Source organism: Schistocerca americana, chromosome 2 (genome assembly GCF_021461395.2).
Source record: "Schistocerca americana isolate TAMUIC-IGC-003095 chromosome 2, iqSchAmer2.1, whole genome shotgun sequence".
In the NCBI taxonomy this organism is placed as follows: domain Eukaryota; kingdom Metazoa; phylum Arthropoda; class Insecta; order Orthoptera; family Acrididae; genus Schistocerca; species Schistocerca americana.
The window spans coordinates 33,752,298-33,870,744 of NC_060120.1; the positions used below are offsets into that span (position 1 = coordinate 33,752,298).

At 40.4% G+C, this 118,447-nt stretch overlaps 2 protein-coding genes and 1 pseudogene across 6 annotated transcripts; 1 reads left to right on the forward strand and 2 right to left on the reverse strand.

Annotated features, from left to right (window-relative positions):
* Positions 1 to 799: 799 nt before the first annotated feature.
* LOC124594861 (glutaminyl-peptide cyclotransferase-like) lies at positions 800 to 76,491 on the reverse strand. Of its 4 annotated transcripts, none has more exons than XM_047133328.1 (7): positions 76,202 to 76,491; positions 75,256 to 75,441; positions 66,211 to 66,351; positions 47,360 to 47,632; positions 20,426 to 20,581; positions 4,947 to 5,172; positions 800 to 1,053 (listed from the first exon to the last, which is right to left on the reverse strand). In XM_047133328.1, exons 2-7 carry the CDS (start codon positions 75,334 to 75,336, stop codon positions 899 to 901), a joined length of 1,032 nt encoding a protein of 343 aa, XP_046989284.1. In that variant the 5' UTR covers positions 75,337 to 75,441; positions 76,202 to 76,491; the 3' UTR covers positions 800 to 898. The 4 variants fall into 4 exon arrangements, with proteins under 4 accessions (XP_046989284.1, XP_046989281.1, XP_046989280.1 ...); XM_047133325.1 differs by having other exon boundaries at positions 66,211 to 66,354; XM_047133324.1 differs by lacking the exon at positions 75,256 to 75,441 and having other exon boundaries at positions 66,211 to 66,354.
* On the forward strand, positions 76,491 to 79,379 carry LOC124594862 (Na(+)/H(+) exchange regulatory cofactor NHE-RF1). Of its 2 annotated transcripts, none has more exons than XM_047133330.1 (2): positions 76,491 to 76,583; positions 77,116 to 79,379. In XM_047133330.1, exon 2 carries the CDS (start codon positions 77,126 to 77,128, stop codon positions 77,873 to 77,875), a length of 750 nt encoding a protein of 249 aa, XP_046989286.1. In that variant the 5' UTR covers positions 76,491 to 76,583; positions 77,116 to 77,125; the 3' UTR covers positions 77,876 to 79,379. The 2 variants fall into 2 exon arrangements, with proteins under 2 accessions (XP_046989286.1, XP_046989285.1); XM_047133329.1 differs by lacking the exon at positions 76,491 to 76,583 and adding an exon at positions 76,609 to 76,900.
* Positions 79,380 to 101,240: 21,861 nt separating this feature from the next.
* Positions 101,241 to 101,358, reverse strand: LOC124597546 (annotated as a pseudogene).
* Positions 101,359 to 118,447: the final 17,089 nt, after the last annotated feature.

Consider the following 118,447-nt stretch of genomic DNA (forward strand, 5'->3'; position numbering starts at 1 on the left):
TGAAACTTTATAGCTCCCTTAATTCGCCGACAGATAGTGCTTAGCTCTGCCTTTTGTCGTTGCAGAGTTTTAAATTCCTAAAGTTGTGGTATTCTTTTTGAATCACCCTGTATAATGCACGCAGTTGTTTGATGATCTTCAGTTTTTGAATTTACAGGCTCCATAAATGCCAAGAGTGCAGTAGGTAAATATACATACCGCTGTAAGTTTGGATAATAAGTAACTATCTAAGTATTCAGCCAGAACAATACAAACACCATCTTTCCAATTATATCCAGATAGGCATAATACCATACCTACCTTTCTCTACATTTTTATGAAAAAATTAAAAATTCTATACCACAGAATATGAGAGCTAAAATTACCATTGATCTGCCTCAATATATTTTATCACTCACTCATATTTATCCTACAAATGTGTTTGTTCATTTCTGCGTTTCACTTTTTTCATCCTGGAATGTAACACATGTGTTCCACAGAAGTTACACAAGACTAAAAGTCTCTCATGCTCTACTGACTTCCATTTCCATTGTCAGAGATTATTCTCCTAGTGTGAACAGCTTGGGTCAAATTTTACAGCAGTCAAAAATTGTCAGTGCAAAAAATTTACATTAAAAATGTTGTATTTGTTTTCACACAGTTGGTGGGTGATGGTTCTGAAATCTTACAATGGGTGATTTGTTTCATTTGTGGGTGATACTGTTATCTGGGTCTAAATATGTACTAGACACACAAGATTTTCAGAGGAAAAGTTGCCCCATGCCAACAAGATTCCAAAATTATGAGAAAGAATGCAACATTTGTTGTAAAAGCAAAATAGTTATATTTGAAGACTCCTGGCCATGTGTTTGTACAATAGATAATTATTTACAAGTAATAGTATGAGCAGTGTATATATTTACAAGTCAATCATATGCAAACTTTCTGCCACAAAAAGTCGCAACATTTTGTTCAGATTGTCTACGGTGCTGAAGTCAATAGCATTGCGGTTATCACGGAATGTGTGCCAGACTTCAGGAAAGGCACGCGGTATTATATGTAGTATGCGTACACCTGTAATAAAAAGTTATTTTTACTATACTGCAAATATTTGAAGAAAATGTAAAAAAAAAAAAAAAAAAATATATATATATATATATTTTAATGACTTAAAGCAAGATACATTTCAGTGACTTTTCAATGTATTTCTCTCTGGGAGGTGGTGTGGGAGAAAAGCTGACTAATACCATATCTCAAGAAACCCAGTGATATTCACTATTTTGTCGTTGCGTTATTTAAAAATACAGATTTTAAATGTTACAATGGATAAATGATTTTGGACTGAAATTACGTTTTTTTTATTGGCTGCAGAAAGCGCTGGGACTCTAAATACTCACAAAAATGTAACATTACTGTCATAAAAGAGCGTAATTTGTTGTTCATAGCAAAAGTTGAATCCAAGGAAGCTTTTTTGTATGCTCTGTTTTTCAATTCACAAATCAATTTTTCAACTTAAATGTAATTTTTATCAATAGTTTTAACTATAACTCTAGCAAATTAAAAATTCACAGAATTTCATACCTAACACATTTTACTTTTAGTCTTTAGCTTTGATAAATGGTTCACTACACCAAAAACATTTACAGTGTGTATTCAGACACACTCCAATTTCTGCACAGTATGTGTTACAAGTGTATTAATTATACTTATTTTTAAAGTATTATGTTAATAATGTGCTATAACTATCACACATTCAATGGCAGGCTATTAAGGAGTGCAGTTATCTGCAACAGAACTGAAAACCAAATTCTACAGATCATCTAAATTTGCACACAAACATTGAATAAATACAATGCCATGCAATGCCAGTATGGATGATATGCACAGATTACTTGAAGTTACAAGAGCCTAAAATTTACATTGAAGTAGTGCTGAAGATTCTTATGCTGGAAAATAATGAACATGTAGGACTGAACCGACTAATGATTGGTGTGAAGATTGCAATTGCTAAAAATTTGTTGCACAAAGCTTGAAGAATTATGTGAATGGTCCTGAAAAATAATCATATTGCTAAAGGAGTCAATATACAATACGAGGCAGGTACAAGAAAATCACATTGGAACAATGTGGGAAGATGAATTGAAAATTCAGTAAGGGAAACTACTGAAAACAACAGTAGCATGAGGAGAAAAAACTAACACATTCCATAAGTTAAGATGGAAAATGGCACAGTAACTAATGACACAGAGTAAATTATATAAGCATTGCACAATTACTTGAAGTGAGTGTACAGTTCAATGGGTGAATAAAATACGCACGTAATGAATTATTAAACATCCGCAGCTCGTGGTCGTGCAGTAGCGTTCTCGCTTCCCGCGCCCGGGTTCGATTCCCGGTGGGGTCAGGGATTTTCTCTGCCTCGTGATGACTGGGTGTTGTGTGATGTCCTTAGGTTAGTTAGGTTTAAGTAGTTCTAAGTTCTAGGGGACTGATGACCATAGATGTTAAGTCCCATAGTGCTCAGAGCCATTTTTTTGAATTATTAATAACAACAACATTCTGAAGATAATGTCAGATGAGGTGCACAAAGGCAGTGAAAGTATGGAAAAAGGAAAGGCATGCTGTAATTATTCTACTTCACAAGAAGGGATGCAAACAAAACAAATCAGGCCTTTCTCCTCCACATAACGTGCAAAACAATCACTACAATTTTCTATAGCAGCACAGAACCACCATGTATTTTAATTAATCAAAGGAAAAAAATGGCTTTTATGTAGACATAGTAAAATGATTATTTATAGGCTGAGAACTACATTAAAGACTAGAATGGAGTAAAGAATGTGAATTCTCATACTGCATGGGATTCAATGTGGGTTAAGCCCGTACCTACGTCTGTACTAGCAGCCCTGAAGAAAGAAGGTTTTCAAAAAAATATAGATAACATGGACACACCGCTACCAATGGATGCTTGAACATAAATGCAAATGCTAGCCAAGCATGCAGGTTACACCATGAATGACACTGTTCAATGTCATATACAATGGAAGTGCCAGATGTGGTCAGAAGAGTGTTCTGAGTAGTTGTGTGTGCTTTATGTAAGAGCTAAGTGTATTCAAATCTGCGTAAATTGTTGGTGCCCTTATGGTGTGTGGCTGCTTCCATAACCAAAGGAGACGAAGTGTTTGGTGTCTTAAGAGGCTCCTATCTAAGATTTATACCCAGTAGAGGGTAAACAGAAAAGCATTTGCTAAGTTACAATGTGAACAAAAGGGTGGCTCAAGTGATTTTGATAGACTGTCACTGAAGAAGACTATGACAAAGGATACACGGACAAAATCTGTGAAAGTCACTGCAGAACTGAATGTTGCACTCGTGAACCCTGTCAGCTTGATGCACCATGAAGGGAGCACTATAAACTGGGAATTCCAGGGTGAGCTGGAATTACAAAACCACTCAGCAGTGATATAAATACCAGTAACAGAATACATGGTGCTGAAGCCATAAAACCTGGACAGTACAGCAATGGAAGGAAGTCACATGGTCGGATGAGGCTTCTTTCACATCGTTTCGAAATTCTGGTCGATTTTACTGAAACAAGGTGTGGGTTCGGTGACGACTGGGCAACCTTATCATGGTATTCCATGGGCCCCACTGTTACTCTGCAAGGTTGCATTACTGCTAAGGATGAGGTAACTGCTTTCACCCATCAGGTCCATCCCACGGTACAGTGTTTGTTCCTCAATGGTGATGCTGTGTTCCAAGATGACAGAGCCTAGTTCACTCAGGTCGCACTGTCCAGATCTGTTTTTGCTGGTACGAAGATGTACTGTCGCATCTCCCCTCACCTCCAGACCACAAAGGCTCATATCTCAATATTACTGAGCCTTTGTGGTCTAATTTGGAGAGAAGGCTGTGTAATCGCTATCTACCTCCACCACATTACCTGCACTTGCCACTATTTTATAGGGAGAATGGTATAAGGCAAAACCAAAAGAACCTGCATTTATCCGTTCTGAAATGACAGAGCTGTTTTGAATGTCAACGAGTTTCCTACATCATATTAGGCACGACAATGTGTTGTGTTTATGGTGTTTTCATATTCTTGTCCAACCCATGCCTGTTTCAATGCTGCAGCTTCCATTAGACTCCATCAGGATAGTGGGAAATTCATGACAAAGGGGAGTGAGGCAAGGAGAATCCAAATCATCAACACTATTCACAGAATTCCTAGACAAAACTTTCACATTCTTAAAATAACAAATAATGGCTGAATTGAAGAGGATGCAAAGTGTAGACTGAATATAGCACGGAAAGCATTTCTGAAAAACAGGAATTTGTTAACATCTAATATAAATTTAACTGTTAGATGTCTTTTCTGAAGGTACTTCCGTGGAATGCAGCCTGGTACGGAAGTGACGTCAATAAGCATTTAAGACAAAAAGAGAATAGAGGTTTTCGAAATATAGTGCTACAGAAGAATGCTGAAGATTTGATGGGTACAACGTGTAATTAATGAGGATATAGAGAAAATAAATTTGTGACACATCTTGACTAAAAGACAGAATAGATTGATAGGACATATCATCAGACATCAAGGGAGCGAAAGAGAGGAATACAGCAAACAGGTTCAAAAGGATGGTGGTGGGAGTAGTTATTCAGAGATCAAAAGGTTGCACAGGATACGCTAGCATGGAGAGCTGCATCAATCTGTCTTTGGACTGAAGACAATGATTACTACTACTACTAAAACTACTACCACAACCACCAGTTGTTTTCATTGCTAACATTAAGAATTTATATCTGCACATACAAACATACAACTATAATTAACTGTTTCAGTTATGACTCATTATTAACTGCAATGCTTTGGTACATTTTGTGTTGTTATATTAAATAATGCGTACATAAATAAATGTGAAGACACTGTTGTCCACTGTGTTTATCAGATGATGGCTACGCTCTATTACCTCTTATTAAGAAAGGAATGTGGTCATCCTCAATCCCTGATGCAGTAGACATGAGTTGGAAATAACGTTGTTCAGGCTTCCCATTCGAGTATCTCTGTAGTTGTTTCAAAGCAGCTAGGCGTTCCTCTGTACTTGCAATGTGTCGGTAATACTGTTCGGTGTTCGAAAAATAACAGTAGAATACAGGATCAGGAGCACCCAATAAATCAAGCAAGACCAATACATCCTGTAAACAACAAAGCACACAATTAACAAAATCCACTATTATCGTCTCTGAGTTAGTTAGGTAAGTTCGTTTTACTTGTTACATAGATTACATACAAGACAAATATGGAACATGGAAGTTTCATAAGACTTCAGGTCAGTGTGAAAATTTCACTGAAGAGAAGTGAAGAGTATCACAGGAAGGAGATTTCTGCAATTGTGTTGCACATAAAATATTTACTTTTGATTGTCCTTATGATTATCCTTATTTGAGAAAGTGGTGGGAGATAAATTTTAATTTCTCTGTGCCATTCCTGCAGGGTACTGCTTAATTTTCTCTTCTAAATTACTAGCATTAATTTTCTCAACTTCTCTTAAAAGATGATTATTAAAAATGTCTCATGGCATGAAAGACTGAAACGAGATCTGAGGTGGTTTGTTATGGTTTGAGCACATGGCCGTTCATCTGTGCAATGTTCTGGCATTTGCCAGCAGGCTGATGGGTGTGTCAATGGAATGTGGCGGTAGCGGCAGGACCCATATGCTTCTGTCAGATTTGCCAGCAACCAGGCATGATTGCTGGACTACTGTTGAAATTGCTCGTCAATATTTTATAAAGTTTTAGTCTTCAGTTACTTATTTTAAAGTTTATTTGTGTTAATATTTGCTGTAAAAGTAACTTATTAGTGGATTTCCATTAATCTCAGTCTTCCTTCCTGTGTTATTGACTCGAGTGGTCTGTTATTCGTGAGTGTGCTTACATTGTTCATCCAAGCCTCACAACTCAGTAGTGTGTTTACATTATGCGGCGTGCAGCTGCAGCTGTAGCAGTTATAAAGCTAAGTACTGACAAACTTATTTGTGCACTGTTATAGAGTTATTAAATTTAATAGTTTTCAGTGGCGTTTTGTGCTATTTGTGGTGAAATAACAATTTAATCAACTTTTGCAAACATTCACTCACTGTGTTTAAGAGTTTTCTGTGCATTGAAGTTGTTTAGTAAATTTCGTGCTTTAGTTTTCAGCTGACGTTTATTATTGTTTCTAGTGAAATATTTCAGTAAAATTTTCATTCAGTGTTTTTAACTTCGCTGAGTGTTCCAGTGACTGCTTGAATTTTTCGTTTTAGCTAGTAATGTTGTGAAGTTTTGTTGTATTGGTATTAGTTAATGTGTAGCAGTATTAATAGAAGTAGTTGCTTTCTTAGTAGACAGAGAATTTTGAGACCACTATTGTTAGTTCTGTAAATAGTTCTACTGGTGTAACTGAACTTTGGTAACATAGGCTTATAGTTTTTTTCATTAACTGTAAAATTTTACCATGAGTAAGAAGTGTGGGCTCTGTCGTAGGTTTGTGAGCAGTGGGTTATGGCGCGGGATTTGTTCAAGGTACTTTCATTGTGGAGAATGCAGTGGGGAAGCCATTGGGCATTCTAGCGAGATCCTCTCTTGGGAATGCAGAATTGTTGTTGTTGTTGTTGTTGTGGTCTTCAGTCCTGAGACTGGTTTGATGCAGCTCTCCATGCTACCCTATCCTGTGCAAGTATCTTCATCTCCCAGTACCTACTGCAACCTACATCCTTCTGAATCTGCTTAGTGTATTCATCTCTTGGTCTCCCTCTACGATTTTTACCCCCCACGCTGGCCTCCAATGCTAAATTTGTGATCCCTTGATGCCTCAGAACATGTCCTACCAACCGGTCCCTTCTTCTCGTCAAGTTGTGCCACAAACTCCTCATTAGTTATGTGATCTACCCACCTAATCTTCAGCATTCCTCTGTAGCACCACATTTCGAAAGCTTCTATTCTCTTCCTGTCCAAACTATTTATTGTCCATGTTTCACTTCCATACATGGCTACACTCCATACAAATACTTTCAGAAACGACTTCCTGACACTTAAATCTATACTTGATGTTAACAAATTTCTATTCTTCAGAAACGCTTTCCTTGCCATTGCCAGTCTACATTTTATATCTTCTCTACCTAGACCATCATCAGTTATTTTGCTCCCCAAATAGCTAAACTCCTTTACTACTTTAAGTGTCTCATGTAATTCCCTCAGCATCACCCGACTTAATTCGACTACATTCCATTATCCTCGTTTTGCTTTTGTTGATGTTCATCTTATATGTAGTAGAAATAAGTTGATAGAGGAGCAGGAGTGTAAGATCTGTGCCCTTCAGGTGCTATTACAACGTCTAAAGAAGGAACCAGGTAGGTTGAGGAGGGTGAAGGGTGGTGGGGAATGGGAACTGGAAATGGCAAGAAGGCAGCTACTAGGAGGTGGTATTCAGACAGTTACACTTTACGTATATGCAATAGATTTGACCACCTGTCAGAGTTGAGTGGAGAGAAGCCTCTTGTATCTGTAGATGTAGGGAGCATGCAGTAGACATCAGCAGTAAAGAGGCCTAGGTCAGCTGCAAAGTCTTAACAGAAAGAACAAGGTCACCTGCATTGTGAAGCCTAGCGCAGGGTTGGCTCAGGTGACTGACAGCATGGGGGAGCTATGTAGGAATTTTCGGACGAGGATCAGGTAGTGATAGTGGGTGGAGTGGGGAACAGTCTTGATAGGGACGAGGAATACGATGTAGGTGGTCATCTGGAAAAGATAGCTACTCCAATTGGTGGCTCTAATGTGCATTTCGTGCAACTGTTTCAGCGTCATGATGGGCCTCATCCTGATGCGACTGTTAGGTGTGTTAATATGGGGCTGGAGAAGGTGCTGATGGTAGAGGACATGGGTCACATTTAAGTGGTGCCAGTTGAGTCTATCAGTAGATCGGGTTTCACTAGGCATGGCCTGCACCTCCATAGGTATGGGTAGGGGAGACTGGCAAAGCTTATAGGTGACAGTGTGGTGGGTGGTGGTAGGATCACTCATGGAAAAATTTCTGTAGGAGTTGGTGTTAGAGCTGCATCTTTTCTGGATTGAAGTCAGCTGATAGGTATACCTGCTTAAAGGAAATCCCTCTAACAGGGCTCACCTTCAGTGGACATCATGTTTCCAAGTAGGGAAGGAACTAGCATATTTCATCAAAATATAAGAGGTTGCAGAGATAAAGTTAGTGAACTGCTTGTAGATGTTGACTCTGAAATTATTGGTATATCGGAGCACTACTTAAATAATTTGACAATTCAGAGGCCTCCCTTACCAGGATACAGATCAGCTGGCTGTTTTTCGAGGAGTTTCTTGCGGAGTGAGGGAGTGGCTATGTACGTAAAAAAAGGTATTCCATTTGAGTTCACAGACATATCATGGCAGTACTGCACTGGACAGATATTTCAATGGTGTGCAGGGGCAGTTGAATTTAGTGAAACTAAACTTCTAATTGTTGTTGTTTATAGGTCCCCTAACTCTGACTTCAGAGCATTTCTGCTCAAACTAGAGACGGTTCTTGACTCACTTTGTAGGAAGTACCAGAAATTAGTTGTATATGATGGTGCAAGAAAAAGGATGTTGATAGATCTCCTAAAATCATATGATCTGATGCAGACTGTTTTTTTTCCAACTAGGGTGCAGCCATAGACAATATTTTTACTCGTTCTTCATTACTAGATGGCCTTTCAGACCATGATGCACAAATTTTAACACCAAAAGGCCTTTGTACTCAAACAAATGTCACATATAATTACAATCTATGTAGGAAAGTTAATCCAACAGGAATAGAGTTTTTTAAACCTAGTCAAGGACCAAGAGAGCAGGATGTTTATAGTGCCGATAACATAGATGATAAATATAATGCTTTCCTTAAACACATTTCTCATGCTCTTTGAGAGTTGCTTTCCATTAGAACATTCAGAACGGGGTACTAGCAGTAAAAGGCAGCCCGAGTGGCTGACTAGTGGGATGAGAATATCATGTAGAACAAAGTGGGAATTGTATCAAAATGTTCAAAATCAAGCTACAGTAGCCCATTAAAAACAGTACTGTAAGGTGCTTAAAAATGTTATTAGGAAGGCACAGAGTATGTGGTATGCAAACAGAATAGCTAATTCACAGGATAAAATTAAAACCATACGATCAGTTGGGAAGGATGTGTCTGGTCAGCAGCACAAGGCCGACAATATGTCAGTTCATAGTAAAAATATTTCTGTTTCTGATAAATCAGATATATGTACAGTATTTAACAATCATTGTCTGAGCATTGCTGGTGAATTAAATAAAAAATTAGTTTCTACAGGGAATCATATAACTTTATTGGCAAATGCCTTTCAGAGATTGATGTCTCAAATACTCCTCTGTAATACAGTCAAGGGGGAGATTGAGTCAATAATTAAATCACTGATGACAAACTGTTGCCTCATCAGGAAAGAGGGAAGGAGAGGGAAAGACGAAAGGAAGTGGGTTTTAAGGGAGAGGGTAAGGAGTCATTCCAATCCCGGGAGCGGAAAGACTTACCTTAGGGGGAAAAAAGGACGGGTATACACTCGCACACACACACACATATCCATCCACACATATACAGACACAAGCAGACATTTAAATATGTCTGCTTGTGTCTGTATATGTGTGGATGGATATGTGTGTGTGTGCGCGAGTGTATACCCGTCCTTTTTTCCCCCTAAGGTAAGTCTTTCCGCTCCCGGGATTGGAATGACTCCTTACCCTCTCCCTTAAAACCCACTTCCTTTCGTCTTTCCCTCTCCTTCCCTCTTTCCTGATGAGGCAGCAGTTTGTTGCAAAAGCTTGAATTTTGTGTGTATGTTTGTGGTTGTTTGTGTGTCTGTCGACCTGCCAGCACTTTCATTTGGTAAGTCAAATCATCTTTGTTTTTATATATATATTCCTTATGTCATTTCTTGTTAACAATATTAGCTTATTCCCAAGAATAAGCTGCTTTCATTCAGTTAACACTTGGCAGAAATCAAACCTGCATTTGGATTGGACTTCCTTAACTCTTGTGCAGAAAGGTGTGCAGTATACTGCTGCACCTATTTTCAATAAACTACCACTCGAACTCAAAAATCTTAGCAGTATCCACACACTTTCAAATCAAAACTGAAGAGTTTCTTCATGGGTCACTACTCCTACTCTGTTGAGGAGTTCCTTGAAAAATTAAGCTTATTCTTGTTGTGTTGTTGATTGCGTTTACTTAAACTTACGACTTGACTTTTTCAGGTTCACAAACATTTTATTTTTATCTGTTATTACTTTTATGTTCCATAACCTTGGAGATTTGATCCTACGGAACTTGACGTAAAAAAAAATAAAAAAATAATACCACAAATGTCATTAACAGTTAGCAAAAAGTTTTAGTAATACACAATTAAGCACTTGTGACACAAACAACTAAAAGTACAAGAAATTACAATCCATTAAATTAAAAGAGCTTAATGAGACAATTATTTTAGTGTAGTCTGCTTATGGATATGAAGTATTTAATTAATTAATTAATGGAAAAGAAATTTGTAATGACTTACTGCAACAAATGTAATAACACTTAATCTGACTAAGCCACAGATAAGACCAAATGAAAGCACTTGTCAAGACAAGTTGATTGATCTACCCACATGTTTATTTATGCACTTAATTAGCTGATAAGAAACATTTGAACTAGTGCTTAATTAAAGTCTGCATAGATAATTATACAAAACAGATTGCATCGTGTGCTGGAGAATGCAACCACACATCATATGCAACATATAGATCGTAAATTTTCAGGGTTTAATTGATGATTTGGTTAATTAAATAATTTTTTCAACACTTTTCCCATAACTTCAATCCCATTATAGCTACATAACTTTGGATGACATTAGTAGAAAGAGCAGCTGATTTCCTATGACAATGATGTGCCACATATATGTATTCAGTACATGTCCAAGGTACAATTCACTAAGACTAAATACAGTCATATTTACACAAAAATTGTTTTTAAAATATTCATCCTAAAATGTATTATAATGTATCATTTTAATCAGCATCTTGGTGTGCACATTTTATATCATTAGTTTTAAGACAGCACATAAGTGTATTAAGTTGTAATTTGTACTGGTGAACAACTACACAAATTGCTTGTTACAATTAAGGGGAAAGCCAGATGTTATCTCTATAGAAGGCAGCCTTGGTTGGAATATGTTATTCGAGCACAGAGCTGGTTTGCTCTTTGAGTTAGGTTAGGTTAGGATTATTTCACAGAGTTAAACTTATATTTTTCAAGTTTCTTAATTCTGTGAACTTACAGATAGGTCAGTGGCACATTTACGAACAGTTTCCTTTAAATTTATAAACATTTTGCAACTCTATATGGGGGCTCGTGTCATATTCAGGTCAAAAATACAACAGCAATAGGTCATTCTTGACCAGTCCACTGCTGAATGTACATAATTCATTTACAAGTAGTGGCAATTTTTGTTTAATAATCACGTTGTCGGGGCACATCATTTGTACAGTATGTATCCAAACTAACAAACTTATTTTCCTGGTTTTGTATTTCAGTGAGATTTAATTTAATTGTCGTTGAGAGGGACAGACAGGAATCGTAGTGACTATGACCCCTATGATCATATTGAGAAACACCACTGGCCAACTTCAACAGAGCAGGCCAAACCAGTAGCCAGCAACTTAGTAACATCGATACACCAGAAAGACAGTCCAACTGCAGCATCAGCCTGCCAGTTAGTACACCTCCAAGATGGGTTGTTTTGGCATAAGTGGTTGGAAGCAGTGCTTTGGCAAAACAAGTAGACCCAAACCAACATACACATCCATATTTAGCTGAAGAGATCTCAGTCTGGCAGCATCATCTATAACGGGAGGTCTACGCCAGGCAACATTGTTAGCTACAAGCAGCCAATACACGACTTTCCCTCCGTCACCAAAAGGCTTACTGCTGGTTCGAAGTCCATCGCAATGGACCCAGTGGCTTACAGCCGATCAGTCACTGCTGGGCTCACTCCAACTGAAACTGATCTTCTGCCCTGGAGGGCAGCTGCTCGAGACCAGGGTGGTGCAGCTGTTTAACCATCTGTGACTGGGTTGACATAATGAAGCTGCACGCCTCCGCTCACAGTGGCAGACACCGCTGCTGAGGGCTGTCTTCCTCTACAAGAATCATGGCACGCCCTGCCTCGAGCTGCAGGGCCATGCCAAGACGGTAAATTTGCTGCCACAGACTCAACATCTCAGCATTCCTGCACAGCTACTGGCATCAAATAGTCCATTGCCCACTTGTTGCACCTCCGCCGCTGCACTCGCTGTCGTCAGAATGCACCCAGAGAGGCACTATCACTGCAGAGCATCACTATGAGTGATGTAGTTTGGTCTCCAATAAAATGTATGACTAATAATCACAATTACTCAGGCAACCATTGGTCATTATTCTGACAACCCACCAGCTCAACTCAACCCTGACACTGTTGTTGTTGTTGTTGTTGTTGTTGTTGTGGTCTTCAGTCCTGAGACTGGTTTGATGCAGCTCTCCATGTATACATATTATCCACCCTGGGCCTCTAGAACTACGACACAGACGAGCCAAAGACTTTATTCAGTGGTTGCATTGAAACTCCCAAGAAAAATGAGTATTATTTAAAATTATACCACCCTATTATAGTCTGCAACAAATGAACCACACTTTGTCATCTTCCCATTCTCCTTAATCTTCAAGGTCTGCCTCTGTCATTCGTAACATTATTCCATATTGTTTTCATTTTATTACCTGAATTGTCAATTAAAAATAACATGTTCTTTCTAAAAAATTTATTAATATTTTGTGTACCAATTATAGTGTGAAAGTGCTTCCACATCTTACTAACCTTTAAAGCTTTAGCTATTTTGAAGACATCTTTCTCTTGTTTTGGACACACACACACACACACACACACACATTCACTCACACAGAATAATTTTTTTCTCCTTGATTGGTATTTATTTATTCGATAAATGGTTTAAATAATTGAAAAGTAATCTATTGGGAAATGCTAAGAGTTGAGAAATTGTGTTCACTGTAAAGTCTAATAATGTTTTCTCACAATCTTTTTTTATTTGTTTTTCAGCAGAACATGGAGCAAGTAACATAATGAGACTGACTGTGCATAATCATCTAACAAAATTCTCATGCTAGCATAACTTCAAGGTAGTTATATGAATACATCATCTATCAATATTCTACAAACCTGAGGTACTGAAGTAAGGAATTTTTCTATTAATACTACTTTATAAGTGACTAATAGCATCTACAGACCACTTCTTTTTGTCACGCACATGTAACATCAGGGTGTATACGCGGACAAAGAAAAAAATTCCCGTGTTTCCTGGTTAAAAATACCCTTTCTCCTGGGGTGAAAATACACTTTTTCCGTGTTAAGTGACAGTATGCTTTTCCTCGGAACTGTAAAACTTATCAAACCATTGAATTGTTACGGTTCTACACCAGTGTAGAATTTCCCGGCACTTTACAAAACGAAACTTTGGGGAAAAAAAACACGTTTTCGAGAGATCTGTGATGTGCAGCAACATGTAGGCTGCATTTTCGTATGACGAAAGTATAAATTCGAATTCCACGAAACACCACATGTTACTACCCGAAGCAATGAAATCGAGATTGCGATGTGCAGCCAGTCATAGCTCATGTCACGTGATCTCGCCAGTCGATGACGGCGGATATTCAGAGCATAGGACACGTCATGTAGTCAGCCAATAGCAACATCATTTTTAAGTAGCGCGACCACACAAATAGGAAAAGTTAATGGTTTAAATTGATATACATGGTGTTGTTACAAGAAAAGCAAAGATTTCACGTATAATATTGGTCTTTCAGATTAATGAGCTGCAAGAGAACCTAAGTTTTCACATATAATTTTGATCTTTTTTGACATCATGCAAATGAGCCAGTAAAATTTTTAATAACAACATAAATGTCTGATCACCTGGGCTCGAAATTCTTCTAATAGTCGTCCACAAAGAGTTGATTCTTAATGAGAGTCAAATGCTCTGTGATTTAAGAAATTCATTGTACATTCTCGCACATAGTTCATCTTGCGTAAAAGCAAATTTGCTTTGAAAGTAACACTTTTCAAACCACCATTCGCAACATTTTCCAACAACTGTTAGAAATAGGTTCATTTCAGCAGTTGCCACAGAGCGCCAGATAAAAGGCGCCACCGTGCTTACGCAGCTACGACGCCGCACGAAGCCCATATGTTAGTACACAACAGAGGATACTCTAAGAGCATCGGAATTTCGTGAACCATACTAAAATGCACCATTCGGCTTAAAGTACACATTTGTACGTCCAGATTCGGATGTAAATTTTCTTGGATTACCAATACTGCATTATCATGTTAGGTATTTTATTATGGCATAATGCCATACGTGCTAGAAAATGAAAATGTGCACGTGAAATGCAACGAACAGTTGAAACTAGCCAATGGTGTGGAATTAAACAATTCATTTCAAATATGGCCTGCCTCAGCAGAAATGGAGACTGCCCACCTCCCCACTACAATGCAAACTACTCTGTGTGCAAGTCCCGGATCTACGATATTTCCGAACCGGGGCAATACTAGATAGCGGCTCCCCCTCCCCCTCTCCAGCGTTTGAGGTACAACGCCACAAATTAAACAGACTTTTCAAAAAATGTTCATTTTGTAGCGCACATCTTTCTGAAGAGTCTGATACATAAAACATATGTCTAGGAAGAAATGTAAGACATGTTATTTGGTCTTAAGTGTGCCAAAGTGCAGAGCCACGCATCATCGCACATCACTGTATTTTGCTCTGTAATGGATGCCATCAAACTATATTCAGGACATTATAGACATTAAAATGTCCTGTGGTGCCTCACCTGGTTCCAGTCAGTCGTTTTAACATCCCCCCCCCCCTTTTTTTTTTTTTAACACACCCCTTGCAATTAATAGTGGATGGGATTACTTGTAACCGGGAGAACAAGAACTCTTCAGAAAATCTGCGCTCTTTATTGCCTATTAGCTAATAACTTGCTGTTATGTGTGAGAAAATTAAACATAGGATACATAAAACCACTAAAGACAAGACACAAACAAGACTACTCATTTCTTCAATCCAAAGTCCTAGCAAATTGTTCTCTCTAATATTGCTACAGCTTTACATGGTGTGCTTTTCTTTCTGTGAAGGAACTATTACACCAAAGTTTGTCAAACGTTTTGCAACACGAAAAAATGAAATGTCATTGTCTAATACTGAAAAAGCTGTTAATAAAATTAGTACCCAAGACTGGTGTGGTTTCTCGAGCTGATAACGTGTATTTTGTCACTGTGTGCTAGATAAAACAAAATAGACCTGTCTAATATTGCACAAGTTGTAATAGACACCAAATAAATGAGACTCTTTTGGAACAAATGGTCATTTTTATGATACGACAGAATATAATTCACGAAGTACGAATATCAAATGCCTATTACGCCTACTACAAGCAAAAAGCTTTCTGTTAGGAAATAGTTTCACATTTCACTCATAGGCTCCAGCTTCTCAAGCTTGAGATTGAAAAGTAGTAGTATAAAATTTTTATACAAATTTGGAAGCGTCATATTCGTCTATAATTTGTGTGATGTCCCCGTTTCTTCTCCTTCCTCGTTCTAATAAACAATCTTGTCATCACTAATTCTGTAACTATTCCTGCCAGTGTCAAAACTTATTCTTTGGTTAACTTCACTAACCCTCCCACAATCACAGGTTTAGTTACCCAGCATTTATTCTCCGGTTAGGCGTCATTACGTGTTCGTACAACGCCTTTTCCACGATACTCCCAGAATAGAACTTAAGCGCCTACTAGATGGGGAATGTACAACTGGCCCTCACTAGTGTACAGTCTGGCTGAAAACTTTCTGTCCAAATTTCATTTTCTTGCATACACTGAGAAGATAATATGTAATCTTCCTACCTGTTATTAGTCATTTATTTCCACTCTGGCTGTTTGAATCTATGGCTTTGGCTAGTAATTATAACAATGCTGATCATTCCAGACCCAGTCAACCACATAAACAGCAATTGGCATTCGCCTGTTTGGCATTATTCCGCTCAGCTCGTATAGTCCCGTCACCTTTTGTCCACTGAAAAGTTTACTTTTAGATGTGACGAGGATTGCCCTGGCAGAGACATCATGTACACTGTGCACGCATTCAAAAATCAACTTAGAATGTGCAAAAACTAACAGGGATGCGTTTCAAAATCATATGAATAAACAATAGACCAACGTGTGCTGGATGCTGGGTGCTTCGTGAAACAAGTTTGCCGCCCGGAGCAGATATCCCGGTTTTTCCTCCACCCCTTAGATCCGAGCCTGATGCACATACGTGAAGCTGGTAGCTTCGGCGCGCCAGTAAAATTTTTACGGGTAGCATCTAGCCACTTGATGTTACTGTTTATACAGCTAACAGCAACATTTATGTAGCCAGAAGCAGGAAAAGGTACTACAAATATGTGACTCAACTGCGCATGCGCATGAGTCCGCTCGCAACTGCTCAAACAAATACAAACAGTTGTAACATCACACTCATCGGAGGCCACTTATTGTTCTGAAGCATTGCAAAGTGCTCTTAAAGCCTTTGACACTTTTTGCTCTTGGAAGACGCTTGTATGAGCACTGCTTTGTCATTTTGTATATGATGCATTTCGTTTGCAACTTAAGTCTTATTTTCGTCTTTCTTCTCTCGTTCATGTTTTATTGCTGCAGTATTATTCTGCAGTACTGGGATACAGTAACATTCTTTGTTAGAATATTGGTTCTTACCAGTCAAAAATTACAAAAATCTAACTGAAAACTAAAACAATGAAAATTCCTGGAATTCGAAAAAATTCCCAGTTTTTTCCCCGATTTTCTCACGGATGAAAAAATTCCCGAGTTCTTCCCGAATCTCCCAGTTGTCCCGGGTCGTATGCACCCTGAACATATTTACACCTTCACCATCACCAGAAATGGGGGTAAACAAGTGTTACCATTGCCATGAACAGTTCAGATTTTATGGTGTGGGGTTTGTACACTGTGAAACTAAGGTTGTCCTCAACCCAAAGGCTGGTCTGAAAATCAGTGCGTTGCTAGGTATCATCCTATGGAAAAATGGTATGCCTGTGTCTTCCTCCAACCTTCGAACTTGCTTACTCCGCCATTTATAGGCGGCTAGTTTAACATGCTGCAAACCATGCTGTCAACTAGTGTTTTCCACATACAAAAAATCACTGTCTGGGAGCAAAAGCTGCAATTACTGACAGAAAGGATCCTATGACAGATAGAGGAATCAACTCTATAAGTTTGGATTTGTGATCTCACACCTACCTGCACTTATATACTGTAATATAATTGTTAAATTTTCCAGTATTAACTCACAAGTACATGAAACAAACATTAAACTCAGTCTTTAAGCAGAATATGTGGTGTCACCGCCAGACACCACACTTGCTAGGTGGTAGCTTTTAAATCGGCTGCGGTCCGCTAGTATATGTCGGACCCGCGAGTCGCCACTATGAGTGATTGCAGACCGAGCGCCGCCACACGGCAGGTCTAGAGAGACTTACTAGCACTCGCCCCAGTTGTACAGCCGACGTTGCTAGGAAAGGTTCACTGAGAATTACGCTCTCCTTTGCCGAGACGATAGTTAGCATAGCCTTCAGCTAAGTCAATTGCTACGACCCAGCAAGGCGCCATTTATCCTTTGCTATGTATCTAATGAAGCATGTACAGTAACAAGACCAATGTTCACCAATTGTGGATTAAAGTTAAGTATTCCAGCAGCTACGTACTTTTCTTTATAGCATTCATTACGTATCCTGTTTCAGACCTCACGCCAGCCTGCGTGAGTTTAAGCGCATGTCTTTCGGTTACCCGTCACTGTGGATTGGCTGTCTTGCCAGTCCACAACAGAATACAAATGGCAATGAACAGTTTTGACAAAAAGTTTTCCTTAGTTTCCACTAATTAATATTCTGATGAGGGAAGTTTGTCACCAATCAGATTACATCTCTAAGTTGTCATTCTCTGCCAGTTTATTTTAATATTATCTGTTTGGACTGAATTTTTAAAAAGATTTTACATGACATAATGAATCTTATGGATTTGCCCTAGTATGATGGCAGGCTTCCTTATATTTCCTCCTAATTTGTCTTTGTCATTGCTATTCTGGTGTAAGCCATCTCCAAAGAGCACCCGCCAGAACAATAATAATAGAAGATCTCTCAGCCATGCAAGGAAGTGCACTAAGTTGTGTAATCATAACACACAATCCCCCCCCCCCCCCCCCCAGTCCAAGCTTCCATTTCACGATTTACCACATGTAACTTCCCTGTCCGCAACAGAAGGAGTTGCAGGTGCTGTATTCCTATTGCAATCCCCTGCTGCCACTTCCTCCCCTAACTATATAGCTGATAGTGTATGTGTGAAGATGTGTTCCGTTTGCTTCTTTGTCTGCACTGAGAACTGACATTTTCTAAATACTTAGCTACAACTTTAACCTTTTTTATGTGCCTGTCTACCGGTCAATGCCTTAACTACACAGCGAGTGGATGTATCTACATTCTTCCCACTGTTTTTATTCCACTCAGGAGTTATCAGTATCATATTATCTCAATGTGTGGCATTTCGGTGTTTGTACGAGTTCTTGAAAACTGGAAACATGCATATTCCTTGGTGAAAGGAAATCAGAAGATGTAATTCAGTATTTTAGTATTACACGGTCAAGTGACATTAATGTGATCACCATCTAGGTTTGATGTCAACGTGCAGTAACCACTCACATAAGGCAGGCGGCAGCACTAACAGTACAGGGTATACAAAGCTTGTCAAGGGGACACAGAAAACAGTGTTGTCGTTATTGTAATGCAGAAATGGAGTGATTTATCTGATGTCCAAAAGCGCATGATCATTGGCTTTTGGGCCAAGGATAGAAACATTTTCAAAATGCCCAAGTGTGTACATTTTCACATGCCACTGTGGTTAAAGTATAGAGGGCACGACACAACCAGCACTGAGGTAACTACGGTGCACCACGGGCCACAGGTGACAGGGGTGAACAATGGCTGCGGAGATGTGTGCGGGCGAACAGTCGTGCAACTGACCACCGAGATGAACTGAGGGACTGCCAACAGCCTCTCCTCAATGACCATTCAGCAAACATTGCAGCGTACGGGCCTCCACAGCAGGCGCCCGGTTCACGCACCCGTGCCGAAACCTGTTCGTCGGTGATGAAGGTTGGAATTTGCACGCCACTACTGCAACTGGATGTTCACAGACTGGAGACAGGTGACCTTTTCCGATGTATAGTGTCTTATGGTTCATCCGATTGATGGTGCGGATGGCATGAAACATCTGAAAGCAAAGAGTCCAGGCCGGAGGAGGGACAGTTATGGTCTGGGGAAAGTTTTCCTGGCATTTCCTGTAAGATTTCATCATTCTGGAAGGCACAGTCGATCAACACAAGTATGCATCTATCCTCAGGGATGATGTCCATCCCTCAGCATATCGTATCTACCAGCAGGACAAAGCAATATGTCACACAGCTTGCAGTGTACGTGCAAAGTTCGAAGATCACCCTGGATGAGTTTACCGTTCTCCCTTTGCCATTTGCGATTTGCGAAGTCAGTCAAGAATCTGTGGGACCTCTTCAGTCAGGCTGTTCGCACAATGGATCCTCAACTGAGAAACTTAGCACACTTGGCGACTGTGCTGGAGTCGGCACCACTCCACGTAGTCACATTATTGTGACTGGACAGTGTAATGTGTTCTCCAGCATTTTATTGCCAGTGTGATCACTGTGTGAGAGCACAGGTGACTTCAATCAGGTTATTGAGTTTACAAAAGATAAAAGTTTTGGGAATTGTCCACCATATTAGCAGACAGACTTACTTTTGAATTCACGGAATGATTCTTTATTTTTGTTACACTTTCTTTTGCCTTTTTTTTTGGCTGTTTAAATCTGAGATAAAGCTCTCTCTGATTTTGTAGCAACTTTTTGGCGAGGTTACTCAACTGGAGTGGGGTCTTCGCATGTAACTGTCTAAAGCATATATTTTGAATTTTAAATTTTTTTTTTCTTTCATAAAATACAGAAATACAATTGTGAGCCATTTCCACCAATGCCTAATTAAGCACAGTAGTGTTCAAATGTACCTGCAGCTCGAAGAACAGTTGGTTTTGACTATTTATGACTTATTCAATAAGTGACAAATGTCAGCAGGTGCTGCCAGAATTATATTCTCATAAGATAAAAAAAGAAAGTATTGAACTGGACTGCCGTACCAAAGCGTATCAAGAGAAATTTTTATAAAACTGTAATCTGAAAAAATATATACGATTAGGATTACTCACAATTCTGTCCAGTTCTTTTGCACCACTTTTCCTTGGAGACCGTGTCTGTTCCCACTTTTGTGCCAAATGCCTTGCCCCATAAATTGAATCTGTAGGGCTCCAGTGACGGAAAGCTTCTTCTCCATCAAAGAAAATAAACATCAGACTCATGTCTTCCTAAATTACAAACAAAAAGAAAACTGTAAGTTACTTGCACATAAACTGATAAGAAAAAGTAATGTTGCATATCATAAATACATACATTTAATCAAACTTGCAGTAGTTAAAAGTTAATTTTATGTATGTTCACCCTACACTGCTGACACTACTTTGGATGGATTCAATCAGCTTAGTGAACAGTTCCTATAGAATATTCCTTAGGTAAAGCTATACTCAGCTAAGAGTGGCAATGGGGATGTTGATATAAATGGAAACCATCTATTGTGTCATGGACAGGCACATTAAAAATGATTCAAGAGGAGCACACTGGCCGTGACATTTGAGTTCTACACTCAACATACTACACGTTGATAAACTGACCTCATAATGATGCACTATCAACCACAAAAAGAAGAAAACTACCAATAGCACTACCATATAACAAAACAGTAGTTGTAGGGATCTCTCACATGTACCTTTAACCCCACAAGGAAACCATTTTGGGTACACGGACGTCAGAACACCTGTTAATGCCTTCAGTCAGTCCACCACCACTGTATTTTGGTGTTTTGCAGATTTATAGCTTATTTCATATTTCAGACCCACTAAAAATGTAACTACAGAGGTTTTCCTGCATTACACATTTGGGAACAGTGTAGTACTCCTATTAATATGCTCTAATCTAAAATGTTCTCCTATTCAATGTCTTTCTATTAATTGCATAAAACATGGTGGGCCAATATGCACAGAGTTTATCCTTGATTGAAACAAACCGTCAGTTTGAGAAAGAAATCAAACAGCATAATCCTGACACATTGGATCAGTGAACACAGCTGTTGGTTAAAAATTTACAGCAATCAGCAGAAATATTATTTCCACCTAATTTCATCTCGGTAAATGTGAAATGCAAACTATCTTTAGTGCATCAAAATATTCGAGGGCTTAGAAGTAAAATTAATGAACTACTTATGTGCATTGATGAATTAGAGTCATCGAACCCAGTTGATATAATTTGCCCCTCTGAATATCATGTGACCACTGGTATAGACATGTTAAACCTTACTGAATTTAAAGTTAGCCTCTTACTTCTGCAGACAAAATATGAAGAAAGGAGGAGTTGCCACATTTGTTAAAAACAGTTTTAAATTTAAGAATATTGACATTAATAAATTTTGCTAAGAGCAGCACTTAGAAGCATGTGCAACAGAGATAGGATTTCATAATATGTCCTTTATAATAATAGCCATATACAGACCATCTTCAGGAAATTTCAACCTGTCTATAAATGGTCTTGATGATTTATTATCTCATCTAAAATTAAAAAAAAACAAAGAACTAGTGGTTGCTGGTGATTTTAATATAGATATCCTGAAAAACACTGTCAGTGAACAGTTACTGAAATCAGTTACATTGTCATTCAATTTAATTTATACTGTAAATTTCCCAACTATGGTATACAAATGTTCTAAGACTGCCATTGATAATATCTTTATAGACAATTCTAGGCAACAAAGCCTCATTACAGAACCAGTAGTAAATCGGCTGTCTGACCATGACATGCAACACCTAACATTAAAGTTTGAAAATTGTCAGGGTAAAACATCTATCAGAACTGAGTACAGAAGGCCAATAAAACAGTCAAAAACTGAGAAGTTTAGGAGATTGCTCAAAGAAATTAATTGGATGGATGTTTACAGCATCTAAGACACAAATGGAAAATACAAAACATTCATTAATAAAGTTAGCACCTTATTTGAAAATTGTTTCCCCTGAAGGTAACTTAAATTAAGCAGGAGTCTAATAAGAAACCATGGATCACACAAGGGATAAAGATATCATGCGAGACAAAAAGGAAACTCTATCTGCTATGTAGGGACACCTTCGATACTAGCATTATAGCTCATTACAAAAATTACCGCAAAATATAGAAGAAGGTTATCCAGAAATCTAAACACCTGCATTATGAGAAGAAGATAAATACATCCAGCAATAAAATAAAAACAATATGGGATATAGTTAAGTCAGAGACAGGTAGGACCAGAAATTGGGAGGAACAAATAGCTCTAAAAATAAATGAAACCCTGGTAACAAACACGTTGTGTTGCAAACTATTTAAACAAGTATTTTGTCTCTGTTACTGATAGCATGGGGTTGTCAGGTTCAGTAAATAATGCAATGGAATATCTGAGACCAGTCAAGCAATCTCAGTAAATGGAACTGACACTTACTTCACTCAAAGAAATAGAATCCATCATAAAGTCCTTGAAATCAAGCATTCTATTGGTTATGATAACATATAAACAAAGTTATAAAAGAGTGTTCATGTGAGCTTAGACATATCTTAAGTTATTTGTGTACTCAATCACTTACCACAGGAACATTCCCAGACTGGCTTAAATATGCTGAAGTTATACCTCTCCACAAGAAAGGGGACAAAGAAATGTCGTCAAATTACCAACCAATCTCACTTTTACCAGCTTCTTCAAAAATCTTTGGAAAGGTTATGTTCAAGCATCTACTTAAGCATCTTTGTGAAAATACACTACTGGCCATTAAAATTGCTACACCACGAAGATGACGTGCTACAGGCGCAAAATTTAACCGACAGGAAGACGATGTTGTGATATGCAAATGATTAGCTTTTCAGAGCATTCACACAAGGCTGGAGCCGGTGGCGACATCTACAACGTGCTGACATGAGGAAAGTTTCCAACTGATTTCTCATACACAAACAGCAGTTGACCGACTTTGCCTGGTGAAACATTGTTGTGATGCCTCATGTAAGGAGGAGAAATGTGTACCATCACGTTTCCGACTTTGATAAAGGTCGGATTGTATCCTATCGCGATTGCGGTTTATCGTATCGCGACATTGCTGCTCACGTTGGTCGAGATCCAATGACTGTTAGCAGAATATGGAATCAGTGGGTTCAGGAGGGTAATATGAAACGCCGTGCTGGATCCCAACGGCCTCGTATCACTAGCAGTCGAGATGAAAGGCATCTTATCTGCATGGCTGTAACGGATCCTGCAGCCACATCTCGATCCCTGAGTCAACAGATGGGGATGTTTGCAAGACAACAACCATCTGTACGAACAGTTCGATGACATTTGTAGCAGTGTGGACTATCAGCTCGGAGACCATGGCTGGGGTTACCCTTGACGCTGCATCACAGACAGGAGCGCCTGCAATTGTGTACTCAACGACAAACTTGGGTGCACAAATGGCACAACATCATTTTTTCGGGTGAATCCAGGTTCTGTTTACACCATCACGATGGTCGCATCTGTGTTTGGCAACATCGTGGTGAGTGCACATTGGAAGCGTGTATTCGTCATCGCCATACTGGTGTATCACCCGGCATGATGGTATAAGGTGCCATTGCTTACACGTCTTGGTCACCTCTTGTTCGCATTGACGGTACTTTGAACAGTGGATGTTACATTTCAGATGTGTTACGACCCGTGGCTCTACCCTTCATTCAATCCCTGTGAAACCCTACATTTCAGCAGGATAATGCACGGCCACATGTTGCATGTCCTGTACGGGCCTTTCTGGATACAGATAATGTTCGACTGCTGCCCTGGCCAGCACATTCTCCAGATCTCTCACCAACTGAAAACGTCTGGCCAATAGTGGCCGAGCAACTGGCTCATCACAATGCGCCAGTCACTACTCTTGATGAACTGTGGTATCGTGTTGAAGCTGCATGGGCAGCTGTACCTGTTCGCGCCATCCAAGCTCTGTTTGACTCAATGCCCAGGCGTATGAAGGCCGTTATTACGGCCAGAGTTGGTTGTTCTGGGTACTGATTTCTCAGGATCTATGCACCCAAATTGCGTGAAAATGTAATCACATGTCAGTTCTAGTATAATATATCTGTCCAATGAATACCCGTTTTCATCTGCTTTTCTTCTTAGTGTAGCAATTTTAATGGCCAGTAGTGTAACATACTGTCAAAGTCACAGTTTGGGTTTCTTACGGGTTCTGATATTGAGAAGGCTATTTACACTTACAGTGAAAATGTCCTTAATTCATTAGACAACAAATTAGAGGCAACAGGCATATTCTGTGACCTGTCAAGGACTTTTGACTGTGTGAATCACAGCATTCTTTTAAGTAAATTAAAATATTATGGCATCACTGGTAGTGCTGCAAAGTGGTTTCAGTCATATCTTACTAATACAAAACAAAGGGTGTCATTACGTAACACTTGAGCGGTAGGCAATCAGACATCATTTGACTGGGAAGAAATTAGATGTGGTGTTCCCAAGATTCCATACTAGGTCCACTACTCTTTTTTGTGTATATTAATAACCTGTCATCTGTTACATTACCAGATGCCAAGTTTGTCTTATTTGCAGATGACACAAACATTGCAATAAATAGTAAATCAAATATAAATTTAGAAAGGGCAGCTAATCAAATTTTTACTGACATTAATAAGTGGTTCATAGCCAATTCACTGTCATTAAACTTTAAAAAGGCCCTTATATGCAGTACAGGACTTCCAAGAGTTTTCCTTGTAGTGCGTGTATAAAATATGACGACATGGAAATAACAGTTGAGAGTGTAAAATTCTTGGGATTACAACTAGATAATAAATTCAGTTGGGAGCAACATACTAACGAACTGCTAAAGTGCCTACACAAGTCTGTGTTTGCAATGTGAATGATGTCAGACATAGAAGATATAAATATAAAAATACTGGCATATTTTGCTTATTTTCACTCCATTATGTCATATTGTATCATATTTTGGGGAACTCCACAAACCGAGAAAACATTTTTTAGAGTACAGTAAGAGTAATGTGCAGTGTAAATCCAAGAACATCATGTCGAAACCTATTCAAAGAATTGGGCATACTAACCACAGCTTCTAAGTATATTTATTCCTTAATGAAGCTTGTTGTAAATAATACATCCCTTTTTCCTACTAACTGCTTAGTACACAGTATCAATACTAGGAATAAGAACAATATATATAAAGATTTAAAATCACTTACTCTTGCCCAGAAAGGTGTCCAGTATTCAGCAACATGTACTTTCAATAAGTTACCAGCAACCATTGAGAGTTTAGTTTCAGACAAGGCACAATTTAAACATAATTTATTTTTGTGGCCAATTCCTTCTATTCCATCCATGAATTTCTCAACATCTGCAGTAGACCATTTTAATGAAAATTTATTGTACTTTAATTTTTGACAATACTTGGTTGTAACAGCGAAGTAACTATGTACTGTGTGAAAGATGGATGTATGGAAATCAGATGTAAGTTTTAAGTCTGTAAATAGTGGAAGTTTGATTTTAAATCTTGTACATAACTGTTCTTAACTGAGGATCACTGAAGTGAATAATTTACTTTAATTTTTGATAATACTTGGTTGTAATAGCCAACTAACTAGCTACTGTGTGAATGATAGATTAAATGAAAGCAGATGTAAGTATTAAACCTGTAAATACTAGAAGGTTTTTTTGTCTTATTGAACATCCATGAGGACCATTTCATTTAGGATCTGTCTCAGGGATATTACAATGTCCCCCCTACCACCTTCTCTTTCTTTTTGATAATATATTTTCTTATTTTATGATATGTTCTACACTCTTGACAATCACTTCACTAGGATCTATCAAACAAGACATCCATCCAATCTAACCTAGTCTTTTTTCTTCATAGCTTATGGCAAGGGGGTGGGCATGGATTGGATAGACGGGGTAAAGGGACCAAACTACAAACTCATCAGTCCTTCTATCCTACACGTCAAGCCAGGAAGTGTCCTCAGAGAGAAAGAACACTAAGAACAAATTCTGATGAACACGGTTGTAACAGAGACTCAATAAAAATGATACGAGCAAGTAGAATTGAGAGAGGGATAAGAGGGTAAAGGTGGGTGAGCTGCTCCACAGACAAGTTATAAAATCTCAGCAAAGAGAACAGGAACGACAACAATGACAGTAAATCAACAATGGATGTAACAGAATAAGAATAATTAAAAAGGTGTGAAGGGCAGGAGCCAGGCTGAACCAACGAACAAGGTCAGCCATAGGCCCCCAGCTCGGAGTAAGTGATGGGGGATCCTCCAATTCCTCCAGTGGTCGACGAGACCAATGTGCCCTACTTCACAGAGAAGAGCAGAAACCACATTCACAGGTAAAACATAAAACCAGATCAGCTGCTTTGACACCTTCTGCTAGTACCCAAGGTAGTGCATCAGCAAGCTTAAGATATTGTCATAAGGTGACCAAATCAGGGATGTGGACCACAGTCAGAAAGGCATCACACAAGCTGTGGGGCGGATCCTTACATTGTAGGATGTGGTCAAGAGTCAGTCAAGTGAAGCCAACAGAATGGTGCATTCCCTCTGAGAAGCACAAAGGGAAGACTGCCACATGGCTGTGATCCCCTTTATTGGTTGCAGTTTGTTGGGAGAAACCAGAGTACACCAAACCATGTTCAAAGCCACCAACAACTGATAGCACAGAGTCAATTGAAGGTCTGATTCCAATATCCCCCACCTCCAAAGTCGGCAATATGTAGGTAACTTTGACAACTAGTCAGCATGTTCATTCCAACATGAACTTCAGTCCAGACACAGACGACCGTCCATCCAACTTACTGGAGGTCAGAGAGGTCATCCTGGATAGTTACAACCAATGACCAATGAGTGAAGAGAGCAGCACTGATTGATAGCCTGAAGATCACTCAAAGAGTCATTGCAATTTAAGAACGTCTCACCGGTGCACGAATTAACGTAACTGAGGGCTTGAGCAGTGGCCACCAATTCTGCAATGAATACATTGCATCCATTTGGCAAGGAGCGTAGTTCAATGCACTTTGCATGTTGTTGTTGTTGTTGTGGTCTTCAGTCCTGAGACTGGTTTGATGCAGCTCTCCATGCTACACTATCCTGTGCAAGCTGCTTCATCTCCCAGTACCTACTGCAACCTACATCCTTCTGAATCTGCTTAGTGTATTCATCTCTTGGTCTCCCTCTACGATTTTTACCCTCCACGCTGCCCTCCAATACTAAATTGGTGATCCCTTGATGCCTCAGAACATGTCCTACCAACCGATCCCTTCTTCTGGTCAAGTTGTGCCACAAACTTCTCTTCTCCTCAATTCTATTCAATACTTCCTCATTAGTTATGTGATCTACCCATCTAATCTTCAGCATTCTTCTGTAGCACCACATTTCAAAAGCTTCTATTCTCTTCTTGTCCAAACTATTTATCGTCCAATGTTCACTTCCATACAAGGCTACACTCCATACAAATACTTTCAGAAATGACTTCCTGACACTTAAATCTATACTCGATGTTAACAAATTTCTCTTCTTCAGAAATGCTTTCCTTGCCATTGCCAGTCTACATTTTATATCCTCTCTACTTCGACCATCATCAGTTATTTTGCTCCCCAAATAGCAAAACTCCTTTACTACTTTAAGTATCTCATTTCCTAATCTAATTTCCTCAGCATCACCTGACTTAATTCAACTACATTCCATTATCCTCATTTTGCTTTTGTTGATGTTCATCTTATATCCTTCTTTCAAGACACTATCCATTCCGTTCAACTGCTCTTCCAAGTCCTTTGCTGTCTCTGACAGAATTACAATGTCATCGGCGAGCCTCAAAGTTTTTATTTCTTCTCCATGAATTTTAATACCTACTCCGAATTTTTCTTTTGTTTCCTTTACTGCTTGCTCAATATACAGATTGAATAACATCGGGGAGAGGCTACAACCCTGTCTCACTCCTTTCCCAACCACTGCTTCCCTTTCATGCCCCTCCACTCTTATAACTGCCATCTGGTTTCTGTACAAATTGTAAATAGCCTTTCGCTCCCTGTATTTTACCCCTGCCACCTTCAGAATTTGAAAGAGAGTATTCCAGTTAACATTGTCAAAAGCTTTCTCTAAGTCTACAAATGCCAGAAACATAGGTTTCCCTTTTTTTAATCTTTCTTCTAAGATAAGTCGTAAGGTTAGTATTGCCTCACGTGTTCCAACATTTCTACGGAATCCAAACTGATCTTCCCCGAGGTCCGCTTCTACCAGTTTTTCCATTCGTCTGTAAAGAATTCGCGTTAGTATTTTGCAGCTGTGACTTATTAAACTGATAGTTCGGTAATTTTCACATCTGTCAACACCTGCTTTCTTTGGGATTGGAATTATTATATTCTTCTTGAAGTCTGAGGGTATTTTGCCTGTCTCATACATCTTGCTCACCAGATGGTAGAGTTTTGTCAGGACTGGCTCTCCCAAGGCTGTCAGTAGTTCTAATGGAATGTTGTCTACTCCAGGGGCCTTGTTTCGACTCAGGTCTTTCAGTGCTCTGTCAAACTCTTCACGCAGTATCGTATCTCCCATTTTATCCTCATCTACATCCTCTTCCATTTCCATAATATTGTCCTCAAGTACATCGCCCTTGTATAGACCCTCTATATACTCCTTCCACCTTCCTGCTTTCCCTTCTTTGCTTAGAACTGGGTTTCTATCTGAGCTCTTGATGTTTATACAAGTGGTTCTCTTTTCTCCAAAGGTCTCTCTAATTTTCCTGTAGGCAGCATCTATCTTACCCCTAGTAAGATAAGCCTCTACATCCTTACATTTGTCCTCTAGCCATCCCTGCTTAGCCATTGTGCACTTCATGTCGATCTCATTTTTGAGACATTTGTATTCCTTTTTGCCTGCTTCATTTACTACATTTGTATATTTTCTCCTTTCATCAATTAAATTCAATATTTCTTCTGTTACCCAAGGATTTCTACTAGCCCTCGTCTTTTTACCTACTTGGTCCTCTGCTGCCTTCACTACTTCATCCCTCAAAGCTACCCATTCTTCGTCTACTGTATTTCTTTCCCCCATTCCTGTCAATTGTTCCCTTATGCTCTCCCAGAAACTCTGTACAACCTCTGGTTCTTTCAGTTTATCCAGCTCCCATCTCCTTAAATTCCCACCTTTTTGCAGTTTCGTCAGTTATAATCTACAGGTCATAACCAATAGATTGTGGTCAGAGTCCACATCTGCTCCTGGAAATGTCTTACAATTTAAAACCTGGTTCCTAAATCTCTGTCTTACCATTATATAATCTATCTCAAACCTGTCAGTATATCCAGGCTTCTTCCATGTATACAGCCTTCTTTTATGATTCTTGAACCAAGTGTTAGCTATGATTAAGTTGTGCTCTGTGCAAAATTCTACCAGGCGGCTTCCTCTTTAATTTCTTAGCCCCAATCCATATTCACCAACTACGTATCCTTCTCTCCCTTTTCCTACTACCAAATTCCAGTCACCCATGAGTATTAAATTTTCGTCACCCTTCACTAACTGAATAATTTCTTTTATTTCATCATACATTTCTTCAATTTCTTCGTCATCTGCAGAGCTTGTTGGCATATAAACTTGTACTACTGTAGTAGGTGTGGGCTTCGTATCTATCTTGGCCACAATAATGTGTTCACTATGCTGTTTGTAGTAGCTTACCCGTATTCCTATTTTCCTGTTAATTATTGAACCTACTCCTGCATTACCCCTACTTGATTTTGTGTTTATAACCCTGTAGTCACCTGACCAGAAGTCTTGTTCCTCCTGCCACCAAACTTCACTGATTCCCACTATATCTAACTTTAACCTATCCATTTCCCTTTTTAAATTTTCTAACCTACCTGCCCGATTAAGGGATCTGACATTCCACGCTCCGATCCATAGAACGCCAGTTTTCTTACTCCTGATAACGACACCCTCTTGAGTAGTCCCCACCCGGAGATCCGAATGGGGGACTATTTTACCTCCGGAATATTTTACCCAAGAGGACGCCATCATCATTTAATCATACAGTAAAGCTGCATGCCCTCGAGAAAAATTATGGCCGTAGTTTCCCCTTGCTTTCAGCCGTTCGCAGTACCAGCACAGCAAGGCCGTTTTGGTTATTGTTACAAGGCCAGATCAGTCAATCATCCAGACTGTTGCCCTTGCAACTACTGAAAAGGCTGCTGCCCCTCTTCAGGAACCACACGTTTGTCTGGCCTCTCAACAGATACCCCTCCTTTGTGGTTGCACCTACGGTACGGCTATCTGTATCACTGAGGCACGCAAGCCTCCCCACCAACGGCAAGGTCCATGGTTCATGGGGGGGGGGGGGGGTCTTTGCATGTTGTTGTTGTTGTTGTTGTTGTGGTCTTCAGTCCTGAGACTGGTTTGATGCAGCTCTCCATGCTACTCTATCCTGTGCAAGCTTCTTCATCTCCCAGTACCTACTGCAACCTACATCCTTCTGAATCTGCTTAGTGTATTCATCTCTTGGTCTCCCTCTACGATTTTTACCCTCCACGGTGCCCTCCAATGCTAAATTTGTGATCCCTCGATGCCTCAAAACATGTCCTACCAACCGATCCCTTCTTCTAGTCAAGTTGTGCCACAAACTTCTCTTCTCCCCAATCCTATTCAATACCTCCTCATTAGTTACGTGATCTACCCACCTTATCTTCAGCATTCTTCTGTAGCACCACATTTCGAAAGCTTCTATTCTCTTCTTGTCCAAACTAGTTATCGTCCATGTTTCACTTCCATACATGGCTACACTCCAGACAAACACTTTCAGAAACGACTTCCTGACACTTAAATCTATACTCGATGTTAACAAATTTCTCTTCTTGAGAAATGCTTTCCTTGCCATTGCCAGTCTACATTTTATATCCTCTCTACTTTGACCACCATCAGTTATTTTGCTCCCCAAATAGCAAAACTCCTTTACTACTTTAAGTGTCTGATTTCCTAATCTAATTCCCTCAGCATCACCCGATTTAATTTGACTACATTCCATTATCCTCGTTTTGCTTTTGTTGATGTTCATCTTATATCCTCCTTTCAAGACACTGTCCATTCTGTTCAACTCCTCTTCCAAGTCCTTTGCTGTCTCTGACAGAATTACAATGTCATCGGCGAACCTCAAAGTTTTTACTTCTTCTCCATGAATTTTAATACCTACTCCCAATTTTTCTTTTGTTTCCTTTACTGCTTGCTCAATATACAGATTGAATAACATCGGGGAGAGGCTACAACCCTGTTTCACTCCTTTCCCAACCACTGCTTCCCTTTCATGCCCCTCGACTCTTATAACTGCCATCTGGTCTCTGTACAAATTGTAAATAGCCTTTCGCTCCCTGTATTTTACCCCTGCCACCTTCAGAACTTGAAAGAGAGTATTCCAGTTAACATTGTCAAAAGCTTTCTCTAAGTCTACAAATGCTAGAAACGTAGGATTGCCTTTTCTTAATCTTTCTTCTAAGATAAGTCGTAAGGTCAGTATTGCCTCACGTGTTCCAACATTTCTACGGAATCCAAACTGATCTTCCCCGAGGTCGGCTTCTATCAGTTTTTCCATTCGTCTGTAAAGAACTCGCGTTAGCATTTTGCAGCTGTGACTTATTAAACTGATAGTTCGGTGTATGTAGTCAAAACTGATTTGTTTGTCGACTGTAGAGTTGTCAGTGTATACAACTCTTGAACCCAGATATTTATCAACGGCAACCTGTGTGAGGATCTTCGACTATCTTACATCTTCAGTGTACCAGATGTTGACTGATTCTAGGCACAATACTTTTTTGCTTCATATCGCACTGCTCTACTAAAGAAGTAGCAACATTCCTCAAAAACGGAATAACAATTTATTATTTCTTCATAAACATAGACAAATACAGTAAAGTAGGACTGACCAACCTCGTTCTCACACGAGAAACAATTGAATTTTTTGTTGACATTCTGGTCAGCTCTACGTTCCAGTCTTCAGTGTTCTTTGGGAGCTGCACATGGCCTGGAGTCCCTTTGCTGCTACTTGCAATGACGTCAGGGGCAACCCGACTGCTCTCCGCACTGCAAGGAGCTTGAAAGGAATACCTCCAGGATACACGTCTTGGGGACATATGCAACCGCTGCCTGACAAGAGGTGACAGTGTGGGAAGTTGGGGTTCAGAACAGAGACACTGTGCGTGAACTGCTTTTGTGACTGAAGTCCTGGGTCTCTGTTCAGGGAGATGAATCTCTCTACCAGGAAAATGGACAAAGTAGTTCGGATGTTCACGGGAGGAGCTAATGTGTGTCAAATAGTTGAGCAACAGCCATGCCTGACCTGCAGTGGAGGGATCCAGCCTTTGTGAGTGGGATGTATACCAGACCGGTCCGAAAGACTGCGTTAATCCGTGAAATTGTAGGGTGGTCTGCATCCCAGCTGGTGTTACTGAGACAGTGAAGAGTGTTAAGACGTGGCCAGCACATTCCCTTAAGTTGGCAAATATGGGGAAGACACATCAACAGGCCATTGAAGACCAGTTCCGAAAAACGATAAGGCTCCACCACATTGAGCAACTGGTCACTGACAAAGAGTTCTGGTTATGGATGGGCAATACAATGGCAAGGGAAGTGCATAACACATCTTGGTCACTGAAAACCAGAAGCCAAGGGCGGGATTAGGACTGTGCCTTTCGCAAGGCTTCCTGCAGTCTGCGTTCAACAATAACCACAGTGGAGGAGCAATAGTAAAAACAAAAATTGTCAGCAATCAGGGAGGGTGACACTGTAGACCCCACAGCTGCCACTAGACGATTTGTCATCACTAGAGAAAAGGCACACAAAATAAACAGCCCTGCAGAATCTCATTCTGTTGTATATGGGGGTACTGTGGGAAGCACTGACTCGAACCTGGAAAGTGCGGTATGACAAGAAGTTCTGGACAAAAATTGGGAGTGGGCTCCTGGGACCCCACTCAAGTATGGCAAGGAGGATGTGATGAAGCTATGTGGTGTCATAAGCCATTTGAAAATCAAAGGCAACAGTGATAAGGGTGTGGAAATCGGAAAAAGTTGACACAGTAACACACTCCAGGCAGACCAAGTTGTCAGCAGTAGAATGGCCTTGGCAAAAACCACCCTTGGATGGAGCTAAAAGACTCCGAGAATCGGCATCAATACAGCTGCTGGCCCACCATACAACTGAGCGACTTACAAAGAACATTACTGAGACTAATCAGGTGACAGCTGTCCATCTCATGGGTGTGTTTACCCAGTTTCAGTAATGAGAATGACCACACTTTTTCACCACTGGGATGGGAACTTATCCTCACACCATATTTGGGTGAAAATAATAAGGACACGAGTTGGTAATCCACAGGTAGGTAACTGAGCATTTGACATGGAGTCACATCCGGGCAAAGGGCTAAGACACTGACGAACTGAATTCCCTCTCACTGAACAGGGCATTGTATGGCTCCAGGTGATGTGTAGTCAAAGGTAAGTAAATTCGCTCCACCTACTGTTTGAGGACATGAAATGCAGGCTGACGTTTCTCAGACACAGAGGCTCGAGAATAATAGACAGCTTCTGGGTCTATACAGACACCACCACTTAGGGAGACATCAGGTACACATGTGATGGGTTGATGTCCATAGAGGCATCAAACCCTTACCCAAACATTTGAGGAGGGGTAAGTGGTCCAATAGTCATTTTATTAGGTGGCAGAGCTGGGCAAGGAGCCATTTAAAGGCAGTGAGGGCTCCATCAATGGATGTTGCTTATGGCATTGGAGAGCTATTGGCAATCTCTAATGGCCACAGTGATTTCTGAAGTCTACCAAGATACCCAAGATACTGACTTCGATCAGGAGGATCCCAAGGAATAGGGAATCCCTAAATCTGATGCTGACAGAGTGGCTGCTGTTGTGCACTGGACAGACAGATGTATCAATACTTCCACATGGCAGGATATAAAGGGCAATGGAAGAGCCAAATGTATCCCAGTCAGCATTGTTGAATGCCCATCTGAGTGTAAACAGTTTTTCATTAATGTCATGCAGAGTAATGATCCAAACAGTGAAGGTGAGATATCTGTGAGTCTGGAGAATAAGGGTGGAAACTTTTTGAAGTTTGTATGGGACCAGATTGATGCTAACCTAGATAAAGGTGCATTCTGAAATAAAATAGCTGTGGTTAGTCAGAATTTGTATCCCAATTGGTGGAATGAAGTTGAAAGAAGATCTAACCAGGAAGCGTAATTTTGACGGCAATGTGTTCTGTGTTCCTTCTGTAACAAGTGATGTTAGTTGCGGCATGGAATCTATCCACTATGTTCAATCTGTACCTCACAACATGAGTAATCAAAGTAATATTATGATACTCGTAAAGTTGATAAAACTTTGTGAAGACTGTGAATGGAGCATTTGATGAAATTGAAAGTGATCTTTTGCATGAAGTGTCTGACAACAGAGACGATGATTTGGATTTTGAGTGTCCTTACATTAAAATTAAGATTTATCAGTGGGATGGCAACATTTTGATTGATACAGGTAGCCTGATTTGTAGTATATCTGAATAACTTAGTGACAAGGTCAGGTGTTGTAAGAATTTAGTGGAAATGCCCATTGTATGTGTAAAGAGATAAGAGGAGCTACAGGTAAGCAAAGCAAATTGGTAAAATCTCAGGTACTTTTAGTATAGAAGACAAGACCTTTAAACATGGATGCCTAGTGATCCCTAGTATGGAAGAAAATATAATTTTGGTTTGGATTGGTTAGTGAAAGTCGAGGCTTGCTTTGCACAGAGTGCTAAAGAATTGCTTATTTTGAAACCTAAAAGTAATACTTGTGTGAGAACTAACTTCTTTATTTTAAACTGTGGGAAAAATTGTAACTATTTGCAAAACATTGTGAACCAAGGTGAGTACAAAATGTTTTGTGACAATATAAATTTTGATGAGACTGAGGATCAGGATTTTGAAAGTGTAGTAGATTCTAAATTGAGGGAAACTAAATCTCTTAATTACCACAAAAGGAACAACTTAGAAATTTGTTATAGGAGTTTAGAAATGTCTTCAGTGAACCAGGGAAAGTGAAAGGCTATCAGTGCATCATGCTTTCCCTTAGTGATCATCAACTTTCTTTCTCAAGCTATATAGTATACCATTTTCAAAAGGAAAGGCGTTGAGAAAGAAATTCAGAAAATGGAAACATGGGGAGTAAGTGAGAAAAGTAGGAGTGCTTACAATAATCCATTGGTTGTGGTAAGTAAGAGAAATGGTGGAGTGAGAATTATTTTGGACATCTTAATAAGTTTCTTATCAGAGAGAATGACCATCCTGAGAACATGGACGAGCTGTTACACAAATTTGATTATGTAAAATTCATGTGTAATTTCGACTTGACTTCTGGATTTCACCAGATTCCACTTGAAATTAATTGTAGAAAGTATACTGCATTTTTGTATGGAATTAAGTGTTTTCAATACTAAGTGATGTCATTTGGGCTAAATGTATCTGTAGCTGAATTCATAAGAGCTGGATTCTGTTTTGGGAAGTGAAGCAAGTCCAAAATTAATCATATATGTTGATGACATTCTGGTCACTGAAAGGACATAAGAACAACATTTGGATCCGTTAAGAGATGTGTTTCCAAAAGTGAAATCAGGAGGTAAGGAGGTATGACTTTGAAAATAGGTAAGTGTAAATTTGGTGTGGAAGAAGTAAAATTTTTAGGACATGCGGCCAAGCTTTGAATGCTTCTTGCCTGTGTGAACTCTTGAAGAAGAATACTGTTCGGGATTGGAATCAGGAATCTCAGCATGCTTTTGATGAGATCAAAGGACAGTTGCATCAACGCCAGATATTGTTCAGACTGGATTTGTCTCTTCCTTTTTGTATTATGACATACGGTAGTGATGTTGGTTTGGGTGCTCATTTATTTCAGGAGGTTGAAGTTGAAGATGTTACTGAACATAGATCACGTGCATTTGCTAGTAGAGTATTGCAGAAGATTGAAAAGACATACACTGAGAAATAACTTTCGGCTATACATTGGGCATTCAACAAGTTTAAGAATTATCCATACTGATCAGGCATCATCCATACTGATCAGAAAGCATTATGTTATTTCCAGGAATGTAAGCTGTATCAAAACCGAATTATTCGCTGGGTCTTGTTTTTAAAGCAATTCATTTATGAAATCAGATACATTATGGGTACAGACAATGTAGTTGCTGATGCTTTTGGGAGTGGATCATCTAACAATTTTGGAGAAGGAGAGAAAGAGTTTAAAATTATGTACTCGAGAAGTGTAAAAGAGGAAAAAAAAGTGAGCTTGAAAATTTGTAACGACATCCACAGGTATCAAAATCATGATTAAAATTGGAAACTGGTTAAGAGCATGTTGGGTAAGAAAGAAGGAGAAAAGTCTGAACAATATTATAAGGTACACAGGAGTATTTTATTCAGGAGACATAAGACTGACTCAGATGATTGGAAACTGTGATGGTCGGAACAATGTATTGATACTTTAATTACTTATACACATGAGAGTTTTGGTCATTGTGGATCAACCAAATGATCACAAAAGATTCAGGAAAACATCTATTTCCATAACACAGGAAGGAGAGTCAAGAAGATTGTCAGCTGTGACAGATGTCAAAGAGTGAAGGTAAGTAAACAAACAAAGTAGAGGTCAAATACAAAACACACTGCCTAATAGTAATCTAGGCCTCGTGTCTGTGGATGTCTATGGACCTTTGTCTAAGTCTAAGAATGGATTTTGTTATGTTTTTGTGGTGACTGATGTGCCTCCGAAGTTCATAAAGCAGTTTCCTCTTAAGAAAACTACGTTTGGAAACACTTATTTTTGTAAGGTGGGTATTCTTAAAACATCTTACAATGGCTTTCAGTACACATCACAAGCTTGGAAAGATTTTGTTGATCATGCAAAAATAAGGCATATTCTAACTTGTGTACCATCCATTGAGTAATCCTGCAGAAAGATATTTGAGAGAAAATTGGAAGACTGATTAGAACATATTTTGGTAAGAATCATACCAGTTGGATAGATTATGTCAGTGATTTTGAGGATATAATAACAGCTTACAACATTTTTCAATGGGTGTTTCATCATTTGAAATCATGTTCAATCACAGACCAACTAACTTTATTTCTAAGAATATTGTCCACTATGTAAAATTCCATCACTGCAAGAGAGCGAAGAGTGTGCCATGGAGACAATGAAAAAGCAGGGCGACAGGAGAAAGCAGACACATGATGGTAGAGGCAGATTTTGTAATTTTGAGGTAGATCATTTTGTGTTTGGTGAAAGCCAAGGAGAGAAATCTAAACTGTTGACATCTGAGATAAAGAAATACGATCATTCGAAATTCTTGAAAATTCGCATCCTAATTCATACAGACTTGTGTATCCTAAATCTAAGATGTTGTTTGGATTATGCAATATCACTGAACTGGAAGCTTATAGACATGATCCATAAGTATCTTTTTTTTCCTTTCTCCATTGTCAGGAATGTAGTATGCAAGATGATGCGATTTCTTAAGTTCTGTTTTATCTATTGACTGAGTCTATCCCACACTATATTTGCAGGTTCAAAGAACATGTAATTCTGTTATGTAATAGATTTGTGCTTTAGATTTTGATACATATATGCCATATGATATGACTATTTTGGGTAGATCCTTCTACAATTTTGAAATGTGACAATGTGATTACATATATAGTGATAGATTTCTAATTTTAAAATGCTATTAGTGTTAAATATTATTATTATTCTTGTGTACTCCGCAGAAAATGATTTAATTTAATTGTCAGGAACAATTTTGCGTGAAGTCATGGGTGTTGCGGTAAATTGAGGGAAGACTCGTTTTATTCATTTGTACTGTAAATATTAGGAATAGTATCTTGCAATTTCACACATGCAAACCAAACACATGTGTATGTTAAACACAGAATTCTTATGTCAGTACACTGTGGACTATGGTCCATACCTCATGTTGTAGGTATTTGTCGGATGCTGTGTCAGTGCAGTCCAACTTGTCTTGCTTGTGTACATAATGTCTTTTAATCTGCTAATTGCTAAGTTAATGTTAGTTTGAGATATCTTTAGTATACACGTGTACAATACCTTACTAATTTTTTTTATTGCATTTAATTCTGTTTATTAATGTACCATGTGTGTGAACATTTTTGTAATCCATTCTGACATAAACCCCGAACACTAATTTTTTCAATATAAGATATGCAAAACATATGCCATGTGATGACAGGGTGGTATTGAATAGCACACTTAGTACATTAAACAATGTATCAAGATTCGACACGAAAGCTAGACAGGAAGTTACCTATCCACTGGAGTGTGTGATGGGAAATCTAGGGAAAAATCTAAAACATGTGGGTGGATCCATTCCCACACTCCTGTAAGGCTGCACCCTCATTGGTCCCGTTGAATTTCAAGAGGTCATAGGTGCTAGGCAATGTACACAAGCATTTGTCAACTACATCAGTCTTGTGACTGAAACTTGTAAATTGTTAGCCAAGAAATTGTTCTATATGCAAAATTCTTATATCTAATGAATTTCAAGGAACTATTTGTTTAGAAAAGAAGTCACTGCTATGGACAGTGTTATTCCATATACATGTAGGGATTACCTTCCGAATACAGTACCTAACTTTAAATCTTGTTTGACTTGAGTATAATGCTGTGAAAGGTTGATGTAATATGACTGATGATTTGTTATGTTCAACACAAATGTGAAAACTTAAAAAGTTCAGGAGTACGTTCTATGAACCACACTCCAAATAATTATCAAAATCTGATAAAATTAGGCACTGTTAGATTATTAGTTATATATTTCAATGAATTTTCTTGTATCAACATTCAATACTTTTTTAATCAATTTTAAACGAATCTTCTAGGTTTCTATGCACACTGGTTAGTTTGTATGAACAATTAGCAAATAGTGTGGAAGACATTTATGTTTGTGATCATGAATTGTGTATAGACTGTATAACAAGATGTATACATTTCTGACTCCATACACTGATTTTTGTCCTCATGCTACTCAATTATGTCATCATTCCAAGCAATTGATGACTCTCATTATATGTATTTATCCTATGTACTGCATTATTGTATCTCATTGGAACTTGAGTTGTGTTCAAACCCATGCTTAAATCTGTTTTGGGTACCCCTGGTCATCGGGACTGTGTGCGTGTACTCAAGGAGAGTGAGCAACTACTGATTGAGGCTAGATGCTTCCTCTTATTATTCTTTACATATGATTGAACATACTGATACATGATTATGAACATTATTCATTTTGCTGTGTTTAGACATTTCTGCTGGTGTGTACCTGATGTGGTTTAGATTCATGGGTTGGTCCCCACATCGTAAACATAGGCCCTAATATTTTTCCATTATTTTCTCTTTTCATGAGTCAACATATCCTGACTGATTTTGTGCTATACGTCTACTTGTGACTGAGTGTATTCTTCTGGTCAGTACTCGTATTTGAGTTTTTCGAGTCGGCTCACTCATCGTACTCTTAGGCTCTGAATTTTTTTTCTTCTCTATTGGTGATTTTGAAGGTGTGACTTTATATATGTAAACTTGCAATTTGTAATTCTAGTACTTAACATTGCCTCTGCACTTATATCTATAGTTTAGTGCTGTAATGTTGTAGTTTTGTCTTTGTATCATTTGTTTTTGGACAGAATGTTTCACAGATATGAAAATTTGAATGTCATGTACTCATATATGTATAGATTATGACTTGTATAGTAGATATTTTCTTACTTTTTCTATAATATTTTATGTATCAGATACTCCTATACATCTGAATTCTACTTTATGATTGTACTTGTGATATGTTCATTTACATTAGGTTGTTATGGTAACATTTTTCTATAGTACTTTATTATTCATTTTTACATGACATTAACAGACACTTAAACCTTATTCATTGCAATACTGAAAGAGACTTAAAGATTACACTAGATTAGACCATTCTGTACGAAGCTATGTTAGAGCAACTTAATGTCAGTTTTGTCTGTAATTTTGGAAATTGTTACCATATGTTAATTTTTCCATTTCAGGTTTCACACTTATTTGGACTATAGACAGATTGTAAAGAAGAGCTCTGTCTGTTGTAATCAGAAATTTATCATATGCTATATATTTCCGTGTATACCTTTTGCAGTACTTCATAAGCCAACCTATACTTATGTTCATAGGGAAGTGATGACCATACAACCTAAAATTTTCTTGTAATTTCAGAATTTAACTTTGACAATCTGTATTCTATATTTTGGCATAATTTCGTACACCATTTGGCAAACCTTATAGTAGGTCACAAAATACTGTGAACACACTGTTTCCATATTATGTGAGGGGGATGTTGTAAGGGGACATCCTCCTCGAGCATTACTTTTCCTCAACAGCAGTTACCAATACCAGTATTATTTTTCATATTCTGGACAGATCAATATTATCTCACTTGCTTTTCTGAAAACTTTCGTATAAATTTATAAGTAGTATGTTATATTTCAAGCTAATTTTTTTTGGAGAAAGTGTTGCTTTGTGGAATGTTTTAGTTTCGATGTTATAATCGATAAGTACTAGTTCTGATATATAGTTAAAATTATTTTTTTAGAAATATATGAAATTACAAATTATTGACACACTTAAAATTTTATTATTAATTGTGCAACAATGTAGTGTTTACTATGTTTATTTCTGGATTCATTTATGAAATAATAATCAAAATTATTAGGAATTCATTTGTTAAGAAAAACTGTAAATCCTTTGGAATATTGTTATTTCTGCAGAGTGGAAGAGTGGTAATCATGTCTCTGTCGTGATCAGATTTATTTTTGCATTTTTGTGTGAACACTGTAATTTCGGCTTCATTAACGTGAAAAATCAAAATACTGTATGATATACTAATATGTGAGAAAATATATCTACGTAAAAAAATGCTGCAACAATAATGTTAAAATTTATTTAGTTCAATCCAAACATGAGGACCAGATGTGACATTTTCAGCCTCAAGATTCAGACCCCGAGACAAGAACTGGAGCCATCTCAACATGACAAGCTAAGTAAACTAGAATGATTATTGGAATCTCTGCTCCTCTCAAGTCTTCAGTCTTCATAAAAGACATTGTGTAATGTGGACTATAAATGGAAGTAGGGAGTAGGGCATAGATTACTGGCCCCTGGGGGGAGGGGGCAGTGCGGTGCATCTCAAGATGGGAAGGAAGAGGAACAAGTGTTGAGGAGATGTTTTCCCACGCCCTCTGTTGCACTCACACCACCCTTCTATTTTTCTACTCCATGCCATGTTGTTCACAATAACCTTTATAGATTTTCTCATGTCAAAATTACTCCAAATTTTATTAACACAGCAAAACAGGAAGTTCTTGATAAAATATAAATATTTAAGGAGTACAGATAACAAATCATCGAATACTTTACTATGGTACCAGTGAGCTCACTCTGGTTGCAGTCATGGTGTGTTTATTTAGGTAATTAACTGTTTATCTATCCACAAATTATTTTATTAAATTGAGAATATCAAGCAGAGCCTCACAGCACATCTACAGAATGATAAAGATAATGTTGTTAGCAATCGACACAAACTTGAGAGTAACAGATACATTCACGAAACAAAAACAGGATGAAAAATGAGCTGCTCTACCCACTACTGAAACTAATTTATGCACAGAAAAAGATGAAATACGTAACTACAAAGTCTGACAATCTACGCATTAAAGCAGATAGCAACAGTGTTTTCAAGTGCAGGCTAAAGTTGTTTTTTCTTAAAACTCCTTCTGTGGCATAGAGGAATTCTTAAATGGAAATGAGTCAATAAGAAACCTGGAATAAACATCGTCCACATAATCCCAAAAGTAGCTAGAGCTGGTAAAGTGAGAACTCTTGCATAATCAACTTGATTGAGCTCTGTTAGATGACTATCAACTTGGATTTTGTGAAGGTAAGCCATCAGAAAACAGTTCTGACAATGGGACTGATAATGGAAGAAAGATTTTATAAAAATCAAGACACATTCGTAGGAAAATCAAGACACATTGTTCAAGTTAGAAATGACATTCGACAATGTGAAATGGTACAAGATGTCAAAATTCTGAGAAAAATAGAAGTAAGCTACAGGGAAAGGCAGATACTGTACAATGCATAAGAACCAAGAGGGAACAATAAGAATGGATTAACGATGATGAAGTATTCAGATTAAAAAGCGTGTACAACAAGGATGTAGTCTTTTGCCCCTACATATACATCGACATAGATAAAGGGGGAAAAACCTCTCTTACCTGTTCACCTCCTGTCCCACCTTGGTCTACCACTACCCACCACCTCTACAACAACCTCCAAATCTCTCCCACCCCTCTCATACTTGATAAACCCCGCCCCACAGAACTACTACATTTACCCCACACTCAAAAGCTCCCTCTCACTACCACACAGAATCCAAAACCTTTCCTTCAAAAGCCTTAACCCCTCCCAAGTATCGGTCCTTTACAAAGGCCTCAACTTCTGCCCCACTCCCAAATTCAATCATGCAGGTCTTGTTGAAGACCCTCTCCTTCTTCCTGTTCCTACACCCTGGCAATCAGATTCAACTAAACACCAATGCTGAACCCTGTCTGACTTGGTTCACTCCTCCATCTAACCCTGACCCATTCTCAACGCACCCAAATCACTCCCTGTTAACTTTCCGGAATTTCATAACTTTGGACCTTGTCTCACCATCATCCCCCAAATCCCTCTACATGCAAACTAACCTTACAACCACAGAAAGAACCACAATCCACTACCTAAAAACTGATCCCGATTTTATAATCCTACCTACTGACAAAGGCTCCACCACTTTTTTGAACCACGAGAATTACCTGGGACAAGGACTCTGCCCAGTGTCAGATTCATCCACCTACAAAACCCTGCCATAGTGACCCCATTCCAGAAATTCACCAGGATCATTAGTCTCTCCACAGATTCTTAGGCCCACCCTACAACCTCTCCCCAGATTTTCTTTCTCTCTCTCTCTCTCTCTCTCTTCTCTCTCTCTCTCTCCTCTCTCTCTCTCTCTCTCTCTCTCTCCCCCCCCCCCCCCCCCCCCCCTCCCCTCCTATCCCTCACCTCTACCAATCCCCGCACTTCTACCTTCTACATGCTTCCTAAAGTCCATAAACCCAATCACCCAGGGTGACCCATTGTTGCCGGTTACTGTGCCCTCACTGAGAGAACCTCTGCTCTCTTGTACCATCATCTTCAGCCTATTACCCGTAACCTACACTCCCACACAAAGGATACAAACCATTTTCTCAACTAACTCTCCACAGTTCCCTTTCCTTTACCACAGGGTGCCACCTTCCTTTACACTAACATCCCTAATGCCCATAGCCCAGCCACAATCAAACACAATCTTTCCCAATGACTGACCATTTCCAAAACTACAACCTCCTTCCTGGTGACCATGACTGATTATATTCTCACTCACAATTACTCCCCTTTTGAAGGCACCACCCTTAAACAAATCTGAGATACAGCAATGGTCACCCACATGGCACCATCCTATGCCAAACTATTCATGGGGCCATCTACAGGAAACCTTTCTAACCACCCAGAATCCCAAACCATTCACATGGTTGAGATTCACTGATGATATCTTCATGAAATGGATTGAGGGTGAGGACACACTACCCTATTCACATTCCTTCAGAACATCATCTCCCCATTCGCTTCACCTGGTCCTTCTCAACCCAGAAGCCACCTTCCTCAATGTTGAACTCCACCTCAAAGACGGCTACATTAGTACCTTCCCATATCAAACCCACCAACCACCAGCAACACCTCCACTTTGACAGCTTCCACCCATTCCACACCAAGAAGCCCCTTCCATGCAGCCTAACCACCCATGGCCATCACATCTGCAGCGATGAGCAGTCCCCCTCTAAATATACCAAAGGTCTCACTGAGGCCTTCACAAATGGTAATTACCCTCCCAACCTTGTACATAAACAGATCTCCCACACCTTATCTCTCCAGTCACCCCCCACCTCCCCAAGTCCCAACGTTTGGGTGCAAAGCATCCCCCTTGTGTCTCAGTACCACCCAGGACTGGAGCAATTCACATTCTCTGCCAGGGTTTTGACTACCTCTCTTTGTGTCATGAAATGAGGAATGTCCTACCCACTATCCTTCCCACCTCTCTCACAGTGGTAACTGGCCACCCACCAAAACTACACAATATCCTCCACCATTCCTAAATAAGTCCTGCTCCCAACCTCTTGCCTCATGGCTCATATCCTGTAATAGACTTAGATGCAAGACCTGTCCCATATAACCTCCCACCACCACTTACTACCATCCAGTCACAGGCGTCAGCGATCCTACCAAAGGCACGACTGCCCATGAAACCAGTCATGTGAACTAAAAGCTAAGCTGCAACCACTGTGATGCGATCTATGGGGGCATGACTACAAACAAGCTGTCTATCAGCACAGATAGCCACCAACAAACTGTGTCCGAGAGACAGCTGGACCACCCAGTTGCTACGCACACCTACCAGCACAGTGTTCTTCACAGTGTGCCATTTGGATCCTTCCTACCAACACCAGCTTTTCTGAATTGTGTTAAGTGGGAACTCTCCCTGCAATATATATCCTATGTTCCGTAAACCTCTTGGCCTCAGACTTTGTTATTCATTGCCCATCACCCACCTATCCCATTCCCTGATCCCACTCCACCACTATGCAATCTCTAACCCATCAACGAACCCAAAGCATTTTTACTTCTCTCCTTTTCCGCTGCCCCCCCACCTCCCCCTCCCTTCCCCCGCACCCCATGGCCCTGCCCACTGTCTAACCACCCAACTGCACCTAGCTGACCTACCCTCCCTCCACCTTGTCCCTGTATGCTCCCACAAGCAGCATTTTAGTGTCCCCCATCCTACCCAGCTATCCTACACCCTCTGCCCACCATAGACTCATCCTTATCCCCACCACCCAGATTGCTTCTCCAATCATGCGCAGCTCTCTGCAGTCTGGCATGGACACCCAGAGACAGTGGTTGTGGTTTCTTTGTGTGTGTGTGTGTGTGTGTGTGTGTGTGTGTGTGTGTTACTTGTTTGACAGTCATTTTGTTGTGCCGATCTACGATTCAACATCACCACTATCCTCTCCATAATACTGTCATTATTCCATCCTGGAGTTTCCATTGTTCGAAATGAAAGTGGAATTTAAAATACACGGTAAAAGGATATCAATGATAAGATTCCCTGATGACACTGCCGTCCTTAGTAAAAGTGGATAGGAATTACAGGACCTGTTCAATGGAGTGAACAACCTAATGAGTACAGAACATGAACTGAGAATAAACTGTAGAAAGACGAGAGTACTGAGGAGTATCAGAAATGAGATCAGTGGTAAACTTAACATAAAATGTCAAGGAATTCTGAAATCATGGAAGCATACCAACACACGGCAGACAAAGCAAGGCGAACCTAAAAAGCAGATAAGCTCGGGCAAAAGGGCATTCCTGATCAAAAGAAGTCTGCTAGTATCAAACACCTGCCATAATTTGAGGAAGAAATTTCTGAGAAGGTGTGTTTGAAGTACAGCACTGCTTGGTAGTGAATCATGGACAGTGAGAAAATCAGGAAAGAAGAAAATCGAAACATGTAAGGTGTGGTGCCTTAGAAGGATGTTGAAAATTAGGCAGAGGATAAGATATGGAATGAGGTGGTTCTCCACAGAGTGGCAAATAAAGGAACATATGGGAAATACTACCCAGAAGAGGGAGAGCATAATGAAACGTGTGAATGTTCCACCTACTTTTGAATGTGCCCTGTTGTTACCAACAAATCCTTGAGGGAGTATGTACTCTCAAACAGCAAACTTCTCATCCACAATGCTTGAACAATAGTGATGAAAAGTACCTTACCAAAAATTGTGCAATCACTGAGTACCTGCTCACCAGCGACCATAAGTCATTTAAACATCCCATTTTCTGAGAAATTTTACTATCTCATAACCATAATACTTTCATCAAATCACTTCAACATTCATTGCACATTCCGCAGCTATCTAAAGTTACCATCATAATACAAAGCTACCACAATAACCGAGTAGGATCTATCTGTTTGTTTATTCGATGCAAAATAACAAATTTTGGTCACCTTATGGTTGGTTCATTGGTTTAAAAGAGGGGGAAAGAGACCGAACTACGAGGTCATCGGTCCCTTGTTCCTAATAAAACAATGCCTCAAGTGTGAGAATAAAACAGACAAGACATATAACACAAAAAAAGAAGACCACAAGAATTAAGGAAAGGCAATGAACCCTAAAAGGAACAAAAGTGGAGAAGAAAATAACAGAGAGATGCAAGAAACAGTTAGAAGAGAGTTAAACAAGGAAGCAGATTACAGTGGCTCATTGACCACAGAAATAAAAAGGAAAAGCCAGCCACTCTGCAACACAATAAAAGCTCCACCCTAAGAGCACTGGGGTGGAGGACATAGAGGGACAAAGGACATGCACTAAAACTCATTTGGTCACCTTACGTGTAAGAGCTCTGGTAATCACAATTATTTAAGTTATGCTAAAATGGAGAGAAAGAGAGTTGTGCTGTCATTTTTATATCAGAACTATAAAAATGGCAGCACTGGGACAATGAAAGATTTCCAATATCAATATAACCCACACTGAAGAGGCAATGACAATATTAACTGCAAATAATAATAATCAAATCTAGCCTAGCTTATTGCAGCAAGTTTCATATAAAATTTACTTTTTACTGGTATTATCACACAGAAATGAAGATGAAAACTAAAACCCTGTAACATGACTTAGATAAACAAAGCTTTTTTATTTAAATATTTTTATAGAACCTGGAAAAATTGGAGAATAAAGATATTGACATCAACAGCATCTACATAGTGCTTTGCACTTCAACATCAAACTTACCTTATCTTTTAGTTTTGATAATTGTTTCTGCATGGTATATGCCAAATTTATCATCATCGCACATGGTACTGCTGAATCTGTAGCTCCCAAAAATTCTCCTTCACGAAAATATTTTGAATCATAATGGCATGCTAAAGTCAAGAAACTGTGAGCACTCGGATTCAATCTTGCGATTACATTTTCAAATGTAAGAGAGCCAAATACAGGCGTATTTGCTTTGAACTTGTCAGTTTCTACATCCCAGCCTAGTTTTGTCATAGTCTGCACTAAAAACTGAAAAAGACACTCATTACTCATCAAATCTGTGAATAGGACCATATTACAGATTACATAGATTGAATCTACAAATTACAGCAAGCACTTAAAGACTATTAGGTACCTGCAAATGTGGATGTGCACAACCAAAGCATTTTTAACAGTGAAACACTTACAGTCATTACTTGAAACATAGGCAACCAGCCTCTGGCTGCTTTCAGTATTTCATCAATTAATTTAATCCACAGCCATGGAGCTCAGTCACCATCATCATCGATCAATTAAGTATTTTTTGTTTACTTCTTTTTTATGAATCAGTTTTGATACAAGAACAGTTAAATGGCCAGCACTTTAGAGCACTATTGCTAGATTATTAATAAATGCTGAATTTAAATTTAACAAAGATGGTGCTGCTGCCTGCTGGATTGAGATGGACAATCTTTGGCAGCATTCCCTTCTGGCAGTGTAATAACTACTCCCAACCATAATAATCTCTACTTCTGATGCCAGTGATCTTTCCACAAATATCTATACCTTTTTCCATTCCCTGCCTCAACTTTTTAGTCATGCATAATTACAATATCAAAGCCCACACAGTATTTGTGACATTTAAAATTTTTCCAGGGTACTGATTAACCTAGACCTTATTTAATTGCCTCAGCTCCTTTTGCAAAATCTAATAACTCTGAAAATAACTTCCTGCATCCCATGTCTGAGAATGAGGCCCTTGCTCTTCTACAGTTTGAATAGCAGCTGCAACATCATCTGAGGATGCTACCCAGATATTAGTCCCAACTCTGAGAGCCCAAGAACCCATTATTGTCTTTCGTCTCCCACAACTTCTAACCAGTTTCTTCCAGTTCCACCATCATTGACTTACTCTACCTCCAACAACCTCAAGAACCCATCTTCAGTCCCAATATAATAAAACTATATGCGAACTCTCTACGTTTCACACATTATCTTCAACCTATCTACAAAAAAACTGACTCCCCTGGAATAACCATTGATATATTCGCTTCTTTGTACTTTCACTCATCTGAACAAAGAGTTCTTTTGCTCTCTTCCACTGCTTTTTATGACATATCAGGACTTCAATTAAATCACACAATACAATTTTGAAGAAAGCATATTGCATAAAAATGGAAAGAGCTGAGCAAAAGAGAAGTGCATCAGACATACTACGTAGGATTCTAATGCGTCATCTTCCTACAACATTAAAATTCCTTGACCCATAAGCCACGACAGCTCCAAACATCAAATCTTTGGTATGATGTAGCCATAACATGGCAGTTTTATGGGGGTTTCTGAATTGTGGTTCTCTTAGATACCAGAACATGCATGTCCTTCACTACCTCATTTATGGCATTGTGAATCTCAGCAAGCATTTGCAGCAGCCATTACCAAATGTTTTATGTACTCTGTTTTGCTTTGCGTTAAATGCTATGTGTTGTTTTCTTTTCTTATTTTAAAATGAGTGAAGAACTATCCCAGATCCTCCACGAGGTTCAAATACAACTCCTGCAAGACCAAAGAAGATCGGCTCAAACCAAGTTGCTCCAATTAACATGATTTAAGAAACTGTTAAGTTCCAATATAAGGGCAACAAATCCAGATACTTCAAAACCATTGCAGTATTAAATTCCACAACAGAGTCTAAGTAATTCATATGAGTACGCCCAAGCTAGTTAAGATGGCAGATCTGTATGTAGGATGAATATATGAAATTCTGTACTGATGACACGTCTCTGCAGGCAGTGTTATATGTTCAAGTTTAAAAGAGCCACTACATAATTCAGCCCATATGCTGAGCTTGCTTTCTTCAAGGGTATATGGTAGCACAATAAGACTGCAAATAATGATACATTAAGGGCAAAAGATCCCTATTTTACACAAATATGTTACAGGTTAAATTGCTGCTAGTAGTTAATTTTAAAAGCATACAATCATTATTTTATTACAAAATATGGTATATATATATATATCTATCGTGTGACTTGTTGTGTAATTAATTTATTCATAAGATGATTGCATTCCAGTTCCATAAAGCAAGGAAATAAAGAAAATGCCACTGCTTACATTAGCACAGCTAGATGTAAAAAGAGAACATTTCTACTAACTTCCCCCCCCCCCCCCTCCCTCTCCCATTTTGGATCCAGTTTGTCATTTTTGCTAGACTGCAGTGGCATTTTTCTTTATTTCCTTGCTTTATGGAACTGGAATGCAATCATCTTATGAATAAATTAATTACACAACAAGTCACACGATATATGTATACACCATATTTTATAATAAAATAATGATTGTATGCTTTTAAAATTAACTACTAGCAGCAATTTAACCTGTAACATATTTGTGTAAAATAGGGATCTTTTGCCCTTAATGTATCATTATTTGCAGTCTTATTGTGCTACCATATACCCTTGAAGAAAGCAGGCTCAGCATATCTGCTGAATTATGTAGTGGCTCTCTGCCAGATGAATTATAAACCACAGCACCAGCATTGTACTGAGACAGAGCTGCACTGCTTCAAAATATTGAAATAGTTTCATACTGGACCACCACTAGCTGCTAGAGCATATAATCTTTACTGAACGACTAATTTGGTCAGACAACTACTTGCAAGTAAACATGCATTGCAGCATAAAAGCCTCCTCTACAATGTTTCCTTACAACTATGTGTGTTTCAACTGTGTTGTAAATTTTTTTGGTCCTGTTGCATACAAAAGCAGCTTATGCGTAACACACTGGAGAGGTCAGTTTATATACATACAGGTAGAAAAGTGATTTCTATGCATACATTTTTAAAATTACAAATAGTACGCTTCATACATTTAAATATTTACATAGTACACTTCATAAATATTACTTTAAAGCAAAATATTTGATCATGCAAATATCTGCGACTGAGGAACACATTTATAGAATAAAAATTCCACTTAAGGGTTGCCAGTGATTTCTTAATGTATTGCATGACCAATTTTGAAGCCTTTGAAGCCTAAAGCTTCACCTTCAGGTGCCACCACATAATGATGGGAACATAAATGTGGGGCAGTTGGGCCTGTCATGACACGAGAGTTCACACCCACATAAAGCAAACATATATGAGCATAAGACCAGCAACAACAGTGCACACCTGGACAGCACACCACTAAAGTGACAAAGAGAAAGAAGAAGAAGAAGAAGAAGAAGAAAGTTCAGACAATGAGTTTCACGGATTTTAAAGGTCACCTCAGTTTTATAAACTAACCATTTTTTTAGGCTGGCTTTGGAATCTAATAATAAAAATGGTAAAAATGTTATTCTTTTAACAAACTGCTTAAAAATTGAGGTCAATCTTATAGTCAGTAGCATCATCTAGCCCATAAAATTTGGTAAATTTTCGATGGGATTCACGGTGGGTGATCAACGATGGTCGAATCATTTGCTCGAATTTTCAAGAATGTTCTTCATACTAATTGCTAACAATTGTGGCCCAGTGACATGATATTGTTGTTTGGGAACATGAAGTCTATGAATGGCTGCCAATGGTCTCCACATAGCCAAACATAACTATTTCCAGTCTATGATCAGTTCAATTGGACCACAGCATATTCCATGTGAGCACAGCCTAAACCTTTAGCAAGCAACCACCAACTTGCACAGTGCCTTGTTGGCAACTTTGGTTCGTGGCTTCACGGGGTCTGCGCCACACACAAACCCTACCATCAGCTCTTAGCAACTTAAATTGGGACTCACCTGACCAGGCCACAGTCTTTCATTCTTCCGTTCATTTACAGTCCAACTGATCTGGTCACAAGTCCAGGAGAGGCACTGCAGGTGATATTACGCTGTTAGCAAAAGCACTCCCATCAGTCACCTGCTGCTGTAGTACATTAATGCCACACTCTCGTAACGGATATATTTGTCATACATTCCACGTTGATTTTTGTTGTTATTTCACACAGTGTTGCTTTCTGTTAGTACTGACAGCTCTAAACAAACCCTGCTGCTCTCTGTCGTTAAGTGTAGGCATGCACAGGAAAATTAAGAGTTCAGACATACAAGGCAGTCATAATGACGGAAGCCCAGCTACAGCAATGGCGGATGCAACCACTGCCTTTTCCTTCATATGATGAAACCATCAAGGAATGGGATTTGTATGAAAAAATTATCTGCCAGCACTTTGTAGCTTTTAAGGTAAGAGATCCCGACACCATCAATTCACTTTTTCTCTCAAGGGTCATGCTTCAAATGTATAAACTGCTTGGTAAATTAGGACTGTTGAGAGAGACTAGAGCATTAACTTTTGACGAAATTTGTACAGTCCTCAGTGCGTATTAAAAGCAGCATTATCATGTTGTTTTGGCACGGGCAGAATTTTATCAGTGTACGAAGTTTCCTAACTAGTCATACAGGGTGTGGGCAGCTGATCTCCACAGGCTTAGAAAATGCCATTTTGTGATGGCAAATCACAGAGTCTAACAATGAAAAATCCAGGATGGAACGTAACAATATATGAAAAGGATAGTTGCTACTCACCATAAGTGGAGATGCTGAGTCTGAGAAAAGCACAACAAAAGGACTGCCGGAAAGTTAGCTTTCGGTCAACAAGGCCTTTGTTAAAAGTAGACAACATACACACAAGCACACACACATTCGCACGCAAACACAACTAACACACACATGACCACAGTCTCTGGCAGCTAGAGCCAGACTGCAAACAGCAGGGCATTATGGGAGAGTCAACCGTGTGGGAATAAGGAGAAGGCTGGGTCGGCGAAGGGGAGGAGTAGCAGAGTAGCGGTCGGGGACGGTAAAGTGCTGCTGGGAGCGTGCAGGGACGAGGTGGAGAGTGGGGCAGCTAGGTGCAGACAGGAGGTTAGGCGGAGGTGGGGGGAGAGGTGGTGGTGGTGGTGGTGGTGGTGGTGGTGGGAGGGGGGTGTTAGAGGAAAAGGAGGGAAGTAAAAGACTGGGTGCGATGGTAGAATGAGGGCTGTGTAATGCTGCAATGGGAACAGGGAAAGGGCTGGATGGGTGAAAACAATGACTAATGAAGACTGAGGTCAGGAGGGTTATGGGAACAGGTCCTGCAAAAATTCTAGTGGTAAATACCTGCAGAGCCTCTTCAAATTTAAAAGATTGGTCTTTGGCATTGTCAGCCCACTGATGATCTTCCAGCGTGTTTTGGAGCAGCTGCTTCAGAACGTGCCATCGTGCATACACTACTTGGACATTATCATGACTAGATCCACACTGGAAGAAAATTTAATGAACTTTGAAACCTTGTTCCAGGTCCTGCAGGTAAATGGGCTAGGCTGCAACTTACTGAAGTGCAACTTTTTAAAATCACAGATTGAATACTTGAGCCACATTATCTGCACCACAGGGGTTCAACCAACCTATGAACAAATAAAAGCTACAGCCGCACTTCTCAGGCCAACTTAGGGCAAGTACCATACTACCGGAAGTTCTTGTGATCTGTGGCATATGCCATAAGGCCAATGCAACAGCTGTGTAAAAAAGGCACTTCATTCATCTGGTCTGCTCAATGTGAACACGCATGCCAGACAGTGAAACTATAATTACAGTCCACACCATGTTTGGGCCGTTATCAGCCAGGGAAACCACTCTTAGGAGATGCCGACATCTCAGACCATGGCATGGGAGCAGTACTTGGCCACAAAAATTTGAACGGATCAGAACAGCTCATCACTTTTGTGTCCAAGTTATTGAATGCCACAAAGCAGAGATGTTTGCAAATACAGAAAGAAGCATTGAAAAATTGTGTTTGCAGAAAAAAAAAATCATTTATATCTCTACAAAAATACCTTTCAACATATCACTGACCACAAGCTGCTGGTCACACTGTTCAATGTGGCCGCCAAGATTCTGGACAAAACTCCTCATGGCCTCCAGAGGTATCCCAATATCACTATGCAAATGCTTCAGGAATACCTTCACCAATGCCAATGCTGATGATTTATTGCAACTGATCCCAATTTTGATCAGGACGAACACAAGATTTTTCAACTTGATGACGACTTGCAAATGACCTTAAATAACTTGCAATTGACCTTAAATAATTTTCCACTCACCAGTGAGTTAATTGACAAGGACACTGAAGCAAACTCCATACTCTGGGTACTACAAAAGTACATCTTACGAGGATCGCCAGAGTCGATGCTGCGAAGAGGCAAATACTGAGCAATGTCAATCATAAGTCATAATCCCACCAACGCTTGACAGTGCACGCTGAAAATGCTCCATCAAGGACAATGGGGAGCTGCCAGAAAAAATGCTGTAGCCTGCAGTTTTGCCTACAGTCCGAGGATATGCTAGGACATCGAAAGTATGATACAAATATGCTGTCACTGTAATGCGTCAAGCAGCTTGGCGCCAGATGTTCGCCCCATGGCTGGCAGCTACACCCACCATGGGAATGAGTCCACATTGATCTAGCTGGGCCGTTTCTCAACATCATGTGGCTAATCATAATTGATGCATATTCTCACGTCCCTTACATTGTCAACTGTCGGTCTAGCATGTCAGAACAAATGATCACTGCCCTTTGCAAAGTTATTTTGATGGTCTCCTTCACACTCTAGTTTCTGACAATGGGCCACACTACTGGAGCCAAGCTTCCAAGGATTTCTGCACTCATCATTGGATCTGACGCATTTGGTCTCTCCTCTTCCACCACACTTGAATGAGGAGGTAGAGAGACTAGTATGCATTTTTAAAACCCAAAAGAAAAAAATACATGGAAGAACAGTCAACCAAAGATGCGCTGCTTCTGTTCTTGAAAGAGTACAGGTCCATGTGTCCTTTACAGATGCCATCATCTGGTGGTGTCGCAGACCAACCATTCGCCAGCCCTGCCGTCCAGCATATACCAGCTGGAAACACCAGTGTGGGCTTCGGGGTTTGGACAAAAGGCACCCTAGTTCCCACCATTCGTCAGCAAGGGCGGAGGTTTTCACCATCTAGGTGGGGGACCGAGAAGTCATCTGCGACTCCAATCAGCTCTACCTAAACCGTGGTGACATCCTTCAACAGATCTGATGATCTCAGCCCCAGTTCCATGACTGGTGTACAGCTTCTCTTCTGCCTCAGCCCCTTCCACCTTGCCTCCACATCCATAATCCTATCACCCCCAACAACACCATGTCTCCTCTGGAGTTACACTATCCTTTGTTTTCAGTGGAAAATGCCCATCCCCATGTGAAGCACATACATGATCTGACATCACCATTTGCTGAGTCCCAGGAGCCATCTCCTATCAGCCAGCCTGCTGCCAAGCAGGGACTGCCATCAGAGATGGCCACCGGCACCGTTTGGTGACACTGTCCCTGCACCCAGAGCTGCACATCATAGGAGCTGTTGACGGTTCCCTCCCCAGGACACTTCTGGCTCTACGTTCCTACTACAGCTAGCTGGCAGCTATTGCATGTGCACTGAATGCTATTTCACATCACAGCCATATATGAGAAGCAAGACAGACCAAGCAAGGAACTTTATCTAACTACTTCTACTTTGGCTGATCTGACAAAGAGATTAACAACAACACCACTAGGCACAGAATGCCGGGAAGATTCACTGGCTGGCCACAGAGGCCATCTTCGTTATGGGTGATAAAGTGTGAAACATCACAGTGTGGAAGCAGATCTCACCTTCAGCCACCACCACACACACACACACACACACACACACACACACACACACACACACACACACACACACAGGCGCAAATGTAAAGACTGCCCCTATTTAAATGAGCACTCACATGCTGCTACAGCCAGTTCACCTCCCTTCACTGTGCTATGCTATTACCGAAATCAGAAATCAAAAGTTTCGATCTTCACTGTCGATGCTTGGCCAGACTATCCAGACACTGTTTATCAGAACAGACTTTGGCTTATGAATTGGACTTCTATTTTTGTGGTGTGAGTAATAAAGATGTGTCAGGAACTACTTCTATGTTCTTTCAGTCATAACACAGAAAGTGGCAGTCTAATAATGGATTCAACTCATTTTGTTCAAATGCTCCTCCAATAGATAACGGCACAGGAAAAGGAACCGATGAAGGCGCAAGCACAGACCTACAAAGTGATTATGGCTCAAATGCAAATCATGATGACTGAAGCCCTGTTACAGGAGGCGCAACCACTGCCTTTCCCTTTGTGTGACGAAGCCAATGGGGAATGGGATTCATATTAAAAATCTATTTCCCAACACTTTGCAGCCTCCAAGGTAGGAGATGCTGACACCATCAAATCACTTTTTCTCTCTGGTAGTGCAAGCTCCAAACTTATGAACTGCTAAGTCAATTAGCATTGCTGACAGAGCCTACAGCATTAACTTTTGATGAAATGTATGCGTAGGCAATGCTTAAAACCAGAAGCAATGCCACGCTGTTTTGGCACAGGTAGAATTTTATCAGTGCAAGAAGTTTCAGAGCCGCATATGACATGGTGCGAGATATGATCATTCAATCAGCCCCAGATAAACAATTCCAACATGACGCCCTGTAGTTAACTAATCCCATGTTAGAACAGGTGCTCGCGCTTGCCCATTCACACACAGTTTTGAATGTGTCAGGAAATGGTTAGAAACACGGGCACACACAGCAGCAGTCAACCATGACCTATAAAAGCTTTATATGTGGGACCATGAGGGAAGCGAACTTTCCAACCTAAGTCCAGAAACCGGTGACTACTTCCAACGACACCCTGATTGTTTTATTAAACATCAATTTGATGACTGCCTATACTGGTGGTACTTTTGTGATCTTTGCGACTGAGGAGAGCACATAGTGTCTGCCTGCAGAGCAAACATGCATCGTCCCTTTTCCCAGCAAAGCACACCTACGGATGTTAAGAAGATTGAGGAAAGTAGTTCGTCACTGGCCAAACCTTTTTTTGATCTTACAATTAAGGGAATGGCATCTAACTACAGGTGGTCAATGGGGCTACAGACAGTCTGATTAGTTGGCCAATGCACGTCCAATTGAGATTACCAAAGCTGACCCCCACACGGTGCCAAATTGTCAGCTACAACACACAGCAATTTCCATGAAAGTGCGAAGTCACTGTCTCGGCTTCTTACAGGAATATAATCTGATGGTTGGTTGGTTGGTTTGGGGTATAAAGGGACCAAACTACAGGGTCATCAGTCTTTTTTTTCCTTACGCAAGCAAGGCTCAAGGTACAAAAACACCCAACACCACACCTAAAAAGAAAATAAATGGAACGAACAAAAAATGGAGAAAACGTACACCACAAGGAAAAAGTAGAAGAAGGTATTAAAACCACAGAGCAGATGGTCTGGGCTGGCTGATCACAATAATAAAAGAGGATGAGTCAGCCACTCTGCAACACATTAAAATGTCCACCACAAAAAGACAAGGTGAGAGGAACATATGTAGGAAAAAGACGACCACCAAGACAAACAAATGCAAAGAAAGTGCAACAGAGTTAAAATGGAAAAAGGGTGGCGGCAGCAGAGAAGGCTAAATACCCACTCGTAGGTGGTACGATAAAAATAGGGTAGGGTGCTGGGAAGGTTAAAAGTCTGCCACAGAGTGGCTAAAAGCGGGCAGTCCAACAAGATGTGGACGACAGTCATATATGAGCCACAGTGACACTGAGGTGGGTCCCCGTGATGCAGGAGGTAGCCACATACAGCCAATGCCGAGCCGGCAGAGGACCACAGAGTCCCTGAGACGCTCGCATGGAGGTCTTCCACACATTCGAAGACTCCTTAATGGCACACAGTTTGTTGTGTGTACTGAGATTATGCCATTCCATCTCCCAAAGCCGAAAAACCTTGCGGCATAATAAGGATCGCAGATCAGTTACAGGGATGCCAATCTCCAGAAGCGGTTTCCGCATAGCCTGTTCAGCCAGCCTGTCAGCAAGTTTGTTGCCTGGGAAGCCGACATGTCCTGAAGCCAAACAAACACCACTGAACGACGGGACCGGTCCAGGGCATAGATGGACTCCTGGATGGATGGTACCAAAGGATGGCGAGGGTAGCACTGGTTGATAGCTTGTAGGCTGCTCAAGAAGTCAGTACACAGAAGAAACGATTCCCCGGGGCATGAACAAATATACTGAAGTGCACGAGAGATGGCCACCAGCTCTGCAGTGGATCCACTGCAACCATCGGGCAAGGAATGCTGTTCAAAATGGCCTCTGTGGACGTAGGCGAAGTCAACATGAACATCAGCCATCGAGCCATCAGTGTATACCACTTCAGAGCCCCAGAACACATCAAGAATCGAGAGGAAGTGACAGTGGAGAGCGGCAGGAGTAATAGAGTCCTTAGGGCCATGCAAAAGGTCCAGAAGAATCTGCAGCCTAGGTGTACACCACGGAGGTTTATGCGGACAGATCTGGATGGGAGGTGGTAAAGGAAAGGACTCCAGTTCATACAGAAGGGATTGCACGTGAACTGCAATCATTAGCCCTGACCTGGGCTGCCAATGCGAGAAGTGAACTGCCGGGAGCAAAAAGGAGACAGTAATTCAGATGCTCAGGAGAACTACAAATGTGTGCAACGTAATTGGTGAGCAGTTATGCACGTCGGGTCTGCAATGGAGGGACTCTGGCCTCCACAAGGACGCTTGCCACCGAACTTGTCCTAAAAGCTCCTGTTGCTAGGGGAACACCACAGTGGTGCACTGGGTCGAGTGCACGCAACACTGAGGGCACTGCCGAACCATAAATCAGAGTCCCATAGTCAAGGCGGGATGGAACAAGGCCTTTATACAGCTGCAGCAGAGTAGAGCGATCTGCACCCCAGTTGGTGTTGCTCATGCAGCAGAGGGCATTGAGGTGCTGGCAGCACTTCCACTTAAGCTGACGAAGATGAAGTGGCTAAGTCTATTGGGCATTGAAAACCAGTCCTAAGAATCGAAATGTCTCCACTACAGTAAGTGGAACATCATGAAGGTAAAGTTCTGGTTCCGGATGAACGGTACGACACCGACAGAAGTGCATGACACATGACTTGGTGGCAGAAAACTGGAAGCCGTGGGTGAGAGCCCATGACTGCACCTTGTGGAGAGCCCATGACTGCACCTTGTTGATGGCTCCCTGAAGCCACCGCTCAGCAACACCAGTGCTGGTGGAGCAGTATGAAATGCAGAAGTCGTCTGCATACAGGGAGTGTGAGACGGACAGCACTACAGCTGCTGCTAAACCATTAATGGCCACCAAAAATAGTGATACACTCAATACAGAGCCCTGTGGGACCCCATTCTCCTGGGTATGGGGGGAACTATGGGAGGCACCAACTTCGACACGGAAAATACATAGCGATAGTTTTGGATAAATATGTGGAGAGTTTACAGCTCAGGCATCAATCAGCAGTGTGATCCCTGTGTTGTCAGGGAGCTACCACCAAATGGATACACGACACCCCTACCACAATGGACTGGCTACTGTGCTGGATACTTGGATACTGGGCACAGAGAAATCCAATATTGTCATGGGAGCAAAAGAGGACAGGAGACAACAGAAGATGACATACCCCGGAAAGTGTCCTCGCCCAAATAGTTGAATTGCAGGTGGAGATGCAAAGCCATGACAAGAGGTCCAGGAGATCGAATCTAAGGGTACTATGGATAACTCATGCACCACATAAGGCATCCTTCCTCATATGGCCCGGACTTCTGTAGAATTTGTAAAGTGGCAGGTCAAACCATAAAATGAGACCCAAACTTATAGGGCCAAAAAGTGTGAGACTCCTTTTAGTCACCTCTTACGACAGGCCACAAACAATGTTGACGCATCAGAACAACGCTTTTATGCCAAGTCACTGAATGCCGTATAGCAGAGATATTCACAAGTACAAAAAGAAGCACTGGCAATTGTGATGGCACTAAAAGAGTTTCATGTTTATCTTTATGGAAATGCCTTTCAGCTCACCACTGACCACAAGCCGCTGGTTGCACTGTTTGATTCAGCTGCCAAGATTCCGAACCAAACTTCTCCCCATCTCCAGAGATGCACATTATTCTTATCTCTTATCCCAATATCAGTAAGTAACACACTTTAGGAATAGCTCCATGCAAATCAGTGCTGATGTTTCATGTTGATTGCCAATTTGTCCTCACACTGATTTCGATCAGGATAAGCTCGTGGGTTTTTAACTAGACGACGACTTGCAGATGACTTTAGATAATTTTACACTCACCGGCGAATTAATTGCCAAGGACACAGGAGCAAACCCCATTTTTCGGGTAGTACAAAGGTACATCTTACGAGGCTGGCCGGAGCAGAGGAAATGAACAACTGCGTCATTATTTCTCTTTAAGACACGGTCTGTGGTTAGTGAATGGAGAAATACTCTTGAATACTGAGTAATGTCAACCCTGAGTCATAACCCCACCAACACTTCGCCAGTGCATGCTGGAATTGCTCCATGAAGGACATTCAGAAGTTGACAGAACGAAAGCCTTAGACTGCTGTTTTGCCTACTGGCTGGGGATTAGTCAGGACATCGAGAGTATAATACAAACATGCTGCAACTGTGCAGCGCATCAAGCAGCTCTGCACCAGACATTCGCCACTTGGCTGAAAGCCACGTCACCATGGGAACGAGTCCACTTAGTCCTAGCAGGGCCATTTCTTGACGCAATTTGGCTCGTCATTATCGATACATGTTCTCTCTTCCCTTACACTGTCAACTGTCAGCCTGCCACCTCAGAACAAGTGATCACTGTCCTTTCCAAAGTTTTTTGATTGAGAGCCTCCCTCACACTCCAGTTTCCGACAATGGGCACCAGTTCCAGTGTCAAGCCTTTGAGTATTTCTTTACTCATAATGTATCCGACATATTTGGTCTCCCCCTTCCAAGCCCAACCGAATGGGGAGGCAGAGAGTGGTATGCACTTTTTAACCCATATGAAAAAATATGTCAAATGATAGTACCTGGTGATGTGCTACTTCTGTTCTTGAGTTGGTACAGGCTCATGCCGATGGGCAAGAAAAGTACAGTTGAAATCCTTCACGAACGCCAACCCTGAACCCTTTTTCATCTGCTAGTGTCACGGCCCGACCACTTGCTGGCACTGCCATCTAGCAGGTACCAGCCAGGCACACCAGTGGTGTGCACGGGTGTTTGGATGATAGGTACACTGGTCCCCAACCACCATCATTTGTCTGTGAGAGCAGGGGGTCTTCACCACACGGTTGGGGGACCAAGAGGTTAGCCACCGCTCCACTGAGCTTCGCATTTGCTGTGGTGACATCCTTCAACGGACGCACCAATCCCACTTCCAGTTCCACAACTAGTGACCGGCTTCTCTTAAACCTCAAGCCCGTCCAGCCTGCCTCCAAATATGGCATCCTATCACTACCAACAACACCATGTCTCCTCTGGACTTACATTGTCCTTCATCCCGGACGTGGAGATGACTCCGTGACAGTTCAGCGACCCTAACCCCAGTGCCCAGAGCTGTGCCTCCTAGGAGCTAACAGCAATCCCACACCGAACACTCTTACCCAAGCCTGCTGGCAGCAATTGCGGGACATGGACGACCTGGCACTGGGAGAAGACCCCAGGTTGCTAGAGCAAATAGATGTTGCCCACATCTGGACCATCCCATAGCACTTTGATGGTCACTGAGACCCATGTTGCCACCTCGGTGACGAACAATTCGCGTTCTAGCCAGATATGAGAAGCGGGACAGTCTAAGCGGTGACAGCACCGTGTCTGGTTACTTCTACCTTAGCCAATCAGCCAAAGAGATTGGGATTACTATTATTATTAACAACAGTAACAATAACAACAACAACAACAACAACAACAACCAACATTAGCCACAGCATGGTGGGAAGACTCATCGACTGGCCAGACAGGCTGACTTAGATATGGCCAATAGCGTGTGAGCCATCACAAGCTGGAAGCGATTCGTGCCTTAGGCCACCACCAGGCTCACTCTACGAGCTGCCTTATTTAAATGAACATGCAGCCTGCCATAGCCAGTTCATCCCACTTCACTGTGTTACACTGCCTACCAACGCCAACAATTGAGAGTTACGATTGCACTCCAAATTCTGGACTAGCATTCTAGTACATTGTATCATTCACTGTCTATGCTGGGTCAGATTATTTGGACATTGTTCATCAGAACAGACTTTGCTTGCAAATTGGATGAGTAATCAACATACGTCAGTAATTGATTCTGTGTTCTTTCAGTCATTGTACCTGAAGCTACATATGAAAAACAGAGTGTAAAATACAGAAGAACTACTGCTAAGCTGTTTATGTCATTTACTAGCTTTGACAGACTGGAGCTCTCTTCCAGCATCCACACACTGCAACGAGGAGAAGTGCGATGGTACAGTTCCATGGTACCGCATAGTAGGACAACGAAAGGAATTAAATTCGATAACAGTGAACAGCAATTAAAAATGAGATAAAATTGACACATACACATCAAGATGACAGATTGTAGGTGGAGTAAAATTCAAAAGCAACCACATAGCACCCCAGTACAAACAAGTCCCATTACTGATCCTTGAGGTACATCAACAATATTATATTACATTATAATCTGATAACTGTCCAGAAATAGTTTTATGATTGGCATTGGTGTGCATGTAATTGCTGCTTGCTTATGATTGCTCAGAAAGCACCTGATCCAATTGTTGGACAAACACTGAACACCATATGTTTCCAGCTTTGACAGCAGAATCTTATGGGCCACGAAGTCATAAGCTTTCAACAGATCAATAAATACTCCCATTAATTCCTGTTCTTTATTTTTACAGGTTTAGTATGCAATTTCATAACTCATAAATGGCAGTTCTAGTTTATCTCTTATTTCTGAATCCATGTTGTTCATTGCATAGGATTTTATTTTATTTACTTTCACATTTTATTTACTTTTTCCGATATTTTTTAAATTCTGTGAAAATTGTGACGGACCTTTCATTATGTACATTATCCCTCTCACCTTCTTTTATGCATTGCAATTATCTTACATGCTTTGAATACATCAGGGAAAGTGTCTGCTTGAAGTGAGTGATCACATCTGCATATAAGTTTTTCAACAAAGTTTAGAACACTTTCATTAAAATTGTTGCAGGGACACCATCAATGTCTGCAGAATGGAGATTTTTAAGCCATTTTATTGCTTTTGGATTTGGTATTCTTATTTCTGTTTGATATTATGGTATTATCTGCAACACCTCCGAAAATGTTAAATGTGTTGGCTACTTCGAAAAGGTTTGTTACACTTTTATTTTCTTGTGATAGGGTTATATTTTTACACGAAGCTCTGTGTTTAAAAGTTTCACTTTTTTAAAACACTTCACATAGTCTTATTATGAAAAGGATAGAGTGCTACTCACTGTAAAATGACACACTGAGTGACACACAGTGAAACGCTCTCTCTCTCTCTCTCTCTCTCTCTCTCTCTCTCTCTCTCTTTCACACGCGCACACACACACACACACACACACACACACACACACACACACACACACACACACACCAGCAGCAGCAGCAGCAGCAGCAGCAATCAGGAGTGGGCCGGGAAGGGGGAGGGATAGCAGGGTGCTGGTGGGGGGGAGAGAAGTGAGAGCTGCCTGGCAGAGCTTGTAGGGACTAGACGGTGACATGACAAGGCTACCTTGAGCAATGGAGCAAGTGTTGGAAAATTGGTGGTGAGGGGGCAGTAGAAAGTGGAAAGGAGAAGAGCAAAGAAAGGGAAAGATCGGTGGGCGTGTTGGTAGAGAGCGGCACACAATGAGGGTGAGGTGATGTTAATTGGGAGGAGACTTTGGGACAGAAACCATTTGGTGGTTGTTGACGCTGAGATGATTTCAGGAGTGGAGAATGTGTTGTACGGATAACTACCATCTTCACAGTTCAGAAAAGCCAGTGGTGAAGGCAAGGATCCATATGGCCTGAATCGTGAAGCAGCCATTGAGAACAAGTATATTATATTGAGCTGCAAGCTGTGCCACAGTGTGGTCCACTTTGCTCTTGGCCACAGTTTGGCAGTGCCCATTCATCTTTGTGGACAGCTGGTTGGAAGTCATGCCAATACATACAGTCCAGTCACATTAATGCGACTACAGCCTATGTTCAATGGCAATGTGCAATAACTACTCTCAGCCAACTTGTGCCAGCACTAGCAGTGGAGGGTACATAAAGCGTTTCAGTGTCACAGAATACAGCGCAGTCATCGTCGTAATGCAAAAACAGAGCAATTTATCTGACATCCTAAAGGGCATGATCATTCGCTTTTGGGCCGGACGTGGAAGCATTTCTGAAATGGCTAAAATTATAAACAACTTGAATGCCAACATGGTAAGGTATACCATGCATGGTAAAACCGCACAATCCAAAATCGAACTGAAGCAACTGCGGTGCACCATAGGCCACAGATGACAGGTGAACAATGGCTGCAGAGATGTGTAGAGGCAAATAGACATGCAACTGTTGAGCAAATGACTGCACAGGAATCAAGGGGCTACCAACAATACCTCCTCAATGAACATTCTGTAAACATTGCTGCATATGGGTCTCCACAGTGTGTGCCTGGCTTGTGCACCCATGCTGACTGCTGTCTACTAGTCACAAAGGCTATAATTTGCACACCAATACCATAACTGGACGTTCACAGAGAGCTGACTGGTGCTATTTCAGATGAATCACATTTTATGCTCCATCGGACAGATGGTTGGTTATACCAACACCCATCATGTCCACAGTCTTGCCACTACCGAATGCTACCTCTCCTGATGTCGTATTGGCTAAGGTTCAATGTCCTTCAGTGATGACATCCGAATGGTTCCGCGGTCAAGACCAGCTTTTTCCCCGCAGTTATACTGGCAAGTGCATTTATTTGTATTTCATTCTGTGGTCATGGTTATTGTATAGGCATCACATTTTACAACTGGCTTTTTAAGGGCAAAATAGTAAACACTGGAGGTTACATAGCACTAAAAACTCTTTTGTCTTCACCACAGGGGAAGTATCAGCTAATTTTCAACTCATGGATTTTTCCTTTCAATTTTATAAGCTCCACACTTCCTGCACTACGGTGGATGACCCCCAGAGCAGTATATACATTTCAGAGAAAGTGTACAAGGATCACCTGATTTGTGAGCTGAGCCTCCACAATTTTCACATGTAGCCCTCATGTTAAATGCTGTGGTGGTATGACCAAATCTTGGGTGTTTAAAGCTTAGCAGTGGGCTGGGAACAAACACATGAACCGTATGATGGATATAGCCTGCAAGAATATGTTCAGGTAGTTCTGGAGTGTTAAAAATTAAAATAAAGGTAGCAGTTTTTTCTCGTGTGCTGTTGACACTTCCCATATAGTTATGCACTTCCATGACTGACACGTCTTTCCATTCTTCACGTATTTCCTCACGGTCCATTTCCATTATATCAGAGTAGGTAAATATGCCTTTACAAAAGTTATGCAATTCAGGCACAACAGGATAGTCACCTAAGATCTTCCATCCTAGAAGTTTAGATATTTGATGGGGCATGACAGTTTCAACTAAAACTGTTGCATCACTTTTTAAGAATCCAGAAATAACCTCCAACCCACTGCGAATAGAAAGCGAAGATATTATCAAAGGTTCCCTCTGCTCTCTTGATTACAATGAAAGTGTTACAGTAGACAAGTGCTCTGTTACTGCAGTTCTGACAGCACCCCCATCCCATCAGGAGTAGATTCGAGTTGAGGTCATTCCACTGGAATCCCATGATCTGCTAGGGAAATTAATGTCAACCCCCAAACAAATATCACAATTGCCTGAACAAGTCTTAGATAATGGGAGGGATGGGGGAGAGTATTAGGCACACCAAAAGTTACTTCCTAGAGACTATTTTACCTCAACAGCCATACATCCCACCAGCATATAAAACACGGTCAGCTGGTAAAGCCAAGGCCCATGTTCCCTGAAATACAAAACACAACTCCACCATCCCCTACGATGGTCCCAAAAGTATACTCGGAGTCTATGCTATCATCAGCATAGCCCTCATTGTCACTGGGGTACACAAACCCTCCCACCTGGCACTCAAGGTGTCTAGGACAACAGGTTAGGGAAGAAATTATTAACAGTACATGTCAAGTAAGAAACTTACATAACATCAGCTTGTTTTACCCAAACCCTACTTTTGTACAGGATTTCTAAGAGTTTTCTGTGAACTTCAGCCATTTATAACATCAGTATTGGTATTCAACACAAGTATATGTTTAAAACCTATTTAACAATGCTGTACGCATGTACCCACATCAAAAAGCAATTTTTTGGAAAGAATGAGATTTTGTTATTTGAGAATGAAAGTGACTAAATTCATTAACATAGTGCTTCAAAACTTAATGGTATTGGCCTATGTTTGCCATCACCAGAATCATAAAATAAAGTGGCAAATGGTGGTGATAATGACATATAACACTATGTCAAAGCCAATTATGGCAAAGGAGTGTGTGTCACCACAATCATCCTTTTGCTGCTTTATCTTACAGTTCTTATGATGATTAGTGTAGTCAGACACCAATCAACATTTTATGGTTGTGTAAAAAGAAAATAAAGTGTTAGCAATTATTTAAGAACAATTTTCTGACTACTCACTGATTTCACAACTTCATGGGTCGGCGTTCCAACTACTCTTGGTATCAATATGCTATCAAGCACTTCCTCAAAATTTGTAGTATTTGACAGTTTGGAAATAGTGATAATTTCATCATTGCTCAGTGATGAAGGTTGGTATCCCTGCTTTAAACAATAAAAACACAACTCATTAGTATATTTGTTAAATAACTACACAGGTTTCCAGAATGAGATTTTCACTCTGGAGCGGAGTGTGCGCTGATATGAAACTTCCTGGCAGATTAAAACTGTGTGCCCGACTGAGACTCGAACTCGGGACCTTTGCCTTTCGCGGGCAAGTGCTCTACCAACTGAGCTACCGAAGCACGACTCACGTCCGGTCCTCACAGCTTTACTTCTGCCAGTATCATGTCTCCTACCTCCCAAACTTTACAGAAACTCGCAGGAGAGCTTCTGTCAAGTTTGGAAGGTAGGAGACGAGATACTGGCAGAAGTAAAGCTGTGAGGACCGGACGTGAGTCGTGCTTCGGTAACACAGATGGTAGAGCACTTGCCCGCGAAAGGCAAAGGTCCTGAGTTCGAGTCTCGGTCGGGCACACAGTTTTAATCTGCCAGAAAGTTTCAACTACACAGGTGATTCAAATGAAAATCTTAAAACTGCAATAAAATTTCTAAAAGTAAATTTGTAAGCTGCCAAGAGTTATCCTTGTATTGCAACAAATTACAAACAGTTGGCAGCCTATTGCTGCATCACAAAAAAGAAGGTTGTGTCCGTCCAAAAATTTCAGTCAATTGACTATTTGTTTGACAGATAGCTAAAGAATTACCAGCAATCAACCAATCAAAAATGCAAACTATGTAACAGAGTGCAAATAAATCAAATCAAAGGAAATAAACATGTTAACATAGGAGGAAAGATAGTAAATAGGGAACAAAGTGAAGTAACTCTTAAAAAATGTGGAAAGGTTATCAGATTAGAATGCAAAATGTAAACATGGGGAAAAAAGCAACCTACAACAAAAGATTAAAGAAGAGTGAAGAAACTACAAGTAGCATATGTTTAGAAAATGTATTAGGCAGCAGGTTTCAGTTTCTGGCGCATTGTGTTTTGTATGCAATATAATACTCATCACTGATACACATTTTTTTGCAGATGAGATAAATGAAGTGGTAGATTTTTGCTTTACGAGCCTTTTTTGGTTCACCACTGCACTGACCTCAGTGATTTTAACTTTCCTTCTACTCACTCACACGAGTCCATCTCTACAGTTCTGCAAGAGATTGGCTGATCAGTTAAAGCAAGTATATGAGTAGGAAGACTGTGTCCAGAAATCCAAATTTTGTTTCGGGCCTTCTTTTATTGTGGTGTGTCTAAATTTATTATTGTTTCAATAAAAAAAGTTAAGATCAGTGGGTTTTCTGTTAAACACATAAGACACTAATTTGCAGGTTTCTAAGTTTAAATAGAGTATGCTAATTGCGTCTGACATGGATAAGACACACTTTTTTAATGATAACTAGTTATTAACGTAATCTGCAAAAGCAGTTTATCACATTACATTTCTGTGATAAAGTCCATTTATCATACACACTGTGTGTTCTGTAAATCCCATCACAAAGAGAACCTTGTGTCTTGTAATACCGCACATCCCTGATGACCCTCAATCGCTGTGGTATCTTGGAAACACAATGTGAGTGAAAGAATTGGGGGCAAATGGGCAGCGAGTGGTGGATGGTGTGTGGGGAGGAGTTATTGCAACAAGGATTCCCCTGGTATTTTTTAGTTTGTTGGTGATCAACTGAGAGACGATACAGAAAGGAGCAGTAAAAATACTGACACATATAAGCAACTGGGTGATGCAAGTACAAGGCCAACTGGAGGAAACAAGTGGACGATTGTAAAGACAGTGAAAAATGAAGGTAGTTTAATATTCCTTTAATGATGATGTCATAAGGCAGAGCAAAGCTTGGATCTGCACTCCACTCAAATGCGATTTCGCTTCCTTAAACATTGTGCCACCTCAATACATGAAAATGTCACCACAGGAAGTTACAGAGGCAGGATCGAATGCAGAGAAAAGAAACAAGTCTGAAGCATAAAAATGGTATGAATGAAAGAGCAGTAAATGAAACAGGAGCCAGTCAAATGAATTACCAGATTCAAGACAAAGTGTAGCACATATTTTCAAATGTCACAATGTATTTGTGAATTACATACAAGGTGGTTTGACAATAGGTAGCAGAAGAAAGACTGAAGGGAAAAAAAACTAAAAATGTAAACAAGAGAATAAATACATTTAAAATGTCGAGAAAAAGGTAGCCATAAGAAAAATAAGAGTAGGGCCCTTGTGGAAATAGAAAAGGGAAAGCAAAAAACAGAGCAATGGCAAAACGGGGGAAAATTAATACTGATGGAAAAATCTGGAAATGAGGTAACAGCCTTAGACTGCCATAGAGCACAATAATGGTAAACACCAGGCAGTTTACAAAAATTAATTACATCCTGAAAAAGAAAATCTATCAAAGAAATTAAGATATATTTTTTTTTTTGGTGGGGGCGGGGGGGGGGGGGGGGGGGCAAAGGAGGAGTAGAAGTCATGTAGGTAAAGCTCACTTTGTGACTACTAAAGACAATAGGCTACTTTCACTGTGACTAAAAGTAAGATTCTCTACTAGCAGTGTGATCAACCTGTACCCCTGAAGAAATCCCAACAACTGAAATTGCAAAAATAGCAGCAACTCCCAAACAAATTCTTGTGCACCTTACAACATTGTCCCTGTTTTTAGCCCTGCCTGGTTTCCTTCCATTTCTGGTAATCAGCAGTGGCTACGAGGATTGCAGTGGTAACTCCTCACATGTTGGTCACTAACTGACAGATGATAAAATAATGGAATCTGACTGCTGCCATGGCTATTTCTTAGAATTATGTGGCTTTGAAATTATTATTAATTTCTATCTATTTCTGCTCAACATGGGACCTCCTCATTAACCCTTGAGATGCTGAGATACATGCTGCTCTGCTCTAGTATTAACTGCTAAATCTGCAACCATGAGTGAAACTCTTACTAAGGAATTTGGGACATAAACAATAAACATGAGCTTGCCTCATGGTGCTTCATGCAGACTACAAGTAAACAAGACGAGCCTGGTTCGTTGTATGTCATTCAAGACAAACAACAACAACAACAACACAAATCAGACTCTTGGTCCAACAGTTCTTGATATTCTCTAACTTCAGTTGCAAGTACTCCTTCATTGCATTCAGATGTGTTCCTCATAACTCCCTAAAATAATTAACCAACCCATATACCTATCATGTGAATAAAAAGAACATCTAATAACGATGATAGTAGCAACAAAATTTTTGTTATTGTAGACAGTGGTTTGGTAGATCCTTCCGACAATGATAGTGGTGGTAGCAGTATTTTATTTCTTGTTCAAAAATGCCCAAGAAAATAAACCACTGAAGATGACACCGATGATGAAGACAGTATCAATCATCTATCACTGAAGCATTAGATTTGGAAAGAAGAAAATAAAGCAAAAAATCTGGGAGTATAAACAGACAATTGGCATAAAGAGTGTCAGTTTTATAGGAGTTAGGTGGAAGTACAAGAGGGTTATATATTTTTTGTAAATAATGTTTGACAATATGTTTTGGATAATACTGTCATTGAAATGAATTGGTACGCAGAACAAACAAAGTTCAATGAAAATTCAAGACACAAGATCATACTTGCTGCAAACTATTTTAATAAAAAATTCAAAGAAGTATAAGTAATGGGCGAGAACATCGCATTCAATGAATTGTTAATGAAATTTAAGTAATGCAAGTGTAATAAACATTTTAATCCTTCGAAGGGGACAGGATTTGGGATAAAATTTTATAAACTGTGAGAATCAGCTTCAAACTATTGCTATAAATTTAAAATATACTCAGAAAATAATAAAACAGATCTTGTTTACAATGCATCTGAAACAGTTGTGATGGAGTTATCAAAGTCAGTACTAAACAAAGGACACATTTTGTACATGGATAACTAGTATTCTTTGCCAAAACTGTTTGCAACTTCAGTTGAAGGTGCACTGCATGTCGTTGAGACAGCAGATTTCAACAGAAAAAAATAAATAAAAATAATTATGGGAGATTTTGCTTTGCTAAAGCAAAATTTACAAAAGAGGGAATCCGTAATGAAAAGTTGCAACGGCATATTAGCACTGAAGTGCAAGGATAAACAGGATGCTCGTATTATTTCTACAAAGCATGGAAGTGTAGAAACAATTGAACACAACAGAAATCAATGGTACCCCACTTTCCAACCAAAATGTATTGATGATTACAACAGGAGAATGAATGATACTGACCGCTAAGATCAGAAATTAGCAGTTTCCCTGTTATGAGCAAACACTTGAAAAGGTACCAAAAAATCCTTAATTACACATTTGCTATGGAATTTTATAATTAATATATTCTGTACAACAAAAACAGTATGAAAAAGAAACAGAATTACACCAAGTATGGACTTCAAACAGTAGAAGCACTATTGCATATGATTAGAGAAACTGAACAGTTCAAATTTCTAGACATTCAGTTAGATAGTAAACTGTCGTGGAAAGACTTAATGCCGCTGCTTTTACTATTAGAACGGTATCTGAAGTAAGAGATCATTCAACACGAAAATTAGTCTACTTTGCTTATTTTCATTTGCTTATGTCACATGGTATTATATTTTGGGGTAACTTTTCATCAGATTACTCCCAAGAATAAGTAGCTTTCACTCAGTTAATACTCAGCAGAAATCCAACCTGCATTTGGATCAGATTTCCTTAACTCTTGTCCAGAAAGGTGTGCAGTATACTGCTGCATCCATTTTCAATAAGCTACAAAAAGAATTCAAAAATCTTAGCAGTAATCCACATGTTTTCAAATCTAAACTGAAGAGTTTCTTCATGGGTCACTCCCTCAATTCTGTTGAGGAGTTCCTTGAAAATTTAAGCCAATTCTAATGTTATATTGTTGATTGTGTTTACTTAAACGTATGACTTGACTTTCTTTGGGTTCATAAACATTTTATTTTTATCTGTTATTACTTTTATGTTGTAACTTCATATACTGACATGTTCCATGACCTTAGAGATTTGGTCCTACAAAACTTGACAAGTGTAAAAAAAAATTAAACAAAAAAAATTGACATTTCATGTCAAAAATTTATAAAAGATAAGGACCTTGTTGGCAGGAGATCTACCAATGAGACTACACGTGCGACAGTGGAGTCTCCTCCCAAAATATATAGATCCCACATCCTTGAAAACTCATCCAACAAGAGCTTGAAAGCAGTAAAAAAAATATCAAATTGAGTTAAGTGTCATGAGGATGTAGAAACTGTCACTTTGTGTTACATGAGTGTCATTGGGCAATTGGGTGATAGTGTGTAGGTCAAGGGATTAAGACTGATGAGTGTACGTGATGTCTGAGTGGTTCTGGTTCTTCCGTTCCACAAAACAATAAGGCCATTCTTATTTGCAGTGGGTAACCTACACTGCAAGATTTTAGTCAATGTTCTTGACTTGTCTGTACTGTGTGTGGGTATAATCAATCATATCCAGACAGCTCTCATAACAGATCACTCAGACAGTGGAGGACTACATCCACAAACAGATACTGGAGTCTTAAAATAACCCAATCTGTCTGATGGGACACTAGCTATTGCTAAGTCCATTGAAATAGTCCAAGCTAAAGATTGTGCCACCAAATTTCCAAAAGATAATGTTCTCACCATACTGATGACAAATAAATGCTGGGTGCTGACCAGCTCCCACCAAGAACATTACACATTACTACCTAGGTTAGGGATATGTTTTATTAATAAAATATATCACTAATCTAGAATTTACAGTCACAGACAGCCCATGACTTAATTTTTATTAATACCATTTCCATCCAGCCATGATTGCTTCAAGTATCACAAAAGGATTGCTAATCCCCATTTGCGTACCTTGTAAAACATAGCAATCAACAATGACTGTTGCAGCACTACTGCACCTAATATATTTGGTTGCTAAAGGTGGATGCATCCACCACACAAATTATTGATTGACTGAAGTCTTCCAACATCAACAGATTTTGAGCAGGGGAGTCCACATGCCATGAAAAATGTGCACACACTGTCCCTAGATTACAAGAATTATAATCCCTTTATATTTTAAAATCATACATTAAAGACAGACCTTGCCAAGTTTAGGTGGCTTGCATGCCTCAACAATAGAGACAGCCATACAAGAAGTGCAACTACAACTGAGGCATGGGTGTGGAGAGGTCACAAAAACATGTAGTTTCTGAAGAGCGGCAGCAGTCTTTTCAGTAGCTGCAGGGGCTAAAGTCTGGATAATCGACTGAGTTGGCCTTGTAACTTAAGCCAACATGATTTTGCTGTGCTGTAATGTAAATGGCTGAAAGCAAGGAGAAACTAGAGCAATTATTTTTCCTGAGGGGATGAATATGTACTGCACAGTTAAATGACGATAGCATCATCTTGGGTAAAATATTCTGGAAGTAAAACAGTACCCCACTCCAATTTCTGGGTGCAGCCTACTTAGGATGATTTCATTGCTAGGAAAAGCAAAACTGGCACTCAATGGGTCGGAGCATGGAAGGTTAGACCCTTTGATTAGGTACAGAGGTTAGAGAATTTAAAACTGGAAATGAATAGTCTGAAGTTAGATATAGAGGGAACTAGTGGAGTGCAGTGACAGGAAGAACAGGACTTCTGTAACGGACACTCCCCAATAGTAGAAGTTTTAAAATTCCCCTGAAAAATAACCTTAGCCCTTATGGTAAAATTTTTTCAAACTTCCTCCATAACAGATGCAGACATCAAAATGTATACCCCAACAATAATTAAAACTTCCAAACAACAGAGAGTGTGAACGAAAATGACAGTTGCAAATTAAACAACAACAATCCTTATCATACATGCAATATATTAATACGTGTAGTGTTTTGGTCTTCTATATAACTGTTTTTGAGTTGTTATATGAACGTTTGGTTAACCATACCAACCAAAAATAAATGAGAAAATTAAATTCTTACTAAAGTTTGAACCTTGTTGAAGAAAGTTCAACTCCTACACGCCAATATGTTACAGGGAATGAAATTTGGGTATTTTACTTCAAGCCAGTCACACAAATGACTGTCCACACAGTTGGCAGAAATCACTGTTCCTGCAACGAGACAGGGAAGTTATTTCATGTATGGTACTGTTTTCTGGAATGGAAAAAAGAGATTCTTCATTTTGATTACCTTTAAAAGGACAAATCGTAACTATCTAATCACGCAAAACACTTTTAAATCATCTGGATAAAACATTTCTAAATTGAATACTGTATCTGGGAAAAAAAAGAAAACTTTCCTCAGGATAATGCATCTGCCAAACATTTTTCCACAACAGATTAGATTAGATTCAGTTTTCGATCCGTAGACCCAAAAAATGAGATGATTTTCCTGGGTGTGGAATGTGTCAGAAAGTATAACATACAACATTTGAATATAATACTTACTACCCTGATCTTTTGTCAGGAGAGTGTCAAAACAGAAGAATACATCATGGTAAACTGGGACAGCCAATATTTACAGAATTAACATGTTGTCAGAATGAAACATTGTTATGCACTATTAATAAATTTATCATACCCAAAATACCTAATCTTGACTGATGTGACCAAAACTGAAATCTAATAGACAATTTTACTTAAACTGGTTTAACAGTCTCTCTTAAGATATTCATCTATAGAGTAGGAGGAGACTTTCAAACTCTGGTTAAACTGTGCTTTATCAGAAACCAAATTTTTGATGGTTGCTGTCAATTTATTGAAAATGTGTGTTCCTAAATATTGGACCCCTTTTTGGACCAAAGTAAGTGATTTTAAGTCTTTATGTAGCCTAGATTGTTCTTGTTCCTAGTATTGATACTATGTATTGAGCTATTGGTTGGAAATAGAGATATATTACTTGCAACAAATTTTACTAAGGAATAAATATACTGAGAAGCAGTGGTTAGAATACAAAGTTCCTTCAACAGGTTTCTACATGATGTTCTTGAATTTGCACCACAAATGATTCTTATCAACACTTTTGCACCCTAAAAACTTTTGCTCGGTTTGATGAGTTGCTCCAGAATATAACCCCACATGGCATAACAGAATGAAAGTAAGCAAAGTGTGCAACTTATATATATATATATATATCCTACATCTGACATCATGCCCACTGCAAATAGAGACTTGTTTAGGCACTTACGCAATTCTGTGGTATGCCCCTCCCAACTGAATTTATTATCGAGTTATAATCCCAGAAATTTAAAACAGTCAACCTTTTCGAGAGTGAACTGAATGATAGGTTCCCTGGCCACAACATACAATACATAACCTATGACACCCACCTACTATGAAACACAAAGAAATTCATGGCTAGATGGTGATGTTATGGTAAATGTACAAGGGCATTTTAAGAACTTAAATCACACTGTGGAGTTGGAATACACTTGCTGGTAAAACTTTTGAAAAACTGTAATAACATGCAAGGGGATTAGGTAAAAAAACACCTGCATATTTCATTAAAATAATTATAATAACCACAAAAAGATTTCCACTGTTAGGCTGAGAAATCTCCCTGCCGTGCTTCTAGCTTATTAGAAGGAAAGAGTAACTAATGACCATATGATAACCATAGTGAGGAAATAAATTTTTATAACTGAAGGCATTATCCTGAATGAAGGAAGTCACAAAAAAGTTCATCATACTACAACTGAATTAAGCATTCTCCCTTTATCATCTGAACTTTTTTCTTACGGCACCTTGTGCACTATTTTACCATAAAGCAAACCTTGTTGCATGGATTAGATGAGTTTCTACAGGTTCATTGAAAATATCCAGTACTTTGGGACGAGCATATAACTGCATCTTGTTTTTGTTAGTGTAATCACAGAGGTTATACTAGACTAGAAAACCATACTTCACAATTAGTGAACAGAGTGCATTACAGAATTGTTTATTTATTCAAGGCATACCTGAAAGAAAGAAAAACTTCCATTTCCAGCAGATTTAAGCCATATTAATGGATTAAAGCCATATCCATAACTTTTCCACATTCCAATATGGAACTAAATTGTCACATGTGAAAATTAGGCAGTTTTTTCCTTTCGTAAGTTAACATGGCAATACAAATCTGAATAAATTCTGTGTTCACTAAATCGCTGCAAAACGAAGCAGAGAGGATTATTATTTTAAAATTTAAAGCCAAAACATTAATGTAAACCAGAGAGAAGGGTGGTCATATGTAGATGGGTTTAAAAAATAATTATATGCATTATTTAAAAACTGTAAGAAATTCAAATACTTTAAAGATATACAGAACGTCTTTCATTATTGGTGATATTCATTTGAGTCAAGGGGTTTCTAACTAGCATTAAACAGATTTATGAGAGAAATGAGTATAAAAGTGTACACAAAAATAGTGCCATAAACTGTCGGTTGTCAATACTAACTGACACAGTGAAAGTACATTTCTATCAAACATGTCTTTCATCTTCTGGTCATAATAATAATAAATCATTTCGGCAACCATGAACCATTTCACAAAATAGCTTTTCATATACCATCTGCATACAGGTTGATGAGGATGAGTGAACTCATCTTGAACACTAGTATTCATTGTCTGCGAGCTTTTACAAATATAAATGAACAAAAGCCACTGCATGGGTTGGAACAACAATAGTGGTTAACGACGTGTAAATTTCGCTTTAAAATACAATTTCTAGACGATAGTGGCTGGTGACATAACAACGGATTCAGCATATGTTTAATGGATGTTGCGAGAGAATTACGTCGCAACGAACGCTATACGTTTATAGACGTTATTAAGTGATCTCAAGAAGTAAATAATACATATGGACGCTAGACACCACGCCATAAAGTCGAAGTAGGTGACCAAGATCTATACAGTGACATACTTACACGTGCAGTTCTCTTCGACGGATCGCTGGTTGTAACACTTCCGCATAATAGAATAAAAGCTACACCATAGCACAAATACATATTTTCGTACTCTTGCACTTATCTGTATGTCAGCTTGCTTCTTTCGAACAGAACTTTTACGGGTGGACCTTGCCAAATTCGAAAAGACCGCTATAGTTTCACCGATTAGATGACCATATGGTTACTACCAACTACCACAAAGGCTGGCAAGTGACAGGCCAACAAGTATTTACATCCAGGCAAAGATATTGAAACAGGTATAGGTAAACACATACCCTTCTAGATACACAAAGATCATTGTAGTTAAATTCGCAGAAGTGAAGGTTAAATGTCTGAAGTCTGTCGCTTCTCAAGCAGTTGCGTAAGTAAGATCTACCAACGTCGCAAAATCACTTTGTAAGGTGTTAATGGCGTAAAATTGTTAGCTTTAGTTCTTGTGTGCCCACAACAGCATTAAAACGCGTGTATGTCTAATAAGTGCACTTTACTCATGACGTGGCTTAGTTCCTGACGATTAGTATTATTTTGATCAAGTGACTTGCTTTGTTGGCGACATTGTTATATCTTAAGATGGCAGCGGGAGACTTATGTCACAAGTTGTACTAGAAATAGTGGTTGCTTCACGTCGTGGAAGCGCGTTGGTGCTAGGCTGTGCAGCGTTTGCTGAATTTCAGAAAAGTAAGTAGTAATTAGGCTGTCGATTTTAATACATAACATGCAGACTGGCGAAGTTCTACGTACTTGATTGGAATTTTGAATGCTGATGTTCAGTTGCTGTTGTCATTGTAAGCTGTGATTTCAGCGGCGTTGAGCGTTTCATGAGCAACAGAAGCCAATATTATCAGCGAAGGATATATATTTATTGACAATTAAATATGCGTCTTCGGTTTCAGGTGTCTGAAGATGTCTAACGGAGCACTGTCATCCGACACACCTGTTGCGCGGCTTTGCCATATAATACAGTGGAAGCATTTCGATGGTTATGGATTCAACTTACATGCTGAGAAGGGGAAGCCAGGACAGTACATCGGCAAAGTCGACGAAGGTTCACCAGCTGAAGCCGCCGGTCTGAAAGAAGGTGATAGAATAATAGAGGTCAATGGTGTAAATATTGCCAATGAAAACCATAAGCAGGTAGTTCAGAGGATTAAGGCAATCCCCAACGAAACAAAACTTTTGGTAGTTGATGCTGAAGCAGATAAATATTACAAAGCAAACAATATTACTATTAAGAGCGGTTCACCCGATGTTAAGTACCTGAAAACACCAATGCCAGACGCAGACAATTCAGATGATACAGATGAGAAGAAGTCTGGAAATAATGAAGATGGTCAGATTGATGCAGTCGCTAATGACAAGAAATCAAGTGATGCTGGAAGTTCAAATACTACTCCGTCAACAGACAGGAAGAGTAGTAGCAGTCATGTCTCCGATCATGGAAATGATTCCAATACAGTGCAAGAGGTAAATTCAAAATCTCCTGGGGCAGGAAGTAACAATAGTACTTTAGAGCGCAGTAGTGCTAACAGTGGGATTAATCTGAACATGTCAGCAAAGGAACTGCGAGAGAAACTTGCATCTCGTAAAAAATACGATCCGAAAAAGGAAAGTATGGATTTCAAGAAGAAGTTCGAAATAGTGCAAACTTTGTGAATGGACAATCAGTTGTTGATGAGAGTGAAACAAAAACCGCACAAAATCTGATCTGAAGGAAAGAACTTATTTTTAGTGTATTTTTAACGGTCGTCTACATTCCAGTTCGCTGCATTGAATAATGGAAATTTCTTATTTGGTTTGGGATGTAATGCTTAGTTAAGTTATACTGAATAGTAATTGGGTTTTTCACTAATTACAGTTCCATCTTCATTATGCACTGGAATCGTCTCTGACATTGTTTCCAGTTAAGCATTAGTTAATGAACATTTAAGACAATATTTGTCGTGGTAAACATTCCATTGTTGTGTGTTGTAGATATATTTTTAAAGATGAGGGCTTGCATTTTAATTGTTGCTCTCTGATGTTATTCTGAACTCAGCTGCAGTAAGCAAATAATTTTTTTTGTGTGTAGCTCAAAGAACTGCATAGTGTGGTGTAACTTCAAGATCAGACTGTCAAAACAACTCTTGATTTCCAACTTTTCAACCTAATAATTTTTCTCAGTAAGGCTCAAAAAGTTTTTTGCCCAGCTCATATGTAGGTGAGGTGACTTACAAGTAGCACTTGTTGAATTGTGCACTGCTATTGATAAAATTCACTCACCTTGACAAGACTGCAATAGTCTTAAACAGCTGTATGGATAGAATCAGTATTGTCTATTAATGCTTCCTTATCTGAATATGGAGTCATAACATGTTTCTTGGTAGTGCCTATGGGCACGTTTCCAGTGGCAGTGCATTAGAAGTAAAAAAACTGCAGTAAATGATCGTATGTTAGCCCTAACTTGGTTTGGCCATTTTCTGGGTCACACATTGTGTTGTTGTGCTGATGTACAGTGCTTCAATTAATCAGTGCCTTATCCTCTAGTCTCAGTGCACATGTTAGAGCCAGTTTCACGAACTTTTCCTTGGAAAGGATAAATAGGTGCATTCTTGAAAAGATCATACGCTTCTGCAGCTTTTGCAGAATTGATGAATGTTTAATGATAACCTTGAGCTACAATGCTGTTATATTTTTGATAGTTTTTACATATATTGTGCGCACACTTCTGTGTACATTGAAAATATTTTATTAAACTCTATAATATGGAAATGATATACTAAAATGTTAAAAGGTTATGAAAAATGGTGAATATTTTTGTAGTAAAATGCCGAACTATGGAATATAGTTAATTCTGCTTTTGTAGAATATCGAATGCAGCTCGTTGAAAATTATGCTGTAGGATTGGCAGAAATTGCCCCAGGAAAAATATAGTTTACAGCGTGATGCACAATAAGACTGTAACAAAGAGCTTCACTTAATATGAACCTATACTTTGAGATGTGACCATATGTTTTCAGAAGCATAGCTTTAACACCAAAAACTTTACAAAGTATTTGATTACTGTGTTTTATTGTTTCTTGAATTAGAATGTATCATACATCAGAGTCATATCAATATATTTTTGTCGTGACTTACAAGTGTATAAATATTATTTAAAATACATCTGTTTAAAGCATCAGCCACTCTGTGTTTGTTTGTTTGTTTGTTTACTGTGTGTGTGTGTGTGTGTGTGTGTGTGTGTGTGTGTGTGTGTGTGTGTTTACTTGTCAATTGTCAGTTCGCAATGGTGTCCACGGAGATAAGTAGTTAATAATGGTGAATAACTGGCTTATATGTTATTTGAGTAATTAATATGGGTGTTCAGATTCTCATTATGCACACAGCAATATCACAATATACATGTCAACACCATAGAAAACTGACTTGTCCAAACGTAGCATGTGTAGCTCTGTTAATGTTTGATCAAAAATGTGTGATGCAAAGTACAAGCTGTAGTTTGTCACAACTCACCAGCTAATAGCATCAGTCTGCCTCATCTTGCCATAGCTTACACTTCAAGGAGTGCAAGCTATCCTTTATTACTGCACATTAGCAATGACATCCTTTAGTGGAGTATAAGTTGTATAAAGCAACACAACTAGTATGATGTTAAGAAGTGGTAGCAATAACATTAAAAGCGCATAAAGTTTTTAGAAGAGAATGACAGGTATAAATGTGTCCCCATTTGGAGTGTAGCCTAGCATTACGGGGGTGAGAACAGCTGGTGCCTTCATAAAGTATTTACCATCTCTCACAGTGCAGAATTCACCACACAGCAACAAACTACTAGCTAAACATTCTTTTGAGAGATAGGAGTGCTGCATTCACCTGATGACCTGTTATCTGGTGTGAAGATATGTTGTTGCCTTTAAATTGTTTAACCATATAAAACTTGAGAAGAATTTAGTATGACGGGGAAAGGGAGCACGCGTATGAAAGATGTTTGTGTTTTTCAGGGTCATCTTAAATTTTCTTAATATCTTAAGAAATGCATATTTTTTTCCCTGTTGAAGTTTGCATATAAGTCCACCAAGCTGTTACTTGCTAAGCAACTGAATTTACGATACTGGATCTGGACATAACAAATAACTATTTTTGTTCTGCCACATGCTAATTATGTTTGGAATAGTGTGGTTAGAGGCGTCTCTGAAATAGTCTGTGTAGTATTGAAACTAACAATTTAACATGGGTACCATGACAGCTGTTGTACTTTATATTGCGGAGGATACTGCCTTTTCTGTTCCATTTGTAAATGGAATCTCACATACTCAATCATATGCTGTTGTACTAGTACAGCAACCATTCACTTTATATATAACTTTATGTCAAATATGGAACAAGGAGCTATAAGTTACAGAATAAAAGACAACAGCAGTGTTCAAAATACAGTAAATAAAATTATAGTATTGGTGAAGCTGTTAATGTATTACATCACTTTAAGAAGAGTGAAAATATGCAGCTCATGTTAGCTTAGTGAAAGTTCATGGTGCATCTCGTAAAAATTTATAGTGGCTTTTTTTTTTAGCCAGTTACAACTCTGGCTGCACACCAAATCTTTGATTTCATCCTGTAGCCCCACATAATAAGAATTCTAAACATTTTGGTAGTATAAAGGATATGTCGAACCACTTGTGCATGCAATTTTTTTTGTAAACGCACAAACATGTCCAAGAATTCTTTAATAAAATTGTTTCCATTGACATAATATGGAAAATCGAAAATTTCATTTTAGGAGTCTAATTTAATTTTCAAAGTTGTTAATTAGATTGTATCAAACTATTGTTTTTGATGGTTACTTTCCTGTTGTGTGAATCCATCTCTAGTTGATTCACTGAGTATTACACAAATTCGTGCGTTGAGCGTAGTATATAAATAATCTTTTTCTAAGGAATGTCATCTGAGATTTTACAACTGTCAGTATGATGTACAGCCTCAGCTGTAATAGTGCTAACTTGTCTTTTCAGTTCATTCTTTTATAGTGTGGAGCGCATATTCAGAAAAGGCATAAAGACGAGAGCTTTATTCTAATTGACAGACAGTTCGTTAGGGATACACTTGTGCTCCAGAATTCTAAGTAATGAGTAACATTTATCTCTTTGGACTTGTACAATGTAATATTTTCTACAATATTTTTTGGTAAGTGTTTCACATTTTTGGAATTTTGAAATGAAGTCTTCAGTCCTACTGCCCTAGCTTGTGTTAATGTACGTGGACTACTGTGATAGGTTAATAACAGAAAGTGAAGTGATGATAAATTACCTAATTGATCCTTGATGGAAAATTTTGGCAATCAGCCTGTTTCAGTTTAAAAACTTCTTTCTGCAACAGGTGTTAGATAGACCAATTTTAATGTGAAGAAAATGTTTTTTGAGTGCTGAATGTTAAGAGGCGTTGTATAGTAAACCACTAGAATTACATTACTCAAAACTTCATTTTGTTTTGTGTCAGTTTCGACGTAATGAGCTACGTAAAAGATGCAGATTAGTAGAGATTGTATAAAGTGTGAGAATTTTATTGTCTATAGATGACTGGTTTTTTTTTTTTCCCCTCTCGCAATTTTTGACTGTCTCAAATGGCAGTCCTCAGATCCATGTGATGCACAGGACCACCACGTCATGATGATGCATGGTCAAGTGCGGTACATGGATATGAGGATGGCTATTTGAGTTGCTGGAAAATAATAGTACACATTGTGCAATGATGATAGGTAGAAGTGTTTACAGTTTAGTGTTGGAAATAGACTGAGATAATTAGTTACAGAGAAACTGTTGAGGTAGGGTGGAGATGATTAATGAATTGACATCAAGCTTAAAATAGAGCTATCCCGGCATTCATGTCATGTTGTTTACGAATTCGTCAGTGTGAGTTCAGTAATTTGATCACTGCATCACCTCGTTTTGAGTTATAAAAATTCCTTGTACTTGGGATGGGCCAACTATTCACATCATAGTACCCTAAACCAGACGTATGCGAAGTTACAACAAGCAAGAAGTTACATGAACATTAGGAAAGGTATATAGCCATAAAAAACAATTACAGAGTTAAAAAATTGTATGAAAGAACCAATCAGTTGAAACAGTTTCACTGTGGGTATATCAATGAGATCTAATATCTTTATAAGAGGAGTTAGATAATTACTGCAGAAACAAACTTTGTGGTCAGATTGAATGTATTTAGTTCCCGAGATTTATTTAACGAGGAAAATAATGACCAAATGGCACTTGCTTGTCAAATATGGATGTTTTTAATTAAAAACAAATCTTGTAGAATAGGTGCAGACCTTGTTCATAATTGTGGAAACAAATCGACACTATTAGTAATACTGAACATATAATTTTGTCATTTGTTGCAAATAGATGTAAACTAACACTAAAATTTCAATATACAAAAATTTCTCAGAAGTGTAATATTTACCTCGTTTGTTAAATATACCTCTTTCTGTGAACTGTGCAGTTTGATTGGTAGTTGAGGGGGAAGTAAAAAGCTTCAGAGCAAAAGCTTCCATGTGATCGTGGTAGCTAATGGAACGAAGAAAATGACAACCAAGATTGTTTCAGTGAAATAAGAAAAAAAAGTTTTTGTGCATATCATCCCAAAATATTAACTTAGTCATGAACAATTTGATGAATGTAGGCAGAAGTGAGCAGTAATGTGTAGACAGGGAGAAACTATTTGCTTTCCAAATATACTGAATGATGCCAACCAGTTGCTTGTTTATTATTAGCATTTGGACCAGCCGCTTGTTGGAACTTTCCTTCTATGATAAGCAGTGTCAAGCATTTCACACATCTTCAGATTGCTTACGTTCAGTGTGTGTTTCGTGCAGTTAACCTCTTCATCATGTCAATTTTCACACTAAAACAAAAGATTATAAAATAAATTGAGTGGTTCATATTGTGGAAAATGACTGTAAATAGTGTTAACTATATTATAATGAAATTGTGTAGGAAAAAATCTATTCACCAAGCATTGGCAGGAGAAAACACACAAAGGTTAAGTAAAAGTGCAAGCTTTCGGAGTTAGTGTATGCCCTGGGTCATGGCAAACTACCAGATGGTACATCTCGAATGACCCAGGATTTTGAGCAAGTTCTCCAAACTCCCTCCATTTTCTAAATCTTACCATTACTTTTGCTTCATCCCCCATCCTTCCCCTTCAACCTTCTGCCAGGGGGAGGAGCCACTGACTCCCAAAGCTTGCTCATTTACTTAACCTCATGTGGTTTTCCTGCCACCACTTGATGAGTAGATATTTTAAATCAATATGATAACATTATATGTTCAAAAATCTATTATTTTTGTTGTTATATTAATTATATTTAGTAAGTTGTCTTTTCTCTAAATATATTAAAGTGACTAATTAACTAACATCAAAGGTGAAGTTGCACTACAATGGTGTGAAAGTGCTGTAGTTAAATTGCAGTAGGGTGGTGGGGGCGCAATATTCACTTCTGTCATCTTACACAATTATTATTCCTATTAAATTGTTAATTGATCATGTTTTGCAACCAAAGTGTGCATTAATAACACTCACTGATTGTAAACTGTTACAAGACAAGGAGGAGATACTGAAAATCCTGTCACGTTTGAAAGAAATAAAATTCATTTAATGAATGTGAATGGTTGCTGTTATTTCAGTGCAATTTATGTTTAAGAATTGTCACCGAATTTGACCTCCCTAACAAAGTGAAGCACGCAGAAGTGGAGGAGGAAACAAAGTGAAACTTCACGGATGGAGACTGTATGTAATCTTATTTCGGTGATTATAATATCACGTCAAATTTACAAAGAGCATGGGAGTATGAACCCACATATCAGTATGCTGAAGCACTCTCTCTGGCCTGGATGCAGGCACTGACTGGTCCCACATGTTATCTGGGGAATTACGGGATCCTTGCTGGCAACGGGCGTACTTAAACATCACACGTACAGTTCATGGAGACACGTGCCACGTGTGGACGAGCATTGTCCTGCTATACTGCTGCACAAGAGGTAACGCATGACGATGCACAGCATGAGATATGCCGTCAGTTGCCTCCGTAACTACCAGCCACAACCTGAAATTGTGCTCTGCCGTGTCACTCCAAAACATAAGAAAAATAGAACCTTTCGCCAGGTCGCCACCATACTTGATGACAATAGTTGTCCATGATCAAGATTCGTTGGTGAACACAATGCATTGCTGTTCATCAGAAGGCTGTGGTGATCACGGCACCCCTCCAAACACACGTTTGTGTTACGGTGCCCACTGCAGCCTACACATGACAGTAATTCTGTAGTCTGCCTGCTCTAGTTTCGACCAAAGGTACTGGATGATGCAAACCTTTGCAGGGAGTCCATTACTTGTTCTCAGCGGGCAGATGTGGATCGGAGGTGCACAATATAGTGATGCTCCTTTGTGGCAGTCGGACGTGGTCGACCAAAACGTTGCCCTCGCATTCCCAATAAGCTACTGTCAAATTCAGATACTCCTCATATCTAGATATTGCACAATTCGACCAGCTGGCCAAATGAAGATCCACAAATAGGTCCCCTTTCGACCTGTCAGGTGCTGATAATGCTGTCTCCGATGTGTCTCCATGTCCTTCAGTGCTGACTCATCCTCTGATGCTGTTCACACCCCTTATATACTGTAACAGCCCTGGTAACAACACTAATGCACTCTGGTGGCTGTTCTACCTGTCACAGAGAACTGTGGCTCGAATCATTTACATACATGAATTACAGTGACACCTGACCACGTTGTCTGGGTGCTTTTCTTTTCTTGTCAGTGGCCCCCTTTGCCCCGAATTCTTTCAGAGTTATATGGTCTTGCTTATTTTCCACAATCTGTTACTGAACCCAAAGTGAAACTTTCCTATGATATGGTTTTGCACACACTAAAACCTTTTGCTTTTGTGGTAAAAGATATGCAGTGGACACTTTCTTGTAGTACCGCCTTGAAAAGAAAGCAGAAAACATTTAAGACAAAAAAGTGACATGTGGAACTATGGCCTGGTGTGATTCTTTAAATTGGTCACAACTTCACCCACTCAAGTACTACCCGGACCCAGCATTGCTTAGCTTCGTTGATCAGGTGGGAACTGGTGTTGCCAATTTCACTTATAACAAATAGCAGTTCAGATTCAAAGAAGTTTATAATCAGTTCTGAGTAAGTCAGTTTAATGAAATCAAACAATGGAAAATCTAGGATGTCTATTTGTTGTGCCTATCTGTGACTCGGCCTCTTCGATATATGGTCAGTTTAATGAAATGCATTTCAAGTGATTTGGGAATGAAATGGCACCAAGAGGAGGAAGAACTGTCTCATGCTGAATATCCAGTCATGCTCTAAGGCCGATTTCACTATTTCATTCTTTCCTTATTTTCCAAACTCTCCATATGCTCTCAACCATACTTTGTTAGACTGTCAGCCTTGTGAAATTACTTAAGTCACCTTAAGGGGTACTGAGGTGAATTCAGACAGCTCTTCAACTTCTTGACATACTAAAACTTCACACTGAACAGGAACGTGAACCCAGACTCTCACCTAACACTACAGTGTACACTGTTCTGGAAAGTGAAATACTTGCTTTGGGGACATTGTGCTGTTCCAGAAAGGTATGTAGAATAACGTGTGAAGAGTTTAGAGGATAGGGTGGAGAGGTTTTAAAAGGTTGAGCATCCAGGATAGCTCCACAGTCCACATAACAGTTTCAATCACTGGGTATATTCTTTGTGAAATGCAGGGTTTTTCGTCCTGGAACAGCACAGTTTTAATCTCTCAAGAAATATGTTCATATTGTGCATATATTCTGTAGCTCCAGTCTGTTCCTTCCTCCACTGTAATGTAGCGTCTATTGTTCTCTGGTTTTCTCATAGAAGTGAAAAGTTCAAGAAAATTGTGAGCCATTGTTCAGCAGATATCCAAGGAAACTATACAATGATTTTCTATGCTGTCTTCAGATTTCTTCACATTTGTTGCTTTTATTAATCCAGTGCTTTATAGTTCCTTCATTTGCAATGAACAACCAGATAGGTACTGCTATATTGTGTATTGGTTTGTTCTCACTATGTTTTGGTAGGTCGTTTGCTGTTGGAAAGTAGTTTTTCCCACTCCGACTTTGGCCGTAGGTACTATCCGTTCTCTAGTTTGTCACCTGTTTCTGCTGTGATAAACTTCCTAAGAATAGTAACATATACTGCAAATAATAACAGGGATAGAATTTTTGGGTCCGTATCAACGAATATTTTGTTTTTTATTCCTCAAAAATGTTCTTTACCTTTTGCATATTTGAAATTTCATTTTTGTTTCAATTGTGCTGAATGTTAACCATGTCAGGAAACAGTTGGCAACTATAGTTCTTACTGTATGTTATTTTGTATACTTATTGAAAGTGTTACTTTAGACAAATGTATTTTGGCAAGTGTGAGCTTCCTGTGATGTTAGTTGCTTATTCATCCAAGTAACTTACAATGATATTATGCATATCAGTTTAAGACAAAAAGAAAACAATGGAAAGTTAAGACCCAAGTGTATCATTACTTGAAAGAATATTTTTATTTACATACCATTGCCCCCCCCCCCCCCCCCCCCAAATTCCTCTTACACACGCACACACACATTATACCGGCTGTCGTTAGTTTCATGATGACACTCGGTCCGTCCATTATTATATTGTGCGTCTTCATCCGTTTGCGAAACTTGAGTCAGCATCCTTCCATAATGAGATGGTGTTGAGCTCATGGATATGAAATCTTAGCATGTCCCGGACCTTGCAAGTTCTCTTGTCAAAATTAAACATTTTGATTGAGTTCAGAGTTTGCAGCTGGGTTGACATTATCAGTGTTGCTTTAACTGTACTGCATACTCACAAATGAGATGATGGACTTTCTGTTGTGTTGTGTGAATTGTCTGGACGGTGCTAAAAGTAACTATTTGCATTATCATTTTATGACCTACAATGACTACAGCAACTTCCCAAATTTGAAGTCTGCCAGTGAATAAAAGACTTTACAGCACTTGTAACCCTGCTGTTTTAAGATGCTAAATACAGTTTTGCTTGTGTAACATGAAACCGAAATATGCACAAAATAAATATTTCAGTGACTTTAATAGTTGCAAGGCTTCAGAAAGTGGTAAGAGAGGATGGAAATGGTAGACAAACAAAATGTTTGTAGGCTACATAACTCCCATAGAGATTTGGAGGTGCACATGTGAAAATTATGTAGTTACCTGCAAGAAAACGATGAAAATGACGTTGCAGTCAGTGATAGAGAAGAAAACAAAGATCTTTTTAAGGGTGTAAAACAAACTGCGTTTTTATCCACTAATATTTGTTAATTACTAATAAGTTTTATATTGCAGGACAAGTTTAAGTCCCAGGCACTGCTTGGGTCACTAGAGAGGCGCATGTGTAAAACTTGGACACACAGGTCGTATCATAAGCAGCGAAAACAACCCATTTCCACGCTCACTAGGATTTAGAATTATTTTTAAAAGGTCCTACCAAGAGCCCAAGGAATGGCATTAATGTTCGAGGAGAGAGGGCAATTGATTTGTTACTTTGTGTGGAAAACTTCTCGAAATAGCCCTGTTTATCATTAGGAGGCCATGATCGGGTAACAGCTGACTAGCGGCCACACTGCCTTTTTGTGGATGTTAGTTACTGCCTGATGATCGCCCAGTAGAAAGCGTAATTTGTTTGATCTCACTCTTAAACTACTGTACGTAGAGGTGACGGAAAACATGTATGAACAAGACAAAAAAAAAATCTGCTCACCAAGTGTGAATGAATGAACAGAAGTCCCTTCATTTGGCAGAAGATAGGAAAATGTTGGAGGAGGAGATTAGTGTTTAATGTCCCGTCGACTTTGAGGTCATTAGAGACGGTACACAAGCTCGGATTAGGGAAGGATGGAGAAGGAAAGCGGCAGTACCCTTTCGAAGGAACCTTCCTGTCATTTGCAATAAGCGATTTAGAGAAATCGGGGAAAACCTAAACCTTGACGGCCGGACGCGGATTTGAACCGTCGACCTCCCGAAGACAAGTCCAGTGTGCTAATCCCTGCGCCACTTCGCTCGATGGAAATGTTGGAGGAATTCAGAATGACTGATTATCAAAATGTCACAGGAACCAAAATCAGATGAGGCAACAGGCTAAGAGTTTTCAGAGTCTCTGTGACACCGCAGTGGATTACAGAAACAATGAGCACATGCGAGTAAGTTTAAATAACACATACTCAAAACTACTGCGCGTGACACATAGAAGACGACTCAGTACTCTTTATGAGCCACTTTACTTTGTGCTCCATTGCAATAGGGAGCAAAGGAAGATCTACTGTATGTGGCCAGTAACATGTTGTTTGACATGAACCTTCCGAAAAGTATTGATGGAAACTGTACCCAGTACAATTTTATTATCCGTAGCCCTTATCCGATTTAATGTTTCCTCGCCTCGTATTGCTTCGTAGGATTTCTCGTTTGTTTAATCCTTGTGACAGAATCAAAAGGGTAATCACTAATGCCTGTACGCAGTTAATGCCTTGATCGACATTTAAAGTGAGTTGTAATTCATTATACGAAGTGAAACTGTGGACTGATCACCTTTCATGGATGGGGGAATTTAATAGTTTGAATCTACAAGCCTTGGTGCATACAAACGCTGTGTGTCGAGAGAACGAGGCGTGTTTCACGTGACTCAATACACTTTCTAAATCAGTTTCCTCTAGAATCTAATAATTAGAGCCGTGACTTTCCACCACAAAGCATTTAGATTCATACGTCCACAGGAGGATTAAACTTCTTTTGGATGCAGAATATTACCCTAAATGACATTAGTCCCCGAATAATTTTATTCATTCTGTTTATGTAAGGATTCCTTTGGATATCAAATAATTGTTTGAAACGGTATCCAGCCGAGGCTGAAGCCTTAGTTGTGATCTCAATAACTTATACGTCTAAATCTCTGTAAATTACTGTAAGGTGCATAGCAGAAGGTACTTTTTATTGTCACACATTGAGAAGTCTTCATTTGTGGAAAGTTCTGTGTATTATGTGCTACAAGCGTTATCCTACCTTAATAATGCCTTGGGACCAGCATGAAAGATGTACAATTCATTGAAATTTTCTAGTTAAATTTCCTGAAATAAATACGTTGCTCTTTGAATGTGAGGTAGCTTACGAGATACACAGAGTTGGGGGAGAAAACTGCATCACACACATTTCGTTTGTGTTCTTTCCTTCTTTCTTGATTTGTTGTATTGTGACTCTGAAACGTGTCTTACCTGTCACGATCGCATCATAAAAGTTTGGCACAATTAAACAATATTCGATTAATGCGTCATAGGCCATTACGAAGTACTTCATAAATAACAGTTTGGAGAAATTTACAGCTAGTACTAAAATGTATGCTACTTTGGCAGGCAGAAGGTAAGACTTTAGGAACGATACAACAGAAGGGAAGGTAGAAAAGAGAGGTGATTCCTACTATCGTTGATGATGGGGTCACAGCATCAGAATGATCGTAAAATACTGCACGTCTAGCTAGATGTCAGCCCTATAAAACCATACTCGGGGCCTACAGACGTGCCTAAGAAAACAAGTCGTAGACTCTATGATTAGTGGATACAGTCGTATAGACATCCGATGATAGTCTATCTTCATCGCTCACTCTTCGGCAAAAAAAAAAAAAAAAAAAAAAAAAAAAAAAAAAAGAAGTGCTGACCCTGTCACCCCCACTATTCGAACCGGTATCTTCTGGCTCGTGTGACACCGCGGTTTTCAGCAACGGAAGTGGGTTTCTTGAAATCGCAGTGGTCCAATTGCCTACTCGCGATGGGCAATTTAGCAGTCAGAACTAAATAACTGCTACTGTGGTCGAGACAGGCACGGGAATCCTCGTTTAATGCCTGCCATGACCTACACTGGGCCTGCGGCTTTCACAAACTGGCCGACTAGAGAATCGCTGGAAGCGGCAGGACAGGTGCAGTCAAGCAGTGGCGACTCTACAAGCCAGTTCCATCGAGGAAAACTACCTTGGTTCGTCAGGGAATGTGGTACTATTCCCTATTCAGAACAGTGAACGTAAATTTGAACCATTGTAGGTAACATCAATATAACGTGGCATAATATCTACAGCGTATAAAGACGCTGACAAATGGAGAACCCAGGTTGCCGCCATCCCCCCCCTCCCCTTATCGTTTTTGAAACAGCCCGTAACTGTGTTCCACGATAACCTCTCTTTTCTGTCGCAACGTGCGACAGTTTGCATAATGCTGAAGACCAAGACATATTGTACCAAATTAACTAAATCCAAAGAAAGTTGCTGTATACAGGGTGATTCAGTGATCATGTTACAAACTTTCAGGGATCATGGAAAAGAGTGACTGTATTAACCTCTAGTAAGGCATTCCGGTCTGGAAACAAGTAAGTCGAAAATTATAAGGGAAAATCATTCTAATACTTCTGACAAGGGGGTACATGCACCAATACAATTGTACCTACAACTGTAGTTATATGGACCAAAGCAGGGAAGTGAGTCTAGTAAACATGCGCTCTAAAATGCATAATGTAAGAGCTATGGTCTCTTGTTTATCTTCACTACTGTGAAACACATCTCTTTTATTGAAGGCATGTACAGGGTTACTAAAAAACAAGGAACAGATTCCAAAATTTTATGCATTTCCTTAAGCATGTCCGACGGCACCTGGGTGACACCATTCCAGGACACTGGACTGGAAGAGGAGGAGCAGAAGATGAACTTCATCTCCAGTGGCCTCCCAGGCCTACCGACTTTAATATGTGGGGTTACGCAAAAGACCGTATTTTAATCTCCCCCCCCCCATGCCTGACACTCTTGAAAGTCTGGGACATTGCATTGGTGAAGCTGTGAATTCGATAACGATGGGCATGCTGCTTCTTGTGTGGCAGAAAATGAGCCACAGTTTTGATATTTGTCGTATAACACCTGGTGCTCACATTGAATGCATAAAAATTTGAACTTTTCTAATCCAGGACTGTTGGAATTGTTTCTGTCTTCGTAGTTTGGAAGCAATAAATGTTCGAAATCTGTTCTTTCTTTTTGAACACCCCTGTATTTTAGAGCCCATGTGTACTGGACGAATGACGTATACATCTTAGAACCCATGTTTATTAGATTTTTTTGTTTTGGCCCATACTACCACCACCTCCAAAAGAGGCCCATCCTACAATCTTAGCATCAGCCGTACCAGTATATGCATATATGCATTCCACTGTCAGAAGTATCAGAAAGATTTTCGCGTATAACTTTCGACTCACTCTACCAGCATCAAAGTTCGTCACAATTACCCTGTATAGAAAATAAACCATGCAAAATGAAATATACGCAGTGCATCTGGTAAGTGCTAGCATTTGTCACAGGAAACAACAGCAGCAAGCTCTGGTTTGATAACCATAGTGTGGGCTGATACCCAAGTTCTGCAAGATACTTCTGTTAGTATTACGAAGCGTAGTGCAGATTATTTTTTTTTTTTTTTTTTTATTTTTTTTTTTTTGAGGTCGCAGACCTACATAAGAGACATCTACGTCTACGCGGCTACTCTGCAAATCATTTAAGTGCCTGGCATAGGTTTCATCGAACCACCTTCACAATTGTCTATTATTCCAATCTCGTATAGCGCGCGGAAAGAACGAACACGTATATCTTTGCGTACGAGCTCTGATTTCCCGTCTTTTATCGTGGTGATCGTTTCTCCCTATCTAGGTCTGTGTCAACAAAATGTTTTCGCATTCGCAGTAGAAAGTTGGTGATTGGAGTTTAGTGAGAAGATTCCGTCGCAACGAAAAACGCCTTTCTTTCAATGATGTCCAGTCCAAATTCTGTATCATTTCAGTGACCCCCCTCTCCCATATTTCGCGATAATACAAAACGTGCTGCCCTTCTTTGAACTTTTTCGATGTACTCCGTGAGTACTATCTGGTAAGGATCCCACACCACGCAGCAGTATTCTAAAAGAGGACGGACAACAGTAGTGAAGGCGGTCTCCTTAGTAGATCTGTTACATTTTCTAAGTGTCCTGCCAATAAAACGCAGTCTTTGGTTAGCCTTTCCCACTACGTTTTCTGTGTGTTCCTTCCAATTTAAGTTGTTCGTAATTGTAATTCCTAGGTATTTAGTTGAATTTACGGCCTTTAGATTAGACATGATTTTTCATGTAACCGAAGTTTAAGGAATTCCTTTTAGCACTCATGTGGATGACCTCACACTTTCCGTTATTTAGGATCAACTGCCAATTTTCGCACCATTCAGATATCTTTTCTAAATCGTTTTGCAATTTGTTTTGATCTTCTGATGACTTTAGTCGATAAACGGCAGCATCATCTGAAAACAACCTAAGACGGCTGCTCAGGTTGTCTCCCAAATCGTTTACATAGATAAGGAACAGCAAAGGGCCTATAACACTACCTTGGCGAACGCCAGAAATCACTTCTGTTTTACTCGATGACTTTCCGTCAATTACTACGAACTGTGACCCCTCTAACAGGAAATCACAAATCCAGTCACATAACTGAGGCGATATTCCATAAGCACGCAATTTCACTACAAGCCGCTTGTGTGGTAGTGTCAAAAGCCTTCCGGAAATCCAGAAATACGGAATCAATCTGAAATTCCTTGTCAAAAGCACTCAACACTTCATGCGAGTAAATAGCTAGTTGTGTTTCACAAGAACGATGTTTTCCAAACCCATGTTGACTGTGTGTCAATAGACTGTTTTCTTCGAGGTAATTCATAATATTCGAACACAATATATGTGCCAAAATCCTGATATGGACCTGTAATTAATTAGATTACTCCTACTTCCTTTCTTGAATATTTGTGTGACCTGTGCAACTTTCCAGTCTTTGGGTACGGATCTTTCGTCGAGCGAACGGTTATATATGATAATTAAGTATGGAGCTAATGCATCAGCATACTCCGAAAGGAACCTAATTGGTATACAGTCAGGACCAGAACACTTGCTTTTATTAAGTGGTTTAAGTTGCTTTACTACTCCGAGGATATTTACTTCTACGTTACTCATGTTGGCAGCTGCTCTTGATTCGAATTCTGGAATATTTACTTAGTCTTCTTTTGTGAAGGCATTTCGGAAGGCTGTATTTAGTAACTCTGCTTTGGCAGCACTGTCTTCGATAGTATCTCCAATGCTATCGCGCAGAGAAGGCATTGATTGTTTCCTGCCGCTAACATACTTCACATACGACCAGAATCTCTTCGGATTTTTTGCCAGATTTCTCGACAAAGTTTCGTTGTGAAAACTGTTTTATAAGCATCTCGCATTGACGTCCGCGCTAAATTTCGAGCTTCTGCAAAAGATCGCCAATTTTGGGGATTTTGCGTCTGTTTAAAACTGTTTCGTTGTTTCTGCAACAGTGTTCTGACCCGTTTTGTGTACCAAGGAGGATGAGCTCCGTCGTTTGGTAATTTATTCGGTATAAATCTCTCAATTGCTGCCGATACTATTCCTTTGAGTTAAAGCCACATTTGGTCTACACGTATATTATTAATTTGGAAGGAGTGGAGCTTGTCTCTCAGGAAGGCGCGAAGTGAATTTTTATCTGCTTTCTTGAATAGGTATACTTTTCGTTTTTTTTTTTGTTGGAGGCTTTGGGAGTTAGAATATTCTAACTCCCTACGAGAACCCTGTGTTCACTAATCCCTGTATCGGTTTTGATGCTCATCATTAACTCAAGATAGTTGTTGCTATGAGGTCAAGTGTGTTTTCACAACCGTTTACTATTCGCGTGGGCTCGTGAACTAACTGCCCGAAATAATTTTCAGAGAATGCGTTCAGCACAATTTCGGATGACGTTTTATACGTACCTCCGCATTAAACATGATTTTCGCCAACATATCGAAGGTAAATTAATGTCACCACCAACTATAATCGTATGAGTCGGGTACGTGTTTGAAATCAAACCCAAGTTTTCTTTGAACCTTTCAGCAACTGTTTTATCTGAATTGGGAGGTCGGTAAAAGGATCCTATTATTATTTTATTACCAACACAGCTACGACAATTTAAAACTGTTATACCAATGGTTCCTGTATCTATGTTTTTCCTGTGTTCGACCTGCACCCATTGTGATTGAAGCCCTTCATGTGTTTTCCCGAGACCCTCTAACCTTAAAAACCGCCCAGTTCACGCCGCACAGCCCCTGCTACCCGTGTAGCCGCCTCCTGTGTATAGTGGATACCTGACCTATTCAGCAGAATCCGAAACCCAACCACCCTTTGGTGCAAGTCGAGGAATCTGCAGCCTCGGCTCTGTACCAGAGGTCCGCAATCGGTCCTGTCTATTATGCTGCAAATGGTGAGCTCTGCTTTCATCTTGCAAGCAAGACTGGCAGCCTTTACCACTTCTGTTACCTGCTCGAAACCAGAGATAATCTCTTCTAATCCAAAGTGACACACATCATTGGTACCGATGTGAGCAACCACCTGCAGTTGGCTGCACCCTGTGCTCTTCATGGCATTCCATATTCTGCTAACAGTCATTGGATCTCGACGAACTCGAGCATCAATGTCTCGATACGATAAACAGCAATCGCGATAGGCTACAATCCGACCTTTATCAAAGTCGGAAACGTGATGGTACGCATTTCTCCTCCTTACACGAGGCATCACAACAACGTTTCCCCAGGCAACGCCCGTCAACTGCTGTTTGTGTATGAGAAATCGGTTGGAAACTTTCCTCATGTCAGCACGTTCTAGGTGTCGCCACCGGCGTCAACCTTACGTGAATGCTCTGAAAAACTAATCATTTGCATATCACAGCCTCTTCTTCCTGTCGGTTAAATTTCGCGTCCGTAGCACGTCATCTTCGTGGTGTAGCAATTTTAATGGCGAGTATTGTATGTGGGCATGACAACGAACAAGCTGGCTGTCCACATGAATGGCCACCGACAAACTGTGGCCAAGAAACAAGTGGACCACCCTGTTGCTGAACACGCTGCCAAACATGACATCTGTCATTTCATTGACTGCTTCACAGCCTGCGCCATCTGGATCCTTTACATCAACACCAGCTTTTCTGAATTGCGCAGGTGGGAACTCTCTCTGCAATACACCCTACGTTCCTGTAATCCTCCTGGCCTCAACCTTCGTTAGTTACTTACTGTCCTCACCCACCCAGCCCCTCACCTGTTCCCATTCCAGTATGACACAGCCATCATTCCACCATCACTCTGTCTTTTTACTTCTCTCCTTTTCCACTACTTGCCCCCATCCCCACCTCTCCCCTGCCCTCCGTCTAACCTGCAGCACTTCACTGTCTGTCACACCCATCATACTATCCCTCCCCCTCCCGCGCCAGCCTCCTCCTTACCGCGCCGCGGGTGCCCCTCTGTTGTTGATGAAGACCTTGATGGCCGAAAGCTTTATTTGTGATAGTCTTTTTGTTTTGCCTATCTGCGACTCAGCATCTCCGCTATATGGTGAGTAGCAACTTTCCTTTTCATAATATTGTTACATTCCATTCTGGATTTTCCATTAGTAGTTAGTATAGGTAGATTTCGTTTCCTGGTAGCAAACCACAAACAAAATAGCAAATAAAAATTGTCACACCACACTTTAGTGGAGGAGATAGCTGACGATCTTGAAAAAGACTAAAAACCTCGTTCATGGTATAGCAATGTTGTTCTTAGGTCTTGTGTAACAAAAAGATAATTAAGTCTCGTCAATGTCAAACACACAGTTCTTAAATTCTCACAGATGAATAGGTTTCTTCACTGCTGCTCAGTCTTCAACGCTTACAAGTTTAGTTAGTGAACTGCAAAAGTGTATTGAGTATGCCCGATAGCGCAACACTGTAGTGGAAAATGAAAAAGAACACCACGAAGCTATGGCTCTCGAGAATTAAGTTGTATCCGTAGTGCAGTCTATATAATCATAACCACACGCTCATAGACCTACTGAAAGATTATCTGAGAAGAGTTTGAGCATTATTATGGATGCGCCTAGGTTTCATGCAATCCTGCAATAGTGCTTACATACGTTAGTAGAGGTGTCGGTTAAGAGTCTAAAGAGTAATGCTTCACGCTGCTTTCACAACTGGTCACGGAATCTTGCCGACAACATAGGCTGCACCAGACGTGGTCGCACACTTGTCTACTGGCTGTCCTGCCCAAAGGATTAAAAAATTTGGGAGAATACATCGGGCAACGTCAAAAGTGTGTGCACTTGCAGTGTCCTGGTGGATGAAAACACCCTCGTGATCTTAGGACCAGAACCAGATATTTTAGAAAGTGAAGTCGAGTGGGGCCCAAGAAAACATTGTGGAAACAAAGCTAGTGGGTATGATGGAATTACAGCAGAATTGTTCAAACTTATTGAAGGGAATGCAGCGAAAGTGTTGCCCTCATTACTTGTATGTCAGTAAAAATGAAGAAACTAACAGTGGCCAAAATACTGAAAAAGTTCATTATTCATCCCAATTCCAGAGAAGGGAATTTCTGAAGAGTGTTCGAATTACCGACCAGTCGCACTTATCTCACATGCTAACAAAGTCATGCTTAAAATCTCAGAAAATAGACTTCGCCAATATATAAACCGAGAGCTATTCGAAGAACAAGCTGGATTTCGTAAAGAAAGAGGAAGCTGAGATTAAATTGCCAGCATCCGCTGGATTATGGAGAAGACAAGAGAATTCTAGAAAGAGCTGTAACTCTGCTTTATTGATTATTATTGAATCTATGTGTAGACAACAGTAAATTACAGGAAGTACTGAGAAACATGGGAGTGCCAGATCACCATATTTACTTTATGCGAAATGTATGACTAAGAAGCCACAGTGAAAACTGTTCAAGGAGCAACTAAATGGGTCAATATTCAGAAAGGAGTACGATAGGGTAGCGTATTGTCACGTTATTGAGTCTGTTTGTAGAAGACGTTATCTGGAATGCCGGATTAGATGGAGGACTGGAATTAAAATAGCTGGGATAATTGTAAATAATCTTAAATATGCTGGTGGCTGAAAGTGAAGAAGAGTTAATGGTCCTGTTATTGAAGGAGAAAGAAGAAAGTGCAGAGGGTAGGTTAATGTTGAATGTCAAGAAAACGAAAATTGTGGAACTACACCTATAACTTCATTGCATGTAGGAGGAGAAACAATAAAGACAGTTTCCACGTCCAGTTATCTCGGGTCTTAGAATTGTGCTGTTGGCGATTGCAGTCACTAAATGAAGAGACGTTTATTACTTGGCAGAAAGGCAACGTCCAACCTTGCCAATGTTTTATGGAGTAACTGTAACTACGAAGACCCGAAGTGCTCGTATTAAGAAGGGTGTAAGACAAGGCTGTAGCTTTTCGCCCCTACTCTTCAATCTGTACATCGAGGAAGCAATGATGGAAATAAAAGAAAGGTTCAGGAGTGGAATTAAAATACAAGGTGAAAGGATATCAATGATACAATTCGCTGATGACATTGCTATCCTGAGTGAAAGTGAAGAAGAATTAAATGATCTGCTGAACGGAATGAACAGTCTAATGAGTACACAGTATGGTTTGAGAGTAAATCGGAGAAAGAGGAAGGTAATGAGAAGTAGTAGAAATGAGAACAGCGAGAAACTTAACATCAGGATTGATGGTCACGAAGTCAATGAAGTTAAGGAATTCTGCTACCTAGGCAGTAAAATAACCAATGACGGACGGAGCAAGGAGGACATCAAAAGCAGACTCGCTATGGCAAAAAAGGCATTTCTGGCCAAGAGAAGTCTACTAATATCAAATACCGGCCTTAATTTGAGGAAGAAATTTCTGAGGATGTACGTCTGGAGTACAGCATTGTATGGTAGTGAAACATGGACTGTGGGAAAACCGGAACAGAAGAAAATCGAAGCATTTGAGATGTGGTGCTATAGACGAATGTTGAAAATTAGGTGGACTGACAAGGTAAGGAATGAGGAGGTTCTACGCAGAATCGGAGAGGAAAGGAATATGTGGAAAATACTGATAAGGAGAAGGGACAGGATGATAGGACATCTGCTAAAACATGAGGGAATGACTTCCGTGGTACTAGAGGGAGCTGTAGAGATCAAAAACTGTAGAGGAAGACAGAGATTGGAATACGTCAAGCAAATAATTGAGGACGTAGGTTGCAAGTGCTACTCTGAGATGAAGAGGTTAGCACAGGAAAGGAATTCGTGGCGGGCCGCATCAAACCAGTCAGTAGACTGATGACCAAAAAAAAAAAAAGAAGTAGTGTGTAAGCTTAGTTAAGTCCCATAGGATTTCACATGCATTTTTTTGAACAACGATGTCTCATTGGCTGCTGTATGTCGCTGCCTAGAAAATTCTGACAAGAACAGAACTCAGAGATGACTATCACAGAAACTTAACTGGCAGAAGCCGACAGCTCGTGGTCTAGTGGCTAGCGTTGCTGCCACTAGATCACGAGGTCCCGGGTTCGATTTCCGGCCGTGGTGGGGATTCTCTCTGCCCGGGGACTGGGTGTTTGTGTTGTCCTCATCGTTTCATCATCATTCGTGACAGTGGCTCGATTTGATTGTGTAAAAAATTGGACTGTGTAAAAATTGGGACTTGTACGACCGCTGATGAGCGCGCCACAAACCAGACGTCAATAACTGTCAGACTGGAACTGTGACTCGGAACCAGAACTTTGCCTTTCGCTGCAGTGTTCTTACCGCCGCTTTTAATCTGTCTGAAAGTTTCAAAACAGCGCATACTCCTCTGCAGAGTGAAAGACTGGAAACAATCCTCTAGGTTGTGGCAAATCCATGTTCCCATAGTATCCCTTCTTCCAACGGTGCTAGGAGAGTTTCTGTGACGTTTGGAGAGTAGGAGAGAGTTTTGATGGAAGTAAACCATGCATTCAGTTGGCAAGAGTATTGCCCGCAAAAGGCAAGATGCTGTATTTGACTCCCAGTGTGGCACACTGTTTTAATCCGCCAGTAAGTTTCGAAACAGCACACTCTTCGTTGCAGAGTGATTCATTCTGGAGACATCAGTGACTCCTAGCCAGAGACTCGTCTGTCACATTTTTTTCAGCGTTCCTCCTCCTATTTGAGCCTCTCGCTAGATAACCAGAGTTGGACTGCCAAATGATGATGTGGTGCGATAGAACGCCTGGTGATTGTCACCCTTGCTCTTAGCCATCTCTCTGATGGCCTCTGTTTGACACCCTGGATGCAGTATTGTCCCAAATTGATGCTGCGGTTGCCGTGCAGTCAGTAGTGACCATTCGTCTTAAGTGGCGATGCAGGAATAAATCTATAGGGTGAGGCACCGAAGAAAGACCACCTCAGATGTCTCCTGAACGAATGAATGCCTCGAGGTGCGGTTTTATCAAAGTTATAGCGGAAAATATGGTGCGTTTCCTGACATTCCCAAGTAATTTTTATCGTTACTAGTCGCCGAATTACGACATCGACTTTGTTTGTTTTCTAGTGGAATGGCACATTATTTTTGTGGAATTTGGAAGAAGCTTTGAAGAGAACTTCAGCAACATAAAGTGTATGGGACATGAGCAAATCATATCAATCACCACAAACCATTGTCCCGCCGTCAGGAGAGGAGGTTCCACAAACGTCTGTCCTGTTATACCAAAAATGTAAGCAAACATGTAAACTAAGGTATGCCGGCCGCGGTGGTCTCGCGGTTCTAGGCGCGCAGTCCGGAACCGTGCGACTGCTACAGTCGCAGGTTCGAATCCTGCCTCGGGCATGGATGTTTGTGATGTCCTTAGGTTAGTTAGGTTTAAGTAGTTCTAAGTTCTAGGGGACTGATGACCACAGCTGTTAAGTCCCATAGTGCTCAGAGCCATTTTAAACTAAGGTATAGTTCCTGTGTTATTGTCACAACCGTTATACCAAGTGCCCCAGATGTTGACCTTGGGCATTGCTGTACCCTATACAGTGATTCTGGAAAATCAATATTAAACATTGAATTTCATCTGGAGTTAAAGGCACTACAAAACTGTATTGTAAGGGTTTTCATGCATTTGGGCATCTTAGTTTTTTGCTAAAGGTATAGCAGTGTAAGTTTGAAGAGTGTGCAGACAATCTGCGTTTCCTGAACGACCGTTCTATTGCTCTGCAAGTGTTCTTTTAAGAGGATCTGTCATTTACATGTACGAAACGGTAGGGACATCCGTCATGCTTGTACCACGTAGATCGCTTAATGTCCAGTGGGATGGCTTCCAATAACTGCTGCAGCAACACATCTTAGGAAGTCGAGACATCTGGAATTCCCAGGACGAATACCTTGCCGGTATCGATAACACGCAAAAATCGTGGAGATTCTCGATTCCCAGGATGGATAGTTCATCCATTCGTCCCTGGAATTCCAGTACTGTATCAAAATCGCTACAGTAGTTCCTCGAACTATCTCGGACATACTAAAGAAGCGAGCAGTGGACTCCAGTTTATGTACCTAGAGAGAGAAGATACAGTAAAACATTTTTATTTACTTACTAAAACATGACTGCAACTTACATTTTATGTTTTCGTGCGGTAATGGTCATCTGTTATGCTCTTGATGGATGATGAAAGCAATGTGTGTTGAAATGGCCAAAGGTATTTTTATGTGATATAACTACAATTTAACTGATAAACCTTGTTTCTTGCCAAATTTTATGATTCTAGGTCAATGGGAAGCACCCTATAGGTTTTGATGAGTGAGTTTTACGGTATCCAAACAGTCGTACTGTTTGGTTGAAGTGACTTAAAAGCTTGAAATTTTACACTGCCAAGAGACCACAGACCTTAATATGTTTCATTAAATTTGAATTAAATACGTCTAACCGTTCCTGATAAAATAAAAAGCACTCCGTCTTCAGGCGACAAGTGGCCCATCGGGACCATCCGACCGCCGTATCATCCTCAGTTGAGGATGCGGCTAGGAGGGGCGTGTGGTCAGCACACCGCTCTCCCGGTCGTTATGATGGTTTTCTCTGACCGGAGCCGCTACTATTCGATCGAGTAGCTCCTCAATTGGCATCACGAGGCTGAGTGCACCCCGAAAAATGGCAACAGCGCATGGCGGCCCGGATGGTCACCCATCCAAGTGCCGGCCACGCCCGACAGCGCTTAGCTTCGGTGATCTGACGGGAACCGGTGTATCCACTGTGGCAAGGCCGTTGGCCGTTCCTGACAAAAAAGGTTTTTAACAGTCGGACGGAGAGACAGACCGACGATAAAGCGATCCCATGACTTCGTTTTTACAGACTTAGGCACTGAACCGTAAAACCGAAGTCGTGTCGTAATTCGACAACTATAAACAATCAAAATTACTTGCGAACGCCCGGAAACTCGCCGTATTGTCCGCTATAACTTGGCGAATACCAAGCTTAGATACATTTATTCATTCTGGGTGTACAGGGTGTATATAAAGTCTGGGAACACTTTCAATTATTTATTGCAAAAGAACTAAACATTATAGAGATGTCATACATATTGCATTTTGAAGAGAAACTCTGAAACTTTTTTTATTTTTTACAAATATTCGATGTGCGAACCATGAGTGACCCGGCAGACGTCAATACAGTTATCGAATTCTTGCCATACCCGTCCCAGCATGGCATCGTCGACTGTGACAGTCGCTTTCCGTACTCTCTCCCGTCGTAGCGAATTTGTTGTGCCAGTAGTGAATGGCCTTCCTTGTTGGTGGCTTCTTAACGTACTTAGCTCGAAACATCCGTTGAAGAGCTGTAGCACACTTGTTTTTGTCGAACTCTAACACACAGAAAGCTCGCTCTGCACCTGAACTCGCCATGTTTGCGACTAGCGCTGACTATCGGCAAATTACCGAACTACGATGTGGCGGTATACATGAAAAAAAAAAAACTTTCAGTGTTTCTCTTCAGAAGGACATATGTATGATACCTGTACAATGTTTGGTTCTTATGAAGTAAATAATTGAAAGTGTTCCCCACTTCTGTACACCCTGTACTTTGAGGCAACGTGCCGTAGCTGCCTCGCTCTGTGCTGGCACCGCAGTCTGGAATAAAGCCAAGGAGCATGTGCGCCTTACATGGGCATTCGGTACCAACATTGGTACGCAGATGTTACATCGTGACAATCATAAATTCAGCCAACACGAGACCATCGCGAACGCTCAGCAGAGGAAAACGTTTCAAGAAAGACGCGTTTCATACCCGTACCCAGCAAGGTGAGGGTCGGGTGGATGGTCAGGGCCAGGTAGCTGTGAGCTCTCCATGTGAAAATGATCTTCGCAGACCGACCTAGCATCCTCCCACGCAGACCTAAGCGTAGACTCAGTTATCAGTTTGAAGAAAGGTAGAACGTGTAATGACCGCTAAGTAGTAGCAAGTGTGCCGGGAACCATTCATCGTGAAATTTCAAATCTGTTCCGCCGTTCCGGGCGAACTTAACGAGCGCACCATCTCCTTCGAATACAGATTCTCTAAATTTACCGAACAGGGTTTCGCGAAAAGTTATTCTACCAACAATTCCCATTCGAGTACCCCGAGCCCTTCGGTTACACTTTCGTTTGGGCTATACCGACCATTTATGATCATAGTAGCGCGTCTCTAAATTCTTTCTATGTGTCTAACTTGTCCACTTGATAAGGGCTTCAGAACACTAAAACAACAGAATTGCTCGCACAGGCGTCTAGTATGTGACTTCCATTACAGATGTGCCGCATTTTCCCAGAATTCTTCCAACAAATCTGTCATCCATTATCCAATTCCAATACTGATTTATGGGATCGCCGTATTTTGTTTCGCATCTTAATACAGGGCGATTCAAAAAGAATACCACAACTTTAGGAATTTAAAACTCTGCAACGACAAAAGGCAGAGCTAAGCACTATCTGTCGGCGAATTAAGGGAGCTACAAAGTTTCATTTAGTTGTACATTTGTTCGCTTGAGGCGCTGTTGACTAGGCGTCAGCGTCAGTTGATGCTAAGATGGCGACCGCTCAACAGAAAGCTTTTTGTGTTATTGAGTATGGCAGAAGTGAATCGACGACAGTTGGTCAGCGTGCATTTCGAACGAAGTATGGTGTTAAACCTCCTGATTGGTGGTGTATTAAACGTTGGTATAAACAGTTTACAGAGAATGGGTGCTTGTGCAAAGGGAAAAGTTCTGGACGGCCGAGAACGAGTGATGAAAATGTAGCACGCATCCAGCAAGCATTTGTTCGCAGCCCAGGAAAATCGACTCGCAGAGCTAGCAGAGAGCTGCAAATTCCACAATCAACTGTATGGAGAGTCCTACGAAAAAGGTTAGTTATGAAACCTTATCGTCTGAAATTGGTTCAAGCACTGTCTGCAGCTGATAAGATTAAAAGAATCGATTTCTGTGATTTTATCCTTGCTCAAATGGAAACAGATGAATCTTTCGTTTCAAAGATTGTGTTTAGTGATGAAGCAACTTTCCACACTAACGGGAAAGTCAACCGTTACAATGTCTGTATATGGGGCACTGAGAATCCGCGCGAAACAACTCAGTATGAACGTGACTCGCCTAAGGTGAACGTTTTCTGTGCCATTTCAGCCAATAAAGTTTTTGGTCCCTTTTTCTTCGAAGGTGCTACTGTAACTGGACTACAGTATCTGGAGATGTTAGAGAATTGGCTGTTCCCTCAGCTCGAACAAGAAGCACAACAATTCATATTTCAGCAGGATGGAGCGCCACCACATTGGCACTTATCTGTCCGTAACTACCTGAACGTCAACTACCCGAGGCGATGGATCGGCCGCCAGGCAGCCCGTGACACAGCACTTCATCACTGGCCTCCTAGAAGCCCTGATCTTACCCCCTGCGATTTTTTCTTATGGGGGTATGTTAAGGATATGGTGTTTCGGCCACCTCTCCCAGCCACCATTGATGATTTGAAACGAGAAATAACAGCAGCTATCCAAACTGTTACGCTGATATGCTACAGAGGGTGTGGAACGAGTTGGAGTATCGGGTTGATATTGCTCGAGTGTCTGGAGGTGGCCATATTGAACATCTCTGAACTTGTTTTTGAGTGAAAAAAAATTTTTTTTAAATACTCTTTGTAATGATGTATAACAGAAGGTTATATTATGTTTCTTTCATTAAATACACATTTTTAAAGTTGTGGTATTCTTTTTGAATCACCCTTTATTACTCGTAAAATCCTACATGATTTGACGTGTTCAAGACGTTCACCACTAATCTTGTTATGAGACACTATACTGTCGTTTCTGTTTGTTACAGGTACTGTGTTACATTTTTCTATATCTAAACAGAGCTGGCATCCATTACAACAAATGGAAATTTTGTCCAAGTTTTTCTTTAATTCGTTACTACCGTCCACTGGCGGTACTTTCTTGTGCATAGGGTAACTGTTAACGAACAAACGGTTCATTTATTATCCATATTTAAGCGTTAAAAATTGCGATCGATGTCGCCTTTTGTGTTCTCTCTCTCTCTCTCTCTCTCTCTCTCTCTCTCTCTCACACACACACACACACACACACACACACACTTACAATTCCATAAAAAAACATATGTGTAAAAGATATTTTAGATCATTATGTGTAGCAATATACAAAATTGTCCATCATACTGCACGTGATATGTTATTCACATATATAAGTTGCATCGAAATGAAATGAAACTATATTAATACTCAATATCAGCTTTAGGGCACATTTTGAACTCTTCTGCTGTACAAAATGCTTTCTGTCTAAGCCATTTGTGTGTGGCGCTTTTAAACATACTCAGTGACAAATTGAGTGCCCGTATTGGCAACATGTTAAAAGTTTTACCCCTTGTACCTATAACTGTCTTGAGTTTTATTAAGTCAAGGACCTGTGATGTCTGTCTGTAGTTTTAGGTGTGTGTTATGTTGATGAACAGATTGTCGTAGTTTGTGAGTGTGTTGGTTTTTTTTGTATGCATCAGACAACTTAATATGAAGAAAGACGTAACTGTTGGTTTTTTTAAAATATGTTGTACAAGACTTGCTATTTCTGACTCTACAGATGCATCTGGTTACCTTCTTTTGCAAATGAGAACTATTTTGCTCCATGGAATTCCTCCATAACAGAACGACATATGCCAAGTGGGCGAGGAAAAAGGTGTAGCATGCATTGAGAAATAACATATCACTAACACAAGACGTTAGTTTACCTAACAAATCTGTCACACACGCTAACTTAGTACATATATAACCAGTAGGACTCATCCACGTTAATTTCAAGTCAAGGTGGATCTCAATTAGTCTAGCTGAAGTGTAGTAGTTGCTTTCATCTTTAATACATTAGCTAAAGAGGATACTTACAGTTGTTTCGAGATTAATAGGCCTTTTCATTGATTTGAAATTACCGGCGGCTCTGACTCGATCCGTACTTTCCTACTGTAATGTTTCAAAGTCTTTCTTCGCTGTAACAAAAGTAAAGTAATCTGCATAGAGCGTGGATTTACGGAACGTAGTGCTAGGCAAGTCGTTTACTTATACATTCTAAGACAGAAAAGAAAAAAGGAAAACGACGCACCACGAAGGAATTACCTGAGTGGGAAGGAAATCAGTGGATATAATGTACATGCCAAGGCAAATAGATGATTACAATTTGAGAAAAACCGGATGATGTATTCGAGACAGGTATATTCGCAAACTGAGCGAGTCAATAACTTGTTGGTCCACCTATGGTCCATCTGCAAGCAGTTTTTCGGCTTTGCATTGATCGATAGAGTTGTTGGATGCCCTCCTGGGTATAACGTACCATACCCTGTCTAATTGGCGCGTTAGACATTCTAAATCCCGAGACTACTGGAGGGCCCCGCCCACAATGCTCCAGACGTTCTCAACTGGAGAGAGATTCGTCGACCTTGCTGGCCAAGTTGCTCCAAGACAAGCAGTAGTAACTCTTGCTGTTTGCAGTTGCGCATTATCTGTGATGTAGGTCCGGGATGGCATGCCACGAAGGGCAACAAAACGGGGAATATTAGAGTATCGTCGACCTATTAGAACTACTGATGGCCTTGGGAGAGCCAGTCATGACAAAACTCTACCATCTGGTGAGCAAGATGTACGAGACAGGCGAAATACCCACAGACTTCAAGAAGAATATAATAATTCCAATCCCAAAGAAAGCAGGTGTTGACAGATGTGAAAATTACCGAACTATCAGTTTAATAACTCACAGCTGCAAAATACTAACGCGAATTCTTTACAGACAAATGGAAAAACTGGTAGAAGCGGACCTCGGGGAAGATCAGTTTGGATTCCGTAGAAATGTTGGAACACGTGAGGCAATACTAACCTTACGACTTATCTTAGAAGAAAGATTAAGAAAAGGCAAACCTACGTTTCTAGCATTTGTAGACTTAGAGAAAGCTTTTGACAACGTTAACTGGAATACTCTCTATCAAATTCTGAAGGTGGCAGGGGTAAAATACAGGGAGCGAAAGGCTATTTACAATTTGTACAGAAACCAGATGGCAGTTATAAGAGTCGAGGGGCATGAAAGGGAAGCAGTGGTTGGGAAAGGAGTGAGACAGGGTTGTAGCCTCTCCCCGATGTTATTCAATCTGTATATTGAGCAAGCAGTAAAGGAAACAAAAGAAAAAATCGGAGTAGGTATTAAAATCCATGGAGAAGAAATAAAAACTTTGAGGTTCGCCGATGACATTGTAATTCTGTCAGAGACAGCAAAGGACTTGGAAGAGCAGTTGAACGGAATGGACAGTGTCTTGAAAGGGGGATATAAGATGAACATCAACAAAAGCAAAACGAGGATAATGGAATGTAGTCAAATTAAAAAGGGTGATGCTGAGGGGATTAGATTAGGAAATGAGACACTTAAAGTAGTAAAGGAGTTTTGCTATTTAGGGAGTAAAATAACTGATGATGGTCGAAGTAGAGAGGATATAAAATGTAGACTGGCAATGGCAAGGAAATCGTTTCTGAAGAAGAGAAATTTGTTAACATCGAGTATAGATTTAAGTGTCAGGAAGTCGTTTCTGAAAGTATTTGTATGGAGTGTAGCCATGTATGGAAGTGAAACATGGACGATAACCAGTTTGGACAGGAAGAGAATAGAAGCTTTCGAAATGTGGCGCTACAGATGAATGCTGAAGATAAGGTGGGTAGATCACGTAACTAATGAGGAGGTATTGAATAGGATTGGGGAGAAGAGAAGTTTGTGGCACAACTTGACTAGAAGAAGGGATCGGTTGGTAGGACATGTTTTGAGGCATCAAGGGATCACAAATTTAGCATTGGAGGGCAGCGTGGAGGGTAAAAATCGTAGAGGGAGACCAAGAGATGAATACACTAAGCAGATCCAGAAGGATGTAGGTTGCAGTAGGTACTGGGAGAAGAAGAAGCTTGCACAGGATAGAGTAGCATGGAGAGCTGCATCAAACCAGTCTCAGGACTGAAGACCACAACAACAACAACAACATCGCTGTGCTGTAAGCGTGCCGCAGATGACAACCAGAGGAATCCTGCAATGAAAAGAAGTGGCACCCCAGACGATCAGCCTTTGGTTGTCAGGCCATATGGCGGGCGACAGTCAGTCTGGTATCCCACCGCTGTCCAGGGCGTCTTCGGCCTGGAATCTCATTGACTGGAGTGGAATTGTCTTCAGTGATGGGATCCCGCTTCGAAGTGACACGCTATGACCAGCACAGACGTGCCTAGAGACGCGCCGCTCAGCAGTGGGATGGCAACCTGACTGTCGCCTGCTTTATGGGCCGACAACCAGGAGCAATGGTCTGGGCTGCCATTTTCTTTTTCTTCATAGCAGAACTTCTTTGATTTTGATGCGTAGCCCTCTTACAGCACAGCGATACGTCGACCGCATTCTACACCCCGTTTTGTTGCCCTACATGGTAAGCCATCATGGGCTTACATTTCAGCAATGCAGTTCCTGTCCGCAAACGGCAAAATTTTCTACTGCGTGTCTTCGTGCTTGCCAAAACCCGCGTTAACCCGCAAGGCCGCCGGATCTCTCCCCAACTAAGAGCGGTTGGAGTACGGGGGCAGTTCAATAAGTAATGCAACACATTTTTTTTCTCGGCCAATTTTGGTTGAAAAAACCGGAAATTTCTTGTGGAATATTTTCAAACATTCGCGCTTCGTCTCGTATAGTTTCATTGACTTCAGACAGGAGGCAGCGCTGTACGGAGCTGTTAAAATGGCGTCTGTAACGGATGTGCGTTGCAAACAACGGGCAGTGATCGAGTTTCTTTTGGCGGAAAACCAGGGCATCTCAGATATTCATAGGCGCTTGCAGAATGTCTACGGTGATCTGGCAGTGGACAAAAGCACGGTGAGTCGTTGGGCAAAGCGTGTGTCATCATCGCCGCAAGGTCAAGCAAGACTGTCTGATCTCCCGCGTGCGGGCCGGCCGTGCACAGCTGTGACTCCTGCAATGGCGGAGCGTGCGAACACACTCGTTCGAGATGATCGACGGATCACCATCAAACAACTCAGTGCTCAACTTGACATCTCTGTTGGTAGTGCTGTCACAATTGTTCACTAGTTGGGATATTCAAAGGTTTGTTCCCGCTGGGTCCCTCGTTGTCTAACCGAACACCATAAAGAGCAGAGGAGAACCATCTGTGCGGAATCGCTTGCTCTTCATGTGGCTGAGGGTGACAATTTCTTGTCAAAGATTGTTACAGGCGATGAAACATGGGTTCATCACTTCGAACCTGAAACAAAAAGGCAATCAATGGAGTGGCACCACACCCACTCCCCTACCAAGAAAAAGTTTAAAGCCATACCCTCAGCCGGTAAAGTCATGGTTACAGTCTTCTGGGACGCTGAAGGGGTTATTCTGTTCGATGTCCTTCCCCACGGTCAAACGATCAACTCTGAAGTGTATTGTGCTACTCTTCAGAAATTGAAGAAACGACTTCAGCGTGTTCATAGGCACAAAAATCTGAACGAACTTCTCCTTCTTCATGACAACGCAAGACCTCACACAAGTCTTCGCACCCGAGAGGAGCTCACAAAACTTCAGTGGACTGTTCTTCCTCATGCACCCTACAGCCCCGATCTCGCACCGTCGGATTTCCATATGTTTGGCCCAATGAAGGACGCAATCCGTGGGAGGCACTACGCGGATGATGAAGAAGTTATTGATGCAGTACGACGTTGGCTCCGACATCGACCAGTGGAATGGTACCGTGCAGGCATACAGGCCCTCATTTCAAGGTGGCGTAAGGCCGTTGCATTGAATGGAGATTACGTTGAAAAATAGTGTTGTGTAGCTAAAAGATTGGGGAATAACCTGGTGTATTTCAATGCTGAATAAAACAACCCCTGTTTCAGAAAAAAAATGTGTTGCATTACTTATTGAACTGCCCTCGTATTATGGGGAGCGCTCTGCGACCAGCTCAGGATTTTGACGGTGTAGGGCACCAGTTAGAATATGGCACGATATCCCTGCTTAGGACGACGTCCAACAGCTCTGTCAATCAATGCGAAGCCGAATAACTGCCTGCATCAGGGCCGTAGGTGGAGCAATGCATTAATGCATTGTTGACTTGCTGAGTTCCTGAAACTCTTTCTCTTGAATAAATGATCCAGTTTTTCTGAAATTGTATTCGTTAGTTTGTGTGTACATATAAATCATATCTAATGATTTCCGCCCCATTCGGATAATTTCACCGTGGTGCGGCGGTTTTTCTTGTGTTGGAGCGTTTATGAAGAGTAAAGGTGCCTTGAGACACGGTTAGTGCTGTTGATCCTGTCTGATAAATCTCTTAAGTTTATTGAGAACGTTAAGTCTCCCACCACGTTTTCTTGGGGCACACTGTGGTGTTTCAAGAGTCTAAGCAGGAAACATCGCGTTTCGTTACCGCTTGAGCAACGCCAGGTAAGAAATGTTAATATATATATCTATTTATTTGTAGTATGTTAAGTGTAGACTTGTTATTTAAAAAGATTTTGTTTCTTTTCTTTCACGTCGAGCGTGGCAGCAAGGTGATCCAGTGGGGACTCCAGACGCGGCGGTCGACGAGAGCTAACCACTATTGCATCGTAGTCGACGGCCGGCGGCTCGAAGAACCGTTGAAACATCATGCTGACCATTATTAATATATGTTTTATGCTTTTTTTTATAAAAGGAAAAGGAGTTCAATGTTGAAAGTGGAAGGATAAAGTTTGTAATTGGATGTCTATTGGTTATCAACTGTTAAATAAACTTCGAGTTGGAAGTTGAAACACACAGTTTGCTCTGTTGTTACGACATACATCGTTAATATTACTTATGTGTGAAATTTGAAAAATTTTATTAAAATTCAGACTTCTTGAAGAGGTTCTGGCAGAATTTTACCAGGAGTGTGGACGATCTTCAATAATTAACTAGTTTAAAGTTTTATTGATGAGAAGTCGACACGTATTGACATTTTGAAAATAGTCTATACTGTGAAGTGTATTAAAATTCTGTTTTAAAACTTTATCGGCGATTGTGGTCAAGAAGATCGGTTTTAAAGTGGAATATTTCGTTAAATGAGAACAAGATTGATTCTTTAGTGACCTTAATTATTTATTTAAGGAAAAATTAGGAGAATTTCAATTTATTCTGGCAAAGATATCAAGGAGTGTCAGACCACACAACGAACATATAGAATCTCTGTGACTTTGTGGAACGGTCAAAAATTTTTTTTGCAATACAACTTTTCACAACAGGGACTGGTGAATTTTGCTGCGTCTATCCTTATCTTCTAGGTTGAATCTGCACAGCCTAATGTTTTTCTTTATGGAATTTTCAAGTAGCTGGGAAAAGAGCTTATAATTTGATCTGCGGCGGACCGTCGATATTGGGTACACGGTTAGGCTGTTGTGAAGCCTGTTGGTTTGCAGATTGCCTTTCTTTCCCCTGCTGCAGACATCGTTGCTGAGTTGCTGCGACAGGATCGGCGGTTCAGCGCAACACCCAATGTTAGTTTCGTTGCTGTGGAACATTCAGAGTCCAGTATAACATACCTGATTCTGTTAGTCGAATGTTCCTCGATCCAGTAGCATATTTGCGAATGTAGTCCACTGGATGGTATTTTTACACACAACGAAGCTCCTGTTCCGCTCGATTGGCCCTTTCCTGTTGTCACGTCGACAGCGGCAGTCGGCATACCGAGCTCGCGGTGTGCTGGTAGTGACGCAGGCGTACTACCGTGGAGGTAGAATAAGGGGAGATGGCGCTACAGACTTACGCTGTACGTTGTTTTGAAGCCAATGGGCTGGACCTGCCGCCATCTTGGATCCCCCTAAACATTAGCAGACGAGTGTATACAATTGCTTCTTGTTCGTTATTTCTGTCGTGTGCACGCGACATTTGCTTTCTTTAGTAAATGTTACACTGTTTTAGTGAACAACATAGCATAAGGAACGCAACTTCAAACGTTTTGCTGGTCTTAAATGTGTATTCGATACAGTAATACGGCACGAAAATATGACGCCTCTGCCATCAGTACTGTAATTGCTTTTTGCTTATATACTTCGAATAACCGAGAAGAGAAGTACGTGCTATGAAAAGCGTGCTTTCGTAATCCATTTCTATTCATTTTCATTGTGTTTATCTCGATAATTGATAAAGCCAGAACTCCAAAGCAACGATTGATAGTTTAGAGGCACCGACTTGTATTCGTTGCATTTTCAAGTCAAATGCAAATTTTAAATCTTCAAGTTTGCAAGAAACTTACCTTATTTCCTGTGGTGTCCCATAGATATATGCAGGGATGATATAAACAAGCCAGCTGTCATGTCAACAAAGTGAAAGATTGTTAAATTACGAAAGAAAATAACTGAATTTAAGACTGTCAGGCCCATTGCAGTTTACACATCTGATTTGTTTTTAAATTGTACCTACCAAGCGACATTCAGTGTGGCAAATAACACGAATTTACAGGGCAACGCGACAACACAGTGATGATCTATGTAGCCTGCACTTAGATAGGGAACTTTGCTTTAACAAATATGTAACCCTTTAAGTACTTATAATTTAACCACTGGAACAGGTGTTCCACACGTTTTACTGAAGATTTACTTAACTACATGTAGTTACATTACTTTTACATTAAATTATTGCATTTTAAACATTAGTCCCCATTTCCAGGATATTTCTTGCTAGGACTTTTCCGTTACTTGGGAATAACCAAACAATGAAAACCAAGTGCATTGCTCACCTCCAGAGAGCTCTTCACGTTGGATTGATAGGAAATCTGAAGTCAAATCACAGAAATAAAACCATTCTGTAAAACTTTACAGTGCATCAGAATTTAAAGAATATGTAAATTTGGCACGGACTTCAATGCGAGATGCCTTTAATAGGTTCCACAACGAAACATTGTCGCGAAATTTGGTAGAAAATCCGAAGAAATTCTGGTCGTATGTAAAGTACACAAGCGGCAAGACGCAGTCAATACCTTCGCTGCGCAGTGCCGATGGTACTGTTACCGACGACTGTGCCGCTAAAGCGGAGTTATTGAACGCAGTTTTCCGAAATTCCTTCACCAGGGAAGATGAATGGAATATTCCAGAATTTGAAACACGAACAGCTGCTAGCATGAGTTTGTTAGAAGTAGATACCTTGGGGGTTGCGAAGCAACTCAAATCGCTTGATACGGGCAAGTCTTCAGGTCCAGATTGTATACCGATTAGGTTCCTTTCAGATTACGCTGATACAATAGCTCCCTACTTAGCAATCATATACAACCGCTCGCTCACCGATAGATCTGTACCTACAGATTGGAAAATTGCGCAGGTCGCACCAGTGTTTAAGAAGGGTAGTAGGAGTAATCCATCAAACTACAGAACTATATCATTGACGTCGGTTTGCAGTAGGGTTTTGGAGCATATACTGTATTCAAACATTATGAATCACCTCGAAGGGAACGATCTATTGATACGTAATCAGCATGGTCTCAGAAAACATCGTTCTTGTGCAATGCAGCTAGCTCTTTATTCGCACGAAGTAATGGCCGCCATCGACAGGGATCTCAAGTTGATTCCGTATTTCTAGATTTCCGGAAAGCTTTTGACACCGTTCCTCACAAGCGACTTCTAATCAAGCTGCGGGCCTATGGGGTATCGTCTCAGTTGTGCGACTGGATTCGTGATTTCCTGTCAGGAAGGTCGCAGTTCGTAGTAATAGACGGCAAATCATCGAGTACAACTGAAGTGATATCAGGTGTTCCCCAGGGAAGCGTCCTGGGACCTCTGCTGTTCCTGATCCATATAAATGACCTGGGTGACAATCTGAGCAGTTCTCTTAGGTTGTTCGCAGATGATGCTGTAATTTACCGTCTAGTAAGGTCATCCGAAGACCAGTATCAGTTGCAAAGCGATTTAGAAAAGATTGCTGTATGGTGTGGCAGGTGGTAGTTGACGCTAAATAACGAAAAGTGTGAGGTGATCCACATGAGTTCCAAAAGAAATCCGTTGGAATTCGATTACTCGATAAATAGTACAATTCTCAAGGCTGTCAATTCAACTAAGCACTTGGGTGTCAAAATTACGAAGAACTTCAGTTGGAAAGACCACATAGATAATATTGTGGGGAAGGCGAGCCAAAGGTTGCGTTTCATTGGCAGGACACTTAGAAGATGCAACAAGTCCACTAAAGAGACAGCTTACACTACACTCGTTGGTCCTCTGTTAGAATATTGCTGCGCGGTGTGGGATCCTTACCAGGTGGGCTTCAATTGGTTCAAATGGCTCTGAGCACTATGGGACTTAATTTCTGAGGTCATCAGTCCCCTAGAACTTAGAACTACTTAAACCTAACTAACCTAAGGACATCACACACATCCATGCCCGAGGCAGGATTCGAACCTGCCACCGTAGCGATCGCGCGGTTCCAGACTGTAGCGCCTAGAACCGCTCGGTCACCCTGGCCGGCCCAGGTGGGATTGACGGAGGACATCGAAAGGGTGCAAGAAAGTGCAGCTCGTTTTGTATTATCACGTAATAGGGGTGAGAGTGTGGCAGATATGATACGCGAGTTGGGATGGAACTCATTAAAGCAAAGACGTTTTTCGTCGCGGCGAGGTCTATTTACGAAATTTCAGTCACCAACTTTCTCTTCCGAATGCGAAAATATTTTGTTGAGCCCAACCTACATAGGTAGGAATGATCATCAAAATAAAATAAGAGAAATCAGAGCTCGAACAGAAAGCTTCAGGTGTTCGTTTTTCCGGCGCGCTGTTCGGGACTGGAATGGTAGAGAGATAGTATGATTGTGGTTCGACGAACCTTCTGCCAAGCACTTAAATGTGAATTGCAGAGTAGTCATGTAGATGTAGATGTAAGAAAATAGCGCTTAAATAAGTCCACTTAGGAATGAAATCTGATGTGTTTAAACTTTCCAATCAGAACGATTAGTACACCTCTAAGCGACGCAGGCTGGCATTTTTTTTTATCAAAACACTTCACGGCTACTCGGAATCAAACCACCAGCAGCGAATGTTTTGGGGTAGCTAACATGGCGGATCTTCACTTGGGTCGGCTTCAAGTTTATGACGTCATGACAACTCCTCTTATTTTTACCTCCATGCGTTCAAGGTAATCGTAAAATGCGTTTTAGACAGGTACGTGCCGAGTAAAACTGTGAGGGACGGGAAAAAACTCACCGTGGTTCAACAACAAAGTTAGGAAACTACTGAGAAAGCAAAGAGAGCTTCACTCCAAGTTTAAACGCAGCCAAAACCTCTCAACAAACAGAAGCTAAACGATGTGAAAGCTAGCGTAAGGAGGGCTATGCGTGAAGCGTTCAGTGAATTCGAAAGTAAAATTCTATGTACCGACTTGACAGAAAATCCTAGGAAGTTCTGGTCTTCCGTTAAATCAGTAAGTGGCTCGAAACAGCATATCCAGACACTCCGGGATGATGATGGCATTGCAACAGAGGATGACACACGTAAAGCTGAAATACTAAACACCTTTTTCCAAAGCTGTTTCACAGAGGAAGACCGCACTGCAGTTCCTTCTCTAAATCCTCGCACAAACGAAAAAATGGCTGACATCGAAATAAGTGTCCAAGGAATAGAAAAGCAACTGGAATCACTCAACAGAGGAAAGTCCACTGGACCTGACGGGATACCAATTCGATTCTACACAGAGTACGCGAAAGAACTTGCCCCCCTTCTAACAGCCGTGTACCGCAAGTCTCTAGAGGTTCGGAAGGTTCCAAATGATTGGAAAAGAGCACAGGTAGTCCCAGTCTTCAAGAAGGGTCGTCGAGCAGATGTGCAAAACTATAGACCTATATCTCTGACATCGATCTGTTGTAGAATTTTAGAATATGTTTTTTGCTCGAGTATCATGTCGTTTTTGGAAACCCAGAATCTACTCTGTAGGAATCAACATGGATTCCGGAAACAGCGATCGTGTGTGACCCAACTCGCTTTATTTGTTCATGAGACCCGGAAAATATTAGATACAGGCTCCCAGGTAGACGCTATTTTCCTTGACTTCCGGAAGGCGTTCGATACAGTTCCGCACTGTCGCCTGATAAACAAAGTAAGAGCCTATGGAATATGAGACCAGCTGTGAGGCTGGATTGAAGAATTTTTAGCAAACAGAACACAGCATGTTGTTATCAATGGAGAGACGTCTACAGACGTTGAAGTAACCTCTGGCGTGCCACAGGGGAGTGTTATGGGACCATTGCTTTTCACAATATATATAAATGACCTAGTAGATAGTGTCGGAAGTTCCATGCGGCTTTTCGCGGATGATGCTGTAGTATACAGAGAAGTTGCATCATTAGAAAATTGTAGCGAAATGCAGGAAGATCTGCAGCGGATAGGCACTTGGTGCAGGGAGTGGCAACTGACCCTTAACATAGACAAATGTAATGTATTGCGAATACATAGAAAGAAGGATCCTTTATTGTATGATTATATGATAGAGGAACAAACACTGGTAGCAGTTACTTCTGTAAAATATCTGGGAGTATGCGTGCGGAACGATTTGAAGTGGAATTATCATGTAAAATTAATTGTTGGTAAGGCGGGTACCAGGTTGAGATTCATTGGGAGAGTCCTTAGAAAACGTAGTCCATCAACAAAGGAGGTGGCTTACAAAACACTCGTTCGACCTATACTTGAGTATTGCTCATCAGTGTGGGATCCGTACCAGATCGGGTTGACGGAGGAGATAGAGAAGATCCAAAGAAGAGCGGCGCGTTTCGTCACAGGGTTATTTCGTAACCGTGATAGCGTTACGGAGATGTTTAATAAACTCAAGTGGCAGACTCTGCAAGAGAGGCGCTCTGCATCGCGGTGTGGCTTGCTCGCCAGGTTTCGAGAGGGTGCATTTCTGGATGAGGTATCGAATATATTGCTTCCCCCCTACTTACACCTCCCGAGGAGATCAGCAATGTAAAATTAGAGTGATTTGAGCGCGCGCGGAGGCTTTCCCCCAGTCGTTCTTCCCGCGAACCATACGGGACTGGAACAGAAGAGGGAGGTAATGACAGTGGCACGTAAAGCGCCCTCCGCCACACACCTTTGGGTGGCTTGCGGAGTATAAACGTAGATGTAGATGTACGCTCGCGGTGTCGCGGCTGAGAGCGTCGCGCAACCGCAGACCTTTGCCGCAGACGGGCCGCAGGCGGCCTTGGGCCACGTGCCCGCTGCCTGCTGGCTGTCCTGCCCGCCTGCTGCCGGATACGGCCGGCTCGGACTCGGCGTGACCCACAGCGCAGCGGCGGCCGCATCCCAGGCACGCGCTCCTTCCCGCTGCCAGCTGGGCCCGCAAGTGGGGCGGCCCGCGCTCCGGCCCCACTTCACGTTACGCCGCCACGGGCGCCAACAGTGATGTTCTCGCGCCTTTAGATGGCCAGAGGAGCCAAACCCTCATCGACAACTACGAACAAAGTTTTCACCGAAATTTTAAATTAGTATTCTTCAAATGGTCTCTCACTCAGCGCAGGTAAAACCCACTACATTAGGTTCCACACACCACAAACAGATCTTGAAGGAATTAACGTAACGAGTAGAGATCAACCAATACAGGAAGTTGGGGATACAACATTCCTGGATGCATATACAGACTGAATCACCTAAAACTTGCCCGTATCTCGTGGTCGTGCGGTAGCGTTCTCGCTTCCCGTTCCCGGGTTCGATTCCCGGCGGGGTCAGGGATTTTCTCTGCCTCGTGATGGCTGGGTGTTGTGTGATGTCCTTAGGTTAGTTAGGTTTAAGTAGTTCTGAGTTCTAGGGGACTGATGACCATAGATGTTAAGTCCTATAGTGCTCAGAGCCATTTTGAGCCAGCCTAAAACTTGCACCGCAGATACTGCGGAAATGAAAAGTGCTATTGACGTGTGGCTTCCACCGAATGTATTGGTAGTCAGGGGCTCGTATTGTACGAGGGTGAGTCAAATGAAGACCTTAATATTTATTAAAATATTATTTATCCCTGCGGCAGGTGCGCTTAAGATTGTTGCGTCAGCGAGCGCATGCGGCACTCAGTACCGCCTACATTTAAATACATAAAAAAGGATTTGGCCGGCCGAAGTGGCCGTGCGGTTAAAGGCGCTGCAGTCTAGAACCGCAAGACCGCTACGGTCGCAGGTTCGAATCCTGCCTCGGGCATGGATGTTTGTGATGTCCTTAGGTTAGTTAGGTTTAACTAGTTCTAAGTTCTAGGGGACTAATGACCTCAGCAGTTGAGTCCCATAGTGCTCAGAGCCATTTGAACCATTTTTGAAAAAAGGATTTGTTTAATTTTTTGGTGGAATTAATTTATTTATTGTTTATAACATCATTCTTAACAGCAACTTGAGCCGCCTTATCGGCGGGGTCAAACGTCAAGCACTCACAGAGCTGACGTAACATGCTGTTGCATACTCTATGTCGACAGGTTCTAGATGTACCATTGTCCGATTTTCAGCTGCGCTACAGATCAATTTATTTGTGAAAATACAAATAACAGCAACTTTTAATATGATCTGTATACATATATCCAAGGTGCATGGGAAAATTAAAATTGTTACAGAATATCTGACATGCGTTTCCAGGATATTTCGTAAGCCCTACTTCAACAACAAATTCTAAATAAATTATAACCACAGGTATGATTAGATTGTTTACCATTGTTAAAGCAAATTTTACAAAAACGTGTAATATGTATAAAAACTTTCTAATAATAATAAAGAATAAGGCGGTCAGCAGTTAATACATATCAAGAATCACACACTTTCTTCCTCCGGAGGAAAATGGCAGCCATCATGTGGCATTCCTAACACATCATTCCCGTCAACGCATGACTGCTT

Bases quoted from the DNA above. Each gene is read 5' to 3' on its own strand.
- LOC124594861 (XM_047133324.1), bottom strand. From the start codon at position 76,282: ATGTATTTGTGCTATGGTGTAGCTTTTATTCTATTATGCGGAAGTGTT. The intron at 47,633-66,210 runs GTGAGTAGTCAG...TGTCTTTTTCAG, and splicing joins CCCATGAAGTTGTGAAATCA to TTTTTAGTGCAGACTATGAC. The intron at 20,582-47,359 runs GTAAGTTTGATG...TTTGTAATTTAG, and splicing joins TATCAAAACTAAAAGATAAG to GAAGACATGAGTCTGATGTT.
- LOC124594862 (XM_047133330.1), top strand. From the start codon at position 77,126: ATGTCTAACGGAGCACTGTCATCCGACACACCTGTTGCGCGGCTTTGC.